This window comes from Myodes glareolus, chromosome 19 (genome assembly GCF_982192425.1).
Source record: "Myodes glareolus chromosome 19, mMyoGla1.1, whole genome shotgun sequence".
In the NCBI taxonomy this organism is placed as follows: Eukaryota; Metazoa; Chordata; class Mammalia; order Rodentia; family Cricetidae; genus Myodes; species Myodes glareolus.
In genome coordinates, this window is record NC_142044.1 from 37,313,277 (window position 1) to 37,431,284 (window position 118,008).

Genomic DNA, 118,008 nt, shown 5'->3' on the forward strand with positions numbered 1-118,008 from the left:
TTTCCTCACTGCGCAGCTCCACCCTACTAACAACAGTAACTTTTGTCAGAGTTGCGGGTCTGTGAACCTTCTGAGTCTTGTGTCTGAATTGTGTCTCGTTGGCAGTTGTCCATGCTGTGAGCGTCGTCCTATGCACCTGTTGTGTAATAATCCACTGTGTGGCTCCATCACAATCCATTAGCACCTTTCCCCTACCGACGGGCTGTTTTCCGGAGTTTTGTTCTCATGAACGGTGCAGTTAGAAGCATCAAATACATGGCTCTGGGCGCCCAAACACATTTTGATTGGGGGACATGCTGGCAAGGGATTGCTTGGTCCTGGGGGACATAATCACTCATCCTTCCAGAAGGTTCGGTGTGTTCCCAGGTGACTGTACAATTTGTCTCTGACCTGAAAAGTCCAGGTAGAGCTGCAAAGCACATCTTCAGTGCGTGGCATTGTCAGCTCGCTGAGGTTTGTTAATCCAGTGGGGACAGCTCACGTCTGCAGTTGTTTCCCTGGCAACTAGTGAAACTGGAGACCTCCATTCTGGGAGCTTGTTCTGCGACTTGCCCATGCGTGCAAGCCTCTGCCATTTCAACCAGACCTCTGGTGCTCATCTACTAGGGGCTGCATGTTTTGTTTCGTTTTGTTTTTTTAATCAGTGTTGTCTTCAAGCGTTGCTCTGTTGCCAGTGTCCTCTCAGGCTATAAATTATCCTCTCGCTTCCTCTAAGAACTATTTTGACAAGAGAAGGCTTTTGGCTTGTGATTGTCACTTGCTGGTTCTTTGTTACAGTTCACTCTATTTGTGTCTAATTTTGGAAAATCTCCCTGTTCCTGGGTCATAGGAAAGCCTTTCTGATGTCTATCAGAGCTCTTCGGGCTTCCCGCCTGACATTTCTTCCCCTGATTCTGGAGTCCATTTTGGTGCGTAGTGTGAAGCAGAGATCCAATATCTAGTTCCCCTCTCCAGCTCACTCTCAACTCCCCACTTCTGTCAGTCGGGCTCTGTGTACTGCTGGTCTATCTCTGGATGCCTGGCCCTGTTTCCCGGGACAGTTTTGTCACCTGTAACCACGTCTTCCTCTCATTGCCACCGTGGCTTTGTGAGGATTCTTAATGCCCACAATGTATGCCATGTCCATTGCCACCCCTCTGCCAGTTCCTCCACTGTAAATAGGGACAATGGTGGCCTTCTAAGCTGGGGGTTGGAAAACACAAAGAGTAGTGACCCCAAGCATGCAGCTAGTGTTCTTGATTCCTACAGTGAAACTTTCCTCACGGAAATGTTGACCTATTAGGATAGACACTAAGTTTGGGCCTCAGCCTGGAGACCTCAAAAGGTCTGTCCTCCGACAAGAAGCAGCCATCAGAGTTGCCAGGAAGGTTATCGAAGATGTATCCAGTGTTGAGGATCTATGAATGTGTCTGCCCATCTATCCTAAGAATGAATGACAGGAATCAGTAGAACTAGTCAGTAGGCCTAGGGAGGGAGGTGGGAGCTAAGCCCCAGCCATACAGTTCTGAGTCTCTCTAGAGAAGACACTGCCCCACCCCAGAACCCTCAGTCACCCACAGGGGAAAGGGGATCATGACAGGAGCCGCATGTAATCTGCATGGGTAGAAAGGGACCGTTTAAACAGTGCCACTTCCCAGGAAGGCTTTATAAGCAAGCTCTGGTAACCATGGTGACTACCAGATGGAACACCTGTCTCAGACGTGTTCCACAGACAGACTGAGTCCCCTAGCTCCTCTAGGTCAGCACCACAATCAATACCACCTCAGGCCCGTGAGCTCGTGCTACCCAGCTGTAGCCCTGCAAGCCTGGGAAGGGCCAGTTTGAGGAGGGAGGCTTGGACAGGAACCCTCAAACTTCGCCATGCTGGGGAAGGTCTTGAGAAAGTGGAGAAGAGGTCAAAAGGAGAGGGTTAACCCTGAGACTCTCAGCCAAGCCAGGCTTCTTCCTCCAGGCTGTCTTCCCTTCACAGTTCCTCACAGCCCTTCACTGCACAGCCTGGCCCAGCCCAGATATCACTGGGCACTTGATTCCTGGCTTATGGCTAGTGGCTAATTCACTATCATTTCCTCCACGTCACTCCTTCCTAATTTACTGATTCATCCTTTTCACTCATTTGTTCAATAAAATTCTAACACCAATGGTCTTCAGAGAGGCTTTCCTGACAGGCCCACCTGCCCATGCCCACCGTGTGGGATGGGAAGGAGCCACTCAGTAACCTGAGGAGGCCAGCTGACCTAAGCCAGTCACACACAGCTAAGCCACCCAGTGCCTAATGAAAGTAGGGAAAGAAAGACTAAAGACCAGCCCTTGCCCCTGGCCTGCTTAATGACTCAGTACTGCCTCTAAAAGCTCCCACAACCACAGTCAGTATGTGTCAGATACTCCAGAAGGTTCCCCAGCACCCTGGGCCTTCACCCTCTCGGCCAGCATTCCTCGGTGCTAAGAGAAGGAGCCTCATGAAGTTATGCGGGAAACTGGTGGTCGAAAGTTGTGATTTCATGTAGCCTGGGAATTTGGGAACTTCATCCAGGAGAGGAACTCACCAGCCCTCCTGGCCCCCCAAGGAAGGGTCTCTCTCTTAGCCTCCCTGGCTCACTCCCTTCCTCCAGGATGTTCCCCCAAGGCCTCATAGTGCTGGGTAAGTGTGGCCAGGACCAAGCTCTGCCTCAGCCAAGAGCTCACTTGGCCAGACCTTCCTCAGTGATTCCGAGGCAGTCCACATATGTTGGCACAATCCCTTTCCTGAGAAATCTTCTCTCCTCCATCAGCACATCCTTCTCTGCCTTCATCTGCCTGCACCTCTGAGGTCTTTCCCTCCAAACATCACCCCCAGATACTATCCCCATTCCAGATTTACCAAACCAAAAGGGACACGGGGTCTCCCTGGCAAATGCCCATCTCAGTCAATGATCCATTACCTTACAAGGATTCTCCAACTCAGGACAACCCAGAGGAAGCACATTCTTGCCTCCTTCCAACTTCACAGACCAATAGAAACTCTGCTTCTTTCTTGGCTACTTTAGGGTCTAGATACCTAATCATAGATCCATTGTCAAACCTTTATATAAGACCTTCTATAGGGGCTTGTAGGACCAGAATGTAAAACCACTAAATGGCTCTTTCCTTCACCACAGCCTTTCATACACAAATGACCCTTACCAAGACCCCAGCCACAGCCCTTCCCAACCTTCCAAAGAATTTCCCCCTATATATAGCAGAGAAGGAAGAAACGGTTCTAGCAATGCTGGGACAAAAGCAAAGTGGCACTTAGGAGTATTAGCCTTCCTTTCCTAAACAACTTGATAAAACTGTTAAATGCTGGCCTCCGTGCCACAGGGCAGTGACCGCTTGCCACTGACCAGCAGCCTAGCACACTTGCATATGAATGACAGACAAACACTCACAATAATGCCTATCGATACGTTGCCACCCCTTGCCTCACCCGCTCCAAATCTTATTAGGAAATCTAAACATTTCTATCCAGAAATAAAATCTCCTAAATGTCATAACCCTCTTCCCTATAACAGGACCCATTACACATCAGTGCTCATAAGTTTTAGGGTACACTCGGGACACTCCTAACTCCCAAACTTGGAACAGTGACAATCAGGGTCCAGAATATGAAGAATTCAGCCTGACTGCCTAGCACATCTGCACACAAGGCAGAGCCTATTGCTTTCACCAAAGCTCTCTCATCTTGCAAAGACGTCAGACTTAACACCTACACAGGATCCAAGTATGCCTTTCCCACTGTGGTTATTGGAGTGAGAAATCTCCTCTATAGGCTCAGGAATTAACTTTTGGTCCCTCAGTTAGTGGTGCTGGTAGAGGAGGTGGTGCAGCCTTGCTGGAGGAAGTGCATCACTGGGGGCGGGCTTTAAGAGTTCATAGTTCTGCACAGCATCCAATTCTCTCTCTGCTTTGCATCTGTGATCAAAGATGTGGTTTCCATGCTTCCTGCTCTGGTTGACTGCTGTCATGCCTTACCTGGTACTGAGAACTCTCACAGTGGGAATGTAAACCAAAGAAAGCTCTTTCTTCTATAAGTTGCCTTGGTTACTTGTCCTACACTCACTGGCAGCAAGCTGGAAGGGTAGATAGAATACGTTTATCACCCCAGGACTCAGCCACTAAACCCACTTACCTTTGTCCACAGCTAACAGAGGCTGCTGAGTTGGTTACTCCTCTTGTTCTAACCTGACAAGGTGAGGCTCTAGAGATGAGCATTCATTTTGGCTTGTAGTTTACGGAGATACAGTCCATCAGGGCAGGGAATGCATGGCAGCTAGGGTGTGAGACTGATGGTCTTGAACAAGAGAGCAGAAGGGAGTCTAAGCTATAAAACCTCAATTCCTGCCTCCAGTGACTCACTTCCTCCAGCAAGGCTCCATCTCCTAAAGGTCCCACAACCTTCCAAGACAGGGCCACCGGCTAGAGACCAAGCGTTCAGACATGGGGGACTAAGGGGGTCACTTCACATTCAAATCAAAACAACCTCCAAACTCCTGATCCAAACTGTTGTTATCTACTGAAAGAACCACCAAAAGTCCACGTAGTAGAGGCACAGGGGACCAACGAAAGCAGTAAGAAAGACTGCCCTTTTGCCCTTCAGTCCCAGAGGCCCTGGCTATTCCCTCAGTCATTCCTAAGCATGGCTTGATGGAATAAGAAGACATAACAGAAAAGGGACACAGAGAGACCCCGGTTTTCCTTACCAGAGAGAACTCTCCTTCCTGCTAGTCAAGAGAGGAAAATCCTCACCAGAGTGCAGAATTCCTCATGCACAGACTATAAGCCTTCATAAAGTCTCCTCTCTCCCCTTCTCCACTGCCCAAACCTGGGAGTTAGATCAGAAATGCTCAAAGCAAGCAAACAAAACAAACAAACAAACAAAACCCGCTAATCTTGCCCTTGCCTTATATAGGGAGAGTTCCAAGATTATAGCTCTGGGGATTCACTCATATTTAGAAATTTCTTGCATTTATTGACACCAGTATTCTCAAACATCCTTTGTTTGGGTTTTTCTTACTCGGCTCCATAGGACTGGTGTATATTTGCAGCCTGGTGGAATCATCCCATCTGCTCAGACACTTTCACCATGTCCACCCACTGGCTTGACCCTGATCTTTTTACACAGTCTCCTGGAATTCCCCTGTCTTTGTTACCCTAACCTGCTCCACCCCTACTATAAAAGCACTCAAAAAGCCACCCAAGCATCAAATAAATGAAAGAATTCTAGCTTCACAGACTGTTGAATATGAGTCCCCACATCCCTGACCAAAAGATGCATCCCTTCCCTGGTTAATCTTTTGAATCAGATTGCCACCGACTCCCACCTCCCCATCCAGGCAACCATCATAGACAGCACCACTGACTTCATTATAGTGTTCAAATTCTCACTCTCTTTGACAGTCATCACTATAGCTGGACCAATACTCTGGATTAAAGTTAACCTGGCTGGCCTCCATTTATATGAAAGGCTGCTACTCCAGGCCTCTCCAAAAAAACCTTTCCATTGCAGCTGGACATGATGGCGCATACCGTTAAGTCCCAGCACTGGGGAGGCGAAGGCAGGTGGATCTCTATGAATCTGAGACTCACCTGTTCTACGTAGCAAGTTTCAGGCCAACTAGGGTTGCATAGTGGACTTCCGTTTAAAAATTTAAAAATAATTTGATTAAATTAATGACCAATTTTTAAAACTAAAAAAGAAAAGATAGAAACAAGTGCCACGAACACATCCAACAGCAAGTGTGCTTCTTCCCATGAGAGAGTAGGACACCTACAGCTCCATGTCCCGAGGCTGTGTCGTCGATGTCCTAGCAGGAGAGGAAAGGTCAAAGGCAAAGCTTGCTATACAGGATCAGTTGACCATCTTTTCCATTTTGCCAGTTAATCAGCAGAGATGGTCATCTTTACAAATGGGAATTTTTTTTTTCATTTTGAAACCAGAACATTTATTTTATGACAGACTGAAATCCTCAAGATGAACTGGATGCTGCAACAGCTGCCCTCTTGGGTTTAGGGGTTGTCCCTTTACGGAATCCATGTCTGAATCTTCGGTAGACAATTTTTAGGTGCCTTATCCGCCCGGTCCCGGTAGTGTTTCGTCTCTTAGCCTTGGCACTCCAGTTATACTTTCTCTTGCACTTGGCAGGGTAGCCACATTTGCCACAGGTGGACTTCTGAAAGTGGTAGGCCTTAGAGCCACAGCGGCGGCACAACGTGTGCGTCTTGTTGCAACGCTTTCCGAAGGATGACGCTCCTTTCGTCATCTTGCTTCTGCCGCCGAGGCCAAAGAGAGACAAATGGGAATTTTTATTGACTGTGGGGTTACCTTTCCCTCTAGGTTTTATTTAAAAAAAGAAAAAAGAAAAAGAAAGGAAGGAAGGAAGGGGAAGGGGAAGGGAAGGAAGGAAGGAAGGGGAAGGGGAAGGGAAGGGAAGGGAAGGGAAGGGAAGGGAAGGGAAGGGAAGGGAAGGGAAGAGAAGAGAAGAGAAGAGAAGAGAAGAGAAGAGAAGAGAAGAAAAGAAAAGAAAAGAAAAGAAAAGAAAAGAAAAGAAAAGAAAAGAAAAGAAAAAAGCCACAACAGTCCCTCCCTGTGATACTGAGCGTTCTGCTCAGAGGTAAAGCAGAGGGAGGGTCCAAAGGGTTCTCGAGCTCCAGGACTGAAAGCAGCTTCAGAATTTACCTTCAGTTCCTAACACAGTCTCTAAAATCTTCTTGTTAATTTTCTATTTATTTTTTATCATCTCTTTCTGACTTGGAACTCTTATTATTAATTTGTGAATTACCAATTTTCTCAACTTTTTTTCTTTCTTTAGATGTGTTTAAGATCCAGTTAAAACAGGCTGCCCTGTTTGTGATCTATAATCCTATTACCTAGGACGTCTCATTTAGCAGGCGCACACAACAATTTAGAGGCATTAAGTGCTCCCCGGAGAGGGAAGCACAAAGTCAAGTTATCTTCAGTTAGATGCCCCTCGCTTTCTTTTAAAAACCCGTGCAGTTTGAATTAGCAGTTATCAAGCATAAAACTCAGCTGGAGTACCAAATAATGTTTTGTTTTGTTTATTCCCTCCCAAAGTTTCCCTCTCCTTTAAATTAGGTGTTGGAGGAGGAGTCAGAGATGAGACGGACTGCTAACAAATTAGCTAACCAAAATACCCTCAGAGGTCTGAAAACCAACAACAACAACAAAAACCCAAATAGTGGGGAAGAGCAAACAGATAAAAACGGACACCTTAAAACAAATGCTTTGAAAGCAACCCCCTAAAAAATATTCAACAGGATCCTAACAGTCAGATTAGAATAAACAATACATTGACCTTCCACCAAACCAAGGGAGGTCGAGCCCCATAAAGAGCTCACAACAGGCATCTGAGGAGGCCATGCTGGGTGATGGGTACAAAGGTTCCTGCTGTTAGCTGGTGCAGATCTGGGAGAATCTTCGGCTGGAAGTGGATTGTCCTTGAGGCCCTGACTTTGAGTACCATGACAATCAAGGCAAAAACACAGTTCTAGCCTTAAAGGGAGTAAGTGATAATTTATTCTGGAACCAAAACCATGAATGATCACTGTTCAGGAACATAGATTCAGGTTTCCTCAGCTCTATGTTCCAATATGGTAACCGACCCACAACATTTTCATAGTAACAGAATAAAGAAAACTGTAAATTACGATGCTTTTAAATACACTGGCTGAGGGGGTGGGGCAATGGGTCAGTAGTCAAAGTGTTTGCTACTCCAGCCATAGTCATGAGGATTGCACTTTGGATCCCCAGAATGCATAGAAACAGCGGGTGGGTGTGTCCACCCACTGTAATTCCTGTGAAGGCAGAGATGGACCTGCAAAGCAAGTTGCCCAGATGGACTAGACACACAGGTGAGCTTTGGATTCAGCAAGAGACCTTACCTCATTGAATAGGGTGGAAGGTGATCAAGAAATAATTTGACCAGCCAGGTGTGGTAGCACATGCCATTGATCTCAGCACTCAGGAGGAAGAGGCAGGTGGATCTCTGTGAGTTTGAGGCCAGCCTGGTCTACAGAGTGAGTTCCAGGATAGCCAGGGTTGCCCAGAGAAACTCTATCTCAAAACACTAAAAAACAAAACAAAAGCATCATCATCAACAACACAAAAAACTTTAACCATCGACCTTGGGCCTCCATGGGAACGCATGCACATACACACTCCCCACATGCATGTGAACATGCATACTCATGTGCACACACTCACATGAAAAGGAAAGCGAAACCACAGTTGGAAGCAATGGGTAGGCACACCGTAGCAAAGCTGAATGGGGCGGTCTCTGTTGAAGCCCCAGACTCTCTGGAAACAGTCTTAGTTTTTGGATTGGTAAGAGCTTGGGCTGGCTAAGAAGACACTTTAAAGGTCGGTATTTTGTTTTTTAGTGTAGTCCCAAAGCTGTTACGTTAGACATAGGATGAACAGCGAATGACTTTCAAAGGGACTGAAAATAGTCCAAGATCATTTGGCTCTGGACAACTACATTTTAACACTGAATAACCACTAAGTCCAGTCTTTGGGCCTTCTAGAATCTAAAACGTAGGTGTGCCTCCCACTTGGTTTAACTTCTGCTGAAAATGAACCCCCACATCCCTGGTTACCCATATACCCTGAGTGCACACACTCATACACACAAGAACGCATGGAGTACCCTCTCCATCTCTCTTGTCTCTGACTCCTTCCCAGACCCTATCACCTAGCACTTAGTACCCAGCAAGTAATAAAACAGAACATTTGGCCTGCTCTTTCCATCTCCTCTGATGCCTCCCCACCCTGCTTATTATGGGGTATGGGTAGTGCAGCGTCCTGGAGGGAACTGAGTGGGAAAAGGACAAAACCTCCCTTGAGCCCATAGTGTCGACCACTTTCCAGCCCCTGATCCTGGACTAGAGGAGCCAGAGACTAGACCCAGCCCCAATCTCCCAAGCACAATAGTCCTTAACTGGGATGCTCCACCTTACACCTCAGAACCAGGCTGTGAGAATACTCAGGGAGGGTCAGAGAGCAAGGAGTGGAGAGGAGAAATCTGAATGGAAGCAGTCTGGCATTTCCTGCAAACCAGTGAAGACTTCCATCTCAGCATCCACTTACTTCCCTCCCTCCCTCCCTCCTTCCCTTTCTCCCTTCCTCTCTCCCTCCCTCCCTCCCTCCGTCCCTCTTTCCATCTCTCCCTTCCTTCCTTCTTTTCTGTTTTCCTAAGATTTATATTATGTGTGTTCATGCTTTGCCTGCATGTATGTACCTGCATCATACATGTGCCTGGTACCCACAGAAGTTAGAAGAGGGAGATGGATCCCCTGGAACTGAAGTTATAGATGGCTGCGATCCTCCATGTGGGTGCTGGGAACTGAACCCAAGTTCTCTGCAACATCAGCTCTTAACAGCTGAGCCATCTGTCGAGCCTCACGCTTCTGTTTTTAAGGGAAGCTGAGTGTTGAACCCAAGGACTATATATGCTGGACAAATGCTCTACCATTGGTCCCATCTTATCCTTGATAGCCTATCTCTCTCAAAACCACTTGTCATGCTTGAAGTGGGAGCAAAAGGATGAACTGAGCACATCAGGAGCAAAAGTGCTGTGTGCTTGGTGCCATGGGAGGGGAACCCTGTGTCCCCAGGGACACAGAGAACAGGGAGGGCACAGGGATACCCACTGACGATGACAGACCGCTGCCCATGGGGCTGGAGGACTCCATTGATTTCCAAGCAGCCAAACTGCTCCAGAGCGTGGGAGGCAGGGGACGCCTGTGGCCCTGCACAGCGGTCACAGTGCTAAACTCTCCTCTGATGAATATGTCAGTGAACCAAGGGCAAATCTGTGACACACACATCCTGACCGAACACTGCCTGTTTAACATGGCAATGTTTTAAAACACGGCACTCGGGCCTGGGTGACTTGCCATCAGGAAACCTGGCAATGGGACTCAGCGAATTATCTGCTTACTAAGCCAGGGACACGGGTGGTTGTGCCAACAGACGGCAGAGAGCTTTTCTTTGAAATTCATCAGCCATTCTTGACTTTAAAAATCGAATTGAAATATGGATAAACAGTCTAAGGTGAGTAACGACTGCTTCCCAAGCCTGGGAGCTTAGTCCTTAGCTAGTGGAAAGGCCTTCTTCTGGGGAAAACAAAAACAAAAACAAAAACAAAAACCTCAAGGGCTGCTGACACCATTCAGCCACGCTGCAAAGAGTCTGGGCCATGAACATAGAAACTGACCAGAAAAGAAAAGCTGGACTCGAGGCTGGATGTCTTCACTTGCAAACCATTGTGGTTTTAGGCCTTGATGAGGCCAATGGTGACTTTAGAATCAGGGAGTTTCCTTCCTTCCCCTCTAATTGTGGTGTGGTCTGCATCGGTCTCAATGTGCAGACCCTTCCGCATGTCTGGACCCCACCTTCCCACTGCAGGATTTAGAAATTACACCTCCCAGGCCCAAGGCCCAAGGGCAGCTCACTGCTCAGAGGCTGTGAGTAGGGTTGGCTTAGGGAGAAGTGACTCGGAGTCGCCACCCCAAGGTAAGGGCCATGTAGCTGATACAGCACATGTCTCCACTGGACTCCACTAGCGAAGTCCTATTAAACCCTGTGCCTGAGCTATCAGGCAGACTCTGGGGTCTGCACTACAGTGAGCATTGTGTGTTCAGGGACCACCACTCAGCTAGCTGAAGAGCATGGCAGTAGTATTCCCGCTGTCTTATTTCTAGACTTAGCTTCTCACCAAGGAGGCCTATGCTTGTCTTATCCAGTGCAGCCATTCCTGTTGTCTTCCCAGGTGGTGCCTAAGGAAGGGTGGGGAAAGCAGATATCACGTCAGTCACTAGGCATCCGTGAAAACTGTGTCAGCCCAGTGGTCATCAGCCAAGAGGATCTTCTTCCTTGCATGTGTTGTCTCCCTTCTGGGCGTGCCTGTGACCCACCATCACACCATCACTGCCCTCAGATCCAGGACCTTGGGGGTACATTCATGACAGAATTGTCCTAGCTGAGTGGATCCTCCACTTGACGACATGCTCTCTCCTGAAATGTCTGAGTGCCTCCTCCTAGGGATGTCTGTTCACCTCTCAGAGAGGTAAACGGGGTGTCAGCTTCTGGAAGTACAAGGGCCAGGGCACTCAGGGCCTCACCACTGGCCTGCCAGTTGCTCTCATTTGCTTGTTCACATGGAGTGGGCCACTGACAAACAAGATATCACCCAGAAAGCCAAAAGCGTCAGCTTCCCAAACAAGTATGACTAATTAGATTTAGAAGCAAAGGGAAGCTCCATTATACTATGGATTGTCCATCAATACACACCTAGGGAAAGAAGCAGTCAGTGTGAAGGAAGCTACAGGAGCCTACAGAGTGATGTCATTCCGGAGTCCCTGAAGTATCTGAGTGAGAAGGACCGCGCCTGCAGCCCAGTTTCAGACCCCAGAGAGTGAACTCTAAATGGATTCTAACAGAGGAGACTCTCTCTGGGAGACTTCACTAATATCTGAATCAAGGGGAGAAGTGACAATGTTCCCAGAGGAGTCATGAGTATGTGTCACTTGCCTCAGAGCCATTGAAATGCTTCTCCGAATCGAGAAGGCACAGCAAAGGCCCATGTGGCAGAACTCACAGGGTAGCCAATCTTGAGCATCCTGTCCAGGCAGGAATGCACCATGTTGGAAAGGTCATGTTTTAAATCTGCGTGGATATCGGGCTGCTTGGTTACACGATGCTGACAGACAGTAGCCAGTTGGAAGAGCTCCCTCCTGCCACAATGTAGCTCAGGTGGATGGATGCCTGAGTGTAGCTACCAAACCTGTCAACATCCAAGAACACACAGTGTGGGTTCACAAGAAGACAGAGATGGTTCTGGGGCAGGAAGCCCCAGACTGTACGAGAATTAGATAGGCCTTAGTGTTTCCAGTCTCAGAGTGCACACAGAGTACCATAGAGCAAGACAGAAGGAAGTACCCATCAAACTGCCAGCCCCACAAAGAGATGTGTATGCCAGGAAGAGACCAGGACCAGCATGGGAGGTCAGCAGGAAGGCGCCAGGAGCTCCTCAAGGGACACTGTGGCTATTGAACCTCGAGGACATTCAGCTGTTGCCCACATGATGTCAGATGGGATGCCAGAAAGGCTCTATCCTGTATCCATTGGATGAACAGAACCCCCTGACAATACACAGCCAGAAAGGACACAAGAGCTTGGCAGGACAGAGCCATTTGCCTTGTTAGAGGATCTATTTCTGCCTAAGATTTCCTCTCTGCCCCACCTCCCCCTTCCTCAGAATCACCCCTTCATGTCTGATCACCTCAGCCCGTAGCACAGTGGTTCTCAATCTTTCTAACACTGTGACCTTTTGATACAATTTCTCATGGAGTGGGGACCCCCAACTGTAAAACTAGTTCGTTGCTACTTCGTGACTCTAATTTTGCTACTGTTATAAATCGTAATGTAAATATCTAGTATGAAGGATAACTGATATGCGACCCTGGTGAAAAGGTCATTTGACCCCAAAGGGGTCACGACCCACAGGCTGGAAACCACTGCACAGGATGACAAGGACAGACCCTCCAAAGTCACTGACAGAAATCTGAAGAAAAAAAAAAAAGTCCTCTCCTCCCTTAGTGGGTGACTAAATCAAGCAGTGCTGTCCATTCCCAGGACATGTCAGAGCTTGGAAACCACAGGTCATCTGTAACTCCCTAGGAGGAGTTTGCTAAGGAGCTGCTTGGCAAAAAGGTCCAGGAGGGGCATGAGACAGCTCAGCCCATTAAGACACGTGCAACCAAGCCTGACGCTTAGTTTCATCCCCAGAACCCACATGATAAAAAGAGAGAGAACCAACCCCCCCCCACGTTGTCTTCTGTCCTTCACGTGTGTACCACACACACATTCACAATACAACAAAACTCAATGTAATTTAAAAAAATAAAGACCAGGGACACAGGGCGCACTCAGCCCTGTCCTGAGAGCCTGTACCTATCACCACTGCGGAAGGCACCCTGATACCACACCAAAGCTGACCACAGGAACTCTTCTTGAGATGAGGACATTGGTAGCTCAGAGAAGGTTGCTGGAGGGGCCCGACCCTCTGCCTGCTACCCTTCCCTCCGGAGCCCCTCAGGGGTACAACAAGAGAGTTTCCCTTCTAATCTCATGTGTTCTTCTATGAGGTAGAAGTCTTGCTCCTTCTTGTTCTTAAGGACCATTCAGACAATGCATTTGGCACATAAAGTTTTGCCTGAACGAATGTGGGCTCCAAGCTCGTCTCCAGCCGGCAGCTTGGCCTTCCAGAAGCTTCAAGGACTTCTCCCAGGCACCCAGCACTTGCAGCCTTCCTGCTCCTTCCATATACATCCTTTCCCTCCACCAGCTGTGTTCTGGGCTCCCCAGGCACCAGGCATCAGCAGAGGCAGCACTTTAGAAGGAGGTAAGAGGCACTAACCTTCTTTCTTCCATCTGAGTTCAGACATCAGCAATCAATGATGACAGGAAGCTCCCCGCTCCCAGTCCCCCACCTGAACCCTTACTCCTGTCACCTATGCACGGCACCCAGGAACAATGTCAAGGCTAGATCCTACAGAAACTAGTTCCCTTTCTGGGCAGAGCCAGGGCCCAGCAGTGGCCATGGGTTTAGGTCAGCTACAGGTGGCATGGGGGGAAGCACTGGCCAAAATTCAGGCCCCTGGGAATGCCTGGGGTGTCCTCTAAGTGTGGCAGGGTGAGCCTGTACACGCAAACCATCTGTGGAACACCTGGCAAGGAACAGAAGGCAGGGCTGGACTCAGGGAGGAAACTGAAGACCAGCAGCTGGGGCGGAAGGGCCAGAACAGCTCATCTACCTGTATGAGTCTTCCCCATCTTGCCCGCCTTTGCCACCTTGCACGGGGATCAGCATCTTCAGGGCTCAGAACTCCATCCATGCAGGACCACAGCTCAGAGTGGGGCAGCAGGTGTAGATATCCAGGGAAGGGGCAGAGCCCAGGAAGTGAGGGTTCCACTTCCACCTTAAGCAACCCCAGGGCCTTCAACCACCCCAGCGTTTTCCGCCACCCAAATCCAAGCCCCTGGGGATTCAGGGCAGGTAGAAGCAAAAGAGAGCTGGACAGGCACACAGGTCTTCAAATGGGCAAATGCGCATCCCAGGCAGGGTGTGAATGTGTATCTGGACACACCACATGAGGTGATGGGGACGCTGGGGAGGGTATTTCGGCGCCTGTGTGTGCAGGCACCTGTAAGTGTGACCATGTGACTGTAAGCGGAGTAGGCACTGACTGCGGTCTGTTGGCACCAGCAGAAGGCACACACGCAGGCTGCCCATGTGCCCTGTAGAAGGCATCGACAAGCACCTCTTATACCCATGCAAAATGCTCACACCTCCTCCGCAGCCCCACAGTGTGATCCTGTCCATCTTAGCTCCCACCCCGCCTTCCTTAAGTGTCCCCTCCCGAGCTCCCAGCCCCAAGCAGTTCTCTACTCAGGGCATCTCCAGGTGTCCCAGCATATACACCCACCATTCTGAACCCCTGACCACACCCCCACCTGTCAGGTGTCACCGGGCCTGGCCCGGCCCTTGCTCCCTATCAAGACCCTCCCCCACCTCCAACACCCAGGCTCAGATCCAGGCACAAGACTCAGAAGTGACTTTATTTCTCTGTAGTTAATGCCCCTCAGGCCAGGCTGTTGGGCTGTCCCTGGCTTGGTTTCCCTCCCCTTGGGGACCTGGAGGGTCCCCGTCCCCTGCCCTCCCCCTCCCCCCACCCCAGCTTCCTGCCAGGATGTCTGGTCTCCTGGAGATGTCCAGCTGCCTGGGATATGGAGCTAGTGGGGAAACGGAGAAGGCTCACATCTAGGGAGGTTGAGAGCCACAGACCTTGATGCCAAGCTCTTGCGGTCCCAACCCTAGCCAGGCCAGGCTGGGGACGGGGCAGCAACGGGCTCAGGGGACAAGCTCCAAGGCCCTGCAGGAGGGAGGGAGGGGCCTCAGGGCTGAGCCCAGAGAAGAGCAGGCCCCAGGCTGAGCAGGAGCCCCCCAGCCAGGGCCCAGGGGCTGCGTCCCACTGCTGACGCCCCGTTGCACAGATCTTTCTCGCAGCAGTCCACGTCGACTTTTAAGATCCCAGAGTTAATGAACCCCATCAGATAATCTGAGAAAAAGTGCCGCTTAACGAAGTCGCAGGAGGACGCGCACATCTTGTTCACAGAATGATCCTTCCTGCCTGGGGGGAAAGAAGAAGGCATGATGCTGAGGTCCATCTCCACCTGAGCGCTGTCCCTCCCCCCAGGACCCAGGGTCCTAAAGATCAGTTTCGGACTTGGAGTCAGGGAGGAGCAAGCCAGTATCGTCTTGCCTCAAACTCATGCTCTTGTCCCAGGCAAGAGGAATTCAGAGGACACCTCTGACCTCTCCCCACATCTCCCTTTCAGTAGCCCCGCGCCCTCACCAGGTCCGGGCTTACTGCTGCTGGGGTCGGTAATCCGCACGCTGGCACAAACGGTGTCGGTCGGTTGGCACTGCTTCGGGGCGCAATGGCTGGAATTGGCCAGGGTGCAGTCCTGGCACCACAGGCCATGGGCTAGGCAGGGCACGGGGAGGGTGATGACCAGAGGAACCCAGGCCTGGACACCCAGACCCTGCACCCTCTTTTCCCCAACCTGCTGCAGCTGTCATGGCAGACCCATGCCCATAGACGAGTTCCACTCCCACAAGACCCGACCAAAGGGCCTCCAGGCTGACCCTGTGGCTGTATCTGCACATCCTGCCTCCCCCATCCTCTTACTTCTCCACATAGTACCCTCAAAGATGGGAGGTTTCCAAGACAGAAAAGGCCCACCCGACTTAATAGGAAGCCCGCTGGACCTCTGAGAATGAGGGACCTCTACGCAGTACCAGAAGCCCGCTGGAAAGACGCTGGATGTCTTCAGGTGGGGGAGAGCCCCAATGGCTGGAGCTGAGATATAAGTGGTGGTCCCACTCATATGGGACCCCTCCCTGTGGGCCCCCGACTCACCCGGCGAGGGGCACAGCAGCAAGGCCAGCAGTGCCAGGCCGAGGCTCTTCATGGCCGCAGGCAGCATGCTCTGAGAGAGCCTGAGAGAGGAGCGGGGGCTGCAGACAGAAGTCCTCTGGGGGGCAGGCCTGGAAGGGAAAAGCCTCAGTCAGAGGACCCAACGCCAAGGACCCTTCCATTTTCGGACCCAGGAAACGACCATTCCCCAGGAATCACGGGGAAGGGGGGGAGTCCTTCCAGGAGCCTGAGATGCCCCACCCCCAACCCATCTCCCAGAGCATCCACCATCACCGTTTCCCCGCCAGGGAAGAGAAATCTGCCCTCTCTAGTGAGGTGGCCGCCCGAGGTCCTCACAACCTTCGCCCTGCACCTGCGTGAGCAGGGTGTCTTCTCTCCCCAGGGAGCTGTAGGTGCGTCCGGACAGGAAAGGCGGGAGGAGGAAGCGCACCTTACCTGCCGGCGGGGGAGGGGTGCGCGCCGCGTCCCTGTCCTCTTCCCCACCCCTGGGCTGGGGGGCCGGGAACCCCGCACCGAGTCCCCTCCCCTGGTCCCTGTGCGCGCTCACCGCGAAGCGGGGCGTGGAGTGCGGGCCTCAGGGTCGGGGGCGCACTCACATCCCTGGGGTGTCAGCACTCCGGGATCAGCAGCGGTCGTGGCGCGAGAAGCGATGCCCTTCGGTCTCCCTGCGGACCGGAACCGGGGCGCAGCTTCGTCTTTCGGGGAACGCAGCCGCAGACGCGGACCCCGCGCGAGGGGCGGGGCGGAGCCGGGGCGGGGGCCGCGCGCGGTGGGGAGACGAGCGGGGCGGGGGTGCCCGGGGCTGGAGGCCAAGCAGCAGGTCGCCCTACCCGGCCTTTGCGCCCTTCGCCCGCGCGCAACGCCCCCTCTAGGCCTCCCACTCCCGCAGCAGCTGCCCCCCACCCCTACCCACCTCCCTACTCGGCGTGGGAGGATCCTCCCCCTCTGCTTGGCCGTGGTCCCCTTGCAGATTCTCGGAAGAGCATTGGCTGCTAAAGGAAGCGAAATGCACAAAGACGCAGCGAAGGAGGGAAATAGTGGTCGGTCATGGGGTTCAGACGCCCAGCCTTGGGGCTCCTCCCTCTCCAACCTCCACCTTGCTTCCGATTGTTCCAGTCAATTCCACTCCTAAGAGCGCCCACGATGCCCACCAGCAACCCAGCCCCAGGGACTTTTGTCACCAACCACACCCACACCCAGAAGGTGACAATCCTGGTCTGGGTTGGCCAGATTCACACCTCGCGCTCCACCTGGTCCTTCTATCTCTCCTGGGCTCTGCATAAGCCACAGCTACCATTGCTCCGTTTCATACCTAGGCAAACCTTGGTTTCTGTCTGCTCTGCCCACGAACCTTACACCAGACAAATGACTGTCACTATATCATATCCTTACCAGACGTGGCAGCCTGGACTGTCAGTTTGAGCGCATAGTGTCTGTTCTCCTTATTCTAAATTGCATATGCATTACTTCAGTGTAGAGCACATCGCTTGCTGTCTGAGTGTTAAGTTACAGGTAAGGCGAACACACAGTCAGAGCCTCCTGCTCAGTGCCGCACCAGTCCCTAGGTGACATGCCAATAATGAGACCAAACATCCCGAGCACTTGAGTAGTTCCGAGTGCTGAAGAAGAGAGGGACTAGACATTTTGAAGAAAGGATCTAGATGAAGAGAGTGCAGAGGGTAAGAATTAGTTCACACACAATTCTCTTCCAACGAGTCAATACCATAATGGAGTCCAAAACCAGTCTGCTGGACAGAGGACAGGTGTGGGCAGAACCTGTGCAGGTCGGAGAATGAGCCTTAGTATGAATTCTCGCAGAGTAGAGTTGGCTGATGAGGCTTCTAGGTAAGTGTTTTCTGTGGAGATGCAGAGAGAGGGCTGCAGGCCGGCGAGTGAATGGTCCGTGAACCCAGTTCATCATGACCACCACTTGGAAAAGCCTGTCTAGATTTACCTCCAATGCTAGCAAACCAGAGTTACACAGAGATCAAACCAAAGAGTTACACAGAGATCTTAGACTACAAAGATAATGTTCTTATTAAGATGTGCTAAAGATCCTAGAGAACTTAGACAAGAATGATGATCCTAAGAGAGACATACATGAATCTAATATACATGGGAAGTAGAAAAAGACAAGATCTCCTGAGTAAATTGGGATCATGAGGACCATGGGAGAGGGCTGAAAGGGGAGAGGAGAGGAAGGGAGGGGAGCACAGAAAAAATATATAGCTCAATAAAATCAATTTTAAAACAAGAGAAAAAAGACATGTTAAAGAAGGACCATATAACCACAAGTTGAACAGCAAGTTTATATGAAAGAAAGAAAACCATGAAACTTAACTTAAATGATTAAAGATCAAGGGAAACCTTGGAAGTATTCTCAGTAAAAGAAGTCAGTTACCAAGAAAGAAGGAACAGGAACAACAAACCAAGCAAACAAACAATAAAAACAAAAACAAAACAAAAAACCATTTTATTTATGTGAAATGCCCAAAATTTAAAAATCCAACAAAGACAAAAAAGATTAGCCAAATATGGGGGAGGGAGGGAGCGAGAATGACTGGTTTGGGACACTATTAATAAACGAAATGATTAAAATTTCATTTTGTAGTAATGAAATGCCCCACAATTAGATCATGATGATGGATACACAACTTTGTTAATACACTACAAGTCACTTTATTGAAAATGTATCCAATAAAGAGTGCATTGTATGTTATGTAATGTGTTATATCTTAACAAAGTTATTCTTTAAAAAAGAAAAACTCTGCAGAGTTGGCCAGCAAATTAGACAAAGATGAAGAGGGAATTTATGAACTGGAAGACAAATCTAGAGAAATCATCAAGAAAGGCTGGGTTTGTAGTTCAGTGGTAGAGCTCCTGCCCAGAAGTAATCAGGAATGTAACACAAGAGGTAAGTCGAGACACGTAAAAGAACTACCAAAAACTGTATGCAGAGAGCCAAGGAAAGTCTAATTGAAACCTCAAAGTTGGTGTTTGGAGACATTCTACTTAAAATAAGTCAGAACTGGTGAAAGGTAAATGTGGGTAAAGATTCTAATGTATAATACCTAAAATAACAAATGGCAGTTTATCTAAGCAGAGCACAGTGAAATTGCAGACCACCAAAGACAGGAAAATCTAAAAAAATGAAAGCGATAATTCTAATGAATCTGGTGGCAGGACTATCAAAACCAAAGAGAATGAAATAGTATCTTTATAGTGCTCTGGAAAAAAAAAAACCAACTCAGGCTTTTGTGCACCGTTTTCCCCAAAATTAAGTGCAAAACAAATTTTTCAGCTAACCAACAGTTTAAAGAACAGTTTAGTAGCAAGAAATCAAAGAGCCTGACTGAAAATCAACAAAGATTCTAAGTAGGCACTGCTCAAAAGAAGGCATCCAGGCAGTTTCCAGGTTTGCAGAAAAATACTGAACATCACTGGTTACCAGGGAAACACTTATTCAGGCCATAATGAAATGTGACCTGACATCAATTAGGATGATGATTACAAGAAAGATGGGTAGCACAAGTGTTGGCAGGATGCTGAGGAGCGGAATGTGTGCAGGATCTCATTTGAGAAGCAGAGAGAATGGCGAAGACCAGGTGCTAGGCACCAAGAGACACAGTTTCCCTTAGACAGGAGGGTAAGTCATTAAGATCTGTTACACAGCCCAGGACCATAGTTAATACAATATATATTTTTTAAATTAGTAAGATAAAGCATTTTAAATGTCCTCACTGAAAACTTGAGAGGATGAAAAGTTGATTGGCTTTGTTTAATTATTCTACAATGTACTGTGTATCTAAAGGTTCCCTGGTACCTCTAAAACACAACTATTATTAATCAAATGTAACACTTCCCTTGGTATTGCTTTCTTGTTTCATGGTCATGCTGGGTAGCTCAACTCACTATCCTCACACCTCGGCCTCTGGAGTTCTGAGGTACCAGGTGGGTACCACTACACTTACGTTTGGTGATAAAGGTTACCCCCCCCCCCAAGTGTCAGTCTCTAGCGGGTAGCACTATAGGGGATTTTCCTGGAAACTTTAGGGGATGGGAATGGAGCAATGAGGACTGGTGGCAGGTCCTGGGGAGCTGCCCCTGGTCCTTTCTATCTTTTGGCTTCCTGTCAGCCTCTCTATCAAATGTTCCTGTCATGATGTCCTGCCCAAAGCCTGGTACCAAGAACGTAGACAGACACCTCTGAGACAGGAAGCCATAGTATATCTTCCCTCGTTTAAGTTGATTATAGAGGCGTTTCTGTCAGAGCAACAAGAAAGCTAGTATCCTGACTTGAAGCTTTTGGTTGATTATTTTGTGTTTGTTGTGGGAGATTTGGGGTGTTATTTTTTTTTTATAAAGATAGGCTCGCATGTAATTCAGTCTAGCTTTGAACTTGCTATATAGCCCAGACTGACCCTGAACTCCTGATCCCCCATATTTCTGTCTTTTCCAAAGGCTGGGATTATAAGCATGCCCCACCACAACTAGAAGGCTATTTTATAGTTTAAATAAACATTTGTCAGATAAAATTCAGAGAATTTTACCACTAACCACCCTTCACTAAATAATCATGTAAAAAGATACTTCAAGAAGGAGCATGGTGGTAAAAGGAAGCCCAGATACAAGAGTGAGCAGAGAACTGGCATGCAAGAAGAGAAATCTAAATCATCTTATACAAACAAAGACATCTGCCATGTGGCTTCTAGACAGCTGGAGCCCTGGGCAGCAGCACGTGTCAGACAGGAGGCTGCTCTGGGGTGGGGGAACCAAGACCCTGCATTGTTAAGAAGCAGCTAAGTGAGCGATGAACTTTAGACTCCTTTAGATGCTCAGGATGCAGAGGAAGGTTTCCAGGGCAACCATGGGCAGCTCTCAATGAAGGGACCACACGTGGGGCAGGCAGCACATGTAAAGGCTGGAAGTGGAGAGACACCACGGATGCAGGACTGGAAGGAAGGCAAGATGAGGGTGGGGTGGACAGACAGGGAGCCTGGGAATCGACAGGGAGATGGCATGAGAGGCGAGATATCAGAACCTTCATGGTCTGGGGTCCACAGTATAGGGCATGGACTGTGCCCTGAGGACTGTGGGTGAGAAAATTCCTGTTGGAGAGTATATAACTAATTTTGTGTGATATCTTGCTAGCCCATGGTACTTGGATGATAAGTCAAACATTATTCTGGGTGTGTCTTTGAAGATGTTTTTGGATGAGATTAACATTTAACAAGCAATTTTTTCCCTTTCTCTTGTTTCCTTTATTCCTAGGGTCTCACTATGTAGCCCGTGCTAATCTCAAGTCACTAGGTAGCCCAGATGAGTGCCACCTGATCCAGCCAGGTTAACATTAATTACATTTTATTTATCTGTTTGTATTTGGGGGATGTGCCATGACTGTGGGTATGTTGTGTAACATTATTACAGGAGAGATAGGAGCAGCTATCTGTCACCCCAGATAGGGAACCACAACAGACTAAAGCAAGATACCACCAAAGTCCAACTTGCTGAACCAACAGATTTTAGTCATTTCAGTGTTACTTAGAGAAATATGGGGACTCCTTGCAGGACAGAAATGACTCAAAGACAGTTGGATCACCAAAAACCCATCCTAGGATAGGTGATAAGTTCAGGAAAGCTAGACACCAAGGGCACACTGCACGACCTGCAGGCAGAGCCACAGGTTGGAGAGGGTCTCTTCCAGGCAGCTCAGCTGCTCTCTGTCTCTCTCAGGTGGCTTGGTTGGCCTTAGAGTGGTCCCAGTGGTCCTCACTGCTTATATACATTTGCTAGGTAAGGGTCCTAGTGAGTCTAGTTGGTTTCAGGAACTTCCTGAGGCCTTGTTTTTTATTTCCTGAATTTAAAGGACTTCCCTACAGGATTGACAGTTTCCTCTCCCTTTACAACATCCTGAGTCCTGTGTTGTAACCAGCTTTCCTCCATGATAGAGGCTTATCTAAGAAAAAACTGCTATACAGTAGGGCAGATGTCAGAGGTCAAAAGATAACATGTAGGAGTCAGTTCTCCCCTCCCATCATGTGGGTCCTAGAGCTTGAATTTAAGGTTTAGCAGCAAGAATATTTACTCACTGTCCCATCTTATAGCATAGATTAACATTTAAATCTTTATTAGGTACATACCATAAGGACATGTGCTCATCTACGTTCATAGCAGCATTGTTTGTCATAGCCAGAACCTGGAAACAATCTAAATGCCCCTCAACCAAAGAATGGATAAGGAAAATGTGGTACATTTACACAATGGAGTGCTACACAGTGGGAAAAAAATGGCATCTTGAAATTTGTAGGCAAATGGATAGATCTAGAAAACATATTAGGTGAGGTAACCCAGACCCAGAAAGACAAATATCACATATACTCACTCACTTTTTTAGATGTAAAGCAAAGAAAACCAGCCTACCATTCACAATTCCAGAGAACCTAAACAACAAAGAGGATCCTAAGAGAGACATACATGGATCTTATCGGCATGGGAAGTAGAAAAAGACGAGATTTCATGAGTAAATTGGGAGCATGGGTAGAAGGAGAGGGGAGAGGAAGGGAGGGGAGTGGAGAAAAACATAGCTCAATAAAAACAATTTTTAAAAAGAATTTTGATTAAGTAAGCAGTACCCCATAGTGTGGGTAGGTCACTTCTAATTAGCCGAAGGTCTGAATAGAAGGGAAGCTTCAGGGTGCCTGAACAGGTAGGGATCCTGCCAGTCCTAGCTTTGGGCATGGTTGCCTCGGGGCTCTTGCCTGTTGACCCACCTGCAGGGGTTAGAACTGTTAATCCCCGCAATCATGTGAACCCCTCCTTAAAATAACCCTGTATATTTACACACCCATTCAGTTTCTGGAGAATCCTGAGCAGTGTAGGACACTGGTGATGTATGATGATCAGACCCCCCTGTAGTCCATACTGGCCTTCCCTGGTCACAAAAAGCAACCAGCAGGGATGGAATTGCTAAGGGCTGTTTTAAGACATCAGAGCACCCAACAAGTATAGCCATGCCCTCACTACCTTCCATCAGCTGGTCCTCACTCAGGATCTCTCTGCCAGCATGATGCTTCATGTCTGTGGGGCTCCTGTGCTGGGGAACAAGGCAGACTGGGCCAGCCAGGCCAACAGGAGGCAGCCTAGGCTGTTGTGTGCACGGTAGAGAACACCAAGGATGTAGATAAGAATCTGGGCAAATTTCTCTGAGGGGAAACAAAGGGATGGGAAAAAGCAGAGGGTGGCTCAGGCTATGCACAGCAGAAAGCCACGAGGTCGAAGGATGGGTTAAGACAGGACAGCGCCCAGATCTGACCATCTTCAACCACTTTTGGTTCACTCACTCTTTATTTCATGCTACCCTTCATGAGGCAGGGGACAGGGCAGTATTTCTGTATGTCCTAGCATAAGGCTGACTTCTGTTGACCCTGGAGTTCCATACAGACATGGTGTGGCTGTAAGGGGTCCACCATGGCATGGGGGTCTTTCCTGAGCACAGCCAGTCCATTCCCAAGATGAAACCCTCTGACAGACTTCTGTTCAGACATGTAGGAAGTTCCTGTGGCCCCAAATATCAGTATCAAGGAGAGGTGGTGAAATGGGCTTGCAGGGAAGACCCCTGCCAGACACCACCCTCAGACATCCTGTGATGTCATGCACCCCCTCCCTAGGCCCAAGCTAAATGAACTTGCTTTTTAACAAAGACAGCACATTCAAGAGAGAATCACAAAGACTATGGCTTCTGTCTTGGTTCTCTCAGCACTTACATGGCCCCAGTCCTGGTATAGCCACCTTGTGAAGAAGCTTAAGGAACAAGGGTGGAGTCTGTCAATACCCCACGAGTGGGTTAGGGAGTAGAACCCCCATCCAAGCTTTCAGATGGGCCAGAAGCCCCAGCCTGTCGTGAGATCCCAGCAAAGCACCTGGATTCCTGCAGAGGCACCAAGAGGAAATGAATTTGCTGTTTTAAACCCCTGCATTTGAAGGCAATCTGCCTGCCACACGGGGAAACACAGGTGGGTAAGGACTAGCTTATGCATGAGCTGGGGTGGGGGCAGGGTACAGGAGGAAGCTAGAAGGGAGAAAGAATAATGTGTGAGGAGGGGAGGGTGGCCCCTCGGGAGCACAGAAAATGGAGAGCCTGAGACCTGCTCTCCCCAGGCTGGACTTGGTTGCCAGGGAGACGAGATTCCCAACCTGGTTTCTAGGCTGCTTTGACTTCCTCCTGATGCTTGCGGTCTGTTGGTTTTCCCTATCAGGATTTTTGCAGGCAATAACAATGGTAGTCATGATTAGCAGTGGAAAAGGGGGGGGGGCTTTTTTTTAAAAAAAAAAATGAAAAATGATTTGCCAAGGTGTGACCTGGCCCCTGTAGCCTGGGCAGCCTCCCTCAGGGAGTGGGCTCTGACTACCCTCTTCCAACCTAACCTGGCCCATACTACTGTCCTTAGGGCCATGGATTAGCAAGGACAGTGGGTCTTGACCCTACCAGGGACACTCTGCTAAGTACCATACAAAGGATTGTGTGTTGATGGCCCAGTGTTTGTTTAGTTACTTATTTACTTTTGGTGTGTATCTGCAGTTGTATGTATATGTTCATGTGGGGGGTGCACGTGTGTGTTCATGTTTGTGGAGGTCAGCGGTCAACCTGGGTGTGGTTCATCAGAAGCTGTCCATCTTGGTTGGGCATGGTGGGACACACCTTTAATCCCAGCACTAGGGAGGCAGAGGTGGGTGGATCTCTGTGAGCTCCAAGCCAGCTGGGTCTGCATAGAGAGTTCCAAGCAAGCCAAGGAAAGAGAGAAAGGGAGGGAGAGAGAGTACACTGATTTTTGAGGCCTCTCTGGAGCTCACCAAAAAGCCTGGCCTGGTAGCCAGTGGACCTCAGAGATGGTCCTGTCTTCACCTCCCCTGAACTGGGATAATAAGTATGCCCATGGAGTAAGAACATCAGATTCCCTGAGACTGGAGTTACAGATGATTGTGAGCCACCAAGTGGGTGATGGAACTCGAACCCCAGTCCCCTACAAAATCAACAAGTGCTCTCAACTGTTTGAACCAACTCTTCTACTCCTAGATCTCTTTTCTTATGTAAAGGACTGGTAAGTTGGAGTTGCCATTCAGAACCAGGGACAGTGCCAAGGTTCCATTTTCTATGTCATTAGCAGCCCAGGACCCAATAGTCCCAGAACCAGAGAGAAGAGAGCAGATGGCAGGGATGAGGGGCGGGGCGGGGGGATGCTGAGGTATGCTGCAGAGCTTGCTGCTTTGGTCAGTGCTGCCAGGATCCCTGAGACTGAGCTTGGAGGAGTCACAGAAGCTGGTCCTATTGCAGTGGCTCATACCCATGACATAAAGAAATCATTGTTTTCTAAAACTTCCCGGTGACATGCCCCCAAGAGGAACCGGAAGAAGAGATACAAAGTGAGGATGTCATGTGACCACAAGCCAAGCCTGCAGCTAGGCTCTGATGGTGGGGAAGACCCTCTCTTGACTCTCAGAGACTTGCTGACACCTTGACTGAGTATGATATCACACACCTGCAATTCACTACTTGGAAGGCTACAGCAGGAGGATTGCCACAAGGTTAAGACCAGCCTGGGCTACATCATGAGTTTCAGGCCAGTTTGGGTTACAGAGCGAGAGTTTAGCTCAAAAACAAACAAATCCAGAAACCTTCTATTCTAGCCTCAGCATGGCTCAGGAGTATCACTCTTGCTTGCTCTTTACAAGGCCCTTCTAGAACAACAAAACGTACCCTCTAGCTTTGAACTGCATGAGAGAATGAGAATAAACCTCTGCTGGCCTAAACATCTACCATGTAGGACACTCTCACGGCAGCCACTCCAAGCTGCCTTGCTGCCTCTTCAGTTCACCAAATAGGCTAGCCTGGTAGCCAATGGGCTTCAGGGATCCTCCTATCTCCACCTCCTCTGTGCTGGAATTATAAGTGTGTCCATGACTAGAGGAGCCTCTTCAGGTTGAACGGTCCATCCTCCTACTTAATGTTTTATTATGGAAGAAGAAGTTGGGAGAATTGAACAAGCAGTCGCCACAATTCCAGCACCACAGGCTCTGTTAGCTTGCTGGGTGTCTCCCTTCCCTCCAGTCCTCCCTCCCATCTTGCCTTCTTGAAGGACTTCCAAAGGAGCTGTGGACATCTACATCGTCCCCCTGAGACCCCAGCATGTGTGTCATTGGCTAGTCAACAGTGTGAAATCAGAAGTAAAAATCTTACTTAGTGAAATGGGTAAGCCATTCCACAGCAAATTCTATCAGCCACATGACACCCAAAGTCCTCTGCAAACCAGACATTTCCATCACACACATACCCCAAATTCCCTCCTGCCCACTCACAGTTCTCCTCCTTTCCCAAGACAACCATTAGGAAATTTGAAAAGTCTGTATTGGGGCTGGAGAGAAATGGCTCAGCTATGAAAAGCGAGGCACACAAGCAAAAATATAAGAGAAAGGGTTGCAGTTAAGTGTTGTCTGCCCTGACCCTTGTGGGAGTGGAAATCCAGGTTGTCTTGGTCTGCTTTCTTTTTCTGTGATAAAACACCGACCAAATCCAACCTGGAGAGGAAAGGGTTTGTCTCAGCTTACAGCTGCTCGGTCACAGTCCTACATGGAGTGGAGTCAGGGCAGGAACTCGAGGAGGGTGATGCTTACTGGCTTGCTCCCATCACTTGCTCAGCCTGCTTTCTTATATAAACCAGGACAATCTGCCTCAAGGATAAGTTGTCCCTAGTGGACTGGGCCCTCCCACATCCATCATTAATCAAGAAAATGCCCCCGCAGACATGCCTGCAGGCCAACTCGATAGAGACAGTTTCTCAGTTAAAATTCCTTCTTTCCAGATGGCCTTAGCTTGTGTTTATTAACAAACCAAAAAAAAAAAAAAGAATAGAAAAGAAAAAAGCCTAGGCAACACACATGGTATGTTATTTTGTGTCATTCCTTGACGCGTGTCACTGCAGGCTAGCAGTGTTCCTTTACCTCGCCGAGGAACAGCTGCTCAGATGAATGCCCACAAGTAGGGCTTGTCGTTAGATGCTGGACACCAGCTGTGGCCTTTTACACCCCAGGCCTTGGTGTGGACATGAACTTCTTAGGCTCTCCAGTCAACAGCTGGATGTAGATTGTCAGATTTGAAGGTCAGGTGATGGTCTAAGCAATTGCTGGGCTTGGGGAGAGAGAGAGAGAGAGAGAAAGAGAGAGAGAGAACTCTATACTGCAACCATGTGGGTGTGTGCGGTGCTGCACAGGACACAGGCACTTTCTGTGATGTGGCTCAGCTCTGGGAACTCCCTCATGGTCCCTCTACTTCCTGCCCTGGAGTCTTATGTTTTCCCGCAGTTCTTGACTCTTACACGAGCATCTGAAGCCCACACTGAGGGTGCTCAGTGCCACATGCCCTGACACTTGGGTCACATATAAAGAGAAGATGGGGCAAACTGTTCAGTGGGTAAAGTGTCTGTCATACAAGACTGAGGACCTGAGTGAGTTTGGATCCCCAGAGCCCACACACAGCTGCTCTGTGATCACAGTAGCTCTGTGACCTCAGTGCTCTTGTGGGAACTGGGGGAGTGGAGAGGGAGAAGTTCCTGGTGTGTGTGTGTGGTGGTGAACAAGAGATTCCATTTCAAACAAGGTGGAAGGTAGGGACAGACACTTGACCTTTATATGTTGTGGCACATGTGTGCATACACACACACACACACCGTCGAGGTTGCATAAGAGAGGAAGCAAGGCAGTCAGCTAAGAAAGCTGAATTTTCTTCCAGACCTTCTCAGGGCCATGAATTAATCCTATCCCATGAGAATCCACCCACTCCCCAGACAGCATGAGTCCATCCCCCTTGAGGGTGAGCCCCAAGAACTTTTATGAGGCCCCACCTCTTAAAGATCCCACTCCTGGTACCACCAGATTTGGATAAAGTTCTGAGCGTTATAAACCTCTGGGGGACAAACCACGCCAGAACTGCAGCACAAGGAACATCAGGAAACAGGCCCCCTCTCCTAAAGGAGAAACAATCAGAAAGCATGAACAATTCATTCCCAGAAACACTTGCTCGCTCATCTCTTCAAATTCAAGGCTTCAATGGTTTTATTCGTCATCCTTTTAACCTGTGTCTCTTCCCTTAAAATGCTGCTGCGGGGGAAGACATCATCCACAACATCCGCTTGTTTGCTTGCTTTGTGAGGCTTCAAAAATACACGGCTGTTATTACAAACAAGACGGCTGCGAGTTAACTCGAGCGAGCGAGCGAGCGTTGCTTTGCGGGTCATCTTGCCCCGATGCTGCCACACTGTCTTTGTTCAGAGAACAACATTCGGAGGCTGCTACCTTTCTCTCCTTCCTGCGAAGTTCCTGCCGACTTGACATACAGCTGGGCACTCTTATCTTGGCTGTTTTCCCATTTCGAAGGGTTTTGTTACTGCTGCTGTTTGAGAGGCATGGGGTGGGGGGTGGGAGGGAGAGACTGGTCCATGGACAGCCACAGAAACCCTTTAAAATTGTGAACTCCTGCTTCCCTGCCATCACCTCCTGACAGCTGAGATTGTAGGCATGCACCAGTCTGCCCAGCTCAAAAATTTTTTGGTTTTTTTTTCTTACCATTTTTACTACGTAGGTAAAAACGCTCATATTATTACAAAGCCAGAACTCCAGGGCAAGGTGCCTTGGCAGGTGCACCAGCCCTGTTGTTCCACCCCTATTGCTCCACCCTGTCTTCTCTTCTGAGGTCTCCCCTTCACTTGGGATGAGTCTCGTTTCTTTGTTGCCAACACGAGAAACAGTTGCTTATGTTGGCATCGCCCTCCTTAGACCAGGCATGGCCACCAGAAGCACATTGGCATTTTTATGCAACAGCACAGCCCGAAGAAAGACCTGTGTGCTCTTTTTTTGGGCTGTGTGATGCTGGGGGAAGGGTTGTGGACCAGTACACAGACAGCCGTGTGGCAGTGGCCCTTGGGAGGTTCCCACCTTAGCTGGTACAACTGTCACTACCCTGAGAACTTGTGCGGGTGTAGCCTTTGGAATGGGTTCCTCAAGTGGGCAGAAAGACAGTCCATCTGCAAGTATCTGTGTCGCTGACAGGAATCTCTCCCTACAGGCGGTGAGTCCTGCTGATCACCCAGAGCTGCCAGTCTTGGGGGAGATGTGCTTCCTGATGAAGAAGATACTGAACTTCTATCCATGGAGTTAGGAGCTACATGTGCGGCAAATCTGGAAACTGTCCATTTATGATTTCCGATTTTTTTCTATCATCTCCTCCTAGATATCTAGAAGCTCCTTAGTGTTCAGGGGATTAGTATGTGAGTTACACACACATCATTTTGTCCTGTTGCTGCTCTTTCTCTGTCCCCTTCTCAACTCTTCCTCCTCTGTTGCCACCCCCCTATTGTTCCTTTTACTAGCTTCTCTCTTTGCCCTCCCACACCCCAGGGCAAAGGGCCCCTTTTTCTGCAATGGGGTGGGAGGTGCTGTCTGAAGCTTTTCCTTTTGTGGCTTCTTAGTGCTCCTGCTGACAAGCAGGGCCTGTGGTCTGCAGACCCCCAGCCAGCGGCCCCTTTGCTGTGCTCTAACACTGGCTGGCTTGCTTCCAGAGGTTGCCCGGGACTCACAAGTTTCTGTGCCTCCTCCTACCCATTTCTCCCTAGCTCCTTGGGAGCCTGGGGGCCTGGAGGGCCTTGGTCTAGGGCTGTAGGTTCAGCCTACAGTTTCTTTCCAGGCTGCCTGGATCTCCATCCTATTTCTCCTACCTCACCCTCAGGGTTTCGTACTTAGATCCTTGGGCCCCTTCAGCCTCTTCAGTCAGTTCCACACACCTGAGTGCTCGGTAAGGCCTAGAAAGAGCTGGGGCCTCGGTTCCAGGAAAGCACTATTAGAAACATAGATGGATATTGCTAGGTCACAGACCCTTTCTTTAGCTGCCATCCCCTACAGCCCCTCCCCCTGCAGAGTTGATAAGCAAGTGTGGAGCTGTGTGAGTGTGGCCTTGCAGCTCTCAGAGTACTTCTCCCCGCTCCTCAGACCTGACAGCCTTGAGTTATAGCTAGACTCTTATCACTGCCCACCTGGCTTCCAGCACACAGGCTGGGTCACGTGGTGTGGAGCATCCCGTTCCCCTGGAAAGCTATAAAAGGAAGAAACCCCTTTTGTTTCCGGGATCCAAACGGAGCTAAGGAAACTGGAGGGTTTCTCTCTCCTTTCAGGGGCTTTCATGCTGCCCAGTGTTTGATACTAATGCTCCTTGGGTGCTGGGAACTGAAGAGAGCCGAGGCTCTTCCCCTTCGGGACTGCTGTCATGGCCCTGCTGTCTTTCCTGGGGGAGCTCCACCTTGGACCTGTGGGCTCATTCTCCTCCTTCAGGTTGTGGTGTTTCCTATTGAATTCTTCTGAACTGTGATTCCATCTTCACTTCCTTCCTATGAGCTTTATCTGATGATGTTTATGCCAGAATACATTGAATAAAAACAAATTCACAAGTTCTGTTAGCTTTTTAATTAGTGTGTGTGTGTGTGTGTGCACACGTGTATGTGCACATCTTCTGCATGAATTTATGTGCACTGTGTTGGTGCCGGAGCCCTCATAGGCCAGAAGTGGACATCAGATCCCCTGGAACTGGAGTTACAAGCAATTGCGAGTTGCCCGATGTGGGTGCTGGGAACCCAACCCAGGTCTTCTGCTGAATCATGCTTTGTTGCCTTCGACTTACCAAGTGGCTTTGATTTCTCTCCCTAGCTGGCTGGGACTAACACAGATGCACTTGTTTCAGTCTTAATTACTAATGCTAACTTAATAATCACTCTCAGACCACACATTACGTGTCACACAGTAAACACACCTCCACGCATGTATGAATGTCAGTAACAAAAAAATTAATGAGGCTACAGCGAGTTCAATGGGTTCTAAAGAGGCCTAACAGGAGTCTAGCTGAGGTGAGCAGAGGCAGGTAGAGACTAGATGCCAAGGGAAGCTCTGCATGAACTAGATAACAAATCATGATGGAGGTCCTGAAGTCAAGCCTTGGGGTCAGAGTCGATCTCTCAGGGCAAGGTTCAGCCTGATCGCCACACTGGAGAAATGGCCTAAACATAGTACCACCAGCTGAGTGCCATCCCGAGCATCAGGATGCCTCCATCAGGAGGCCAGGGGACGGTGGACAGACAAGGATGCTGCAGGAGTACTCTAGCAGGCCAGTGTTTTAGGGTCCTGTGTTTCTGTGGTAACTAGCAACCATGTAGCAACACCAGGGGCTGGCAGCACCCTACCCCTCACTGGCTACACACACTGAGACCCTTTGTCCCCTTATGTCAGAGCTTGGCACAAACTGGGTGGTAGAGGAGGACATCAAGGAGTCCCTGGGGAACAGGAAGTGTTCCTTCTGAGCTGACGCCCAAGGAAAACCCATGCATAAGCATTTCCTAACAGCACATGTGGGCTGTCCCTAGAGGCTCTGAACCCAGAGCTTGGGCCATCTTCAGGCTTAGGGAGCCCTCAACAACTCCCCCAAAATGAAACCAGATAGACATACTAAAGGGGAATGAAGGAGAACACCCTTCTGCTCCCATTCCCAGTCTGGCTTGCCCACCAGTCTCTGGGTGTCTGCAGAAGAGCCATCATTTCCCTGCCAGAGCAAGCTCCATAGCCTGCACCAGGGGAAAAAGACACTGCCCAGGCCTCAATTCTCCAGCACAGCCTGAGAAAATGTACCCCAAGGCTAAGAGTCCCAGTCCTTCCTTATCTGGGAGCCATAGATTCACAACAGGGCTCCTATCTCTAAGTTCCAGGAAAGTGGGAGATGCTGGGTCCTAGAGCCTTACTGGGAAGTGCCATGTGAAGGGGATACACTTGGCTGTCCTGGAAGTGCTATCTCCATCCATTCCCTCCCATCCCCCCCCCCCAGCAGGTTCCTTCTCTCTATCCAGGCAACTGCTCCAACTCCACTCTCGGGACCTTGGAGAACAGCGCCCAGTGCAGCTGCATCCTTTCCAGGACAGAGGGCCTGGTGGCTGTGATCACAGGAGACCTGACCCATAGGTAGAGCCAGTTAACCTCGCTGGGACTTGGGCTAATGAGTTATTGCCTCCTCAGACCTTGAAAAGCTGTCTGGTGCCTGGTGCCACCTGAGCCTCTCAGAGATGAAGAAGAACCCTGGGAATTGCCTGAGGTTAAGCTTACCACTCAGAACAAAGGAGCTGACTGAACTCTAGGCTTAATTATTGAGCAACAGTCATATCTAGTGAACGGCAAACTTGTGTGACCCTCTGGGGGCCCCTTACACATGGAGCCTGGGCACTGACAGAGGGAGGGTTCTGTCTAGAGCCATCAGGGGCACTTACTTCTCTGTCCTCAGCTGGGGAGTCAATGGGTTCCCGATTCTATTGACCCACTGAAGTGTGAGGAGCCCTCATGTGGGACCTTCTGGAACCTTTGGAAAGTATTGCCCCCCCCAAATACACACAAAGAAGCATATCCACCCTTGACAGCTTAGCGGCAGCCTACAAAAGCGTGATTGCAGACGCAGACAACATGAACAGATGCAGAGCAGAGAAACGGGAAGATGCCAGGTCCCTGGTGCCCAGCTGATCAACATGACCAAACTCTCTCCCAAGCCCTCAGCACTTAGGCTCCCAACCAGGGGCCCTGCCTAGAACAAAGAACCTGTTCCGGGCTCTCCCCACATACAGCTGCCCCCCACTTTGTTAGGTTTTGCAGCGGTCTTCTTCTCCATCTTTTCTCCTGCTTTAGGTGACATTGCTCCTTCTCTAATTTCCCAAGCCAAATGCACAGCTGATGAACGTCAATCTTCTTCTTCTTTTTTTCTTTTTTTAAATATGCTCTGGAAAGCAAGCAAAGCTCCAAGGTGGGGAGGGGCTAGAGAGGAGGAAACCCATAGAACTGTTTGCTTGGGGCTTTTTAAGGGTCTATGGCAGACGCTGGACAAAGGCCGAAGCAATTTTTATTTTGAGACTGGATAATTCTCTGACTGACAGAAAGCCCATGTGCTTAATGCCTGTCCTTCTGGCTGAATCAGGTAGACAACATTCAGGGGACCACATTGTAAAGACCCCTATGCACCTTTAACTTGCTTTGTTAACTAGTGACCTTGTCTGCCTGTAGTCAGTAGCTTGGACTGACATTGCTAACGCGCCCACCTCGCAGGTATTGCTGGTTAGTCCTCCGCAGGGTCTGCTGGTGTTAATTACACTAAGCTTTGTGCCCATGTTTACATGACCAGCTTGTATCTTTACCATAGAACTAACCCCAGCACAGCTGTCAAAATGTAGCTATGGCTGTTCTTAATTACCCCCTATCCAGCCCCTTGGCTACAGGTACTCAGGGATCCTCTCTTTCCAGTAGTCTAGAAGACAAACTTACTCACAATTTAGTTTGCTGCAATCACCTGTATTAGAATTGAGGGGTGCCCCTCCGACACTCTTCGAGGGAGGGAGCTTCAGCAGAGCCAGCAATGCTGTCCCAGAGCCTTGCTGTTCCTCGTCTCTGGTCGGTTTAGTTCCCTATCTCTTGCTCAGCTACAAGCTTCTCTGTTCCCAACCTCAACATTTTAACCCTACCAATCCTAACCTCTGCTTTTTCTGTGACAGCTGCACCGAGGCTGGAAGGACCGAGGGAGTCACGAAATTGTGTTTTCTAAGTTCTATCCCGAAGCCCTGGACCCTGAGCCTCAGAGTGCAGCTGCGTTTGGGAACAGATCCTTTAAAGTCGGGCAGTGGTGGTGCATGCCTTTAATCCCAACACTCAGGAGGCAGAGGCAGGTGTATCTCTGTGAGTTCAAGGTCAGCCTGGACTACAGAGCTAGTTCCAGGATAGGTTCCATAGCTACAGAGAAACCCTGTCTTGAAAACAAACAAACAAACAAAAAACCAAAAAAGAGGTGGTTATGGTTATAACAGCTCATCAGAGTAGCTCTTAATAAAAGAGATCAGAATGGATGGACAGAAGCACAGACAGACACAGAAGTGGGAGGTGGGGACACATGAACAAGATGTCATCTCCACACGAGGAGAGAGAAAACAACCTGGCTAACACCTTTATCCTGGACTCCAGACTCTGGAATTCAGAATAAAGCACCAGTTACTTAAACTGCCTAATCCATGGCACACATGGCAACCAGTCAGAAGAGGAACATTTGTGGGTAGGGTGCCCACCAGACTCATCACGGGTGCCAGGACAGAAAAGGCTCCCTGCCCCCACAGTCACAGTCTCCCTGTCTAGAAGAATCCGTGCACCTGTCCTGTCGAATTGAAGGTGGGGGCTGTGGCAGGGAGCAGGGTGGCAGCAGGCTGAGAAGCCGGACTCTAGCACCTGAATCTGCAGGGATCGCTCCTGGCTGCCCATCATCCTGCCTTCACCGAAGAAGCCACAGCTGCTCGGTAGCCTTCCAGTAAACTCCATTTCTACTCGACGAAGCGGGGGACCATCCCTGCTGTGGGTATCTAGGAGCCCTGGCAGACAGACAAAGCACCATAATGGGGAATGGAGGGTTGCCAGACTGGTGATTTGGACAGGATGAGCTGACGGCAGACAAAACACAGCCAGCAGCGCTGAAAGCGCTCGTGACAGCCCACATTTCACACGGTACTGAAAGGACAGCAGAAAGGTCTCCTGGGTCACTTGTGGAAGCCACTGTCTTGGGGGTTAGAACAAGGTACCAGAAAGCATGGCCCAGGACTTTCCCCCACCTACCAAAATGATCTTGTTCTTGCTATGGCTGTGCCCAGGCACCGCAGGCCTGGCTGAATCCCCCTGCAGGGGTGTAGGTCTGTAGCAAGCTGTTCCACCTTCAGCAGTGTTAGCGAACAGGCCAGGCCCCCAGCAGGCCAGCAGGTGGCAGGGCAGTTTCCTGAGCACTCAGTCTTCCTCCCTTCTCACCATAATCCCCAGGAGATCCTTCTCCCAGTGAAGGGCTAGAGCAGCCAGGAGCACCCCTCCCCCCCCCCCCCCCGTTTCCCTACCACTAGATGCCTCCTACTGACTTTGGACTCCAGCCCGATCATGTATTCAAGCCAGAAGTGATGTTAAGCGGGAAAGATTCACAAGACGCAATTTTACATTAGCAAAAGTCTAGTGAGCACCTTCAGGAATAGGGAGGACTCCGCTGGAGGTTGAGTTAAACGTGCTTGTTCCGTTGGAGTCTCTGTGGAGGTTCTGAGTTCAAAAGGACAGTTCCAGCAGCTGCTGGGACACTCACTGCTCCACCAAAGGAAACTGAGAATTGACAGTGACCCCAAGCAGCTCATAGCCCTGAAACATTCAGCTGATAAGAAACCCCAGAAGTAGGGAAACACCTGACCAAGGCCTGCAATTAGGGACAGGGCCCAGCCACCTCCCCTCCAGCAGATCAGTTCATGGACTTGGCAGGAAGGATGCAAGAAATGCAAGAAATAAATTTACCAGTCTCAGGGTCCTCTTGAAAGTCAAAAGACTCCTCCCCACATTTCTAAAACAGAAACCGTTGCTAGGGAGAGGAAACTCTCTGACCAGCTGAGCTGTCAGCTAAGCAGGCTGGGAGCTCAAAAGATACAGCTTTCAAGAGTGGTCACCTATGCTGAAGTGGGTATCGGGGTGACATAATTGCCTTTGAGACTCCCATGCTCGTGTAAGTAACCCCAATAAACTCATTGGTTCACTAAGCTAAACTTGGTGGAATGGGGTCTGTGATCTGTCATCAGTGACCTGACTGAGGTGAATGGACGCTTCTTCATCTCTCTCCAGGAAAGATCACATAACAAACCTGGCTGTGCTTGCTGTGAGCAGCCTTGCTTGGAGCCTGTTGCCATCTGTCAGAGAAACCAAGCAATGTGAACAAAGAGGTGTCTACATTTCTTGGGGAGTTTGGGACAGGCTCCAGGCCATCACTGCTTGGCTTCGTGCTTTCTGATTGCCCACAGGGTGACAGTGGAACGGAGGAGGGGTGGGGACAGAGAAGTGACCTAATTCTACTCTCTAGTTCCTTTAGCAATGTGCTCTATCCTTGGGGTGAATAAATGCACCCACATTTCCAGGACCCCTCACAAGTAGTCTGGTCCTCAAGATAAGGGTAGACAAGATAGGACCCCAACCAGCTTGCACCCCCAAGGCCTCGGCAGTCAGCACCATGGTCAGAGTCACAGCTGCAGGGGATACTTCTAACTCGCCACACCACAGCAAGGGTGAGCAGGAGCTGGTACATACCTTTAATTTAATCCCAGGAGGCAGAGCAAAGTAGATCTCTGTGAGTCCGAGGCCAACCTAGTCTCCATAGTGAGTTCCAAGAAAGTTGTGGCTAAGTAGAGAGGCCCTGTCTCAAAAAACTGAAAACTAAAAGAGAGTTAAGGAAGGAAGGCAGACGGGAAGGCACAGGGTAGCCGTGAGATAGTCCAGGTGGTCACAACTCGAGCACTCTGTTCTGGCTGCAGTGTTGCTCCTGGGGCACGTGGCTAGGCATCTGGAAATGTGTTCTCTGCAGCAGAAAGTAGTAGTTGCCTCAGCCCGCTTATCTCTTACGCCAGGGTTTTCCTGCCAACTCTGCATCCCACTTTAGACTGAAGGTCCTTGCCAGGTTTCCATGGCCCTGCTCAACTGATTCCACTTGAAGGTTCTGGAAACGTTGCAGATGCCCACACACCGTCTTTGCTTTCCCAGGTAGAATGGAAGCCCCGGTAAGAACCTAGGAGCCACCGCCTCAAGGGGCACTTGGGGATCTTATTTGTAACTTCTCTTATGTTCGGTCCTCCTCCTCCTTCTCACTGTGCCTGATTGCTGTGGGCCGGTGCTCGCTAGTCTTAGGTCAACTTGGCACGCAATCTGGAGTCATCTGAAAGGCGGGAACCTCAACTGAGAAAATGCCTCCATTAAGATCGCGCTGTAAGGCATTTTCTTAATTAGTGATTGATGGGGGAGGGCTCAGTCCATTGTGGGTGATGCCATCCCTCGACTGGTGGCCCTGTGTTCTTTAAGAAAGCAGGCTGAGCAGTCAGGGGAAGCAAGCCAGTAAACAGCACCCCTCCCCGGGCATCCGCATCAGCTCCCGATTCCAAAATCCTGCCCTGTTTGAGTCTCTGTCCTTACTTCCTTCAGTGATGAACAGCAATGTGGAAGTGTGAGCCAAATAAACCCTTTCCTCCCCAGCTTGCTTTTTGGTCATGGCATTTCATCATGGCAATAGAAACCCGAAATGAGACAGGACCCAAGCCTTCCATAATGCAACTTTGTCTGAAGTGGCCTCAAATTCTAGGAGGAAGACCTTCTTGAGTGTACTCTGTAGGCAAGAGAGTGAAGTCAGGAGGCACAGCCCTGGTTGGAGGCTTAATCCCCACTATACAGTTCCGGTTGAAGATTACCTGAACTGGGCATCTTTCTGAACCTGTCACCTAGCTGTAAGGTTGGACCAAACTGAATGTGGCCTTAAGATGTCCCCAACACTCAAGTCCTCAAGTTACATTGACTCAGAGCCCAGTCGAAGAACAGGCTTTCCCAAACCAGCAGCTAGGCTTTTAGTGCGTAGTATCAGGGACACCACCCCAGGCCACACCAGTCAAGCTCAGGACCCACTCCCACTGTGAGGACCATCCAGTTTTGAATCATTATTTCTGCCTTTAGCTGCTAGATTTAACTCACCCAAGGATTTTCCTTTTAGAAGTAGGCAAAACCTGCTGCAAGGAATAACCATTCTTACACAGCAATTCATTTAAAAGAATATGGCTTGCAGCAGCATGCAGAGCCCACCAGGCCAAGAGCTGAGGCTGCTTCCAGCCAGGGATGGGCCCCGGCCAAGTACTCACTGCTGTACAGAGAAGAAGTCAGCATGGTCTAGTTGGACACCCAAGTCAAGGGGAGGGAAAGGAAGTTACCAGTGCCCATGGCTGTTCCCAGAAGGAGAGAGCAGGAGCTGGGGCCTGCCTCCTGGCCCACACCCCAAGGCCATCTTCAGACAGCTTGACTCCTTGTTTCTCTTCCTAAAATGTACTTTGGGGATTTTGAGCCACGATACACAGTAGCCAGTGTCTGAAAGGTAAAACTCTGAGTCCTTAGAGTCCCAGCTGAATCTGAGGCAGCCAGCAGAGGGAGTGGTGCACACCGCACACCGGAGCACAGAAGTCTCTGCCCCGGCTGGGGACATCAGAGACCAAACTGCACATCTCTGCCTCATTCCGGGCCCTAGTCTGAGGGCCCTGCATGATGTCCTCAAAACCCACTGAGGCCCCTTGGAAGCCCAAGGTTGCAAGGTGGGGGTCACCTTCATGAGGGAGAGACAAGCCCCTGCTGCTGAGCACTCTGAGCACTCTGTGAGATGACCTTCCTGACCTCAGGAGTCATCGGCTATATCCTGGCTCCCAGTCTGAGGCCTGAGCAGGCCTTGCCTTCTCTCCCACTTCTCACAGAGGATCCCAAAGGAGGGACAAGGATAATCCAGCAAGATGACTTTCTCCCCAGTCCAGCAGGGCCTGCCTTCCCCAAGGTAACCAGAGCTACCAACAGCAGGGGGCTTGAGGAGGAGGTGCTGGGTCCCAATAGGACCCCTTCACTCCCTCTAGTGGGACTGTGACCCAAAGCACCTTACCTGAAACTTCATCGTCATATCTGACAGAGTCCTTGTAAGAAGCCCCCACAGCTCGGCCTCCTGCCTACTGCAAGATGGCACACACGAGGCCCTGTGTGCCTGTGGCTGACTGCTTTGACTTCCCCAACAGCTGTTGCCCAGTCCCCACAGCCCACAGCCTCGTGTGCATGAGGTACCCCCACCATAGAGTCCTGGCCCAGCTTTGTTACCTGTCCCCCCCACAGCCACGCTTGCCTTCCTGGACCTGTGGGCCAGGCCACTTCTTTACAGGCTTCCGCTGTCCCCGCCTTGGGGGACAAGTGTGTGGTACAGGCATGGGAGGAAAATGCTGTCTGCAGACCTGAGACAGTGGGGGGAGACAGGGCACAGCCCAGGAATGTAATGCCATGTATGAAGTCACACAACAGAACTCCCCGCCTTCCTCTTAAGCAGGAAGCAGCTTCATTATCCACTTCCTCCTTTCCCAGTTTGGGGCGTGAAGAGCGTCTCTGTTGTTGCTCTTCACTTTTAGGATCTGACCACTCAGGGGAGGCAGATGGATGCCTGACCTGATGCCATAAACGACACATAGTGTCCCTTGCCTGTATAGATTCCAAGGGGAATGCCAGTAGCCTACACAGCAGTGCGGGACATTAGAGCTGGGCCTTGACTGGCCTCCTCAGAGAAGCAGGGACTGAGCTCTCTGCTGGGAGAGCAGCAGCTGTGTATTCAGCCTCGGGAGTCATGTGGAGGCCGGAAGACCAAGGAGATGTGAGGCCTCAGCATCTTCTGCTGTCCCCTAGAGGGCCCAAGGAAAGAGGACTCTCCAGGTTGATATGTGTGGCTGAGGGGACTCAGGAGCCAGAGAAGGGACATAGCATCCCCCTGGGATGTGGGACAGCTGGGAGGAAGTGATCCATGAAGGCTCTTCTGAGGCTATGATGGGTCTCCCACGTGAGCCCATAGAAAAGAAGAGGTGAGCCCATGACCCACCCACCATGGCTGCCTCTGAGTGCAAGTTTTCAAGAAGAACAAACCAGTATCTGCCTAGCCCAGGAGAGCCTACGTATCATCTCATTCCCCCACCTAACCCCAGGGGGAGAGGATCTGGCCTTTGCTTCCAGGAGCCCTCGTCAGAAGAAGGAGAGGGTCAGCTTTGGAGACTGGGTGATAAGCATGTGGGCCAGCATGTCTACGGACCATGTCTACCCCAAAGCCTGGTCTCAACCCAGATGGTGGATGCGTAGTCCAAACTCTGCCTCTACCTACTGTTGCCGCTCCAATGTGCCAGTCTCCTGAGTGTGCCCCTAATTCTCTCAATAGAATCCTTGTGGGTGGCATGGCTCTAAATTTGGTACCACGGTGTCCCCAGAGGCCAGGATGCTGCCACACATACCTCCAAAGACAGTAGATTGCAGCCCTCAGTAGTGTGCCTGCCTGTCCAGCCTTATCAGCTACCTGATGGCCTCACTAGAGGGAGCATGAGTAGCCAGGAATTCCCTGTCTGCAGCCAGCACCCAAGTCTGAGTCCAAGACTGCTGTTGCCAAAAAGAGCAAAGTGGGGAGGGGCCCAGAGTCAGGAGCATCCTCAGAGTCCAAGGAGTCAGACAGCAAAGGCAAAACCAGAACTCCCAGGCAGAAAGGTCTGCAAGTCAGAAGTCAAGTGACTGACTGGCTGCTTTCCAGGGTCCCCAGCTAAGTAAGAAGCCTCTGCTAGAAGGGAGATAGAACCCTGGAACAAAGGCCCTGGACTCAGACTCCAAGATGGCTCTGGGCATCTCAGGACCACTAGACTGGGATCTTGAGCTCTTGGGGGACATGTCCTCACACTGGAGGAGGTATGAGCTCCCTTGGGTCTGCTCAAGAGGCCATGCAGTGCAGGGTGGGTGGGTGGGGGATAGAGAGGGAGTGAGCATCCACGTATACTGAACACAGTGATTGCCACCCACTCTGGGATCAGAGCTGAGGGGAGCAGGTTTCCGCCGTCAAGGTATCAGGCGAACAATCTCATCTCTACCCAAGGGTCATCAACCCTGGCTTAGCTGGACCAGACTCAAGCAGTCTTTCCTGTAGGGCTGGGAACGGTATGTGCTGGGTCTAGGAGGGGTGTATATAGTGCTGGGAACAGTGTGCACCTCCCACTATTGGTGCTGTCAAGGGAAGTCAGAGTGGCCACACCACCACACCCCTCTCCACATTTCCTAGACGTAGCTGTCACTCCTCTGAAATTCTCACTAACCCAGGCCTGGGTGTGTGTGGCCCCAGAAGAGGAGGAACTAGGCTCACAGGGAGACAGCTTGACAGATCCAAGACCCATGGGAGGAGGGCGTAGTTGCAAGCCTACTTCTCCTTACAGGGTCCTGGAAGGCCCAGGCCCTCACTAGGTCAGAGGGCCCCTGGAGGAAGCAGCTGGCGCCTGGAGGTAAGCACATGGCCTGCAGAGGGTGGGGTCAGAAGGAAGACCAAGGGAGATGATGATCCCAGCTTGTGGAAAGACTATGCGTGTGAGGTTTAGAAACAGGTGCAGGGATAGAGGTGTAGGTCAACAGGAGGCTGGGCCAGTTTGCAAATGCTGGAAAGGGAGACAGTTCAAGAGAAGGCAACGAGGCACAGCAGTCATGACTGAGTCCACAGAGAGGAGTCTTCCAGTCCAGAAGGGACCACCTATGCCATGTACTGGCCTTTACTTTTGTGAATCCTGGCCCCTAATGGTCATCTCACCCAAGGAGAAAGTTGAGATTAGACAATTTTATGGGACTGGGAGCTGAGACTCAAATATTTTCTCCGAATGACTCCCGAAGATTGACCATTTCTCCCATGCCCTATGGATGATCCAGGAACCTGAGACTTATACAAGTTCAGGAGCTGGCCCAAGCCACAGGTCAGGCAAACTTCCCAGGGCTTGGCATAGACTCAGACTCAGTCCAGCACCCATTACCTCCCTACATACCTCAGGTGAGGGAGTGTGACTCCAGTACCCAGCTCTCCTATCTGCAAACTCCCCTGGAGCTTGGGGATCTGCTGCACCCCAGGGAGAGACCTGAAGCCACTAAGGGCTCACACAGAATATGCTGGAGGAGACAGCAGCTGGAGCTAATGGCTTTTCCAGGCAGAAGCCAGGCCAGGTAGACTGTAGCCAGTCCCAGAAGGCTCTCTGCTTCAAAGTCAACAACTACCTAGGTCCAGAGGCCCAGGGACAACACCTACCTTCTGTAGCCTCATCAATGGATGCGGTATCCCTGGGGGCAGGGGGTAGAGGCTGCAATATCAGAGGACAGACATCCAGCAAAGTGATATGAAGCAGTACGGAGGCTTCAGGGAGGTAACTCATGAAGAGATTGAAGGGGAAGAGAGTTACTGAGGGAACAGCCTATCTAAAGAAGAGGCAGTCAGAGCAGTGAGAGACAAGGCCAGCAGGATCAAGGACAGGAAGTGGGAGGAGGAGTGGTTGCCAGAGCTGCAGCCGGACAGACCACGCTCTCATCTGGATACTCCGACGTGGGATTCCACTGGTGGAAGGTTCCTGGTCTGCAACCCTCAGATAGAGTCCTAAGCCCCTGTAGCTATGCAGCCAGGGTCCCCATAGGTTTGTGGCAGGTGCTTGTCGCATCAACTCACAGCAAGCCTGACAGTGCTGAGGCTGGGAGGCTCAGGAGCCAGGACAGGACCAGGTGGTTCCTGCAGCCAGCTCTCACCTTTTGCAGTCCCCGCCAGGCAATAGGAACAGCTCAGGTGGCACAGGAGACCCAAGGCCAATATAATAACTTCCCTTTCCTGTCTATCCCCGGAGGTCCTTGAGGGAAGTGATGTTCCTGGCCTGGTGCCGCCTGCAGCTGACGACCAATGTGAGACCCATTGTTTGAGGTCAGAGCTGGTGGGGGCCATGGGAAGCCCCCAGTAATGCCCTATGTCCCACTTAATGCAGACCCAGAACCCTGAGTGAGGACAGTGCCAGTGGACAGAACGGCCTGCGCCAGAATGAAGGCACTCAGGGTTGTCCTCCTGGTCTTGCTGATAAGTGGACAGTCAGGTGCGGATCACCTCAAGAAGGGGTGGCCCAGTCCTGACCCGTGAGTGCCTCCAGGAACCCCTTATCCTAGGAACAAGAAATAGGCTTGGGGAGGAAGATGGAAGACCTGGGTTCCTTTCTCCTGCCAGTCGCAGGCTTGGCTGCTTCAGCACTGCAGGGGTGGGGTTGGGAGAATTCTGCCTCCTTGTCGAAAATGGAAGGAGCACAGAAAAGATGGCATGTTAGGATCGGGACTTAGTGCTCAACCCCAAGTGTGTCCACTGCATCTGGACAGCCAAGGCTCACGGCTGTCCCTGTACCAGCAGGGAGCAGGTGGGCACAAGAAGAAGATGGCGATGCGGACTCGGGCTCAGAGAGCTATGGCTACGATGACGACTATGAAGAGGAGGAAGAAGAGGAGACCAACATGATCCCGGGAAGCAGGGACAGAGGTACCCCACCCCTGCTGAGAGCCCAGCTTCCTGCTCTGCACAGAGTATTCTTCCAACACTTACCTCCTGTCCCGGGGGCAAAGCAGAGCAAGCCACTGGCGTCCGAGCAGGGAGCCCAGTGTGCCCACACACCCGCTCTCTCCTGAGCAGCAGTTTTCTCCACCCGGAGCTGACACTCACCTTTGCCCCTCTCAGTCAGCACCCCCCTCCCTGCCCTGCCTGCTTCCTTAGCCCAGGGCTTTACCTCATCAGACTCCCATGTTCTGCCCTTCTTCTTTAGAGCTCGAGGCACGGGCTCCTTCGGGAGGGCTAATGGGTGACTGGTGGTGGGGGCAGGTACTTGGGGGTAGCCCCAGGGTCCCACTCTCAACCTGAGCTGCCATGTTGTCCACAGAACCCCTGCAGTGCTACTTCTGCCAGTCGCTACATAGTGGAGAGAGCTGCAACCAGACACTGAGCTGCGACCACAGCCACACCTTCTGCACCACTTTAGTCTCCCATGGCAACAGTGGTGAGCATTTGGAGAGGCACATCCCGCGGGGGGGGTACGGGGGTCAGAGAAGGAGCCCACACTGACACCCATGCTCTGCCCTTACCACCTATTCTCTACAGCCCTAGGCAACGGTCTCCTGACCACCTATTCCATGTGGTGCACCGATGCCTGCAGACCCTTCACCAAGACGGTGTCAGGCACCCAGGTGATCCAGACCTGTTGCCAGTCCAAACTGTGCAATATTCCACCCTGGCAGAGCCCCCAAGTCCAGGGCTCTCCGGGTAGCCAGGCAGGCAGCCCCATGGATGATGGAATCAGAAATCCTCAAGGTGACAGGGTTGCCCCTCCCCCGGTTGTCAAGGTTCCCCCTCCTCAGAGTGGTGGGGCTAGCTCGACCAAGGGTGGCAGGGACGATCAGCCCCGGGGCAGTGGGGCAGGATGCCCTCCTGGCTGGCCCAAATTTGGTAATACAGTCCTCCTGCTCAGCCTTCTCACTAGCCTACGGGCATGAGGAGCTGAAGACTACCCTCCTCCTACCAGGATACCCTGACTCCTCCCTCGCAACCAGCTTCAGAGAATAAAATTAAATTTCTTTGGCAATCCAGCAAGTTGTAACCGCTCTCAGTTTCATCCTCAGGCCTCCTTGCCTTCTTCTCTCCTCTGCCCCTGGACAACAGTGTGGGTAATATGACAGCCGGAGGTCCAGGCCTGTGCTCTGGGGACGGTCAGGAGCCCCCACCTGCCCAGCCACACAGAGATAATAACAAGCCCGGAAGGCTCTTTCTCTTCCTGAATGTGCCAGCCTGGAATTCTTCCCCAGAGCTACCACCTACATAAACCTGGCCCTCTCATAGGCACGGGGTGAGCCTCCAGAGACCTGAAGGGAGCGGGTCTTGAAGGGGAAAGTTGCAGGACTGAGATAGAGTGACTAGAGCCAAGAAAGGGAGGAGGCAGGAAGCCGGGAGGAAGGCCCGGCTGCTGAATAGGGGATTTCCCAACTGCAACCTGGCTGAGAAATCCATCCTCGGATGGATTCCAGGCCCTCTCTTCTAGCCCAGGTCTCTGGGAGCCCAAGATGGGCAGCAGGTCTGGGAACAAAAAGACCCATGGGCTCCAGAGGCAGAGAAATAGATAGCACATCCATCCCTGCCTGGGTGGACAGGTACCTTTCTGTCTGGGGAGAGGCACATAGCTGTTGACAGATGGCAGGTGAGCATCTCCTTGATAGGGAACCTGGCTGCTTGGCTGGTGGACAATCCTTGACTGAGTATGGTCGCTATCAGCTGAGCAGTTAGCTTCCTTAACAGTACCAAGCTATTCATCCTCCAGGAGTTGGTGTCAGGGCAGATGCCTGGGATAAGAGAGAGAAGGCTAAGCCTGGGCCACTGCTGGCTTGGGCCTCAGTCTTTCTACTTGGGCAGCAAAGAGTGAGGCTTAAGGGACTCCTGTAGTTCGATGTTGCAGGAATTAGAAGTCTAGAGTTCTTTCCTAAGGGCCATGTTTATTCATTGGTACGCAGTAAGAAACCTCTACTGGCCTTCAGTGGTAACACACACCTTTGATCCCAGAACTAGGAAGACAGAGGTAGGCAGATCTCTGTGAGTTTGAGGCCAACCTGGTCTCCAGAGCAAACTCCAGGACAGGCTCCAACGCTATACGGAGAAACCCCATTTCACAAAAATGAAAGAAAGAAAGAAAGAAAGGAAGGAAGGAAGGAAGGAAGGAAGGAAGGAAGGAAGGAAGAAAGGAAGGAAGAAAGAAAGAAAGGAAAATAGAGAGAGACAGGGAGGGATGGAGAGAGGGAGGGAAGGAAAGAGGGAGGGATGGAGAGAGGGAGGGAAGGAGAAAGGGAGAGAAAAAGGAAAGAAAAAAGAAAGAGAGAGAGAGAGAGAAAGAAAATAAAGAGAGAAACCTCCACTATCCACCATCTCTCCATTTCCTTATTGATCAGACATCAGAGCCTAGCTGGGCCGTCCAAGGACAGAGATCTTGGGTGGAAGCAGCACCTCTTTCTCTCTCCCCTTCCTCCTTCCTGCCAACTCAGCAGTCATTTCTATCATGAGGAAGCACCATGAGGAAGGGCAGGGCAACATGGAAGACAGTTCTGGAACAATAAACAGAAGTCATTACCCTGACTTTGCACCTCAAGGCACGGCACCTACCTCAAGATACCCTTTTCTAGAAGGGAAGTAAGCTCCCTTGTTGAAGCTAACTGTCTTGGTCTGCTCTTGCTGCCATTTTCACACACATCCCTACACATAGGCTTCATCACCCACACAGACACAGCCTTGACTGCTTCACAGCTGAGGAGTCAGCCTGCCTGAGTTCAAATCTTCAATCCACCCTACCAGCTCTACAACCTCTGGGACCCACAGGCGACTCATCCCCTCTGTAAAGTGGGACCTCAGTGTAGACTCGCTGAGGTACCCCAAACCTGACTATCCATAGCGCACTTAGGACTCAGGCCCCATCAGCTCCATCAGGCCAACCAGGGCATGGTGTAGGAGGTCCTTCTGTCTTTGTGTTGCTGTCATTGGTTAATAAAGAAACTGCTTTGGGTCTGTTGATAGGGCAGAACTTAGGTAGGTGGGGAAAACTAAATGGCATGCTGGGAGAAAGGAGGCAGAGTCAGGGGGAGACGCTATGGAGCAGCTGCCAGTATCAGACATGCTGGAACTTTAGCTGGTAAGCCACTGCCATGTGGTGATACACAGATTAATAGAAATGGGTTAAATTAAGATGCAAAAGTCAGCCAATAAGAAGTTAGCGCTAATGGGCCAAGCAGTGTTTTAATTAATACAGTTTTCTGTGTGGTTATTTCAGGGTTAAGCTAGCCAGGCAGCCAGGATGAACAAGCGGGCCCTTCCTGTTACAAGGACATGTGTTTATTGCAAATGTTTTAACACTGCCAGCCCCGTCTCTCCAGGCCAAAACAACCCTCATTAACCACTCCCAATTTAGAAACACTGGAAAAACTTCAGTCTGAAGTCACTGCTGTAGGGCCTCCCCTGCCTTGGGCTCCAGCCTCACTATCAGCTTCCAGGGTCCCCTGGGTCCTCTCCCTCCTGGGGAAGCAGGAAATACAGCTGAGTTCAAGCTGGGGACTATGCAGGCAGTACTAAGCACATCTAGTGGCTTCCGAAAGGAGCAAGGAACAACTTGGGACAGAGAAGCCTTTCTTCCAGCACCCATCCCTACCTATCACAGCCCTCCTGCTGTACCACACACACACACACACACACACACACACAGCATTGTCATGAGCCGCTGGAGCTCTAAGGCAGAGGGGTGGTGCTGGTGAAGATGGGTGTACTCAGGACCTTCATGACAAAGAAGACTAGACACTCAGACTAGGGAATCTGGCTCAAGGTCACATGGTGGTGGCTGCAGAACCAAGACCCATTCCCAGGGATTTTTGCCATCTGAAGGATGTCACAAGCTGTCAAGTGAGGTGAAGTCAACAAAAGGCTGCTTGCTGCCGAAGAGGCTAAAGGAGCCAAACTGTGCTGAAACCTGCTGACTTCCCACAGAAACCATGTGGGTCAGAGGTGCCAATCAAAGCCAAGACATCCTAGACCCTGTCCAGAGCCCAGTGCAGGACTTCATCCCAACAAAGAACAACAGGATGTGAAGGAAGGGCCATGCCTAATCCTCCGGCCAGATGGGGAAGTGAGGAGGGGAGAGGGGTTTCTGGGTCCTAATAAGGTTCCCATCTGGGCCAGTTTCCTAAGGCTGCTGCAGAAGGTCACAGACTCAGTAACTTCCCCACAAATCCAAGCTTATGCTGCAGAACTGGAGGAGGGTGTGGCCTAGACTAGCAGTACTTCTGCTAGTACTCCTGCATGCTGGTCTCCAAAGCATGGCTTAGATCCTACATGTCCGCCAGAGGCTGGTGTTGAAGGCTTGGGCATGAACACATGGTAAGGGGTGTAACTTTGAAAGGGAGAGTGTGTGTTGTAGGAGCCCGCTTGTTTGTTTTTGGCTGTCCAGACTCAAAATAACCACTCGAAAAGTATATTATTTAAATCACTGATGGGCCAATCACTTAAGCATATTGTTAGCTAGTTCTTATATTTTTGGTTAACCCACTTTTATTATCTGTGTACTGCCACGTGGCTGTGGCTTACTGGGTAAGTTCTGTCTGGCATCTGTCTCCAGACGGGGCTACATGGCTTCTCCTTGACTCTACCTACTCTCTCTCTCTCTCTCTCTCTCTCTCTCTCTCTCTCTCTCTCTCTCTATATATATATATATATATATATATATATATATATATATATATATATATATCTTTTAGCCTGGCTATATTCTGGTAAGCCATTGGCTGAAAGCAGCTTCTTTATTTATTAACCAATAAAATCAACACATATACAAAATAACTGGGGATGGAGTGGGCTTTTAAAACCTCAAAGTTGGCCCCCAGTAGCACACCTCTTCCAGGAAGGCCACACCTCCTAATCCTTCCTAAAGAGTTCCACCAACTGGGGACCAAGTCTTCAAATATATGAGCCTATGGGGACCATTCTGCTTTTTAACAATCTCCCCTGTGGTTCCCTGGCCTGTCAACCATGACACACACACACAGAATAACAACAGGGTCAAAGGGCATCTAATGCACATACACAGTCTCAGCCTGTGGAATTCCCCTCTGTATGCTATGAATATGTTTTATATTGATGAATAAAAAAAAAGCTGTTTGAGCCTATGGCAGGGCAGAATTCCAAGCAGAGATAGAGGAGGAAAGAAGGCAGAGTCAGATGTCAAGTAGCTGCCAAAGGAGCCAGATGCCAGAACTTTATCAGTAGGCCACAGCCTTGTAGTAATACACAGATTTCTAGAAATGGGTTACTTTAAGATGTAAGAGCAAGCTAGAAATATGCATGAACCATTGGCCCAACAGTGTTGGAATTAACATACTTTCTGTGTGATTATTCAGGTCTGGGAAGCTAGGAAACCAACGCACAGTCTCTGTTTATAGTCACAGGCATAGTAGTAAATAAAGATCCCAAGACTGGAGGGAGGAGCTGAGTGCAGACAGACTGAAGATGGTACACAAGACAGCAACAATAAGCAGGACTCAATCCAGACCCACTTAGGGATGGTTCCTCCCACTTGGGAAGGACTCCATACCAACTGTGAGGGGTGGGACCAAGGTTGCCCTGGTAAATGAACAGGCATCCTGGAGTTAAAAGATTTCTTCTTTAGTGTACTCAGCTTTTTTTAAAATTTATTTTTATTGATTATTTGGGAATCTCACATCACACACCCCAATCATGTTCACCTCTCTCCCTCATGACCCCTCTTCCCCACCACCAAAAGAAAGAACAAGTCCATTTTGTGTTATCCACATAATCCCTGGAGCATGGTCAAATTCCTAGTGGTCATCCCAAGGAAAGACGAGTCTTCTCTGCCTGCATCCAAGCCAAAAGCCATCAGTTGAGTAAAACCATGCAGAGGTTAGAATGGGGTGGGACTAGCTCTCTCTCATGTCCACACTACTACCAGAATCCCAGTGCTATGGACTGGAGAGGGGCGGGACCAGCTCTCCCGCACCCACAAACATCAGCATGGCTTCAGGCATCAGCCCCGACCACACTGAACATCTGTATGGGCTTCAGTGGTAACCCTGGCCACAGACATCAACACAGCTCTTGGCTCCATCAAGGCAACTGACCCACTCCTGTCCCTCAGCTACTGCACAGACCAGGAGCCTCAACACAACTTCAGGCCCACATGCCACTCACGTCAGAATGCCGCTCCCTGAGGCAGCAGACCCTGAGGACATCACCGAGCATTGGGCAGCAAGCAGCACAGACGACATATGTCCACATGGATCTCAGGCTTCAATGCAGTCTGGAGCAGCAGCATGCACCACTGACACCAACAGGGCCTCCTGTGGTATCTCAGGCCACAGTGGTCCTTCGAGGAGTTCAGTCCAGAAAGTGAACCTTTCCCCATCTCAAGACTCTGTTGTTGCCCACAGCCAGGGGGATGCTGTTGCCTTTGGGGGCTGGGGCTGCATCTGCATAAACTCTAGGCTGTTATATACCATCCCACCAACCCTGCTGGGCCATGACATGTCGTCGATCTCAGCCTCTTTCTCATCTGTCGCGGCCACCATGTCTCCAGTTCTGCCTCTCACCATAACACACGTTCCGCTCTGTTTTTCTGTCTTTCCCACAACGCCATCATACATTTGTCTTTGTAGTGGCCCACCCAGCACTTGCTCGGGTGGCTTCCGAAGATCAGCCCTGCCTCAAACTCCCAGAGATCACTCCATCTCCTATGCCTCCTGAGTGCTGGCATTAGATTAAAAGTGTGCACCACCATGCCTGGCTGTGCCCAGCTTTTTTTTTTTTTTAAATCTCTTAATTCTGTGGGAAACATAAAGAAAATGCACTATCTTTTCTAGAAAAGGGTTGTTAAATAAGACAAAATTCCATTTTAAAAAGTTATGAAGAAGCCACTTAGCAGAAATTCAAATCCCCCCGGGGTCAGCATTTCTTCAATCAAATATGTGTCCAGGTTTGTGCCCTCTTTTCAAAATTTACACTTTGCTAATCAACTGCACTGGTCTAAGTCAGCCAATAGCATAAGAGTTCAAGGCCAGCCTCTGACCACTCAGAGTGAAACACCAGACCACTTTGCACGAGAGAAAAAAATCCCAGAGGGCCTCTGCTGGGTGTGCCTTTCTGCTGCATTTGACATGAACACATACCCCTCTGCAGAAGTAAAACATTCTTAATTTAATTATATGTATAGGGGTGTCTTGTCTACATATGTATCTATGCATCCCATGAGTGTCTGGTGCCCTAAGAGGTCAGAAGTTATAGGCGGGGAGTAACAGGAGGTTGAGAGCCATGGTGTGGTGCTGGGAATCAAACCTAGGTCTTCTGGAAAAGCTGCTCTTTATGGCTGAGCCATCTTTCCAGGCCCCAGAAGTAAAACTTTTTGCCTATGTGATCATTTTCTTGGGACTCCAGACTCATTTTTATCAAGTTTCAGGTTTCCTTCCCAGTGATGTCTTTGCCTGTGTGAGCAAATTAGCAAGCGGTCTTCGAGTTGTCCAACTGTCCTTGCCTCTGCTCCTGCATACCCCTTAGCCTGAAAGGCCAGGGCTCAGACACATCTCCAGAGGACCCTGAAATAAACCATGTAGCTCTCTCAGCAAAACTGGAGTCCCCGTTCCCTCAGAGCAATGTCTCAGACTCAGCCCTTGGGCACCATGCTCAGCTCTTTGTAGCACCAAGCCAGGATGCCCCTCCTGCAACCCTCCCTCAGACCGCTCTCTCTTCTCTCCCAGATTCTAAGCTTCTCCGCCTGGCTGACAGCCATAGCTTTAGGGTGAAGAGAACTCTACCCCAGGTAAAGGGAACTGACGACAGCTGGCTCCTGAACTGCCTAAGAAGCAGAACATCTGCCAGATGCCATCCCATTCTGAGTCCACCTTGGGCTCTTCCTGGGTGTTGGGCTCCCGGGAAGACTCGGAGCCCTCAGCAAAGATGATGCGCTCTACCTAGCTGAGGTCTCAGCTCACTTAGCTCAAGCCCAGAACATCGATTTGCTTGCAGATGCCAGGAACAGAAAACCAACTGCAATTTAAAAAAAAAAATGGATGCTTTCACTAGTTGGTCGCAGTGGGTTTTGTTCATTCTCCCAATTTGGGCGGTTTGAGATGGGCAACATAGGGAGACTTCATCTCAAATGAAAAAAACAATAAATAAGCAAAGGGGAAGCTGTGCTTCCAAACAAGCATTCTGGGCATCCACAAGCTGACACTATGGCCTAACAACCCCAGGGTACATTTGTCAGTCTGGGTATGCCTGGGTCCTGATCTCTTCTCATTCAGTTGTGTTGGATCAGGGCCAACTCTAATGACCAGGTCTTATCTTAATGGTCTCTATAAAGACCCTTTCTCCAAACACAGCCACACTATGGGATGGGATGGAGACAGGTGGGAGTTCAGTGTGACTTTCAAGGATGCCATTCAGAACATGACAGAACTCTCAGTATTTGGTCAGAGGCCTACCTGGTTTGCCAGCAACAGGGAGACAGAAGTATTGTCACATAGAAGAACTGGGAAGTCCTAAGTATTGAGGATGTAAACCACACTCAGCCATTACACACGTGCTCAAACACATGCACACATGTCTAGCTGGGTGATCATAGAGATGGTTGGTGGTCTGGCAGTCTCGAACCTCAACAGACTGCTCCAGATGCACAACCCCAGGCTGGAAATGGGTACACCCTTGGCCTAAGGGGTCGGGTGGGCTGCTGTGGGCTGTCTTGAGTTGGCTCCATTCTTGCATGACCCACCCGAGCTCATTCCTGGTACCTAGGCTGAGAGATGCATGCAGCAGAACTCAGTCAGCTGCGGATGTTGTAACCAAGAAGAAGGGAAAGAAAAAAACAAAACAAAACAAAACAACAACAACAACAAAAACCCAAAGAAACAAAAAGGAAGGCATTAGTTCGCTGGCCAATAGTATCCAGGAGAAGCAAGCCCAAGGTAGCGAAACAGCCTATGGGTTTGTCTTGAGAAGGTCCCAGAGCCCAAGACCCTTAGGTCCTTATTTGTGTGGGTCCATGGTGACCTGCCACCTGGAGCAAGGTGGAGGATGCCCTTGGTGTAGGCCCAGGCCTAGATTGGCCCAATATTACAGAATCTCCTTGGGGTTCACTGGCAGATTCAGAGAGTCTCCCCTCCATACAGACCCTGAGAACATCCACCTAGATTGTGTTCTGTGTGTTTGGACCCTGTCTTATGACTCTCCACATAAAAAAAAAAAAAACAAACAAACAAACAAAAAAAAACTGTTCGCTCCAAATAGGGAGGGAGCCAACAGACCAAATAAAGGTCCCACCGAGTTTAGCTTGGCAACATTTATAAATGAGTCTGTTGGGTTGCACCAGGGACATGAGTGACTCACAGGCAGCTGCGCCACTACAAAGCCTAATTTTCTTAACCTCTTCTATACATTAGCATTTCTAAGATGTCCTGTGGCTTGGGTGGGAGGAACAGCAGCTGGACTCTCTCTGGACAGGAATTTTGTGACACCCACCCCCACCCCCCACCCCCCCCACCCCCCACCCCCCCCACCCCCCCCCCCCCCACCCCCCACCCCCCCCCCCCCCCCCCCCCGCAGCCTAAGAGGACATGGTAATAGTCTAGTATTGTAGACTAAAACATCACAGCCAAAACCAGCCAGGCGAGGAAAGGGTTTTCTCAGCTTACATGAAGGGAAGTCATGGCATGAACTCAAGACAGGAACCAGGAGCCAGAAGTTTAGGACAAGAGGAAATGTTATTTACTGGCTTGCTCCCTGCAGTTCTCTCAGCCTGCTTTTATTTATTTTTTAATAACTTTTTTTTCATTTATTTTACATACTGACCGCAGTTTCCCCTTCCTCCTTTTCGTCCTGGTCATCAACCTCCAAATTCCTACCATTCACCCCACCCTCACTCCTACTTCCCATCTACCCTCCTCTCCTTTCACTCCTCCTCTGTCTCCATTCAGAAAAGGGCAGGTCTCCCATGGGATTGAACAAAGCATGGGACATCAAGTTGAGCAGAACCAAGTTCCTCCTCTTGCCCAAGACGGGGTAAGGTAATCTAGCATGGGGAACAGGTTCCCAAAAGCCAGCTAAGCACCAGGGACAGTTCCTGATCTCATTGCTAGGAGCCTTACAAAGACCAACTGTCACACACAGGCAGAGGTCCTAGGTGTGTCCCGTGGAGGCTCCCTAACTGTTGGTCCAGAGTCCATGAGCTCCCATGTGCTCAGGTCAGCTATCTCTGTGGGTTCCCCCATCATGGCCTTGATCCCCCTAACTCATACAATTCTTCCTTCCTATCTTCAGCAAGACTCCCGGAGCTCAGCCCAGTGCATTGCTGTGCATGGATCTCTGCATCTGCTTCCTTCAGTTATGGAACAGAGTATCTCTGATAACAATTAGGGTAGTCACCAATCTGATTGCAGTAGATGGCCAGTTCAACACCCTCTCCACTATTGCTAGGAGTCTTAGATGGTGTTATCCTGTGGATTCCTGATGGTTTCCCTGGCACCAAGTTTCTCCCAACCCCAAAATGTTTCCACCCCATCAAGACATCTCTTTTGTTACTCTTCCCCTCCGTACCACCTCCAACTCACCTCCCACACCCAACCTGTCCAACCCACTCCCTCAAGTTCCCATCCCTGATTTCTCCCCCTCCCCAGCCCCAGTTTCTCCTTCCCAGGGAAATCTATGCATCCCTTGTTACCTAGCTTTTCTGAGACTATGGATTGTAGGTTACTCTTGATATCCACTTATGAGTGTGTACATACCATGTTTGTCTTTCTAGGTCTGGGTTACCAAACTCAATGTTTTTTTTTTAGTTTTGTCCATTTGCCTACCAATTTCATTAAGTCATTGTTTTTTACAGTTGAATAATACTCCATTGCATAAATGTACCACATTTTCCTTATCCATTCTTCAGTTGAGGGACATCTAGGTTGTTTCCAGGTTCTGGCTATTATGAAAAATGCTGCTATGAACATAGTTGAGCAAGTGTCCTTGTGGTATGATTGAACATCCTTTGGGCATATATATATATATATATATATATATACATACATACATACATATATCCAAGATTGGTATAGCTGGGTCTTCAGCTATTGATGATTGATTGATTCCCGGTTTTCTGAGAAACCAGCATATTGATTTCCAAAGAGCTCAGTCTGCTTTTTTATACAACTCAGGACCACTTGCCCAAGGGTGACACTGCCCACCATAACCTGGGCCCTCCCACATCATCAGCAATCAAGACAATGCCCCATAGACTCCTCTATAGATCGATCTAATATAGACACTTTCTCAGCTGAGTTTCTCTCTTGTTGAATGACTCTGATTTGACAAAAACAAAAGCTGACACAAACAAAAACAAAAAGTTGACACAAACCAACCAGCACATTTGATTTTGGCCCGAGATCCCCTGTAGGTCACTGCAGGTGTTCTACCGTGATGGTAAAGGTCACAGAAGTTCAAAAGAAATGGCTGTGCTCCCTCCTTCCTCCAGCTCTTACAGCGTGTCTCTGACCTCTTCCACCGTGCTCTCTGAAACTCAGGAGGAGAGGAATTGTATATTCTCTTCTACTCTGGCTGGGCACTGCATACCTCAGCACTTCTGTATGTAACAGCAACAGGCCCTCTGTCTTAGCGTTCCCATCTCTTTGAAGAGATACACATCATGGCAACTCTTATAAAAGAAAATATTTAACTGGAGCTTGTTTGCAGTCCATTGTCATCATGGTGGGAAGTGTGGCGGCACACAGGCAGACATGGTGCTGGGGAGACAGCTGAGAGTTCTAAATATAGGCAGGCAGCAGGAAGAGACAGCGAACCGCTAGGCTTGGCTTGAGCTTCTGAAACCTCCAAGTCCATCCTCCAGGGCCACATCTACTCCAACAAGCAAGACCACACCTCCTAATAGGGTATCGCCCTATGGGCCAATGGGGGCCATTTTTATTGAAACCACTACAGCCTCATTCCTAGAATAAGGATGGACTAATCCAAGCCAGTGAGCAAGGTCTCATAGACAAGTTAGGCGTAGCCAGTGTCTTAGTTTCTTTTCCTGTTGCTGCAATAAAATACCCTAAAGCAAGCAACTTAGGGAGGAAAGGTTCTTTTTGGCTCAAACTCCAAGGTACAGATCATCATGGCAGGGAAGTCAGAACAGAAGGAACTTGAGGCAATGGGTCACACTCACATCCTCACTCAAGAGGCAGAGAGCAGTGAATCTGATCTGGAGCTCAGTTCACTCTCTCCATTCTCCATCCTGTCCGGGGGATCGTGTCACCCACAGTCAGGCTGTAATCAACCGATGTAATCAAAGTAATCTCCCCCATGGATGCAGCCAAAAGACTGTCATCCAGGTAATGCCAGTTTGTCATGTGGACAGTTGACAGTAGTCATCACGGTGGCATGGCTCTCTAATCCCAACTAAATCTGAAGGCTGGAGCAGGAAGATAAATTCAGGGCCGGCCTGGGTAACTTGGCAAGACCTGCCTCAAAATTAATAACTAGAAAGAAGACTGAGGAGATGGCTCAGTCGATGGCTCAGTTGACAAAATGCTGTCCATGCGTCCTTGAAGCCAAGTTCCAATCCCCAGAGTCACACAGAAAGCTGGGCCTGGCAGTAGAGGCCTATAATCCCAGCTCTGGGTGGGGCGGGGCGGGGTGCGGGGGGGCTAACACAGGAGGCTCTCTGAGGCTTATCTGGCAGCTAGCCTTGCCGAATTAGTAAGCTCCATGCTCAATAGAAGACCATAGCTCAAGAAATGTCGGGTCTGAGAAAACGCCGAAGGAAGATCCAGCCTCAAACAGTAGGTAAGAGCAAAGACATTTACTAAACATTCCAGCAGGCAAGCAGGGCCGTTCACCTGTACAAAATGGTGGCAACCCTGAGAGGAGCGTGCAGGCTCCCATTTGAGCACAATTAGGGGAATTTCATGAGCAGTTAGGTCATCTCAAGCATAATTGGTTAAGCAAGCAACAGTTATACTAGTGTATTTTAAGGTTTTGTCTTTGGACATCCTTGGCTACGTTTCAAGGGGGTTGCAGGAACTGTCCTTCAGACATTGTGGGGCTGACTCAGCCCTTGTTCCTGTTTTCTCCCTTGTCTCTGAATGTAATTTGTTGATAAATGGCCTTTTGTTGGGAGAGACATCTGTTTCCCCTTCTTAGAGAATGAAAACCTTTTAGTTATAAAAGCGGGAAAGTTTAAACCACTCAGAAATAAGTAAAGCTGGGCCTCATAGCGCACAACTTTAATCCCAGCCCTCAGGAGGCAGAGGCAGGCAGATCTCTGAGTTCCAGGCCAGGCTGGTCTACAGAGTAAGTTCCATCACAGCCAGGGCTATGCAGAGAAACCCTGTCTCAAATAAAATAAAAATAAAGTAGTAGTGTGGATGGGAGTTCTGAGATGACTCAACAGTTAAGAGCATTTTTCTACTCTTGCAGAAAACCTATATTTGGTTCCTAGGACCCACATAGCAGATCACAACCCTCTGTAGCTCCAGTTCCAGGAGATCCAACAGTCTCTTCCTACCGCTGAGGGCACTATGCGCATTTGTGGTACACAGACATATATGTAGGCAAAATACCCACACATAAAATAAAAATAGATAAATCTTTCTAAGAATAAATAAGGTGGAAAGTAGTAGAGGGGGGCACCTGGCATTAGCCTCTGGTCTTCATACTCATGGGCATGTGCACATGCACGCATTCTCGCCCCCGCCCCCCACATACACACATAGTAGAAAGACCTGAGCATATGTCTCAGTGACTGAGTTCTTACCCAGCATATATAACATCCTAGATCTAATCCCCAGTTGTCGTTGTTTTTAAGTTATAGACATCCAAATGACCCATGTCCTTTTTTTCAATGCCCATGTTATTTACTAGAATATATCACCATACTTCAAAGGGTTCCAAAAAATCAGTCCAATTTGTGGGAACAAGGAAAATACAGTCCAGGGCATGCATGCTTGACTTGAGAGGGCCAGCTGTCCACAAAGCCGATCACTTATGGGTCTCTGCAGTAACCTCCACATCTGAAAGAAGCTTTTCCACGGGACAGTCTGATAGCAGCTGTTGTCTATGGTGTAAGCACAGTGTCTAGAAGGCAATTTGATGGACACATCACATCCATCTGACCAGCAAGAGCCTTCATGCTGGGGCCTATGGCATCACTAGCCACAGGCTTTTGTCCTGGCTTACAGTACCAAACATACTGTGGACTGGAACTTCATTTCAACCCGAAACCAGTTGTTTGCACCTCTAACAGTCCTGCCTCATTGTATCAGTGAGCACATCTGCCTGGGATGCGGAGATTGCAGCAGGTTGTGTCTGAAACCATGCAGGACTCTTGGAGACAATTCTCTAGCAGCCTGCATAGCACTTTTTGACGCTGGAAAAGCAAGCCAATAGGGAGGACACTTCCTGCTCAACCATAGGTTACGTTCCCTAGGCCCCTGCAGCAAAGCGGTGCAACAGCAACTTACCGCCTCGTCCTAGTGCAACGCCAGACATAATCACAACACCCCGTATGGTAGGGAGAACCCCAAGAGCCTCCCAGGCCAACAACTCAGTGGCAGGGAAGTGAATCAACCCTGCCACTGGGATTTGTAATCAATAACCTTCTTGATTATAGGAATGCTTCTCCACAGACCTCTAGGGTGCATTCTGCAGTGAGTCTTTAACTGCAGTTATAGTAGCCCACTATTTCAAACACCCATCCTCTTGTAGGGTTACGGGGACAGGTAGATGTGCCATTGAACTTCCTCAGCCTGGCTGTGCACAGCAGCATTCATGACTGCTGGTCTTCTGCAGTGTCCATGGGTAACTCTGAGTTGGGTGAGACCCTTGCTAGTGACATCACCACTCTCTGTTTACATGGTGATGCTCGTAAGAGGCCCATGGCCGTGTACAGATGAGAGGATATTTACTTGCCCCTCTGACAGGCGTAAACCCTCTGATGTCTACTTCCCAGCCCCATAGGGGACAGGTAGATTGCGTATTTGTCCCATTGTAGCATATATTTGCCAGGGTTCTAACTGGAAGACCTCAGGTGTTGAAACAGCACGCAGAACATTCCAGGAGCTGTCAGCTCTTCTCCAGCCTTTGTTGGCTCTCCAGTCATCAAACTCTAGTGGAACCAACTGAACAGCTTCTTGCGGTACCCAAAGCAGATGGTCTGAATTTTGTATTTTGGGAAAGACATCTGATCTCTAATTTCCAGGAAGGCCCAATGGGCTGTGTGCTGCCGTGTGAGGAAGCACTGAGGACTCTGGTTCCTGCTGAGCTCTGTTACATGTCCATTGCACATCTGCTGCCCTCACGGCTGCCAACCCAGAGCCTGCCAGCTCTCTTCCCCACTGACCACTGCATGCAGCCCAGTCGCCAGCAGGTGATGTCACAGGTCAAGTCTCAGAGCTGGCACCCTTCACATCGCTCTTAACTCAGATGTGGACTACCCATCCCCCCTTCTCTCCAGCCACACGGTGAAAACATTTCATCATATGGCTGCAAACACCCATTCCTGGCTGGTGACCTTGCTTCCACCATCCATGGGGCAGGCATCTCCAAGAATGACAAGAAGTGTCATCAGTGTTCTGGTGGAGCTGTTGGGTCAATCACCGGGCAGCGCTCAGTGGCTTGAAAAGACACTGATCCCAGTGCAGCCTGGATGGTACTGGTGGGAGAGCTTGCAAGCACCACACCAAGTTATTGTAACCTTGTGCCACCTTTGCAGGGTTACTTTCTGTGCCACCCCAGAAAGAGGTTTGACCTTGGCCTTCCTTCGTCCTAGTCTTTTATCCAATAAGCTGCCTTTGCTGTCACTGAGATGGTACAGCATGGATTCTATCTGTCACATTGTACACAGCCTGCAGTCACTGTCCAGCACTGTGTACCAAGTTCCTATCTTTTCCATGACTGAAACCAAAACCCTATTAGGACTATTTTGCTCAAACTATTTCTTATGGAGCCCTCTGAGCTGCTGGTGACTTCTAATATGAAGAAACACTGGAGGTCTGAGACCATTTGTTCAGTTTGTCCTATAAAAATCTTAAAGCCTTCCTGGGCCTTTCTGTTCCAATCCCACATGGCACCTTGTTGTCAAGTTAGAGCCAAGGATGAATACTCAGGCAAGGTACAGCTTGAAAACTTGCAGAAGCCCAGGAACATCTGCAGCTGTGTATATCTGCATGCAGGTAGAGCCCGACATCTGCAGCTGTGCATAGCTGCATACCCGCAGGCACAGTCTGACACCTGCAGCTGTGCATAGCTGCATACCCGCAGGTACAGTCTGACATCTGCAGCTGTGCATAGCTGCATACCCGCAGGTACAGTCTGACACCTGCAACTGTGCATAGCTGCATACCCGCAGGTACAGTCTGACACCTGCAACTGTGCATAGCTGCATACCCGCAGGTACAGTCTGACACCTGCAGCTGTGCATAGCTGCATACCCGCAGGTACAGTCTGACACCTGCAGCTGTGCATAGCTGCATACCCGCAGGTACAGTCTGACACCTGCAGCTGTGCATAGCTGCATACCCGCAGGTACAGTCTGACACCTGCAGCTGTGCATAGCTGCATACCCGCAGGTACAGTCTGACATCTGCAGCTGTGCATAGCTGCATACCTGCAGGTACAGTCTGCTCAGGGATAATATAATAATAGCTCTGAATAACTATGCTAAGTACCATCACATCTTACCCTACCATAAGACACCCCAAAATCTCACAGCTGGGCCTGGGACTGCCACCTGGAGTGGACTGGTTTCTCATTCTTGGTCTTAAATTTGAATGTACTTATTATAACTTCGAGGTGTTTTTTTCTAAGTCTAGAAGACACTCAGATCTGCACCCTATTATCTGTATAGTGAAACCTTCTTTTAAAGAGCATTAAAAATATGGGCTGGAGAGATGTTTCAGTGCTTTAAGAGCACTGACTATTCTTCCAGAGGTCCTGAGTTCAATTCAAAGAGAGTTGTGGCACCAAAAATCCCACTCCTGATATAAGAGATGGCTCACAAACACTGCATAGAGACAGTTGACAAACGCTGCATAGAGACGGCTCACAAACACTGCATAGAGACGGCTCACAAACACTGCATAGAGACGGCTCACAAATGCTGCATAGAGATGGCTCACAACTCACAAACACTGCATAGAGACAGTTGACAAACGCTGCATAGAGACGGCTCACAAACGCTGCATAGAGACGGCTCACAAACACTGCATAGAGACGGCTCACAAACACTGCATAGAGACGGCTCACAAACACTGCATAGAGACGGCTCACAAATGCTGCATAGAGATGGCTCACAACTCACAAACACTGCATAGAGACAGTTGACAAACGCTGCATAGAGACGGCTCACGAACACTGCATAGAGACGGCTCACAAATGCTGCATAGAGATGGCTCACAACTCACAAACGCTGCATAGAGACGGCTCACAAACACAGCATAGAGATGGCTCACGAACACTGCGTCTCTAGAGCTCTCCGCTCAACTGGCAGGTAGCTTGGCCTAGTGAAAAGTCTCCTCTCATGGACAATTATTTACTGCTTTTGTAACCTTGAGCAGGACCTTGTAAATCTTAAGTATTTTATTTCCTGCCTGAGTCTTAAAAGTCTTCCTCCCCTTTTGGGGAAGGGAAGTTCCAATTCAGAGGGAATAGCTATCCACAGCAAATAGCTACTTAGCAAGTGTACCCCAGCAACATGTCTGATCCTAGTATATTTTCTTGTTAAGGAGAAATATGAAAATATACTCTGGAGGGGTTGGCTGCCTAACCCTAGGACAAGCTGGATGTCTTTCACAGGTGCTGTCCTACCTCCTTATCTAACCACCACCGCCATTGCCTCTCAGTGTTCGGGGAGGTCCCCACAAATCAAAGCACATTCAGACCCAGCACCCATCAAAGCTCAAATGTTTGCTGTTAGGATTCAGCATGGAGCCTCCAGTCACCCTGAGCGCCTCACTTGTAGAAACTCTTAGTCGCCCCTCAGAGCCCTCGGTGGCTCCCACCCCAGAGATTTCTTCCACAGCAGAGAATATGATAGTGGGACCTGCCAGCCATGTCATTTTGGAAAGCTCCTCCATTTTTGTTAAACAGCAGCAACTCCTGAAATTAAAGTGATTTTCTTCCCACGGACTTGTTTCTCTTGATTCTTGGTGCCCCCAGCCTATCAGCGTGGGTGGTGGTGGGCATGAGGGATGTTTATTAATCACCTGCTCTTCTTTTACTCACCACGTGCCTTATTTCCTTAGCAACCCCTAGCAACAGCCCACCGCGGGCTTAAAAGGGGACATTTTATTCTTTTTCCTCCTTCCCTTTTCCTACCCAGTAGTTACCTCAGCTTGGAAGCAGAAGCTGGGCCCTCTGCTTTCCTGCACTGCAGCTCTGCCCTCCACAGGGTTCTTTCCAATAAAACCTGTGTTGCTGCAGCGTGACCCATTGCTGTGTGGATCCTATGGCTGGACTCAGACCACCAGGCTCCGTGGCAAGCACCTTCACTTGCTGAGCCCTCTTGCTGGGTCTAGACGACTTTCTTAACATTTCTGAAACAATTTGCTTTCTTGAGAGCATTTTTCTGCCCAGGTGAGTGGCAGAGCCATTTGGATTAACTCTGAAGGGAAAGGACAATAGCTTTTACCACAAAGCCCCTGCTAGATAGCAATGTTGTGCTCTTTGGAGCCGTATAGAATGTCACATCTCCACCCGGGACAGAATAAATGATTCAGATCCTCTTATTCTTTTGACCAAAATTCTTATTAATAACCCAGGTGTAAAAGAATTAATTAAAAATATGTAAATAATTTTATAAAAATAGCCCCTCTTGGGACTGAGGAGACAGACCAGGGTTAAAGTGCTTGCTTGTTATGCAAACATAAGGATCTGAGCCCAAGCCCACAGGACACAAGCAAAAAGCCGAGCAAGGCTGCACATAACCCCAGAACTGTGGGAGGAGGAGGACAAGAGGATCACTAGGGCTTCCTGCCAGCCTAGCTCCAGGTTCAGTGAGAAACCCTGTCTCGAGGGCATAGATAGAGCATGGCAGGCTAGGATATCGTCTTCCTCTGACCTGCACATGTGCACAGGGTATACACATGTGCTCATATAACGCACACACATGCACACACACACACACACCTTTTTTTTTTAAGTTAAGAAACAAAGTTGGGCTTGGTGGTGCACACCTTTAATCCAGCACTCAGGAGGCAGAGGCAGGTGGATCTCTGAGTTCAAGGCCAGCCTGGTCTATGGAGTGAGTTCCAGGACAGCCAGGACTACACAGAGAAACTATCCCAGAAAATGAAAGAAAATAAAATAGAAAGCAAAACTAGGGCCAGGGAGATGGTTTAGTGGGTATAGCTTTTGTGGCACACACATGAGGGCCGGAGCTGTGGCCAGCCAGATGTGGTAGCTCATGTCTATAACCCCAGTGTTCCTATGGCAAGTTGGGAGAGACAACAGGAGAACCCCCGAAGGCTTATGGGCCAGCTAGCCTCACATCTGTAGCAACAAACGACAAAGAAAGCCTGTCTCCAACAAGATAGAAAGGGAGACCAACTCAAAGTGATCCTTTGACCTTCATATGTACGCCAAGGTACACATGTGCCATACTCACACAAACACAAAGAAAGGAAAGATAGGATATCCAATAGTGTGATGGGGACAGCCCCCATAAACCTGTCACTTGACCACCCTGTATATAGACTTGAGTTGAGAAACCAACAAGCAAAGAACACCCAACTGCCCCAGTTGGTCCTCACTGCTGAGACTGTCGATTCCATCTGTCCACCCATTTGCCCATCTGGACACACTTCTGCCCTTTGCCTCTACTGCCTCCACCGTCTTGGTCTCTCATCTCACTTCCTCAGCTCCATTCCAGCCTGCAGCTCAGCTGAATTCTAACTCTGGGACCTGGCTCTGCCGGGGTCCCTAGCAGCAGCTCGCCAACATGGCTTGTTATCTCACACATCAGGGATGCTGCATCTCTGGCAGCTTCCTGCCTCCTCCTCCACTAAGGCCCCACTGGAGTCTGCAGCAGCCTCTGTAACCCTGTTACAGCCTTTTTGAAATCTACCCTTTAGACAGACGAAGAGTTGATAGGGACGACAGCTGCAGTTTCAGACAGAACTACTGTGTGCCGTTTAAGGTATGCTCACAGAGAATGGACGTCAGTAGTTACAATGGGAATAAAAGAAGCTGCGCTTGGCGCAGTTGCTATCAAGGCAAATCAGGACCCCTTGACAAATAACAAAGAGACCAATGTAGCTTGTAAATTTGCTATTCAGAAAAATTCTGACATTGTGAAAAGACACAAATGTGTTCACCTATGTTTCTGACATTGTGTACTCGTGACAAATACCCACTTTGGGGTCACTTGCTCCTGCCTTTGCCTGGTGCTAGGCAAGAGTTAAGCTCCACGGACAGGGACAGAAGATTTGATTACTCTGAGTTCCCTGGAGCCTCCTTGCCTCTCAGGATGGAAGGTGGTCATTTAAGGTGGCCTTATTGCTCCTTACGGGGCTGGAAAACCCATGGGAGGGGGTAGGCAGATGCTGTGGGGAGGGCCAAAGCGACCCACATCCTCTGTATCCAAGTTCCCATGAGAATGGCCACTATCAGGACTTCTCCAGAACACAGACACATTCCAGCCCTATGTCACTGAAGATGGCACCTCCTCAGGTCACTAAACAAAGGGGACATGTGTGCAGATGACTCAAAGACAGTGGCCAGACACCAGGACTTCACAGCAGCAGACACCACAGGCTTAGAGGAAAGCTTGGACCATGTGAGCAGCCCAGGCCAAGGCCCTAGCAATTGAGTCCCTCCAACAAGAGAAGAGGATAATTCTCCAGAGGGTAGCCACTCCACAACAAAACTGGTCCACAAATGAACTTAGAACACAGTGGGGGAACCTGTCTGAGAACCAGATAAACCAGGACCAAAGGACAGTATCTATAGTCCACCCACAACCAGCTCAACCCACCTCATTAGAAGATAGCTAAGAGACTTGTCACTGGGGGCTATATGCAGGTGGCAGGAGGCATACGGACCACTAGCCCTCTGGGAAATGCAAACAAGGAGATGCCTACTACCCCCCCTCACCAAATGCTGATGAGGCAGGAAACCCTGTGCTGCTGGTAGGAATGAATGAGAAATGACACAGGCTCTCTGGAAAGCAGTCTGGCTGATCCTCACTAAAGGAAGTATGCAGTTTAGGACCTAGCAACTGCATTCCTAAGCATGGTCGGGAGTGGGGGCAGAACGGGGGTCTTCACAGCAACTTTGTGACACAGCCTTCATGGGGCAAAGGATCCAATCAGCTGTGGCGCACAAACCGCGGAGGCAGCTCCATCAGGAGGCTGAATGAAGCACCTTTCGATAAACAGCCACCCCTGTGAATCTAAACAGCGACCTCAGGGCGATAATAGGCAAGCTCCCAAGCTGCACACTGGACAATCACATTTGTCTAGCATGCTGACAATTGAGTCTGAAAGGGGGAGGGGGAGACGATAGATCTGTGGTTTGCTTGAGGTCTGAGATGCCGGCTTCTCCAGGATAGAAGGCCCTAATATGGTTTAGCAGTCATGCAAAATGGCGTCCCCAGGGAGACTCAGCCAAGCACACAGCAGCTCTCAATCGGTTCTCGTATCTGATATGAATTGCAACCATCTCCAAGCGCTGTGGGGCACACCTATAATCCTGGGGCTCGAGAAAGGCCGGGGCAGATTGCTAGCTCTAAGCCAACCTGATAAAATATAGTGAGGGGGAATGTATCCAGAAAGTGGGAACAACGCAGGAAGGGACTAGATTGTAGTATCTGGCGATAAAGGCCAGGAGCCAGGGATCAGGGACAGAGCGGAGGAGGCCTGAACCAGGCTTTGACTGGAGTTAATCGGGTCCAGGGCGGCCACATGCCGTGCACACGGGGGATCCGCCGTCCTGGAGCGGATGGACAGTGAGCCGAACAAGTGACAAGCCCGAAGACTAAGAAACAACCCGAAGACGTGGACGGCTTGGAGCCCTGATATGAGGAGACGGTTCTGCGCGGGTGAACGCCGGGAGAAAAGCGCCGCCCGCTGTCCAGAAGCCTGCATAGACGTAGACACCTCCTTGGCAGCCCCTCAAGCTCTGCGCAAGGCCGCAGCCGCAGCACCACGGAGAGGTGCGGCCCTGTTTCCTAGAGCGGTCCCGAAGGGGCTGGGGAAGGTGGGCGGGTCTACGAAGCCGAGCGCAGCACCACAGAGAGGCCGGGCGACGGCTCCTAGAGCGACGCCAGGAGGACATGATTGAGAGGGCGGGGCTACGGGGCATGCAGCGGTACCACTGAGAGCACGGCAAGGACTCCTAGAGAGGCACCGGAGACCGCTGAGAACGGTGGGCGGGGCTGTGGAGCGCGCCGCAGCACCACCGAGAGGCCGGGGAAGGTAGAGCGGCACCAGAGGGGCGGGCGCCTTCAGGCGCGGGAGAGGCGGGAGTGGCGGGCTCAAGTGGGGATTGTAACCGTCGCCCGCCCGCCTACTCACCCACCCGCCTGTTTGCCCACGGCGTCTTCGCTCGACACCCACCAAGGTACCTTTTGCATGCGCGCTCGGTGTCCCCGGCCCGGCGAAGATTGGCTTCTGGGTCGTTTCTCCGTGGGCCGCTAGCCACTCGGTGTTGTTGCGGAGGTCCTGGAGGCGGGGAAGATGGGGCGGGTTTCCTAGCGAAGCCCCTTGCTGCTGGGTGACTTGAGCTCCGAGTTCCGCCAGGTCCTGCAGCACTGTGATGGACCTGAGCCGTTAGACCCGCTGCATTGAACTAAGTTGCCCGAATCACTCGCACCCACCCCTGTGCACGGGCCTGTGAGGGGAGGGGGCAGTTGGTTTTAATGTCTGTTTTCAGTTTTCATTGAGAATGCGCCTTGGTGAGCAAACACAAGACACCTGGGCCCCGCTCGTGATTCCTCTCACCGGAGTGATGGTGTTTGAATTGGTACTGAGTTTGGGGGCTGTCAGACAGGGACTCTCAGATGTCTCCTCCTGAGCTGTCCCACAAAACACTTTCAGACGCTGACGTTCAGATAGTGCAGGCAAATGCCTAGCTGAACTTGAACTCCGAATCCAGATAAGATCTTTATATGCTGGGTTAGATATGCAGGCATAAGTCGAATACTTGGAACAAAACACAGTGTGCTCCCAAAGTGGCAGCTGTGTTTTGGGGCAGACTAGGGGCTCGCTGGGACTCCAGCATAGCCCACTCCCTTCCGGCCTCCAGGGGTAAAAGGGATGGTGCAGGTTTAGAGCTAAAGAAAAGCCTTTCTCACATAAAGAAAGGCTCTGCAGCACAAGGGGCAGCCTTTGGGGGTGTTGATGGGGTTTGCTGGCTGCTGAGGTTTATGAAAACAGCCCGGAGTTTTGCAGGCACAGAACCAGGCTGTGTGCAGTGGAGTTACCTCCTGTTGCAGGGTATATGCACAGTCCCAAAGCGGGCAGGTGGAGAGGGTGAGGAAGGGAAGGGGAAGGTTCAATTTTGGAGGTGGGAAGTTGTCATTGGTCCATGGTGGATATGGAGTTCTGTGGGATAAGTGAAAGCCTTGTCCTCAGGCCAGGGAGTGTCTCCTGGTCAGTGGCTGAGTCAGTGAGAACACCACTCAAAGAGATGAGCGTACAATGGACCCGTGAAGTGGACCGGAGTCCTGGGGAGTCCGCGTTAGTCTGAGGAGCTCATCAAATGAGCATTTGAAAGGCCAGTGGAGGGACTGCAGCCCTGAGAGCTGCCTTTGACCTGTTGTCAATGCTTTTGTCCCCAGAAGCAAAAGGACATCGGTTCCGTCTGGTGGATGCCAAAATGCAGCTGCATAAGCAAGATGTGGTGAGCTGTTTCTGACAGAGTGAAGTCACAAAGAAAGAGCTAGCAGCAGCTGTCTGGGAGCCCTCAGCCTTCCCTGGCTTCCAGGGTGTTTTCCACTTCCTAGGAGCAGCAATGGAAAAGCCTGCAGGCAGGAAAAAGAAGACCCAGGCCCCAAAGGAGGAAGCAGGGGTGCCAAAGGCCACTGTCAAAGGAGAGAAAGCATCCAAGGCAAAAAAGCCAACCAAGAGGTCAGCGAGGCCCCGGAAGCCCCGCAAACAGCCTGTCCTGAGTCCCGAAGATGAGGCGCATATCTTTGATGCCTTTGATGCCTCATTTAAAGATGACTTTGAGGGCGTCCCCGTGTTTATTCCTTTTCAGAGGAAGAAACCCTACGAGTGTGGTGAATGCGGACGAATCTTCAAACACAAGACAGACCACATCCGCCACCAGAGAGTTCACACTGGAGAGAAGCCCTTTAAGTGTGATCAGTGTGGGAAGACCTTCAGGCACAGCTCAGACGTCACCAAACATCTGAGAATCCATACTGGTGAGAAGCCCTTTAAATGTGGGGAGTGTGGGAAGGCCTTCAACTGTGGCTCCAATCTTCTGAAGCACCAGAAAACGCACACTGGAGAGAAGCCTTACGGCTGCGAGGAATGTGGAAAAACCTTCGCCTACAGCTCCTGCCTCATCCGGCATCGGAAACGTCATCTGAGGAAGAAGCACTGAGAGGGGCAGCCTGCAACTATGGATCTTTGTCAAACGTCAGATGTTGGTCTAGGTTTCTCATGCAGTATGCTACTGATGGCTTGTTTGGCTGCCGTGTCTCTGACATCAGAAGGAAATTTCACCTATCAGACGTGAGAACCCACAGAGGCTTTCTGCCCTGTGAGTCTACACTTGGTGGTAACACGGTGCTCCCTGGGGGCTTACTGCAGCTCCAGCCATTTTCCAGACTACTTCATCCTACTCAGGGGCATCTTTGGGACAGCGTTGGGTCACCAAGAACTTATAGCTAAAGTGACACCCTGCTAGGCTAGGGCCACTGCCTCCCTCTGGCCTCTGCTGGCTCCATCCACTACACATCTGTCAGTTCACTTGAAGGCGCCTGGCTCTGGATGCCCGGCCCATGCAGTCTGCTGGGGGCAAGGGACTCTAAGGTGGATGGATGGCAGGCAGCACTCTGACAAGCTCTGAGGACCCAGGTCCCCTTGGACTATACTAGAGTTTGCTCATCTCTGGGCAGCTGACTGAAGTGGTCCTGAAATTGCTCTCTTCTGGCTGAGCCAATAGTCTCTGAGCTCAGCCCCAGTGCCTGAACCTGTACTGCACTGTGTACCCTTGTCCCAGCCACTGTCATAGACAAGGAGCCTGGATCCACCCAGAGTGGCTGCAGTGGACCCCTGCACCCTACCATGGTGGCAGAGTGTGTAGATTAGGTCTTGTGGCTTCTCACCACTGTACCCTCTGAAACAAGTGACCCGGCCCCATGGCAGCCTGCCATTTAGATCAGTTCCACGTCCTGCCTGTCACCAGGACAAGGTGATATGGTTGTGCCTGCCCTCTGTCCCAGGTGCTTTATGAGGTCTGTGTTCTGAGGACAGCAAAGTGACTGCTGACCAGAAGGTAAGTTGGGGGAAAGTTAGCAGAAATTCAGACATTTAAAAAATAATAACTGTAGTCTTTGAGGACCCTGCCCTGAAAGAAGGGTCCCCAGCCAAAAACTAGAGATAGGTTTGTCAACAGATAAAGAAACCATGAAAAATAAACAGTGCAGGGTAGTTGTGTTCCCTGGCAGGAATATTTTCCCAGGTGCTGTAGTTAATCTGACTCTAGCCTGACTGGATAGAGAATCACTCGGGACGTGTGTCTATGAGGGTGTTACCATGAGAGTTAACTGAAGAGAGACGGCTCAGCAGGTAAAGGCACTTGCTTCAGAAGCCTGACGGTTTGAGTTCAATCCTGGAACCCATGTAGAAGTGGCAGCAGAGGGCCAACTCCTCAGTGTTGTCCTCTGACCCCGCATGCACACAGCAGTAGAGACACACACAAAGTCTTAAGAAACCAACTTTAAGAGACTTAAAAACTTGAGGGTTCATCTGTGTGCTTCCCAATTACAGGCCGTGTCCAGCCACGTCATACTTCGTACCATCGTGGCCTGTGTCCCTTCACACCAGGAGCCAAGGAAACCCTCAGGTTGCTTTTTTCAGAAAGTTACCACAACAGTGAGAAAAATAACAACTATACCAGGTTAACTGTCCTCCTGAAAGCTGAAGCTAGCGTCTCTGGTGCCTCCTGTCCTGGCCTAGCCGGGTTTGCTGATGATGTGCGCACTGTCAGAAAGTGCAAGCTGAGACAGAGTCTTCCCACACTGCACTCTCCTCAAGCAGGCAACCCCAGGAGTATTGTACCAGACTTGATCCCCATGGGAGAGGATGCCTTAATCTAATATGGAAATCCAGTACGGCAAAATTGTGAGAAAATGGGTATCAGATATAGATATATACATAGCACACCCAGGAAGCACATTCTGGTTTAGAGGAGATGCCCGCATGCCTCTGGGACATTGGAAACCTGGGGTGTTAGCAGGTGGTAAGGCAGCTTCCTGGGCACAACCTCTAACCCTGTCCTTAAGGATGTGTGTGAAGGTTTGAGGGTACAGAGTCACAATTTCCTCAATATTGACAGGAAACCAAAAATAGTGTGTGTTCATCCTCACCGAGAGGGCCACTGGGCAGGGGACACAGTGTTGTTCCTCATGAGTCCAGGTCGGGGATTGGTAATAGTTTATGTAAAGGGCCAAATTTTGTTCTTATCCTGGAACTCCCTCTGTAGACCAGGCTGGCCTTGAACTCACAGAGATCCGCCTGCCTCTGCCTCCTGAGTGCTGGGATTTAAAGGCATGCGCCACCACCACCACCCAGCTTGTTCTTGTCTGTGCAGCCACATAGTAACTCTCTTATGCCGCATGTTGCCACAGCCCTTACATAGATGGCACAGAATGAGGTTGTGGCCGTGTACTAGCCAAACTTGACAGAGTGAGGTGCCGCCATGGTTTGTTTGCCAACCATTTGTTTTGTTTTGTTTTGTTGAGACAGGATCTCGCTCTAGCCCAGGTTGTCTTGGCTCTCACTGTGTAGCCTAGACTGACCTCAAACTCTTGGTGTCCCTGCCTATACACCTCTGGAATGCTGGAATGACAGGCGTAAGCCATCAAACATTGGTTAAGGTAGATTGCACAGTGCTCTCTTGGGGTTTGTTTGTCCTTTTTGTTTGTTTGTTTGTGACAGTGTCTTGATGTATCGCTCAGGCTGCTGAGAACTAACTATAGCTCAGGCTGGTCTTGAACTCACCATGAACCTCCTGCTTCAGCCTTCAGAATTCTGGGATTTGTAGGCATGCACTCCATACCTGGTTTCTGATCCATATTCTTAATGAGCAAAATGAAGAGTTTGAGCCACAGGGAGCTTGCAGGCGGTTTCTTCGAGCTTTTCATACATAGGCTTAGTCCTTCAGAGGTAAGGAAAAGCCAGCTAAGAATGTTGGGATCCCTGGGTGCAGGAACTGGACTGGAACCATGATTGACAGGGAGCTCAATGTGCCTTCTGAGTTTGATGTTCCATGAGAGTGACAGTGTGGACACAGAATCTGCAATAGCCCAGATCAGTCAGCACAACCCAAGGGGTGCTTGACTTGTCTGAATCGATTCAGTTTGATTGTGCAGAACTCTGATAACCCTGTCATTGGCAGTGTGAAGCGTTGCTTTGAGTGGACGCTTAAGGAGCCATTGACTTAGAGAAACAGAGCTGACTCTGACCGAGCTGCTCCCTAACCTGGCCACATGGACTGCTTCTGGACCAGGTTACAAATAATTCTTTTATGTCTGTCTTTCCCCCATTTTAGGATGCATAGGACAGGGCCCAGACACAGAATGCCATGTAGTCACATATTCGCCTCAGGTTGGCCCCGGAAGACACCTGCAGCAGTGTCTAGGTGGCAGAGTCCAGTCATCCCTCCAGCAGACAGGTGGGTTCACCATCATTGTTTTGCTTTTGTGGTCCTGGAGATGGAGCACAGAGTCCAGAGTGCTAGGCCAATGCTCTGCCACTTATCTATACCTCACCCAGAGTTCTTGGGAAGAATCAAGTTGTTTATATATGCTTTTTGTTTTATTTTGTTTTTGAGTAGAGTAGGCCAGCCTCAGCTGCCTAGTCCAAACATAGCCAAAGAATCATGTTAAAAGCCAGTGTCTTGGTCTCCGAGGGGAAACAGGTGGTAGAGCAGGAGTCCTTCAGGTGGTCTCCTTGCCTGGATGTTGCCATGTTGGATATATTACTGAACCTTGTGCCTCAGTTTCCTTCCATGCAATGGGAGTGACAGTGCTCAACTCCAAAGAATCAGCTAAAGCGGGTGGTGGTGGTGGCACATGACTTTAATCCCAACACTCAGGAGGCAGAGGCAGGGGGATCCCTGAGTTTGAGGCCAGCCTGGTCTACAACAGCTAGTTCCAGGACAGCCAGGGTTGTTACACAGAGAAACCCACCTTTAACACATGCCTTTAATCTCAGCACTCTGGAGGAAGAGGCAGGCAGATCTCTGAATTCAAGGCCAGCCTGGTGTACAGAACAAGTTCCAGGATAGCCAGGGCTACATAGTTAGACCCTGTCTCAATGAAAAAAGGCAGACATCTCAGGTGTGGCGTTGGCTCGTGCCTATGGTTTTATTGCACACAAGCCTTCCTGTGTGTTGGCCTACTTTTACATTGTTTTGTCATTTCCTTTATCTTTGTGTTTGGGTGTTTCCATGCATGTTTATGTGTGTACCACATGCATGCAGTATTCTCAAGCCAGAAGAGGGCGTTGGATCCTCTGGAACTAGAGTTATAGTTAGTCACCTTGTAGGTGCTGGGAATTGAACTCAGGACCTCTGGAAGAGCAGCCAGTGCTCTTAACTTTAGGAGGAGGCCACTTGTTCGTCCTGGCCACCCAGAACCGAAATAAGCACACAGAAACTGTATTAATTAAATCACTGCTTGGCCTATTAGCTCTAACTTCTTATTGGCTGACTTTTACATCTTAATTTAAACCATCTCTATTAATCTATGCATCACCGTGAGGTTGTGACCTACCAGGTTTCAGCACATCTGTCTCTGATGTAGGACCCATGGCATTTCTCTTTCCCGCTGCCTGCCTTCTCCCAGCATTCAGTCCAGTTTTCCCCACCTACCTAAGTTCTACCCTATCAACAGGCCAGGGCAGTTTCTTTATTCATTAACCAATAAAATCAACACATAGACAGAAGGACCTCCCACACCACTTAACTGCTGAGCCATCTCTCCAGCCCTTGTTGGCATTCTTTTCTTTTTTTCCCAGATGCAGTTATGAGAAAAATCACACAACCAAACCAGCAGGAAAAGGTCAGGGTGCAGCCCCAGCAGAAGCAGGAGGGTGTCAGACCCGCTGCTTGTGCTGAGTGCACTCGTGTGCCACTAGGTATTGGTCCATGGCTGGAGCCCCACACCCCTCAGCACCCTTTGCTTTCTATGGGTAGCTGGCAGGACCAGCTTGCACTTAACCACCCCCCCCCCCATTTCTGTCAGCCATCTCCTAGTGAATTTGGAACTGCCCTCTTCTCATTTACCCAAACTGTTCTTTGTTTTTTCCCAGGCTGCTAGTACAGATCTCCCCGGCAAGGAACTTAGAGAAGTCAAGAGAGTCAGTGTCTACCTCCACCACAGGGCACTGCAGATGCCCGCTGGGGTCATGCACCAGGGAGGCTGTCATCACAGAATCCACTGGCAACTGGAAATCTGTAGAAAGATGAGCTCAGGGAGGCCTTTTGGATGCCATGGGGTGACTCCAGGACATTTGGACTTGTTCCCACCCTGAAGTTAAGATGGCCACATCACATCATTCATGAGCGACCATTAGCTCTGGCCCACTGTCAACCGGCTGGAGAATCCCCGGCACCAGCTCTTTCTTTCGGTGAAATGCTCTGAACAGCCACCTGGGTCAGACTAAATGTTCAGAACCTTCTAGATGTCCTGAGCTGTGTCCTGGGCAATGACGAGCACTCCAGCAATGTATTGGTATTCTAATTGCAGAAGCATACTCAACTGCAGCCAGAAACTTCTGAGACGTGCAAGGCTGCCACACGCGATGGGCCTTGTCCTGCAGGAAGGCTCTGACAGCACGGCTGCTGCTCAGCCTCACTTGGAGCAGAAGCACTGCCAGGGCCTGACAACAAGCAACCAAGAGCTCTGAGCTCCACTGGCATCCATTCCTTTAGTCTCCTCCCAACCAGGTGAGAAATCAGGAGCCACTCTAGGGAGAGTCAGAAGTAGCCCTGGACTGGGCCAGGACCATTGGTCAGCCTTGACTCTAGCTGGCAACTTCAGCTCCTGGAAGTCTGTAGTTCCAGGGCACACTTGGGCTCCACTCCTTCATCTTTGGATCTATTCCAGTTTGCCATCAAGACACAAGCATTTCCTGTGCCAATGAGTTAGGACACCAAGATGCCCTGAAGAGGAGGAAGAAAGACTGTGTGCCCTGACTCAAGGGACAGATGCGCTGTGGCTTCTAGGGAAGATGCGGGGCGAGGGTCACCTCTGGTGTGGACCCCCGGCACAGTGCAGACAAGGAGACTAGCCTGTGTGCCATATTTCCCCTTAGGCCACGAGACGGCTCTTCCTGCCAGCCTACCCTTCCGAACATTGTGCCTGTGGAGTTGAATGTTTGCCTTTTCCTGGTTCCTTCTCAAGGAAGACAGTAGATTGCCCTCTCCTGACTCAAATCCCCTGGGACTGATGCTTTCATGGGGCAGCTCCCAGCCAACACCTAGGTGAGGCATTGCTCTGCAGCTGGGCCTGCAGTCATTTGGCTCTGGACCTTCTGAGGGTTCTTGGCACCCGTGAACTGTTAGCACCCAGCTGGCCTGTCCACACCTCACCTTGGCCACATGCTGGAGCCTCATCTTCTATCTGGCTGGTGCAGAGACACCTGTGTGTCCTCATGCCCCATACACTCCTTGCAGGGTATATCCCGCCCTGCTGTGCTAAACTGCAGTGAGTGGTGAATCCTTTTTGAGGGCTGCAGCTGCAGCCCGTTGTGTTGTAGCAGATGCTCTTCCCAGTCTGGTGTTTGTGTCGCAGTTGTTAACTCTTCCTTTCATGTAAACCATCCTTGGTGCTGTGTCAGTGTTGTGCACATTGGACTAGACGTTTTGTTTTGCTGTGCACTCGGTGGCCTCCTTCGTGCGTGACCCCTCTGCTCCATGGACACCTGCACTGATCTCCACATTGCCTTGCAGGAGCTGCCATGGTTTTGTGAGCAGATGCTGTTGCTGCTGCTACTGGATGTCTATTTTCTCATAAAAGTAAATGTGTTTCCAACCTGCTTACTGTGCTCTATCAGGTTCCCACAGTGGAGGGATGCCCTCCAAGAAGCCGCCATCTTCCTCCACTGGGGACAATGAGCTGTGAGACCAGGGTTCTAGCTGGAAACTGTTTCTCGGGAGTGCCTAGGAAGCCCCAGTGACCAAGCTCACAAGAGTACAATGTGTAATTGAGAAAAGTCGTCCCTGCTGTACAGTGGGGTGAGGGTGAAGGCTCTACAGCAGCAAGACATCCACCTTCCTTTTTGACCCCAGATAGTAGGATGCCAGGTTAGGGTTTGGTTAGTTGTTGTCTGTAGTAGCGACCCTGGGTATCATCCATTCATTCTACATTTACAGCAGTTGTTCTCAACAAGGGACACTTAACAGTGCCTGGGGACAGTTTTGTGTGGAGATCTAATGGGTAGAGGCAAGAATTTGGCCAAACCTCACAGTACACAGGCAAACCCCACCACAGCAACAGGCAGCACCGGTGCCATGTTGTCACTCAAGAAGCTAGGGACCGAGCTGGGCTCACAGTCAACAGAAACACAGGAGGAACCCTTCTCTTTTCTGATGCATTTTCCCGCAGCCCCAATACTAACCTTAAAATGAAGGGGAAAGGGTGTTTAAGCTTTCAAGATCTAGAATAGCTAACAATAGTGAGACCCCCATCTCAAAAATGGGATGGGGGTGGGGGATGGATCTGGAGGTTTAGCCCAATAATGAAACACACACAGCAGACTTGACCCTGGTTTCAGGTCCCATCCCCAGAATTTTCAAAAAAAGGAAGGCAGGCTCAGTGATTTAAGAGTACCAGTTGCTCTTCAAAAGGACCCATGTTTGATTCTCAGCACCCACATGGCAACTCGCAAACAACTGTAACTCCAGTTCCAGAGGATCTCCCCCTTTCCTGCGTTCTGTAGGCCCAGGCACGCAAGTGCTACACAGACATACAAACAGGCAAAACACTGTGTGTGTGTGTGTGTGTGTGTGTGTGAAAATGTAAAAAAATATATCCCTCCCCGTCAAGAGTTTCAGTGCCTCCCAGTACAGTTAGAATGAAATCCGGGTTCTGGAGTGGCTTTATGACTGTTGTTTGTCTGACCCCTGCTTACCACACTCCAGCCTGCCTGCCCTCTCAGGTCCAGGTGACTGGTGACACTCTTCCCATATGTCAAGATCTTAGCACACACTACTTCTTATGAACCTGTCTCCTCCCTATTACCTCTCCCTCCTTTGAGAGCACCTCCTTAGGTTATATTGGACATCAGGCCTCCACTTGTGGGGTGTCTACCAGAGAAGACTAGGACATGGGTTTAAGCCAAAAGAAAGTCTTTATTAGCTGGTCGGCACCTACATTGTGTGTTCAGAATCCCGGTTTAGCACCAAGAATTTCTCAGGGTGAGCTTTTCAGCACAAAAACCATGTCCTGAGTTGACATGCTTCAGTTAACAAGAACAGTTATATAAAAGTGGATGCACAGAAGTAAAAAAGCACCGTTTGAACATTTAGAAACTCCCAGAACTATAGACTTAGATGGATTATGTCTTTGTTTTTGTTTTTGTCAACCGGTGCTGTCTACATGCTGAGTTTTGTGGCCTGAATGGTACTTCCATCATGGAGTCAGTTGTGCTAAGGTTTGGGGGCCTACTAAGGTCTGGAGACATGTTACATTCCCCACTGGTCTTAGTGAATGAGTCAAATCATAGACTTATCCCACTCTAAAGAAGTATAGTTGGTCCTAAGGACCATTAATTTTACCAAATTGTACATAATTGGCCAAACAGTTTAAGGTACAGGAGCCCACCATTAATTCAATCAGAACGAGAATTAAAGACCTAGGCGGCACTGATAGTTTGATGGCTAAAGAAACTCCATTTTATGCTAGGCATCCATCTTGGTACCCACCAGCCATGTCTCTGACTCCAGTCCCTGGAAGATAAGTTCCCAGTAACCGACTCAGTGACCTCCACCCAAAAGTGCAACAGAGCAAGTTCACGTCAACCTGGGCTAGGGCTACAATATCAGATCTCGTCTAGAAAAAAAAAAGACATATGAAAACACACACAAGGCTGTAGCAGTAGCTCAGCGATGGTATGTACAAGAGTGTAGGTATAATCCCTAGTACAGCCAGAAAAAAAAAATCAGCAAAAACAAGCACACGAAGAAAATGCGAAATAGCTTGTTGTTGCTGTCAAATTTCGAAGCCCTGGTGTCTCAGAATGTGGCTGTGTGTCAACGGGGCTATTAATGCGCTCAATTAAGTCCAAATAAAGCCATTAAAGTATTCTTACCCAATTGGAATGATGTACAGTAAGAAGAGATGGGGCACAGAAGGGCACAGCGGGGATAAGCTCCTGGTGACTGAGGGAGAAGATGCCACCTGCTGACTAAGGACAGAGGCCTCAGGAGGAACCAGCCCTTTCCACACTGATCTCAGGCTCTTGCCTCCAACCCTCTGAAGCAGGGTCTTGCCGCTGTGAACCCAGTCTGGCCTTGAACTTGAGATTCTTCTGTGCTGAATCACAGGTGTGCTCTCCACGCCCTGCTCTCTGCACCCTCTCTTAAAGGAGTTATCTGGGAGTACAGAGCCATCAAGCAATAAACAGAGCTTGGGAGGGGGGACTCATCCCCAATGCAGGGTATGAAGTCAACATACAAAACCAGTGTTGTTTTCATAGACTACCAGTCAAGATCAAGAAGAAGTGAAGGGGACAGTTCTTTTCATGATAGCCTAGAGAAGAATCAGGCAACTAGGAATAAATTTCAACAAAGTGACACAAACTCGGAACATCAAAAGCTGGGAAAGAAATGAAGGAGACCTAAATGAATGGATGGGCACCCTAGACTTAAAGACAGGAAGAGTTTTTAGAATTACATTTATTAATTGTATATACTTATGTAATTTGCACACATGCCTATGGCATGGTGCATGTGTGGAGACCAGAAGGCAACTTTAGGAGTTCTCCTGCTGCTGTGTGGATTCCAGGGGTCAAACTCAGCTTGTCAGGTATGTGTGCCTGCGGGAGGGGGGGGGGTGTCAAGGAGCAGGAAGAGAGAAGGAAGGAGGAAACTGGATGAAGGAAGAAAGGAGGGATGGGATGAGAAAGGCAAGGCTAGGCTCCTACTGAAATTCCCACAATATTGGAAGAGTCACAAGATTTGATGGTGCAGGCCTGTAATCCCAGCATTTAGAAGGCAGGGCAGGAGAGTCAGAAGTTCAAGGTCACCCTTAAATGCACAGCAGGTTCCAGGCTGGTCCTGGGTTACAGGAGATCCTGTCTCAAAAGGCAAAAACCGAAAGACTAGTGTGAAGCCGGCAAACAGATGGACCGGAGAGAGTGGAGTCCAGAAGCACACACGCGTGCACACACTCTAGTGAGTTTTCATAGTAGTGCCATGTCCTTCTGTGGTACTGGGATAGCTGGGTAACAGGTAGCGTCTGGGTAACAGCTGGGTAACAGCTGGGTAATCAGGTGTCCCTTACCTTAAACACTACTGGGGTGGGATAGAGTGGGGTGGGGTCGGGGAATCAACCCAAATGCATCCCCGGTTGTACCTCAAGAGCTAAACAGTAACTTCAGTAACTTCAGCACACATTCTGCCGCTCTTAAGGTGGAAAGCTGATTCTACTCCCTCAGAACGTTTAGCTTTTGTGTTTGCTTGCTTCCCATAAAGCGCTCCACAGAAAGCCACACAGAGCCAGCCCCAAAGCACCCGCCCTCACTCCTCTAGACACTAAGCTGGTTGTCATGCTAATTTCTGCCTCCTGGGGATGCTCCAGTCCACAGTTGAATTTGGGATAGAAGTGGGGCGCCCTCTACCCCTGAACAGGCACTTAGGCCTCACCCGAATATGACCTTTCGAAAGTGTAGGTTGTCCGCTCCTTCTACCCCACCCCCACCTGTACTCCGTACTCAGTACCTTCCTGATTTGTTTAGAGAGGCAATCTTTCGGGCTCTCAGTTCCTCTCAGTGCCCAAGCCTTCTGTTCCCCATGTCTCATGGTCAGTGCATCCCCCTGGGGCAAGCCCACTGTGTTCAGCCACAAAACTACAGTTGGTTTAAAACTGGAAAACTCCATGGATTTAGCTTTGGCAGTGGTGTCTTACACCAGAGCACAATCGATTTAAGAACAAAAACCTTAAGCCAGGCATGGCTGGGCTGGCCTCTCAGCCCTGGGAACACTGAGGCAGGAAGAACAGGAGTTTGAGGCCAGCCTGGACTGGAGAAAGTGACTCAGCAAGCAAGAGCACTTGCTGTTCAAACAGGAGTACACATATTCATAACCCCTGTGCCCATGGAAGAGCCCGGCCTTTCCATCCCTCCATAGGAAATGTCAAGCTTATTATGTAGCCACTCCTCATTCCTCCCCACCCTCTGACAAGCTTCTCACTACCTCCAAACGTTCACCTGTTCTGGACACTTTGTGTAAACAGAGTCAGAAAGTGCACTGTGTCTGGCTTCTTTCTCTTATTCTAGGGTGCATCCAGAGATTCACCCAGCCAGCACTTTGTTCCTTTGTGGAACAGAACCATATTGCACTGTAGCATGACTTCATTTGACTCAGCCTTCCTGAAGGGTGGTTTCTTGCCAAGGTGATTGACAAGCCCAACGGATTAACTCTCAAGGGAAGAAGGGAAGACACACTAGTACAAACTGTTAATCTTTGCAGCAACCCGGTAAATTCTGTCTCTTCCCAAGGCCAGGGGGATTAAAGTCTTTCCCCAAGGCCTTAAGGAGTGGCACACCAGGCGTCTACCAGGAAATAGAAGTGAGGAAATTGAAAGAAAGTTTCAGGAAAGTAGTTGCACCTTGCACCTCGCCCTCAACAAAGTTGGTAATTGGGCAGAAAGAACTTCCATTGGGCAGAGGTTGGAGTGTTGCAGGTTCATAACTTAATCACAATTTAGCTTAGAATATCCTTATGACCCCCAAATAGCCATTCCTTGCCCACTTCTCTGTCCGATCTAACATCCTGTGACTAACAGAAACAAAGTTACCTTCCTGCAGTGGCTATGAGTCATTAAATAGCACCTGAAGCCTATAGTTGGGGTTTCCTGAATTTACTGTAGCCTCATAGTTTTCCCAGTATGTTTAAAAAGGGCTTTCTTTGTTCTGTTTCTGTAAAAACTTCACAGAATTTTGGCACTTGGAACTTGGAGTAACCTAAGGCATTATTTCCAGGCCATCATCATTCTTATTCGGCTTCAGAATAAACCATCTTTTATCTACTTTGAGGAGAGAGCTGAGTTTTTGTGTCTAGGTCCAAAGCTTCCATAGTCTCCAAGGTCACTGTAATGTGTTATGGGTGGTCCACCAGAGGTGACCATTCAGACACAATGTATAATCAATTCAAAGTCTTTATTGCAGATGTCTGGGGCCACACCGAAGTGTTCAGGGACCTAGGTGTATTCCCAAATCTCTAGAACACTGAGTTTTTGAAGGCAGAAACCACATCCTGGTGTCTCAGCCACAGGTGTCTTTACAGAGTAAGTAGTTTGAAGCAAACAGTTTTAACAGAAGCTAATAAGCGGTTAGCTGGGGAGCAGGGGGGTTTCGGCACAAGCAGACCGTTTTAACAAAGACTAAGATAAATTACCTAGAATATCCTGACCTTTAGTTCCTAAAATAGAGTTGGATGTTTCCATGGGATTTTTCACCAAACAGATCAGATTCTAGTTAAACCTGGACCGGCCTCAGCAAGAGGACAAGATGGAGAAACCTCTGCACTATCTTGCCCCATTACACAGATGGATAGAGATGCTAGGCCAGTGTTGTGAGAACCAAACTGGACTGATTTTTGTAAAGCTCTAACCTACATAAATAAAAACAAAAGGAGTACATATGAATATAGCCATGAGGCTGTGCAGGGAGGGAGTCTGGTGCTTGTGGTTGGTAATGGACCACCACAAAGCACTGGCCCGTTATTTACAGGAAAGATGTTTTCTCCACAACTGCTGAGCCTAAGACTGGCTACACACTTCACCCACAAGAAACCCTGCTCAAGCCTGCTTAGTTCTTTGCTGCTTCTTGCCCTAGCAGAGGCAGCCACCCTCCTGTGTTTTTTCCAAGAAATCTCCTGAGTGAGGTTTGTTGTGCAGTGTGACTTTGTGGTATCACTTGACTCTTGACTGCCAAGGAATACTTTTCTCTTCAGAACTATACCACTTGCATTAGGGATATTTTCCCCTCGGAGCTTTAACACTCCCAAGGTCTGGCTTTAGAATTTGGGTAGGTGGTCTGATCTCACTGGGGTTTCCAGGAAAATGTGTATCTTGGCCTAGGTCCAGCACTTTGAGTTAGTCTACCCCAACATCTACTTCATCTGCCAGTTGCTAAAGCCAGTGGAGGAGCTGGTCCTGCAGAACCAAAAGTCATTATTGAATAGGACTGGTCCTGCGCAGACTATAAACACAGAGGTTGAACCCAGCCAGTCTCTGGGCAGCCAACATCGAGGGTAGGGAGGTGTGTAGCAGCCTGAAGCTCGAATGGAACCTGCCCCTCACCCCACTGGTCCCTGTGCCTAGCCACAGGGTTGCCCTGCCTCTGGACAACAGCAGAATATCCAAGATGAGTCTTGGCAATAGTACAGTATTTATGGTGTTTCAGACCAAAGACTTGTTGTGGTAAATATTTGCATATAAAGCTGTTTAGGCAAAAAATAAAAAAATAAAAAAATTTAAAAAAAGAAAAAGAAAAAATTCTACTGGGTGACCCTGCAGCTTCCAGTGCTACTGTGATGAATAACTGTGTGATGGGAGATGTAGGAAAGATGGAGGAAGGGAGCTGTGAGTGCACAGCAAAGAGAGATGGAACTAGAGATGTGACTGTGTCAGCGACAGGTGTGAGAGAGGCTGCAGACGGTGAGGGACCATGTCGTTGCTGAGTAGGGCCCACAGGATGGTGGCCAGCAGCCTGGAGCTTACAGACTCAACCCTCCCCATGCAACACACTGTTTTGTCCATCCACAAAATTGCCCTGTTCTGAGCAACAACAGGATGTCTGGGATGAAGAACGGAAGAACGGCTTTTGTTTTGCTTTGTTTTGTTTTGTTTTTGATTGATATACCTCAAAAGACTTCTGTGGTCTGTGCTACCACTGCAGGTCATATTAGTGTTTGTGATCTGGGTTGTCTCTGGAGACCATGTTGATGTCCATGTTCTGTGCTGTCCCGGGGCCATGCTGATGTGAATGGCCTATGCAGCTACCTAGAGCTGTGTTGATGTCTGTGATCCATACTGCTACCAAGCACCATGTCTGAGATCGTGGTCCTGCTGTGGCTGGGAACCATGTTGATGTCTGGGACTTGAGTTACCACCAAGGGACATGAGAATGTCTGTGATCTGTGCCACTGCCTGAAACCAAGCTGATATTCATGGCCTGTGTTGAGGCTGTCTTGACAGCCTTGGCCTGCGCTGCCTCCAAGGGATTTGATGGTGTCTGATAGGTTTCCACCAACACAAAAGGTCAGATCAGACCATATTAGAAACAAAAATGTTCAGGTTTATTTGATGCTGCTCCTGGGCAGGCTAGCTGGTCCCAAAGAACAAGCCCAGGGAAGTCGTGCACCCAGGTTAATGCGGGGAGGTTTTTTTATAGAACTTAGGCTAGGAGAGATGATGTGTCAGCAAGGAGCTGGGACTGTGCCCAAGCATGATCAAAAGCTAAGCCCCTTGGGCAGATACTTGGGTGGGCTGCCCATGTCAGAAAGGAGGGTTGCATCTGCTGCCAGAAATATGGACCTAGGCTTTTGGCACCTTTCCTTTGCTTAAAATTTTCTCAGTGTGGGTATGGTTGGGAGAAGTAGGGCAAAGGGGATGTCCCAGCTTATGCAGGGGAGATCAGAGGTTCCAGCTGAACAGGGTCCATGGTCTGTATTGCCCCTGGAGATCATGCTGAGGTCTGTCACACATGCTGACATTGGAGACCATGTGGATGTCTGAAGCCCATGATGCTGTCAGACTTTTCTTTGGGCCACCAGCTCACAAATAATGACAAGGATACTTATTATTAATTATGAAAGCTCAGCCTTAACTTGGGTTTGTTCCTAACTAGTTTTTGTAATGTAAATTAACCCGTATTTTTAAATCTACATTATTCGATGTGGTTTGTTACCTCATTTTCATCCTGTCTCCTTCGTGTCTGGCTGGTGACTCCCTGTGTGCCTAGATTCCTTCTCTTCTTCCTTTCTCTCCCCAGAAATTCCACTTATCCTCTTCTGCCTAGCTATTGGCCATTCAGGATTTATTACACCAACCACAGCAACACATCTTCACAAAGCATACAAATATTCTGCATCATTTCCCCCTTTTTGTCCAAATAAAAGAGGAAAGGATTTTAACTCTAACACAATAAAACTATATACAGTGAGAACAATTATTAGGTAAGGATTACATTTGCAGTATCCACTCTATCTATATTTGGCAAATTTGGAGAAAATACTCTATTATCTATCCTATCTTGGTTAGTCCAAAGTTTTGTACCTAATTTATTTTCTATCCTAACTTGTATTACCAACACAAAACTATTTTTTAGACCCCCCCAAAACATTTTCTTAGATAAACAACTTAAGCTTTTATGTCTCTCAACCTTTATAAACTTTACATCTCTTTTGTAAGTTTTCTTTTTTAATTTGGTAACAAAGGAACCCCAAACAGAGACTTGAAAAGGATATATCACCCGAGTAAACAGGAAGTATAGAGCAAAAAACTTCCAAAACTGTAAAAATGACAAAGACAGCAAGCTGCCTGGGCAGTCACTCAAGGTTCCTCTGTAACATTGGGACATCCATCTTCAGCCTACAGGCCTAGAATATCTGACAGACTTTTCTGTGAAACAAGAATTTTGAAGGAATGTTCCATCTTGTCTTGGCAAAGTTCTGCAGTCATCTTTTGTGTCTTGTTTGTCCAATTTGGACAGTATACAGTCAGTAGCCGAGGCAAAGGCAGTTTCTTTGCTAGTGGCTAACTTTGTCACAAGTGAAAGCAAACCCCATATGGTGGTTCTTCAATGTCCATCATCCTTCTTTGAAGTAATTAGTGCTGCCAGGAACATATGTATCTCACTGTCACAAAAAACCTTATGTTATTAAAACATCTTAAATGCTATATTCTGGCTGGGAAGTGGTGGCACACACCTTCAATCCCAATACTCAGGAGGCAAAGACAGGAAAATTTCTGTGAATTCAAGGTCAACCTGGTCTATAAGGGCTAGTTCCAGGTCAGGCTCCAAAGCTACAGAGAAACCCAGACTCAAAAAACCAAAAAAGAAAAAGAAAGAAAAAAAAGCCATATTCTGTAGATCTCTGAAGTATTTGAAGACCACCTATTTAATCTAAAATATATTTTTGTTTAACCTTGAAAACATATCTACAAGATTACAAGTTTGATTGTTATAGATAATTAACTACTAACCAACATTTCTTTTTTTAAAGCTTAAACAAATTTTAAGATTTTCTATTTTAGTCCTTTCTGTAAAAACTGTATTTTCAATTGAAATAGAATTACATCACTTGCCTCCCTCTCTTTTGTGCCTCTAAGCCTACCCATGTCCTCTCTGAGAGTGGGGGACTTGGTAGCCTCTTTTTCTTTGGTTATTGTTGTCACATACATATATATGTATGTGTGTGCACAAATATGTAAAAACAATGCACTGGATCCAGTTTTGTTATTTGTGTGTATATTAACCAACATTTCTTAATTATCTATCCTAAACAGTTTGTAATGATAAGTCTTTAAGGACTAAAACTTTACATTACATTTTAAAACAAACTGCATAGATACAATGCCTTAAACAAGCTTAGAAACATATGTAGAGTATAACAAAAATACCTTAAATTTGCATCAGTATACAAAAATCCATACCAATGTAAAATATTTGAGACTAGTAGTTAAAAGCAGATTCAATAATCTACTCTTTTTCCTATCATTTCTATATCCCCCCGTTTTCTTTTCAGAATGAGATCCCTAAATCTAATCTCCTTTGCTTAGCTTCCTCCCTGCTCATGATCAATAGCAACTTCTAACCAACCCCCTAAATGATGACAAACATCCACCAAATCATCAAAACCACCCACTCCAACTCCACCTCTTGGGAATGTGGGCATCATGTTCTCTAGACTGCTCCAGACTGTTGTCTGGAAGTGACGGCATCTTTAGGGGACTTTTAGAAAATTGGGATAATGGACAAGTCCTGGTAGAGCTAGCTGTATAACTTTTTGCTTAGTCTCTGTGTGATGGGAAAGTGTAGAACTGATCTGAAGTCCTGGCTGGAGTAGTCTGTGAGACTGAACCATCTCAGTTAGCAGTTTTGATATTGTTCTGGATGCAGAATTTTGAGGAAACCATAACAAAGGTATTCTTAGAGACCAGATCAAATCACCCGGGCTACTTGTCTTCATTGATGTTTGATCCTTTTTTTCTCCTAAAAACATATTAATCTTAAAGGTTTTATCTGCCTTAACACAAGTATGGAATATACAGTGTACACAGTTAGCTAAGGTGATTTTTTTCTTTTTGTTTTGTTTTGTTTTGTTTTATGATTGAACAGGTAAAAGACATCTGTTAACTTTATAAGTCTGTTTGGACTATATAGCCAAATTGTAATATGAATCTCTATCCATTCATATGAAAGGATGGCATGTAATAAAAAGTCGTGAGTACTCCATAACCAACAAGATTTATCATGTTTCTTCTAATATCAGGGCTGTTCCCACATAGAGGGATAAGCATACTTCACCCATCTTGTAGGGTTTTTTGTTTTGTTTTCATCTTCATGTCTGTAGCCAAAATTTTCAGGAGGTCTCCTGCAGTCAAGCCTAATCTTTATTAATTTTGAAGGAATCCTAGCTTTTCGTTTCCTATGGAAACAAATGTATAAGCTCTCACCCAAACACAACACATTTTCTGACTTCCATTCTGAAGCCAAGACATCCCTAATGTATCCATCCAGGCTGGTTTAGTTCAGCAGTCCCTTCCATAATCCAATCCCTCTCAGCAGCTGCTATTCTCTGTTCATTAGCATTTACAAAGTTTCAAAATTAACAAAGCACCATATAAGCCTTCCTTTTGGTTTAAAGAGAAAGGGGGAAATGGTGTAGGAGGTCATTCGGTTTGTGTATTGCTTTCATTGGTTAATTAATAAAGAAACTGCTTGGCCTGATAGGGCAGAACTTAGGTAGGTGGAGAAGACAGAACTGAATGTTGAGAGGAAGGGAGCAGAGAGAGAGCCACCATGGAGACGCCAGGTCAGCTCCTGCCTGGGACAGATGCTGGTTAAAATCTTGCCGGTAAGCCACAGTCATGTGGAAATACACAGATTAATGGAAATGGGTTAAATTAAGATGTAAGGATTAGCCAGTAGGAAGTTAGAGCTAATGGGCCAGGCAGTGTTTAAATGAATACAGTTTCTGTGTGATTATTTTGGGTGTAAGCTAGCCGGGTGGCCGGGACAAACAAAGGGCCCTCTCTCAACACTTTACTCTCTCTTTAAGGACTTTATTATGTTTAAACTACTTTTTTCTAGAACTGTCTATAGCCATTTTCTTTACTTTCTTTAGCACCTAAGCACCTTTTTAAGCATGTTGTACTTTTTTTAGTTTCTCCAACTTGATTCTTGACTATTTTATTTAATACTATGCCTCTTGTATTATAAAGTTCTTCTCATGGTTATTTAGACATGGGATTGCTAAGAGTGGAAAGTATTGGGAAGTTTTAATATGCATATAGGATATTCTTATAACTACTATGTAGAAATGTCTTTTTAAATCATTTTCCCCCTTTTTATTGAGCTCTACATTTTTCTCTGTTCCCCTCCCTGCCTTTGCCATCCCCCCTTCAATTCTCCCCCAAGGTCCCCATGCTCCCAATTTACTCAGGAGATCCTGTCTTTTTCTACTTTCTACTTCCCATGTAGATTAGATCTATGTAAGACTCTCTTAGTGTCCACATTGTTGTCTAAGTTCTCTGAAATTGTGGTTTGTAGGCTGGCTTTCTTTGCTTTATGTTTAAAAACCACCTATGAGTGAGTACATGTGGTAATTGTCTTTCTGTGTCTGGGTTACCTCACTCAAAATAATGTTTTCTAATTCCATCCATTTTCCTGCAAAATTCAAGTTGTCATTTTTTTCTGCTGTGTACTACTCCATTGTGTAAATGTACCACAATTTCCTTATCCATTCTTCAGTCGAGGGCCATTTAGGTTTTTTCCAGGTTCTGGCTATGACAAGCAAAGTTGCTATGAACATAGCTGAGCACATGTGCTTGTGACATGATTGAGCATCCTTTGGATATATACCCAAAAGTGGTATTACTGGGTTTTGAGGAAGGTTGTTTTCTAATTTTCTGAGAAATCACCACACTGACATCCAAAGGGGTTGTACCAGCTTGCATTCCCACCAGCAATGCAGAAGTGTTCCCTTTTCCCCACAACCTCTCCAGCATAAATTGTCATCAGTATTTTTGATTTTGGCCATTCTTACAGGTGTAAGATGGAATCTCAGAGTTGATTTGATTTGCATTTCTCTGATGACTGGGGATATTGAACATTTCCTTAAGTGTCTTTCAGCCATTTTAGATTCCTCTGTTGAGAGTTTTATGTTTAGGACTGTACTCCATTTTTTTTTTATATTGGATTATGTGTTCTTTTGGTGAGCAATTTCTTGAGTTCTTTGTATATTTTGGAGATCTGACCTCTGTCTGACGTAGGGTTAGTGAAGATCTTTTCCCATTCTGTAGGCTGTCGTTTTGTCTTGTTGACCATGTCCTTTGCTTTACAGAAGCTTTTCAGTTTCAGGAGGTCCCATTTATTAATTGTTTCTCTCAGTGTCTGTGCTGCTGGGGTTATATTTAGGAAGTGATCTCCAGTGCCAATGCGTTCAAGTGTATTTCCCACTTTCTCTTCTGTAAGGTTCAGTGTGGCTGGCTTTATGTTGAGGTCTTTGATCCATTTGGACTTGAGTTTTGTGCATGGTGATAGATATGTGTCTATTTTCATTCTTCTACATGTTGATATCAAGTTATGCCAGAACCACTTGTTAAATATGCTTTCTTTTTTCGAGTTTATTTATTTATTGCTTTTTTGTCAAAAATCAGGTTTTGAAGATGTGTAGATTGATATCTGGGTCTTCTATTCAGTTCCATTTGTCCTCCTGTCTGTTCTTATACCTATACCAGGCTGTTTTCAGTACTGTAGCTCTGTAGTAGAGTTTGAAGTCAGGGATTGTGATACCTCCAGAAGTTCTTTTATTGTACAGGATTGTTTTGGCTATCCTGGGCTTTTTGCTTTTCCATATGAAGTTGAGTACTGTTCTTGTGAGGTCTGAAGAATTTTGATGGGCATTACATTGAATCTGTAGATTGCTTTTGGTAAAAATTGCCATTTTTACTATGTTAATTCTGCCTACCTATGGGAGATCTTTCCACTTTCTGGGCATGTTGTACTTTTTAAGAGATTTTCTGTTCCTGGACCTGGCTTTCTGGGCATCTACACCATCCTCCAACCATGTGAACCAAGCCTTAAAGGGCCAGTCCATCCACCACTAATTTCCGAGTTGGTGGCTGGTCCAGAAGCAGCAGTCAGGACCTGCACCTCTGTAGGCTGAGCCCGGCTCAACTGAGAGACTGCAAGACTAGGAAGTCACATCCAACTCCTTGACCGGAACTTTTCTTAGCTGTATCAGGCCCTGTGTTTGGATATTTGAGACTCCATGTTGGATGGCACATGTAGTCAGACTTTCCTTTTTCATTCATTCATTTATTTATTTATTTATTTACTTATTTATTGCAACTATAGATATAGTTTATTTATAGTCTTTCGAAGCAAAATACATAGACTTTCTAGAGACATTTAGGAGTGTTACACAGCACAAACAGCAACGACAAATCCTAGGATAGAACAGTTGACCTCCAGACTGCCTGTATTATTATTTTTTAATGTACCTTTTCTATCATTTTTATTGAGATATAAATTTTTCCCGCTCCCTACCTTCCTCCCACTCCCCCATCTTCCATGACCCCCAAGCTCCCAATTTACTCAGATCTTGTCATTTTCTATTTCCCATGTGGATTAGATCTATGTATGTCTTTCTTAGGGTCCTCTTTGTTGTCTAGGTTCTCTGGGGTTATGAATTATAGGCTGATTTTTCTTTGCTTTATGTCTAAAAGCCACTTATAAGTGAATACGTATTATATTTGTCTTTCTGGGTCTAGTAGTCAGACTTTTCTTTGAGCTGCCAGCTCACAAAAAAAGACACAGACTATGAAAGCTCAGACTTAGCTTAGACTTATTCCTAACTAGTTCTTATAACTTAAATTAACGTGTATATTTAAATCTGTGTTCTTCCACGTGACTTGTTACCTCATCTCTCTATTGCTTCCTCTACATCTCGTAGGAGACTCCCTGTGTACCTAGATTCCTTCTTCTTTTCCTTTCCTTCCCCAGAAATCCTGCCTATCCTCTCCTGCCTAGCTATTGGTCATTCAGCTTTTTATTACACCAATCACAACAATCCATCTTCATACTGTGTACAAATACAATACAACTGTAATGGATTAATAAAAATTATGGCAGGTTCCCGATGGCTGCAGAGGGAAGCGGGCCATGAGACCATGCCGCAGGTCCCTGAGCAGGGGCACGTAGTGGGCAGGGGGTCTTGAGAGCAGCCAGTCCCAGGCAGGGACAGTGCAGGAGACCACGACCATGCTGTAGGTCTCCTAAGGCGGCTGGTCCCGGGTGGCCAGCAAGAGACAGACAGATAGGCACACCATGTAGAGTGGGGTTGGATATTTATTTAGTTGGTTATGGAAGGGGAGGGGGAGAAAGAGAAGAGGAGGGAGGGAGAGAGGGAAAGAGAGAGGGAGGGAGAGAGAGAGAGAAACAGAAGCGGGGAAGGGGAGAAGTGGGGAGAAGCAGAAACTGCCTCTTTGGGGGAGAGAAGGAAAAGGAAAGAACTCAGGCTGGAAGCTGAAGATCAACTTACCTCGGGGGGGGGGGGGGGGACGCGAGTGGGTGTGGCTTGTCTCTTAAAGAGACAAGACAGACCATTATAACAACACCATGCTGTCACCAGAAACCATGTGCAAGTCCATCATCCACGCTCCCATGGACTGTAAAGGACAAGGAGGCTACTTTTGCACTTTATCAAAGACTGCAGATCCACAGCTGAGTAAAAGGAACGTAGACGGTATCCCTACCTCCACCTCCCCTGCAAAAAAACAAAAAACAAACCAAAAATGTAAAAAAGTAGCAGTCTAAACAGAAAGTCTTCGAAGGACTCTTAAAAATTGTGATAACTATGTTGAAGTGTAGCACTCCACAACTGCTGGCTGCTGGCGGGGGTGCTGGTGGGGAGGAAGGACTCAGTTTTGTTTAAGGGTCTGACCAAAGGAGTTTGACCATGCTCCAGTGAGTATATGGCCAACACGAATCGGACCTTTGGGGGGTGGATAGGCCACAGGATGGATTATGGACTTGGGAGGACTGGGAAGTGAGCATGTGAAATTCCCAAACAATTAATAAAAATATGAGAAAAAAAACAAACAGCAGCCGTCACCATGTGGTAGCTATTTGATTAGGTAATGTTAGGGTGATTAGGGAGGGCTGGGAGGGTTATGGTGTTCCCTGAAACAAATCAGGCTCATGGGTTGAGAATGGTTCAATTTTAGGAAATAGAAACTTATTTTTAACAGTACAGCATGTCTCCCTGCTTTCAAAATAGGCAGGCAGGTTCCTCAAAAGAAAGGAGCTGGAGAATAAGCTGGCTGAAGAGTGTCAGGCTGAGGGTTGTCCCAGGTGAGACAGCTTTCTCCTTGCTCCATGCTCCAGGTTCCTGGAAGAGTATGGAGGGAAGCATAGGAGTCCTTTACACAGAAGGAGTTTTGTTCTTTAAAAAATAATGTTGCTAGCATGTTCCCCGAGCGGCCTGCGAGCCAGGCAGAGGCTGCCGCCAGAGCGGTACAGGTTCCCCGCGGCAAGCCGCAGAGCTGGCAGGAGTGCGTCCAGGACAGGCTGATACCAGCCATGCGGCTGGGAGAGTCAGGTGGGCAGGTGAGCAAATGGCGGAGTAAATAGACATAAGGCTAAACATAAAGCTAAACATTTATTACTTAAAGAAGAGACAGAGAGACACAGAGACATAGAGAAGACACATGTGCACATGCCAAAAGAGGGAACAGAAGGAGGGAGTGAAGATGGCGACAGAGAGGTCAGAAGTGGCTGGGAGTGGGCGTGGCTTGCCCCTTAAAGGGACCAGAGATCAAAAGGAATAACAAGGAGGAAGTCTGTTATGAACTTTGCCCTGAGGCTGGTGATCCTGGCCTCCCCTCAAAGACAGTCTGGGAGATCAGGGTTGTTCCTTCAGAACAATGTAAGGAACAATGTTTGTTTACAGATTCTTGTTACCAGGGCAGGAAGTAGGGACCAGAGCCCAGGGGAGGCAGGAGCCCAGGGGAGGCAGAGATTCAACTGCTTTTGTTCTAGACAGAAAGGGAGGATCCACTTTCTTGTGGCGACAGGAATTAGTTGAAGTCTGGCTGTGTCCTGCTCCAGATTAACTGTGTGCTGTAAAAAGTGGCAGGTTTTCAGACTGCATCTTAATAAGCTCATGTATTTAAACACCTAGCCCCCAGTTGGTGATGCTCCACCAACTAAAGGTGACGAAACCTTTAGGATGTGGAGCCTTGACGGACAAAGTTAAGTCACTGTGTGTGGGTTTCAAGTCACTTGCTTTCTCTGCTTCTTTTTGAAATGGCTCAAGTTCTGCCGTGTCTGCTGCTTGCTGGCTCATCTCCCCACCCTTACAGAGTCTAACCCTCTGGAATCATAACCCCAAAGAAATTCTTTCTCCCATAAGTGACTTTTGTCACAGGAACAGAAAGGAATGGCCATAACCCACAGATCAGTGTATTGCAAACCTCTCACCAAAGGACTTCCCTTGTTCACAGGCTGACCGGCAGAGAAAAATCACAGCTACCCAAAACACAGAGAGCAAGTGATCGCTTGGCGTCTCACCCCAAACTGGTCTACTTATAACAACACAACTCTGAAGTTTAAGGCTCAGGGGTTGGGCTGGGAACAGTGTATGAAGTGAGGACAAAGTAGGGCTGAGGAGAAGGGGTTTTTTTTGTTTGTTTGTTTGTTTGTTTTGTAGCTATGAGGGAGAGAACAGTCAAAGACATCTGGAAGAGTGCAGAGCAGAGAGAGAAAATAGAAGACCAAACATGGTAATGAAAGGAGGGAAGGGGAAAGAGTGAGAGAGGAAGAGAAGACAAAAGAGAAAGACTGTGAACAAGACGAGGCAAATGAGAGAAGACCAAGTACACTCATGGCTGGAATGGCAGAGTTCTACAGGAATGAGAAGCAGGGGAAGAGAAGCCCTTGAGCTGTAGAAATTTGGGATGGGGTGGGGTGACAAGAGCTGAGAGGAGACACAGGTACTGAGGTAGCCTGGAGGTCAATGTGTGCCTTGATGTGCTGATATGCACCGCGGGTTAGCCATTTGTCCCTTCTGACAGCCATGAGGAACGACAATTTTGGGGAAAGAAGGAAACAGGCACCAGAATTTAGGAGAGTGGAGTTTCCTTTGGACCTGACAAGCAGGAAATAGTCTCATACCCATGAGTCTCAGCAACATGACTGCATAAATAAGACCTGAACACAGAGGACACTAATAGCCCTGCTATCCCGGAAGATCTACACGCAAGGGAAGGAATGCAGCAACCAGAGGGCAGGAAATAGTCGTCCCCAAGGAAGAGCTCCCAAACTGCTTATCCAATACCAAGTAGTCAGCTCGGAAATCAGACCCAAACAAATAACATTATACCGACTGAGCAGGTTGTATTTATTTTTATTTTTGTTTTTTGAGACAGGGTTTCTCTGTGTACCAGCCCTATGAAAAGTTTTGGCGCCCCAATAAGCCTCTCTGCTGATGCAATAATCCAAATCAGACCAAATCCAACCAAATTAGAAAAAGCCCAGGTTTAATGGATGTCAATGCTCCTGGGTGGACTTTCAGCCCTTCAGAGAGGAGATAGGGGTAAAAGACTGGAAAAATCACATGTTTGTTCTCTGGGGAACAATTTAAATACCCTGTGGGAGTGGTCTTGAGCATCTCTGGGGAGGGATCATTGTTTGATGAGCTTTCTCCGAGTTGAAGTCTGGACTGAGGTAACTCCCAGGGGAGGAGGCTTGGGATGGAACTTCTACCCAAACATTCCAGACTCTTTGGATATAGGGATGCCAGGGACTGTGGTGTGGCCTTTATTCAAACACCCTAGCTGTCATGGAACTAGCCCTGTAGACCAGGGTGGCCTCGAACTCTCAGAGATCCACCTGCCTCTGCCTCTTGAGTGCTGGGATTAAAGGCATGCGCCACCACCACTCGGCATCAGGTTGTATTTGTATAGTTAGGACTACATATGTACTCGCGCATGTACTTTTGTGTTGTGTGTGTTTGTGTATAACAATTACATAAGAGAGGTTATACATTTGAGAGAGACTATGTTGGGTACATGACAGGGATTAGTGGGAGGAAAGGGGAAGGGAAAATGATGTCACTATAGTTTAATTTCAAAAAGTTAAAATTCTGAAGCACACGAGGATATCAGTGGCTCTTTCATATTATATTAAACTAAAAAAGAAAAAAAGTAAGGACTATGGTATCTTTTCTCAAGAGTTCAAGAGGTCGCCCTCACATTAGACGTAAATCCATCTGAGATGTTGTTTGGACATCTATTTCTCACTAATCTTCTTCTTCTTGGTGACAAAAGTACTGTTGGTGCCCGCACAATCTCTGCCCATTATTGTCTTAATCTTAAAATCAAATAATAGCCAAACCTTTTCACTCTCTTTCCAGAATTACCTGAGAGGACTTCCTGCTATGGTCACCACTTCAACAGGGACCAAAGTGCCTGAAGTCAACCCAGGGCATCACTCTCAAGTCCAGCATTCAAGACTGAAAGGGGAAAAAAGGAGAAAGAATCTATGAAATTTAACTCCGAAAATTTAAAATGGCCTTTGCTCTGGTTTCTTCTGGCTTCCTGTGTAGGGCTTTTACAAAGGCAGAACAGAACACAATGAGGTGTGGCTGGCACTGATGCTCCCATGCAGTAAGAAAACGGCATAAACAGGAATTTTATAGAACCGAATAGAAAGGAACCAGCAACTGGAAGAAAGAGATAACGAGTAGTTAGAGGCTCAGAAGCGTTTTCTGATAAAAAGGAAATTATCTGTGGTCAGAAAGGGTTTGTATTATAGGTTAGTCTGGGAAGTCAGCCCTAACTGTCTCTATTTCAAAGTAGAAACAGAGACTCGGATAAAGCTAGACATTAAAACATGCCATAAGAAGGTAAAACTAAACACAAAATACAAAGGAGATGGCCCAGCGGTTAAGAGCATTGGCTGTCCCCAGAGGACAGGAGTTCCATTCCTCGTGCCCACCCACACTGTAGCAACTCCAATTCCAGGGCCTCAGCACCCTTCATTTCTGGCCTTCATAGGTACTGCAGGCTCATGGAGCACAGACAGACATGCAGACAACCCCACCCCCAGCAAACAAACACAACAACAACAACAACAACAAAAACTGGCACGTGTTTATGATTTTGTGTTTTGTACGATACTTGCTACTGAGAGGGCGGGGGGAGGGTAGGGGACCAGAGCCAAGACAGGATCTCCTAGTAACCTGACAGAGTAACCTTCATTTCAGTTCACTAAAATGGACAGAGTTAAACCAGGTTTTCCCCAGGAAAACCACAATTTAGGAGCAATCAATCAGCAGGCACTCCACAACCTAGTGCTGGCTCAGTAGGTCCCCAAAGTCCCTTTGCTGACTCAGTCCCCTGCGAGTCTCCTAATAACTAAAGACAACTTTCCTTATCCGGCTGCTGGAGGGTCCCTAACCACTAGAACCTCCCACCAATCAGCCCCCAGATAATCCCTCCTCCCTGGAATTCCCCTAACTGTGCTTAAAAAGAGCTTGCACCGTCTGGCGGGGGTGGGGGTGGGGGTGGGGCGTGGGGGGGAGGTGTCACCAAGTGCCACCTCAATGCTGGAATTAATAAAACGCTCTTGTCTAATACATAGGCGACTCTCGATCTTTTTTGGGGGGCTTCTCTCCAACCCTAACAGCTAATAGCTTATACTGAATAAGCCAGACTTTTAGCTAAGAGACTGAAGGCAAGCCCTTGAAGACATCAACTTCCCACACTTCAGCTGCGGCAACGTTACCTTTCAAAGCCTGCACCTCCATGGTGCAGTCAATGTTACTGAGCAGACTCAAAACACAGTTCTACCGGAGTTTAAGGGGGTGATTCAGAGCTGATTAACAAAGTTGTAGGAAAATTAATGTTGGTAAATTATTGCATGTGTAGAAAATATGCTAACACTGGACCAGATCTGTCTACAACAGGAAAAATAAATCAGGTTTTCGGAAGAAAAACAGTTACCAGAATCGAGAATCAAAAATCCCATTTTTGATCAGGTGTGGTGGCTCATACCCTTAATCCCAGCATTCCCGGAGGCGGAGACAGGGGGATCTCTGTAAGTTCAAAAGCAGCCTCGTCTACACAGTTCTAGGACAGTCAGGGCTGCACAGTTAGATCGGTCTCAAATTCACCAAAACCAAAAATAAACAAACATCAACAAAAACATTTTCGACAAGCTTTTTCTAAGTTCTATACAACAGCTACATTTTAAACCATATCCAGGAAACCAGACCCAGGAAATTTTTGAGAACAAGCCGACCAAGAAAAGGGTGTAACTCCCTCACCCAGACCTCATAAGGAAATAGGCGGCACAGTGCCGGTGACAGCCCTCATTGACCTGTCAACTGGCTACCGGGTGTACATCAATGACCTACAGGCGAGTCCTGGCTACTGACGCAAATCGCCATCTGTAATCCTCTGGGTTACTTGCATGGATGTGCTGTGCCTGTTTCTTTGGTTCACCCTTTGACCTCTGTAGCTGCCGTACAGTCTGACTCTAGCAGCCATAGCTTCCCACCTCTCAGGGCTTCTGGAACCTCTCGAACCTTGTAGTGGCCTTTATAGTCATTGTGTAGCCTACAAATCTATCATCTGTCTGTCTGTCTGTCTGTCTATCTGTCTATTTGTCTTCTGTCATCTATCTATCTGTCTGTCTGTCTGTCTGTCTATCTATCTATCTATCTACTTGTAGTGGCCTTTTTCAAAAAATATTTATTTATTTATTGTGTATACAATATTCTGTCTGTGTGTATGTCTGCAGGCCAGAAGAGGGCGCCAGACCTCATTACAGATGGTTGTGAGCCACCATGTGGTTGCTGGGAATTGAACTCAGGACCTTTGGAAGAGCAGGCAGTGCTCTTAATCACTGAGCTATCTCTCCAGCCCCCTGTAGTGACCTTTATAGCCATTGTGTAGCCTACAAATCTATCATCTATCTATCTATCTATCTATCTATCTATCTATCTTCTGTCATCTATCTATCTATCTTCTGTCATCTATCTATCATCTATCTATCTATTCTATCTTCTGTCTATCATATATCTACCTATCTGTCCTCTGTTATCTATCATCTATCTATCTTTCATCTTTCTACTTATCTAGTGACCTATCTGTTTTATATATCTATCACCTGTCTATCCATCAATCTACCTATCTGTCTGTCTGTCTGTCTGTCTGTCTGTCTATTTTTGCTGTGTGACCTGAGAATTAATCTGTCACCCTCTGGGTTACCTGTCTGGACGTGCTGTGCTTCTGTCTGCCTGCTCCTTTGACCGCTTGAGCTGATAATTAAGCTTGGAATAAAAGAAACTGTCTGTGTTAGCCTCTCCTGAGATTAGCAAGTGGTCATATCTAGGCATATTTCTGCCTTTGAAACCACCCACTTATCTTGTGAATTCATTGCTATTCAATACATTCTGACATTGCAGAAAGGCACACACACGATTATTTGCTTCTGACATACTGCACTCATGCCCGGTAGCTAGATAAATATTAGCAGGTATGCAGCCCGGTCAGGATTGACTCTTCCCTAACATCAGGTTTGGATGTGTGTGTGTGCACGCACACACACACACTCATGAGAATTTGAAGTACCTGGGAGGGGGCTATCCCTGTACCATATGGAAGGTAGGAAGGTAGAGGTAGCAAGGCTTTGTTGAGATCCATTTAGGGAAGCCCAAATATTTTGTAGAATTACTTCATTTTTTTAAAAAACAATTTCCTTTGTTTGCTCAGTTATGAAACACCCTGACCAAAAGCGACTTGGGGAGGAAAGGGTTTATTTGATTTCAACACTTCTAGATCACCATTGACCACTGGGGGAAGTAGAGCAGGAACTCAAGGCAGGCTGCTGAAGCAGAAATCATGGAGGAATGCTGCACACTGGCTTGCTTGCCCTGACTCGCTCAACTAGCTTTCTTCTGTGGTCTCGGCCCACCTGCCTAGGTACAGTGCAGCCCACAGTGGTCTAGAGTCTCCCACATCAATCATCAATCAAGACAACGCACAGACATGCTCACAGGCCAAAATGATGGAGGCAATTCCTCAATCGGAATTCCTCTTCCTAGGTACTTGTGTCAAGCTGACAACTAGCTGCCCGGGATAGAGGCCAGGACCTCAAAAAAAAACCACACTTCTGCTTCTTCTCCTCGACAACCAGTGCCATCTTGGCCTGAAGTCAGAAATGTCCCTGATTCTATCAGCAGTTCTGTTCTGGCTAGGGGCCAGTATTACCCAAAATGTTAAGGGGCACCAGTTCATGTCTGATTTTTGCTTTGATTGTTCTCCTTTCATAAAGCTACGTAATGAGCGCTACTGCCCAGAAGTTATACAGAGTTAGACACTTTATGGGCCTTGATGTGTGCAAAACTCTGGTCCAGACACCAGGATAGAAGGAGCATAACTGTCTTGTGGAGGGGACAACTGGACTGACCATCCTGTGCCCATGCCTCAACCCAGCAAAGTCTTATTAATCTAGTTCAGGGCCCTCAGTTGCAGCCCTGTAGAATGAAGGGGGCCTGCTTGTTGGGGTATCTGTCCCGCCCGGTACCCCACAACCGGCATGCCCCAAAGAGAAAATCACACACAGGACTCCATAAGATTATAAACTGATTGGCCCATTAGGTCAGGCTTCTTATTAGTCCTTGTAACTTATATTAACCCATTATTCTCATCTATGTTAGCCACATGGGCTCAGTACCTTTCTCAGCGTGGCAGCTCACATGTTGCCTCTTCGGTGGTGTGGACAGGAATAGCGGAGGGAGCTTCCTGCTTCCCAGAATACTCCCAGTCTCTTTGCTCCACCCCTACTTCCTGTCTGGCTTTCCTGCCTATACTGCCTGCCTGGCCAATCAGCGTTTTATTAAAATATGATTGACAGAATACAGACAATTCTCCCACACCACAGCCCCATCTCAGAGATTTGCTCCTGGTATATGTTATATGCTCTGCTTGCTCACACTCACCTGCCAGAAAGCTTCTCTCTGAACCCCCCCCCCACCTTCTTCCAGCTGTGGAATTCATTATTTGAGGTCATGAGACAAAAACTCCAGAAGTCGTTAACCTAGAGTGACTTTTGTAGCTGATGCTCCGGGACCCTAGATGCCACCTCCTCCCCCCCAAGTTATGCTTGCCTGAAGCTAGAAGTCTCTATTCCACTCAAGGACCCCCCCACTCCCATTCAACTCAACGTTCTAAATTGCCCAAAAGATGATAAATTACATCTACTACTATTGCCCCTTCCCTTAGAGTGTTAATCCAAGTGGGTTGTCCTAGACAGGAAACCATACCTCAGCAAAGTTGATTCTCCTAAAGACATGTTCAGCAGACGGGAGACATAATTAGCTCCATAGAAGCTTTGTGCTCACACAGACTCCTCCGTCTATGCAGTTGCTCAAAACCCCTTGTGCGCTGAGTCTGCCCACCTTTCTGAGTCCTACCACAGCAAGCATAGCTTTTCCTTTGCCTCCTTTTTCCCATTTTCAGACACCAGCCCACGGGCTATTTAAACTGCCCCCCAGAGAACAAACACATGATTTCCAGGCCCTTCCTTCCCCATCTCCTCTCTGAGGACTCAGAAGCCCACCCAGGAATGCTGGCATCCATTAAACCCGGGCTTTTTCTAGTTTGGTTTGATTTGGTCTGATCTGGATCATTGTGTCAGCACAGTTGATTTATAGGGGTGTAAAAGCCTTTTGGTCACCACAGTGTGAGGACCTGAATTAAAGGGTCACGGCAGAGGAAGGGCGGAAGCTACTGCTCTTACCCACTTAGTTTCATTTCTACTGTGACAGAAAGAAACTTAGCACGAGAAACCTTATTTTAGGCTACACTTCTGGGTTCCCGTTTCTCAGGCTGGGAGTTAAGTTCTGTACTACAGATCTGGGGACACCCAGATCACTGTGGGTGACATTTCCCTAGGTATGGAGTCCTGAGCGACACACATAGAAGTGGAGAAACTGAGGTGACAACCAGCTAGCCAATAAGCGTGTGCGTGTTCCTTTCTCTCTGTCCCTGCTGCCCTGTTTCCCGGCTGTGATAGGCTATTAACTCTTAGGGGAAAGGGTGGCATTGTGTTTGGGTGATCATAGTTTTTGTTTCCATGCAGAATCAGAGGTACAGATCTTTGGGTCCCCAAATCCTGCAATGGTGTAGATGAAAGAAGAGAATTAGCTAAGTCTTTAGTCCAAGCACTCAGGAGGCAGGGACAGGCAGACCTCTGAGTTTGAGGCTTGCCTGGTCTACAGAGCAAGTTCCAGGAAGTTCCAGGATAGCCAGGGCAACACAGAGAAAGCTTGTCTCAAAAAACAAACAAACAAACAAAAAAATAGAGGGAGAGGTTAAATAAAAGTGGTTTTATAAAAATCTCCTAATCACTGAAGGAGACAACTTTCCATTAGTGAACTTAAACAAACCCCTCCCACCTCTACCCTCCTTCCTGTATTCGGAATTTCAAATTTTAGGGAGGGACAACTGTGTTGTTTCCCATTTTTTGAAAATCAGGGTATTGCCAAGGAAACGGGAGGTGTGGTCCAGGACTGATCATGAGAGTGGGACTATTCTCAGGGCCTTGTGGCAGGCTATCGGCGCGGGTGTGGGTTCACATGGGTCTGTTAAAAGAAAGCTCAGAGACACTTTGAGAATGAACTTAGCCTTAGTCCTCAATGGGTTGAAGCACCTTCCCTTCGTCCAGGGCATTTTAATTTTTTCCCCCATATTTACCGTTATGCCAAGCACAAAGTCTCGATAAAAAGGGATACCACAGTTTTCAGGGTTTCCCTTCCAACCAAGTTTTGCATAGGCTTTGCATCCTTGGGAAACTCTCAGACAAGATTCACATAGGGTGACAAAGGGATCTGTCAAAAGAAACTCCTGCTAACTCTGGAGCTAGGCCAGGTGTAGTCCAGCGGGACTTAGGGCTAATTTCTAACTCTTGGGCCCCAGGCCAGCAGGAATTCAGCTACCAGGACTTCTCCAGCTAAATATCTTTCTAATCTTTAAGTTGGGGAATGGGGAGGCGTGAGGGGTTGAGTCAAACAGAGGAACTGAGTTGAGTCTTCTTTCAGGCAAGAGATTCCTGAATGCCAGCAGGCAGCATAGCACCAGCTAGCGGCTTTGTTCTTGTCACACAAGTGGCCATCCTTAGGTCTCTGGTTTTGGCTGGGTGGGGTGGAGGGCGTTGCCTTCTGAGGAAGTACAATTAATTAACAGTGAACCTCTTATTTAACCGCTGCTGTGTGACTGAGGGAGGCACGTGACTTTGGCTACTTAACAGAGGTCACACATTCTCTGGACAGAGGAATACGCTGGGTTAATGTTTGACCTGTGGAGGGTGACTCAGTCAGGTGGCTCGCTGAGCTGGGTGGCAGGAAGAGGAGGGCTGGGTGTGCGTTCTCATGCAGCCCGCTCTGCTGAACACCTGGCTTCTGGCACACAAGCCCGATCACATCTGGTACCCCTAACTCCGGGTGGAACCCCAAAGGAAGATGACAGAAGCACACTGTTGTTCTCTCCCTGAAGAGTTAATCTAAGCAGGCCTGTCAATCATCTAGACAAAAGTCCACCACTAAGGAAAGCTGGCTACTCAACAGTGATACTGGGTGGAAACTGGAGAACTCTTTAGAACCCCTAGTTTAAGCTGGGCAGTGGTGGCACACGCCTTTGATCGCAGCCCTCGGGAGGCAGAGGCTGGTGGATCTCTGTGAGTTCGAGGCCAGCTTGGCTTCATCTACAAAGCAAACTACAGAACAGCCAAGATCTTATACAGGGAAGCCCTAACTCAAAAAACCAAAACTAAAAAAGAAAAGAAAAGAAAAGGAACCTCTAATTTAAGACTGAGAGAGAAACAGTGGGTGGTGCCGTAGCTATATGTCCTTTTTTTCCAAAGAGAAGGTGATGGCCCCATTGCCATCTCTGGAGCAGAGATCACCTTGCCCCAGTAGCCACAGCAGTGGGGTCGGAAGAGCAAAAACAGTGACAGGTCTGTGATAATGAGCTTCCAGATACCCCGAGCAGAAGGAGGGAGAACCCTCACCTGGGGTTCTGGTCATTACTCCCTCTTGCTCTCCTCCAGTTACAAGGGGTCTCCGAAGATATTAGAATACAGAGGACATGGAAGATTAATGAAAGAGGGACTCCATGACACTGGTGTCATGATGGTATGAGATGTCATGGAGAGGCAACCGCTTGGGGGTTGTTGTAATTGGCTGGCTTGGTATGTCTCCTGGGTAACCTGTCCCTTTAAGAGAAAAGCTCCACCCACTCCCAACCTCTCCCCACCCCCTTTCTCTCTGCCCTTCTTCTGGAGAGGCAGCTTCTGCCTCTATCTTTCCTCCCCTTCTCCTCTTCTCCCCTTCCCCTTCTGTTCTCCCTCCATAACCCACTAAATAAACTCTATACCCAAACTCTCTCTGCAAGGTGTATCTATTTGTCTGTCTCCTGCTGAGGCCTCGGGTGACCCACCGCCACCCCTCGTGGGACCGGTCCCCTACTATCTCTTTATAAACAATAACCGTTGTCTGTGTTTCTGTCCGTGACCTGACCTCACCCATGCTCCGTAACTAAACCCCAGAAACACACTGGCTCACCAGGATAAAATTGGGCAGGATGGTAACTAGGGTCTGTCATTGAAGCCCTATGTCTGCCCACATTTTCCCATGGAATATGTTAAACGAACAGGTGCTTGCCGGCTGCCGCTCTTGGCATCGCCTGTACTTGGTTACGCATGAGCCGATGCCTGGGGCAGCATGCCAAGGCGTCACATAGAAAGCTTTTCCTGCTTTCTTTCTTCCTCGCACCACTGTTCTGGGGGTGCGGAGGGGTGGAGTGGTGTTGGTGGTGAACTGATCTGTTTGCCTCATCGATTGCAGAGTGACAGGGAGGGGCTGTTTTCCTGGTGTTAGGGTGGAGAGCTGTGTGTTGACTAGACAACCTGGGCCCTGGAGTTAGGGGAACACAGGTGGCTCCAGCCAGAAACAATTGATGGCCTTCCTAGAAAGGAAGAGACTCCTGTTTCTGCCCTGCGGTTTCCATGGGGAGAATCTACCACAGTTCTCTGAGCCTCTGGCTTCCTTCCCTTTGGAGACTGGCCTGCTTCAGTGGATGGGTTCCACTTCATTGCTTCTGGGTTCGCCTTTGGGACTTGGTTGGCCTCTGAGCATACCTGTTCTTTTGCTGTTGTGTTGTCTTGGGATGATCTTCCAGCTCAGCTCTCTTTCTGGGCCCAGCCTTCCTGGTCTCATCTCTGTCACCTGCAGGCACTAAGTGTGGCCACTCACTGGGCCATGAAGTTAGGAAACTCAGTCTCTGGCTTGCTGCTCATGTCAGGCCTGAGCCCTAGCTGCTGTCAATACTTGACTCATTGTAGAAAAGTTTTAAATCTTGGAATGCCATGTCACGTGGCGGTGACTTCAAGGTCAAGGAAACTCAGGTCCTTTGTGGGACACCTTGAACCTGGACCTCATAGATGTAGGGCCTCGCAGCATGACAAACTGGATTGCCAGGGAAAGCGAACATGATTTTTTTTAAAAAAAAAAAAAACAAAGGTTTCTGCAAGGCAGGGTCTCCCCACTCGGGGCAGTAGCAGAGACGCTAAGGTCATTCATCCTCTGCATAAAAATGTCTTGGGCCTGGCTCTAGCCACAAAATGCCAATGGCACCTGAAGTCCCAGATGTCACCTAAAGACATGAAACACTGCCCAATATCTCCTGCCCCAGTTATCAGTTCTTGGCTCAGGGCTCTCACACTGTGAGAACATGACCCCGCTGGCGGCTTCTTCACCAGACCCAAGCGCCCTGTGCTTGTCAGTTACTTACCTGCTTACAGTAAGGAAGACAGTGGGGCTCTGAGTCACGGTAACCCCGATATACCTTTCATTCAGAAACAGGAAAAGGCTGGGTAAGTTGCCTCCTTCCCACGCTTTCTCAATGAGAGACAACACTGACCACTTCCCTCTTGTTCATCCATCAGCTCTTCCTAGCCTTCCAGCACCAGCACGGTCCCTCCCTAATAGCTGTCCAAATCTGGCTCACCCAGGTCTCTGAGGAGCCTCGCTAATTCTTAGGCAATAAACATAGCCTGGAGGAAGTCCCTACCGGAAACCCTTCCTTTTTAGGACACCACTTGGGAGGAGCTGAGGGAGGGTATTTCATAAATACCTTGCTGATTTCTGCCCACATCTAGCTGGAACTTTGCACCTTGCCTGCAGCCTGGTCGCAGAGAGGATGTGAGGAAAGGAATTAGGATGGGGTTGCTGGGTGGCACACATAGGGAGAGGCCCCCAGGATATGACTGTGGGTGGAAGGTGGGGATTAGGAAAGAAAAGCTGAGTGGACAGGAGAGGCAGACGCCTACTCCTCAGGGAAGCCGTGTGGAGGGCTGCCAGTGGGGAAGATTGGGTGACTGAGCCATGTCCAGGACGATTGGGGGAGAGCCCCAGGGACATGATTGAGGGTTTTGCTATTAACTGGCTCCAACTCTCAAGGTCTTGTCTGTGTACCCCCTTCTCCTAGGACGAACAGTTCCCACACTATGAAGACCGGTGTGCTCATCCTGCTAGTGAGCCTACTGTGTGCAGAGAAAGGTGAGATGGAAAAGGGCCTCAGAGTTGAGGGTACACTGGCATTTTCATTGTGTGCCCAGTGCCTGAGGTGTACTGGAGTCATGGGGGTGCCCTGTGTGGGTTGGTTGGTGGTGGGTGAACTCTCATGTGCTTGGGGTAGCTTCCTGGGTCTCTAAACTGCCTTGCCGTTTCCCCCATGTGCTAGTAGGGTCTTGGACGTCACTGCTCCTTCTATGAGCAGCGGCCCCACACTCCTCAGGACCCATCTCCTCAGAATAACTTCACCCTCCATCTCTCTCTCATTTCTTTCTTGAGGCCCAAGCAAACCCTGGTCACCAAGGGCCCCTGTCCTCAGAGTACCCTGCTGCCCTTGCCTCCGAGCCAGCCTGTATGTACACAAGCTGGCAGAGGCTTCTTTTCCTGGCCCAACAGCCAAGTCAAGGAGTTTTTGACACCTTCAACTTTTGGCATTCCTTACATTATTACATTTGACTCTGTTGTATCCTCTAAGGCAGCCACATGAAGACTCCAGTGCTAGAACTTCGCTACGAGCCCTCAGAAACCTCCATACTTACAGTTACACCTCTATTAGGGGAGATCTCATGGTGAACCCTGACTTTGTAGCTGTCTTCTGGGAAGTTCAGTGCCCTGTTAAACAACAGGTCAGAACGAACAGTCTTCCCCATCCAGAGGCCCTTGTACTGCCCCGGTACCTACCCCCCTCACCCACTCACCATCTCAGCAGACAGGAGGTACCCAAATCCTCCTGCTATGAGAACTGTTTCTCTATTACCTCTTGGGGTCCAGTCTGTCCTGCGGCTGGCTGCCTGTGACAGCAATACCCAGCCTATCTGAAGAGCTGTGGCTCTTGGTTCACGCCTGTTTTTGGTGGAGGTGACTGAGGAGGGGTGTTCCTGCTCGGTCCTATATATAGCCCAGCAGCTGTGAGGAAGTAAAGCCAGGGCAGAGCAGGGGTCTGGTCTAGGAAGAGCATGCCCTGACCCTCATGTATTGGCCTGTTTCTCAGCTCAGGGATTGCACTGCTACGAGTGCTTAGGGATCTCATCTGAGTCCTCTTGTCAACCAACCACCTGCCCCTACACTAATGGTGTCTGCGTTACTCAGGAGGTGGAATTCACTATGGGTGAGTTCCCTGTGGCCTGTATGAAGCTGTGTAGTGGAGTGGCTTGGGAGGAAATTTTCAAGCACTTGTGGGCCATAGTTCTTTGTGGACCATAGTTCCCCTTCCTCCAAGTAGGGACCTTCTGGGGTTGGAGTGGGGCTCCTGTAGGGGCAGCAGGCTGTGGGTTGTGCCCTGGGGTCCAGGTATGTGCTGGGAGGTAGATTCTTGAGCAGGGCTGCCCCTATGGCATGTGTCAATTTCCAGGCATACCCTCCAGATAGACAAAGCAGGAATAGCCTCAACCTGCTATCCGGTTTCCTGCTCCTTTCTACAACCTGACTGTCTCCTGGAGTAGGTCTCCTAGATACAGCTTCCTAGGGAACAGTTCTTCCTGGCTGCCCTTTGTGCTAAGTCACCGTGTGGGTGATCTTGCACTGTGCCACGTCTTGTGTGTGTGTGTGTGTGTTTGCCTATGAGTGTGGGTGCACACGTGTGCACATATGGTGAGGCCAGAGGACATCCTTAAGTATCATTCCTCAGGTACTATCTTGTTTTAAGATTTATTTGTTTCATTTCATGCAAAGGAATGTTTAATGGATTCCCTGGAGCTGGCGTTACGGATGGTTGTGAACTATCATGTGGGACCTGGGATTTGCCCCCCAGGCTAGTGGGGCTGGTGAAAGCTCCCCTCTCCACCTCTCCAGCACAGAAATTAGATGCAGCACTCCCATGCTTGGCTTTTGCATGTGTGCTGGGGATGGAACGCGGGTCCTCATGCTTCCACGTGGCAAACACTTTACTGACTGAGCTGTTTTCCCAGTACATGGTGTGTAAGTGCATGTCTCATGTGTGGGTGCATGTGCACTATGTGGACAAGTGTGTGAAGCCCAGAGGTTGACACTGGGCATCTTCCTTGATGACTGTTTTATTTACTGAGGCGGGATCTCCCAGTGAACCTCAAGCTTGCAGATTCAGCTAGTCTAGCCAGTGAACTAACCTCAGGATTCCCCGTGTCTGCCTCAGGAGCACTGAGATTACAAGGAGGCCTGCCTGCCTTTTACATGGGTTCTGATGATTGAAATCCCAGCCCTCATGCTTGCTCTAGAACTCACCATGGAGCCCAGGATGGATTTGAACTCATAACAATCCTCCTGCTTTAGTTTTCCAAGTTCTGGGATTACAAGTGTGAGCCACCATGTCCAACTTCAATGTGCCTTAGAAGCAAGGCTGGGCCATCCAGACCTGGTGGCAAGTGCTCCAGACTTTGGGGTGCTGAGTTGTTCCTGCATACCCTGTGAGGTCACTCCCTGATGTCTTACAGGATCTCAGAAAGTGACAAGCAAGTACTGCCTTCCCACCTGCCCTGATAAGAATCTTCTTCCTGGATCTCTGGAATTCCTGGGTATCACCGTCAAGATTTCCTGCTGTAACACAGACCTCTGCAATGCAGCAGGTGCCACTGGGGGCAGCATCTGGACCCTGGCAGGGGTGCTTCTGTTCAGCCTGGGGTCGGTCCTCCTGCAGGCTTGGTTGTGATGGTCCTTCCTGCCATTCCCGTCCTCATCTTCCTATCCCCGTGTGTGATCACTCCTTCCTGGAGCCCTCTCATGATGAATTATGAGTTGGAAAAACCCTGAAGTGGGGTTAGGGTGTGGGCCACTCTGCTTCAACTTTATAGCCCCCATCACCACGACCCTCGGAATGCCATTCTGCTGTGGCTTGCTGTTCTCGGTTCTGGAGGCACGTGGACAGTACCAGGAAGGAGAAGGATTCCAAGGCATTGTGCCCATCTTTATAGCCCCCATCACCACGACCTTCGGAATGCCATTCTGCTGTGGCTTGCTGTTCTCGGTTCTGGAGGCACGTGGACAGTACTGGGAAGGGGAAGGATTCCAAGGCATTGTGCCCATGGTGCTTACGCATAAATCTCTGGGCTCCTGTGGGCTTCCCCTACATGCTGCTCAAAGTTGAGTTCAATAAACCGTGTGTTTTCCTAGCCAAGAACTTCACTTTTCTTTTGCTGCCCTGGGTCCACTGAGGCCTGACTGCTGACCCACATCTCTGCCCTTTCAGCCAGCCCCATAGCTATCTCATGTTACCCAGATCGGAGTGGCGTATCCCTTGGTTTGGGTGGGCCTTCCCTCAGAGCTGATACTGGGGACAGAGAGAGGGTTTCTCCATTTCCTAAGATTTCCTAAGATTTCTAAGATTCCTTGATTATGTTGGAGGAAGGGATCAGTCAAGGAGATGAGCCTTCAATGGTGGATAGGTCTTGCCCTGCCAGATTCTTTTTTTTTTAAATTTATTATGTATACAGTGCTCCAGATAATTGTGATCCACTATGTGGTTGCTGGGAATTGAACTCAGGACCTCTGGAAGAGCAGCCAGTGATCTTAACCTCTGAGCCATCTCTCCAGCCCCTCTCCATAGCTTTAGAGCCTGTCCTGGAACTCATCCTGTAGACCAGGCAGGCCTCGAACTCACAGAGATTCACCTACCTCTGCCTCCTTGAGTGCTGGGGTTAAAAGTGTGAGCCACCACCACCCAGTTCAGATTCTTTAAATCCAGAGCTGGATGCCATTTACTGCAGGGGCTCATGGCCTGACTCAGAGCAACAAATTTCTCACCCTGCCTCTCCTGGGGTCCCAGTCCATACTGGACGCTACCACTGGGAAGGGACAACCAGGGATCCATTATGGCTCTTTCCTTTTGTCCTCAAGTGGGCACCGCCCCAGAGATGATCAGAACCCATTTGGTCAATGTCATGGGGTCCTCATGGAATATGGGCAGCACCCTGGAAATTTGGGTGTTATGAACATTACTTCCTACCCTGGAAGGTCCTGAATATCTGAGATATTTGTCAAGGTGAAGATCTTCTAAGGTAGAGCTATTACCCAACCAGGGAAGCCCTTGTCTTTGCAACCTCCTGCCTTGGACAAGCATAGATCCAGAAATGTGGCCCGGATGTTGGCTGGGACCTGAAACTTGAATAAGGATTCTGGAATGGTCTTCCATATTGGGCCTTGCTTCTGCTGCAGTCCTCTGTGTCCCGTGCTACCGTCTCGCCTACAAGAACCACGCGGGACACAGGATCCTTCTGCAGAAAAGCTTTATGTCTCTTGGGAGCTAGAGCATAAGCCACATGGCGGAGACCCAGATAAGAGGAACCCATCCCTTATATAGGAAACAGACCCTGCTTCGGACGTGTCATTCTTGAATTGGTCAACTGTAGAAGGCCGCAACCACACTCTCCACCATAGATGGCGCAGGTGAGCTAGAAAGCTCACACGTGTTGGTATTTTTCCACTACTCCCAAGGTATCACCTGGGACTGGGAGCAGTTGACCAATCCAAGAATGACACGTCCGAAGCAGGGTCTGTTTCCTATATAAGGGATGGGTTCCATCTTATCTGGGTCTCCGCCATGTGGCTTATGCTCTAGCTCCCAAGAGGATTAAAGCCTTTCTGCAGAAGTATCCTATGTGTACCGCGTGGTTCTTGCTGGCGAGACGGAAGCGCGGGACAGTCAACTGCTCCCAGTCCCAGGTGATACCTTGGGAGTAGTGGAAAAATACCAACACGTGTGAGCTTTCTAGCTCACCTGGCGGTGCAGCGCCATCTATGGTGGAGAGTGTGGTTGCAGCCTTCTACATCTCCCCCTAATTTACTTCTTTGCAGAAAGGCAACTCCCTCAAAAGGTAAAGATAGAGGTCGCACTTCCCAAAATAGAAACATTAAAATGGGCTTACACGGAATCTGCCCCTAGGTTCATGACACCTGGAACCTATCCGGCCTGCCCTCTGCCATTTTTCTGGGAAAGGGAATATACGGCAGGAAACCCTTATGCAGAGCGACTTATCTCTCAGAGAGGGCCATTCTCTGTGCGATGCTTTTCAGCTCGACAACCTTTAGGGCTAGCTAAGCCAAGCACTCCACCCTGTGCAATGGACCATTGTCCTAGGGGTGCAGGAGCTGGTTGGCTTAAACCTTACTGCTTTAACATAGATAACCACATATCAAAAGAGGCTCCCTATTTTAGGGCAGTCAGCGCTGTGCAAAAACCACTTTGTCCCTAAGACTTTGGGATTTGAGTCAGCAGACCATCCAGAGGAGAAACACTATTCCATAGCATAGGATTGTTCCAAAACATTTCCACCCCCACCCATTCTTTGAAGTAGGGGATGAAGGACACAATCCAGGACTGGAATTCTTTGGCCAGGCTTATGTCCACTCGCGTGGAGTTGATTGTCACGATGGACCGTCTCAAGGAGGACAGCAAATCATCAAAATTCTCCTGCAAGATACAAAGACAATTCTCGGGACAAGTTAGCCACTTTTATAAAGTTCTCATATGGTACAGTGGTCACACATAAGGCTGGAGTTTTCCATTTACAGTCCAATTGGGCAAGCTGTCATAAGCTATCCACCTGTTCTTGTACTAGGTCAATTATTTGATTAAGAACCATTATTTCACCTCTAATAGATGTATCTATGGTAACCTGCTGATCCAGGGCTGTAGCCACTGTGGTAGATAACTGATTGAGGGTCTCTGTTTTTTATGATATAGGCCGTGCTGCCCCAGTGGCGCCTAGGAAAAACCCAGGCCCTGTTTGTTGATATTAGATTTAAGATTTATTGGCTCCCGTATTTCTTGCCGGTATGGTGGCCTTGGGTTCCAGAGCCCGCCCGCCATCCAAGGGCTGTGTGTGGCCCTGGGCCTGCTCGCTGCGCGGTTCCCCGTGTCCCAGGCCAGGAAGTGGCGGCTCCACCCCCAGGCGCCCCTGCCTTCCCCGCGGGGCTAGCCTAGTTCTCTGAGGCTGTGTTGGTGGCGGAGTGTGGCGGGAGCCGACACCCAGACCGAGGCGGCATAGGCGGCAACATCTCAAGGTCCACGCCAGAACCACTGCGGCTCAAGGGGCCGATGGGAGAGGCGGCGAACAGGGCCGCTTCCCTACTAGCAAACTCTCAACACCTGTGCCACAGCAAAAGCGGCTGTAAACTCTCACAGATCCAGCCAACGACCCAATCACCCCAAAATCCAAGGGCCCTTCGCATTCACCTCCCTGCGGATCCTGAAACACCAGACAAGCCAAGCGTATACACAGCAATCTTTCAGGAGGACTTGAGTTCTTAAAATGCTAAGCTGTTCTTAAAAACTTAAGTTGCACTATGTAGATGTAATATGGTACTGCCTATTTACTGCGTTTAAACCTTAATTGTGCTTTTATTATGATAAATACGACCAGCCCTGCCTGAAGTCAGCATCGTTTAGTGTAGCCAAATGGAATCAGAGCCATTTTAGCCTCAGAGACCCTCACAGTTTTAGGTACATTGCAAGCCTTTTGGCCTGGCAGCTTGTGGCACCGTTCTCATTCTCGGTACAACTGTGATACCCTCCAGGCCAGGCACCAACCAAGCCGCACCAATTGAGCCGGCGCAACGTGCTCCCCACCATAGCCACAGAGCAAAGCTCCGCTCCAGCCGCCCTCCAGCCCCAGCTGCACCCACTCCGAGCCCAAACCGGTGTATGGAGCAAAGCGGAACTCAGAGAAGCAGGTTTGCAGATCTGTAATCACTGAAAGGACCTCATTTAATCTTTTAAGGAATTTGGGCGTCGTTAGTCTCTTTGGCTGCTTCCTGCTGTTATTGGGCCGCTGCATTTTAGGGGTAAACATTATAACATTTCAGGAGGTCTCGGTGATTCAAACCACGTGGATCTCAAGCACATACTTAGGCTCCCATCCTCCGTGGAGGCGAAAACAGAACCTCTCCTCCAAAACATTATATTTTTAAGCCCATGTTTTAAATTTAAACTACCTTTTTTAGCAGTTCCTAAATTCAAATATCTTTCTCCTGTCCAGTACATAAAAAACAACATGAACAACATAACATAAAGCTTTTGACCTTGTAAATCAGCCTTCTCCCCCATTTTTACTTTTTTAAAATCACTGGGGGGTCCTTTTTAACTTATTTGGGTGTGCGCGCACAACCTCCCACTGCTGCTCAGTTTCTGATATGCTCTCTGGACTTTAGAACGTACCTCTCTAAGCATGCATGCCTGCAGTTCTGAATCCTCCTTGTGTCCAAGGGGTCTCCGGCGGTGCAAAGTTCTTCTTTTTCTTCCCGGGTATGGCACCAGATGTCCCGCGCTACCGTCTCGCCTACAAGAACCACGCGGGACACAGGATCCTTCTGCAGAAAAGCTTTATGTCTCTTGGGAGCTAGAGCATAAGCCACATGGCGGAGACCCAGATAAGATGGAACCCATCCCTTATATAGGAAACAGACCCTGCTTCGGACGTGTCATTCTTGGATTGGTCAACTGCTCCCAGTCCCAGGTGATACCTTGGGAGTAGTGGAAAAATACCAACACGTGTGAGCTTTCTAGCTCACCTGGCGGTGCAGCGCCATCTATGGTGGAGAGTGTGGTTGCAGCCTTCTACACCTCTGACCTCTGCCTCCAAAGTGTTAGGGTTATAGACGTGTAATACCAACCTGGCCATTGTGTGTGTTTTAGAAGTGTGAACTGTGCACTTAAAACAACAACAACAACAACAAAAAACAAAATGTGATGCTTCTATGGGGTTGTTTATTTGTGAGGGTTTGTGTGTGTGTGTGTGTGTGTGTGTGTGTGTGTGTGTGTGTGTGATGTTTTGCGACAGGAACTCACTAGTAGACCAGGTTGGCTTCGATCTCAAAGAGATCAGCCTGCCTCAGTTATTCAAATACTGGGATTAAAGATGTGAGCCAACCACTCTGCACGCCTTTAACCCCAGCACTTAGGAAGCAGAGGCAGGCGGAGCTCTGTGAGTTTGAAGCCAGCCTGGTCTACAGTGCAAGTTCCAGGACAGGCTCCAATGCTACATGGAGAAACTCTGTCTTGAACAATTAAATCAATAAATAATAAGGGCTGGAGAGATGGCTTAGAGGTTAAGAGCACTGGCTGTTCTTCCAGAAGTCCTGAGTTCAAATCCCAGCAACCACATGGTAGCTTTACAATCATCTATAATGAGATATGGTGCCTTCTTTGGCAGGCAGGCAGGCAGGCAGGCAAGAACACTGTATACATAATAAATCTTTAAAAATAAATAAATAAATAAATGCTGTGATGCAGTTGAGTGGAAACAAGAGAATATGTCAGAGCTCTTCAAGAAATAGAGTCATCTATCATCTGTGAAGTCCCTCTTTAGTACAAACACACACACACACACCAATTCTCTGGTGTGCATGCTTATGGATTCAAATGTTTGTCTGCTTGTATGTATGTACACCACGAGCATGCATGGGGTTTCTGAGGAGGTCAGAAGAGGCCATTGGATCACCTGAAACTAGAGTGAGAGAGTTATCTGTGAGCTGCCATTGGGGTGCTGGGACCTGAACCCAGGTCCTCTGCAAGGGCACCCAGTGCTTTTAACTGCAGACCTCTTGCTTCCCAGTTGTGAGAGGCTTCAACCTGACTCCTGGGTTGGGACTCCTTTCCTTCCCCAAGTCCCCATAGTTGTCCCTATCCTCTTATTTTGCCTCTCTGGGAAGAAGTTATTGTTGTCATGTCCCACGTGATGACTTCTGGTCCAGAGGCAGCTTTGGCAGCAGAGATTGCTGTCCTCATTTGGGGTGGGTTCAGATCCTTGAAATAATGATGGTGATGGACCAGTACAGGTGTTCCTCAGATCCAAGGAGTCTAGGTTCAAGGACTATGATAGCTGGTCTTGGTTGTCAACTTGACTACGTCTGAAATCAACTAAAACCCATGGAGCTGGAAATACGTGGGAGGATTTCTTGATGGACTGAAAACTGCCAGATTCTTGGCCTTTCCCTTGGGAGACAGCCAAATCACAGGCTACAGGATACTCTAATAAACTGCATACCTATGTTCACCCCATCAGCTCTGTTCCTCTAGAGAACCTTGGCAAATACATTGTATCTCCAAGCAGGGCCAGACAAAGTTAAGTTGTGAGGTATTCACCAGAGAAGACTGCTAGGACACGGGTTTGAGCCAATCAAAAGTCTTTATTAACCAGCCAGCAACCACACTGAGTGTTCAGGATCCCAGTGTAGTACTGAGTCTTCCTCAGGATAAGCTTTTAAGATGTTCTGGGTTGACACACTTCAGTTAATAAGAACAGTTAGCCAGAAGTGGACCTACAGAAGCAAAAAAACCAAGCTTAGGGACTTTCCCAGAAATATGGACTTTGACAAGTTAGGCCTTTGTTTTAGTTTTGGCAGGTGGGACTGTCTATACCTCTTTTCAGCCTGAATGGTACGGTCATCCTGGAATCAGTGTAAGGGTGCTTAGGTCTGGGGCCCTGTTACAGTTTCCCTGAGCAAGCCTTGCTGTAGTCTGTCTCAGGGCTTCCCAACACCACTGTAAGGAAATCCACTCTCCAGTGAGTAACTCAGACTCTCAGAAGGGCGGCACCCTAATAAACTTCATCTGCCAGTCCTGAGAGGAGATGGTCCTCACTCCTTAGCAAGATCAGATGTGAGCCCCACACCTGTCTATCCCTAGAAGGCCAATACAGCCAGGGCACGGTGACTGCTTGAGAAGAACTCTGCACCCTGCAAAAGCAGCCCCTTGTAATACCTCTGCACAGCGTTTCCTCACCATTCAGCCTATGGCGCCTGTGCCAGGGTCTCTAATACACCCCTTTACTTCTTCCTTTTTGCCTTGGTGAATTCGTTCATGAACCACATGTCACCAGCCTGTCAATACTTTTCCTGTCATAGCAGGGACAAACATAGATCTCTGTTCCCTCCTGTGGTAGTCTAAATGTAACCGGTCCCCATCTCATAGGGGGCAGCACTATTAGAAAGTATGACTTTGTTGGAGTGGGTATGGCCTTGTTGTGGGGGCAGCGTATGCAGGCATCTGTGCTGGCCTAACCTTGGGGTACATGTCCTCAGCTGTAGCCACTAAGAGCTCCTCCTGTGTACATTCACTTCGTTCCCTTTTAAAAGGGCCCTGCCTACCTCCCATCTCTCTCTGCCTCCATCTGTCTGTCTGTCCCTCTCTGTCTCTGTCTCTCTCTCCTCTCTTCTCTCCTACTACTCCTGTCCTCAGAGACCGGTCTTTTCTTCCCTCCCATCTTTTTCCATTCATTTTCCCCCCAATTAAAAAAAAAACCCTCCACCTGAGCTCTGTCACAAAGCGTTTTTCTCTCTTGAGCCACTTTTTCTAAATTACAACAGGCAGGCTTTGAGATTTCCTATGCTCAGGATACGGCCAAGTGTGTCAGTTAACTTCCTGTTGCCTGCAAAATGCAGGACTCGCAGTTACTCTGGCACCACAGCTGCCTGCACGCTGCCAGCTCCCCACCATGATGATAATGACTGAACCTCTGTAACTGTAAGCGAGCCACTCCGATGGCATGTTTTCCTTTATAAGAGTTGCTATGTTCTAGGTATCTCTTCACAGCCATAAAACCCCTAACTAAGGCACAGCCCATCCTACCCAAGGTTCTCAGGTGGGGCCACTGCTTGGAGAGCTGTGGCTACTCAGTTCCTAATCCTGGATTGTCTAATTCCGGTTCACCACAAAGCAGGAACTCCTCTCCAGGGCCCGAGGCTGTATGCAGCAGTACTTGGAATATCACTCATGGGCTATGTCCTCTTGCTGTAGGTGTCTACTGTCTCTCCTGTGCAGCAACTTGGAGGAAGCCTGTGGTGGTTTGAAAGAAAATGGTCCCCAAAGGGAGTGGCGCTATTAGGAGGATTTGTAGAAGTTGGTGTGGCCTTGTTGGAGGAAGTGTGTTACTGTGGAGATGGGCTTTGAGGTCTCCTATGCTCAAGCTATGCCCAGTGAGACAGACCACTTCCTGTTGCCTGCGTATCAAGATGTAGGACTCTCAGCTCTAGTACCTTGTCTGCCTGCATGCCACCCTGAATGGAGGCCTAGAAAGGACAGGTGTGAAGTTGTGAAGGTGAAATATGGATTGCCTTGAGAACCCATGATTTTGGAGATGCCAGAGCCCTGGGATACCTGCTGAGGAGAGCTGCTAACAGGGAGTGGAACTAGTCCAAGAAAAAGACGTATGTTGCAGTTAGCAAAGCTGAAAGGAGTTGGAGATCTGAAAAGTGTTTTGACATCAGAAATAGAGATGCAGAGTTTGTAGTTTGCCAACTGGTTTTTGGTATTGCTTTGGTCCAATATTTCCTCACTATGCTCCCTTCCCTGTTTTGAAATAGTAATGTATATCCTGTGCCATTATATATTGAAAATATGTGGTCAGTTTTTTGACTTTGATTTTATAGGAGATTACAGTTAAAAGAGTGCATGAATCACAGAAGAGACTTTGAACTTTGGATTTTAAAACGTTGTTGAGACTGTGATAGACTATGGGGCACTGCGGAATATTTGTTTAACCATGTGAAGATGCGTTGCATTTCCCTTACTGTGTAAAGAAGTGTTGCATTGTTTATGTTGCAGAATATTTGTTTAACTATGTAAAGATGTATTGCATTTGTTTAACTATGTAAAAATGTGTTACTGTTTTACCTTACCTACCTAAGGCGCCTGATTGGTCTAATAAAAAGCTGAATGGTCAATAGCAAGGGAGGAGATACAGGCAAGACTTCTGGGCAGGGAGAGTAAGTAGGAGGAGGAATTTAGGCTCAGGGAAGAAAGAAAAGGGATGACAGGAAGACACCAGGAGCCGGCCAGCCAGACACGGAGGAAGCAGGAAAGTAGAACATACAGAATGGAAGAAAGGTTAAAAGTCCTGAGACAAAACGTAGATGTATAGCAACAGGTTAAATTAAGTTAAAAGAGGGCTAGCGAGGTGGTTCAGAGGTTAAGAGCATTGGCTGCTCTCCCAGAGGTCCTGAGTTCATTCCCCAGCAACCATGCAGTGACTCACAGTCATTGGTAATGGGACCTGGTGCCCTTTTCTGCCTTGGAGGCATACATGCAGGCAGAACACTGTATCCATAATAAATAAATAAATAATAAATCTTTTTAAAAAAATTAAGTTCAAAGAGTTAGTGGGACAAACCTGAGCTAATTAATAAGTCTCTGTTTTTATTTGGGAGCTGATTGGTGGCCCAAAGAAAATTCCAACTACAATGGGGACTTTTGAAGTTGGACTAAATGCATTTTTGCATTATGATATAGCTACAGTCCTTCAGAGATCAGGGAGTGAAATGTGGTAATTTAAAAGAAAATGACATCCCTAATGGAGTGGCACTGTTAGGAGGTGTTTGTTGGAGAAGGATGTCACTGTGGAGATGGGCTCTGAGGTCTGACGTGTATGTTCAAGCCGTGTCTAGTGACACAGACCACTTCCTATTACCTGCAAGTCAAGATGCAGGAATCTCAGCTCCATCCCCAGCACCGTGTCTGCCTGCATGCCACTGTGCTACACCGTGATGATAATGGACTAAACCTCTGAAAACATAAGCCACCTCAATTAAATGATTTTCCTTAATAAGGAAATAACAACAACAACAACAACAATAATAATACACCGTGGTCATGGTGTCTCTTCATAGCAACAGAAATCATAACAAAGACAGAGCCTGTCCCTAAAGAGCCAGTACAGGGGTAGGCTAGAAGGACACAGGCTGAGCAAGAGTAGCGACTAATGAGACAGGAGTGGCCAGGACCAAAGGGGGCCTGGTTATCCTCCAGAAACTCTCAAGCTACCCTGCACTAGGCCCACTAGGTACAGGCTCCCTGACTTTGACAAGCCCTTGTTCTTCCGGAAAGAAGCAGGTGGAGCCTGCAAACACTTCAGGCTAAGTTTGACCTCTACACCCAGTCCTCCCAAAGCTACACCCCTCCCTGCCGGGAGTGAGCCCAGCTGGAAAGGCTGACCCTGAACATTGAGAAACTGAAATTCTAAGACTCCTAGAGCCTCAGTCCAACCGCCCATCCCCAAATTAACTGGAAAACAACTACAGGTATCCTTCTTCTGAGCTCCTTGCCAGAGCCCTACAGAGCTGCCTAACCCCAGAGATTATCCTCCTGAGGTCACAGGCAGGAATGTGCTTTTTTTTTTTTTTTTACTGTGGCAACAGAAGAGTCAGATATATATTGTTTTCCACCTGTCAGCTGCTGCGTAGCACACCTCATGAGGTCAGACTGTATCCTGCCCCAGGGGCTTGTACACTGTGTGAAACAGCGGGTTTTCTGAATGTACCCCACCCCTGAGAAATTCCATTTTACAATGGCTTTGTTTTGTTTTTCCATACAGGGTTTCTTTGTAGCTTTGGAGCCTGTCCTGAAATGAGCTCTTGTAGACCGGGTTGGTCTTGAACTCACAGAAATTGGCCTGCCTCTGCTCCTGAGTGTTGGGATTAAAGGCATGTGCCACCACTGCCCAGCATACAATAGCTTTTTTTGAACTGAAAATTGTTTTCATACATCTTATTTTGATCGTGTTTTTCCTCCCCCAATCCATTCCGATCCTCCCCACCTCCTTACACATCCAATTTTATGTTCTTCTTTCTCTCTTTAAAAAACAATCAAAACAGTAACAAAATAAACAAAAACTGAACATACAAAAATAGCCCCACAAGAAGCACAAAAAGAGAAATCCAAAACAAGCAAAAGAACAGTAAGAAAAATATTCCCCAACAAAGAAGAATGAGACAAAAAGTCCACGAAAATGCCATGGAGTTTTCTTGGTGTTGGCCAACTACTCCTGGGCATGGGGCCTTCCCTGATGGGGGGTTAATGTGCCCACTGTGACCCCATGGAGAAAACAGATTTTTCCCTTTTCCATCAGGCATCAATTGCAGATAGCTTTTTAGTAAGGGGCGTGCAACCTAGGTCCACTTTCCCTTCTTAGTGCCAGAGCCTCGTCTGATTGGCACTGCCATCCTTGCGTGTGCTGCTACAGTCTCTGGGAGTTCATGTAACATGAGAAGGCCGGGCCTGCTTGTTTGTGTTTTCTGTCCCCGCCTGATACCCCACAATCGGCAGGCCCCAGAGAAAATCAACCACATAGATCTCTATAAGTTATAAAGCTGATTGGCCCATTAGGTCAGGCTTCTTACTGGTTAACTCTCACATCTTGATTAACCCATTTTTCTGATCTATTTTAGCCATGTGGCTCAGTACCTTTTTCAGTGGGGCAGCTCACATCCTGCGGCTTCAGTGATCTGGGCAGGAGTGGGAGGAATCAACTTCCTCCTCCCCAGAATTCTCCTGCTCTCCTTGCATCATTTCCACTTCCTGTCTGGTTTTCCCACTTACACCTCCTGCCTGGCCAATCAGCGTTTATTTAAAACATGATTGACAGAATACAGACAATTCTCCCGCACCATTTTCCCCCTCTTTTTTTTAAAACAAACAAACAAACAAAGGAAAATATCCATAGTCCAGTTTTTGGGAGTGTGGGCGGAGTATTCCAGGCTACTTCCTGCTGGTTGGGGGCGCTGATAATCTTATGGGGACCTAAAGAAAATTTAGAGTTATGATCAAGTCCTGACTGAAGTATCCTGTGAGTCTTGATCATCTCAGGCAGCAGTCTTGAACCTGTTCTGAATGAAGAACTCAGACATCTGGGCCATCTGTTCCTACTGGAGATTGCTCA

General features: G+C 48.7%; 5 protein-coding genes across 14 annotated transcripts; 3 read left to right on the forward strand and 2 right to left on the reverse strand.

The window, feature by feature from the left end:
* Nucleotides 1–5,928: 5,928 nt before the first annotated feature.
* Nucleotides 5,929–6,294, reverse strand: LOC125413477 (large ribosomal subunit protein eL37-like). The gene has a single exon (XM_048454896.3). It carries the CDS (start codon nucleotides 6,273–6,275, stop codon nucleotides 5,982–5,984), a length of 294 nt encoding a protein of 97 aa, XP_048310853.3. The 5' UTR covers nucleotides 6,276–6,294; the 3' UTR covers nucleotides 5,929–5,981.
* An 8,332-nt stretch (nucleotides 6,295–14,626) lies between these two features.
* Ly6h (lymphocyte antigen 6 family member H) lies at nucleotides 14,627–65,816 on the reverse strand. 8 transcript variants are annotated; one of them, XM_085678871.2, is made up of 5 exons: nucleotides 16,949–17,103; nucleotides 16,632–16,700; nucleotides 16,018–16,145; nucleotides 15,451–15,582; nucleotides 14,627–15,225 (listed from the first exon to the last, which is right to left on the reverse strand). In XM_085678871.2, coding segments are annotated over exons 2-5 (498 nt in total). In that variant the 5' UTR covers nucleotides 16,634–16,700; nucleotides 16,949–17,103; the 3' UTR covers nucleotides 14,627–14,989. The 8 variants fall into 8 exon arrangements, with proteins under 8 accessions (XP_085534997.1, XP_085534998.1, XP_048310404.1 ...); XM_085678872.2 differs by having other exon boundaries at nucleotides 16,583–16,700; XM_048454447.3 differs by lacking the exons at nucleotides 16,632–16,700; nucleotides 16,949–17,103 and adding an exon at nucleotides 65,682–65,816.
* Nucleotides 42,510–44,142, forward strand: Gpihbp1 (glycosylphosphatidylinositol anchored high density lipoprotein binding protein 1). Of its 2 annotated transcripts, none has more exons than XM_048454438.3 (4): nucleotides 42,510–42,614; nucleotides 42,917–43,045; nucleotides 43,440–43,556; nucleotides 43,658–44,142. In XM_048454438.3, exons 1-4 carry the CDS (start codon nucleotides 42,563–42,565, stop codon nucleotides 44,047–44,049), a joined length of 690 nt encoding a protein of 229 aa, XP_048310395.1. In that variant the 5' UTR covers nucleotides 42,510–42,562; the 3' UTR covers nucleotides 44,050–44,142. The 2 variants fall into 2 exon arrangements, with proteins under 2 accessions (XP_048310395.1, XP_048310397.1); XM_048454440.3 differs by having other exon boundaries at nucleotides 42,920–43,045.
* Zfp41 (ZFP41 zinc finger protein) lies at nucleotides 65,525–74,327 on the forward strand. 2 transcript variants are annotated; one of them, XM_048454441.3, is made up of 4 exons: nucleotides 65,525–65,677; nucleotides 66,897–68,563; nucleotides 70,841–70,963; nucleotides 72,604–74,327. In XM_048454441.3, exon 2 carries the CDS (start codon nucleotides 67,070–67,072, stop codon nucleotides 67,664–67,666), a length of 597 nt encoding a protein of 198 aa, XP_048310398.1. In that variant the 5' UTR covers nucleotides 65,525–65,677; nucleotides 66,897–67,069; the 3' UTR covers nucleotides 67,667–68,563; nucleotides 70,841–70,963; nucleotides 72,604–74,327. The 2 variants fall into 2 exon arrangements, with proteins under 2 accessions (XP_048310398.1, XP_048310400.1); XM_048454443.3 differs by lacking the exon at nucleotides 70,841–70,963.
* Nucleotides 74,328–102,930: 28,603 nt separating this feature from the next.
* LOC125395976 (lymphocyte antigen 6A-2/6E-1-like) lies at nucleotides 102,931–106,470 on the forward strand. The gene is made up of 4 exons (XM_087898861.1): nucleotides 102,931–103,015; nucleotides 103,302–103,372; nucleotides 104,379–104,495; nucleotides 105,796–106,470. Coding segments are annotated over exons 1-4 (405 nt in total). The 5' UTR covers nucleotides 102,931–103,013; the 3' UTR covers nucleotides 106,011–106,470.
* Nucleotides 106,471–118,008: the final 11,538 nt, after the last annotated feature.

Bases quoted from the DNA above. Each gene is read 5' to 3' on its own strand.
- LOC125413477 (XM_048454896.3), bottom strand. From the start codon at position 6,275: ATGACGAAAGGAGCGTCATCCTTCGGAAAGCGTTGCAACAAGACGCAC.
- Ly6h (XM_085678871.2), bottom strand. The intron at 15,583-16,017 runs GTGAGTCGGGGG...TGCCCTGCCTAG, and splicing joins GCTGCTGTGCCCCTCGCCGG to CCCATGGCCTGTGGTGCCAG. The intron at 15,226-15,450 runs GTGAGGGCGCGG...CTTTCCCCCCAG, and splicing joins CAGCAGTAAGCCCGGACCTG to GCAGGAAGGATCATTCTGTG.
- Gpihbp1 (XM_048454438.3), top strand. From the start codon at position 42,563: ATGAAGGCACTCAGGGTTGTCCTCCTGGTCTTGCTGATAAGTGGACAG. The intron at 42,615-42,916 runs GTGCGGATCACC...TCCCTGTACCAG, and splicing joins GCTGATAAGTGGACAGTCAG to CAGGGAGCAGGTGGGCACAA. The intron at 43,557-43,657 runs GTGAGCATTTGG...TATTCTCTACAG, and splicing joins AGTCTCCCATGGCAACAGTG to CCCTAGGCAACGGTCTCCTG.
- Zfp41 (XM_048454441.3), top strand. From the start codon at position 67,070: ATGGAAAAGCCTGCAGGCAGGAAAAAGAAGACCCAGGCCCCAAAGGAG.
- LOC125395976 (XM_087898861.1), top strand. The intron at 103,373-104,378 runs GTGAGATGGAAA...CCTGTTTCTCAG, and splicing joins CCTACTGTGTGCAGAGAAAG to CTCAGGGATTGCACTGCTAC. The intron at 104,496-105,795 runs GTGAGTTCCCTG...GATGTCTTACAG, and splicing joins GGAGGTGGAATTCACTATGG to GATCTCAGAAAGTGACAAGC.